This window comes from Diplotaxodon limnothrissa, linkage group LG23, assembly GCF_057381915.1.
Source record: "Diplotaxodon limnothrissa isolate DT_005_m linkage group LG23, D_limnothrissa_male_GT1.1, whole genome shotgun sequence".
NCBI lineage: Eukaryota > Metazoa > Chordata > Actinopteri > Cichliformes > Cichlidae > Diplotaxodon > Diplotaxodon limnothrissa.
Genome location: NC_140617.1, coordinates 15,278,260 through 15,421,391, shown reverse-complemented (window position 1 = coordinate 15,421,391; position 143,132 = coordinate 15,278,260). Strand labels below are relative to the sequence as shown.

Here is a 143,132-nt window from a genome sequence, read left to right as displayed (position 1 = left end):
TATGTGGCTTGAATACCATTTGTAATGAAACCTGAAGCACTGAGAGCTGCTTAATGTTACACACTTAATAATCCTGACAAAGGTAACCATGTCTCAGCAGCAGAGGATGTAAAGGAATCATAATGGCAAAAAATACTTAAAGGAATGAATGCCCTTTTGCAAGAGTGGTGGCATATTTTGTTAAAGGTCAACGCGGTAGAGTCGACTCCCAGAATAAACAGGAGTGCTCCATCCAGCTCTGGAAAAAAGCAGCGTTCTTTGGACAGCACCAATTTCAAATTCAGCAGTCCAGCCAGAGCCAAGTGGAGTATATTCATCATGTCCAGGTCTAAAGCGAACAGCATCTACAAACGACTCCTGCACAGATCACTTCATAAATCTACTAAAGCGCACTTAATGAAGGTCTCCGATCCCAGGCACAGAGATTTACATACAAGTTATGACACCGAAGAAGGCTCCGAGTCGATGCTGTTATCTACTTTCATTTGGTTTTAGCTGGTGCAGAGGGCACTTTCTATCCAAGTCTCCATATGCCAAGTATATCAATTTAATATTACAGGCAAGAGACACTCACTGCAAGACCACACCATAAAAACCATTCAATAGATATTTACCGTCAATGGCTGTACTTCTATTGCAGTACTACTTACAGGATCGTGCGCACCCAATGCACTTTAAGTTCAGTTTTCATATGTGTTATATGATATTTATTTAAGAGTGGATAACAGATTTTCTCTTTAGGTTTTCACAGTTTTCTCTAAAAGCTAATTAAGATTTAATAGGTAGAATTTAATATTTACTTCAAAGCTGCAAGCAGAACCTCAGCGATATGGTATGATCAGAAAGTCAAGAGCATCTCTAAATAGGGTTTAAAAATGCATTCTTGGGGGGATTTGTATTGTAATGTCCCCTGTCTGTGTGTTCACTCTGCTGCTTTGCAGCGCTGCAGACTTTTTGCTTGAATCAATCAATTCTCCCAGTTTTAAATGGTCTCTTAGTAAGTATACTTCTCTATACGGGGAAACAACAAAAAACTACACTTGTCCACATGACAACACTACTAATACTAATACTTGTGGTTTTTTACACTGGCACGCTTTAGGACATCTAAAAATGGGACTTTGAGAAACACTCCTGAATTTTATAAAGGCTTGTCTATGTCGGCAAATTTTTTGAGTTGACTGGGTAAATTTGCTTCAGGTGAGACCTGTTTATTCAATGTCGAAAATTCTTTCTTGAAGCTTATTTTCATTGACTTTTTTATTTCTTAATAAGGTCAGCCTAGTGATGTAGTTTACTTCCAGGGCATCAAGGACGAAACCATTTCAGCCCAAAAGTTTAAAGAAAAAATCCACTTATTACCGATTCTGACAGGCCTGGAGGGCTCCAGATCAGTTGAAGATGGTTGCACTAGCTGGCAACCATAAAATAAAAATTCTGGGAGCCCTGAAAAGTTGAAGAAAAATCAAGCAGATAAACAGAAGCAGCTAAAAACTGAACGTCATATATTTAGAACAAAATTCCCGGTACAGATTAGAGGAGAGAAAATGAAACATACTAGAACAGAGCAGATATTAAACATTAAAGTCCTCATGGTGCTTCAAAACAAAAATATGAGTACTGTATATTTTTTACTGCTTTTTAATGGCAAGTTCATCCCTCATAGTAACATAAAGAAATACAGTGTCATGTCTACAACAGAGCCTCCCTCTGTGTTTTCCATCTCGGAATAGAGGCACTCTACAGAGCATGTAGTCTTCTCTCTGTGTATATCTCTGTGTGTGTTTGTGTGCGTGTATGCTGTCTACCTGCGTCTACCACTGAACCCATTGCAATGGGAGGGAGGAATCCGTGATCTCCCATCAAGCGCTCAGGAGAGCGCAGCCACGCAAGATTGATGACACCCTCCGGAAGAAACAAAAGATCTGCCGCCTGCGAGAACCGGCTTATGAGACCTGATAGACTCGTCTCTTAATAAACATCACTGATATGTCAGCCACAGCGTGTTTCACCCACAGCTGCATCGTGGAGGGTGCAGCGAGCAACTACACCCTTACTGTCACTGCACTCTCACAGTGAAAAGCCATAGTGGTTACAGCAGATGAGACAGGGGTAAAATACTAAACCACTAATATCACAAGTTTTCCATAGGGATTCTGGGGGGAATTATTGAGGAGTAAAAGAAAAAATGCCTCTCTGTCACAGCACTGCTTTAAGGCAGTTGACCTTAAAGCTCTTTTATTTAGAATTTCTAAATAAAAGAGCTTTCACTCTTGGGACTTCTGGTTTCATAGTGGGTGTCCAGGATATCCAGGATACATCGGGTCCTAGGGAGGCGGTGCCAAGGAGTATAACATTTTATAGGTTTCCTTGTTAACAGGGATATTGCATTAGCCATGCCACTTTTTAGCATTCACCATTGATTTCAATTACAGATAAGAATTTCTAAAAAAGCTCCTGGCTAGCTGTCAACACCGACCACCCAAAAAGCTGCTTTTTATGCAGTCATGTCAGCGTCAATCGCAATTGTATTTCTATCGCATATTCAAAGTAACAGAGCTGACCAAAGTGTTTTGCAAGTTAGTTAGTGGACAAGAGAAAAACCATAGAAAAATAAATACAATAAAATATAAGACTGTGAGATTTTACTTATGTTGAATAAGTCATATTATTCATCATTAGTTTATTTTACATATTTGTGTTTCCAAATCTATTATTTAAATCTTTAATTGTTTATATATGTGTGTATGAACCTGATGAATCTGCTTTTATGGTTCCGTCACATTTACCTGAGTCTAAGACCTAGCTTGTGATTGGCTACTTCAGTCACATGTTACTGTTTTGATTTCACTACATACCCAATGTGTACTCTTGTTATGGTTAGTGATAGCCAAAGCGGGGCTTTGCTGCCACTCCTGCTGCCACTTTGTAAGCCAACTGTCAAAACTGGGGTGAACTACACCAAAAACTTAAACTAGCCATCATCACTTGGCATGGGTGTTCTGAACCACACTTGGGCTTTGTAAGCTCAGCACAGCATCAGGCCATGAGTATTGATCATCCAATATCTAGCCATTATTTGAAAAAGTGCACCAACCGTAAGTCATGTTGGAAATCTGTCAGTGTTAATTTCACAAACTGTACAAAGGTGCTATTTTATGTGTTTTATGGGGAAAAAAATCCAGTTTCAGTTTTCTGTAAGAAAAACTGAACCATCTTAGTATTGTTTAATTTCATTGTCACTATAAAATCAAGACAATATTTGCAAAAACTAAAATAAAAAGTGGTCTGTAAATAAATTTTTTTGCCATTTAGCTCCATTCAGTATTATCCCTTAAGGACTACCTTTACGCGTCCTGAGGATGAAGTGCAGTGAATTTCAGCAGAATGGTATCAATAAGAAGTGAAGAGGCTTTCCGTAGATCAGCTCAACATTTCTTATTCTAAAATTGCAGATTTCCATACTTGCCTGGTTATGGTTTTCTAATAGGACCTTGAAACTAAATCACACATAATCAATACTCAGTAATCACTCTGTGAAATAGAATGTTTTATTTGAATGAATAAAACTGGAACCATTGCTGCTCCTACTGCTAAAAAGCTCTAAATAAACAGTGTTTTGCCCATGTATGTAATTTCCACAGGGAAGAAGAAACTGAATGACATCTATACATACATGAGCAGCTTTCCTTTCTGAACTCTGCCACATTTATACACTCTGCTGTTTACAATATTCTGTATTCTTGCCGTAAAAAATGTTGTATCTGTCACAATTCTATCTCCCAGACCTTCCCTCAGTGCTGTATAATGCCTTGTTAAAGTCAGCCGTGTGTGAAATGGCGTTTTAAAATAAATGAAACTGAGCAGGAAAGTGAGGAGAGGGGGAATATTGCGATGTCAAGCTGACAGACAGGCAGTGAAAATGTAACAAGAGCTATCATCTTAAAGGAAACTGGATTAAATAAGAACCTAGGACCGTCGGTGCATCTCCAGCCCTGATATTGACATGTCTCCAGCTAGGGCCATTTTTCATTGTCTCATCAAGACAAAGCATTATGGGAGATCAATCTCCCCCTCTTGCATCAGATAGGCACATCCCGCTTAAAGTGCTGGGTGTTGGTTTTATTATTCCTGGTAATCCACTGAATGTTTTGGACACTGCGAGAACAGCGCTGTCACACTAGCATGCCAAGAGGAAGCTTAATTTTAACCTGGAAGGATTCATAGCATCTGTTGTCGCCACACAACCGGATGTTAATCAATAAAATACTGCTGGAATCATTTTGCATTTACTTAGCCATCACGCTGGCCCTTTACTTGTAAAAGGTCGAGTCAATTTAGATAACAACTGTGAAAATCAAAGGCAAAAGCTTCACTTTTAACCACAAACTAATGGTTGTAAAATTCTTCTCTGTGTTGCAGCGCATGATAACAAATAACACACTGAAAATTGTGCCCAACGATGACACGAACATCTACATCATGCCTTTAAGCGCAAGTGTTTGTATATCTTTCAGGGTCATTAATTTTAAAAGTCAACCATTAACCTGTGGTAATGTGGGCTGAGAGATGTAGTAAAGCAGGTCTCTATAAAAACAAACACAGATTGCAGATGTGCCATCAGAGCACAGACACGGTCAAAACTGCTTAACAAGTCCAGCAGTCTGAATACTTGTTACACAAAAATTGCTCATTTTGCAGCTTTTGACTTAAATTTTAATCTTTCTTGTGCAGCAGGTCTGAATGAGGGTGATATCTGCATATGAATATGCAGAATCTGTAGGCAAGGGAAAATATTTTTGGTAATGGAGTTTCTTGGTTTCCCTTTACATTCCAAGTTCTATTGACCAATCAAATTTGATTAAGGTCTTGCATGCTTTTGCATGCAGGTGAACAGTCACTGTGTAGTGCAAAAGAAGCATGGCATTGCTGAAATCCCAGCCCATTGAAAAATGTCTAATGGTAATCTGTATTTTATTTGTTTTTTTGATTCATTTGCATTATAAACAAAGGCCTGCAGATTAAACAGGAAGTCTTGGCCCAGATAGCCGATGCCTAACTGGAAGCCCTGAAAAATGGTCTGTTACTCCCAACGGCTTCCCAGATTGCATGTATTTTCAAACATGACAATTGAATTTACATTTATTTAATCAAATTAAACTGAATCTACAAAGTCATTTTAGTTAGTAATAGAATTTTTCCAATTCGATTTACCACGCTTAAATACTTAAACATTTCTTGTTATTGAGCAGTGAAACTTCTGCATAATTTACTTAACCTCATTAAAGCTTAAATCCACAAAACCTGGGTTAGGGTTAAACTGCCTAATAGTCTTTAAGATAGAGTGTACGGGTTCCATCTCAACTAACAACAGCAAAGACTATGTAAGCATTATTGAATCAGGAATATGTATCCAAACGTGATCTATAACAGCATAGCAGAGCTAATAATTGTCATTCATTTTGTGTGCAGACTTGTGATGGTATTTTGTTAGGTTTTGGTATTTACTTAAATAAAGACTTCATCAAAATTGAAGTTGATATTAGGAATAATAGTTGGAGTAACACTGTGATGCGTACTCACAGATCACTTTATCCAGAGATGTCAGTGAAGTGCACAACAGCTCCGCCTGAAATCTGACTTTTACATCTCTCTCATGTATTTTGTGTTCTGTACACTAACAACAACAAGAGGAGCATCTTTCTCAGCATTTAACAATGACAATGTTCAATGCTGGTAAAAGTATAAGTCACAGCAGAGGTGTACTAAATACTTGTAATAAACAGAACAAATACCACATAGCAACAGTAACCAGTTTTGTAACAGAAAGACAGGTCCTTGTATGTTGTCCTGTGACAATAATACTCATGTGTGATTGGTTGATTTACTCCTTATGAGTTGGAAGATTTGAGCAGTTATATTTTTATGATTACCAGAAAGACAGACAAGCTGTTCATAAGTATAAAAGTCTGTTTACTCATTGTCAGACAGCAATTAAATTATTTTGCATTATGAGCCCCAAGCAATGAAGTGAATAATTACAATTTTTAAATAACAGCTTTTTGCAAGAACAATAAAGAGCGCAGCCGAAACAAAAACAAACTGCTGTGCTCTTCTGCCTGAGCTCTCCCTTAGTGAGTTCAGGGCTCTGTGATTTTACCTTCATGGCCCCGCAGGGAGTTAGGTATGAAGTCTTGGCTTTGCCTGTTGATTGCACTTTGACCGATCATTTCCTTGAAGTGCTCCAGAATGTCACATACAAAAAGCATTCTTCATTCAGTGCAGGGAAGCCAACGTCCACTGAGATCAAAGAGACTAATGTTTTCTTTGTGAAGGAAAAAAAAATGTATAAAGTTTATTTCCCAAAATACAGCAAAAAATAAAATAAAATCTTTGAAGCTTTTTTACCTTTTGAAAACATGTTTGACATTTCACACAATGGTAAGGAACAACAGCTAAAATCAGCAGAGATTTAGCGCAGTGCACCCGAGTCAAGAACAAAAAGAGAACCTGATGTATCCTGCCCGAGGAGAAAATCAGACCCAGAGCTGTGTTTGCGAGGATTAAGATGTTTGACGACCAGGGCCCCCTGACCGAGGCGGTTTCTGACCACAAATAAACATCAGCCTCGGCGGGTCCCCGTGCTCTGGCCTCTGCACGGTCAGCAACAGGAGCGCATCAATCACAGCTGGAGTGGGGGCTCCCCAAGGCGGGTGCATTGAAAAAAAGCCTCAGCCAGCTGCCGCCCCAACCCTTCACTCATACAGTCATGCACACGCAAACACACAGAAGCTTATTCTCCCAGCACAACACAAGTGTGATAGACACCCCATAGTGTGGCTGGAGCACACGCGAGGCTGAACAAAAAATGAAAAGAAAGAACAGAACTGTGATGTTTTTATTTAATAAAATACTTCATCTCTTTTGTTTACTTAAACTATCCAATAATTAAATGCAATTAAATTCATACTTTTCTGGTATTTAGCAAACAGTTTATTAAAAGTTGCTTTTAAATAGGTTTAAAAGCAATGGTAGTGGAAGTCCCATATTAAAAATCTTACTACTTTATGTGAAAAGCACAGTACTAACAGCTAAACAGGCTTAATGAATCAAAGCATAGGCTTAAATGTTATATACTATTGGGATATTATTGTCAATGCTTTAGAACTTAGATGACATTTAATATCTAAGTTCAGTCTTTATTTGGATTATTCAGAGTGTAAGAGACAACAGCACAGTCCAAATTCTGAAGAGGCAGAAAAATACACATATACATAACAAATGCATTTACATCTAATTGAATATATTTAAAGTCACATTTAATCATGTCTGAACTAGAGGACATGATATGGTGCTATGAATGATCTACTAAAAATGCTCCATATTAAATAATTGCTGTGTTGTAAGATAAAATCTACTTTGCAAACTCTCGGTTATAGCAACGTTACATTGAATTTAGCAATTTTAATTTAAATTGAAAGAAAATGCCTCAATATTGCACTGAAGTCCCTCTAATTGGTTACTGTTCTCAGTTACACTGTTGAGAGACAAAAGTGAACTCGGCAACATATCAGTAAGTTATTTCTATGTCAGCAGCCTGTATTATGTCCTTCATCTGCAGGTAATTATGTGGAATGATTTTGAATTTCTGCTGCTAACAATTCTGAATAACTGCACAACACTTTCACCAAGGTGAAAATACATTATGCAGTGGTAATAATCCACTGCTCATGTGGAAGCAGAAGTATTTACATGTGTGGTTTGTGTGAAACATCAGTGTGTTTATCTGATATCAAAGTGCCTCTTGTGAATCAGGCGTTCGTTTATTTTGTGCGTTTTACAAAAAGGGATCTCACCATTTCGAGCAGCCGTTGCTCTTCTGCAGCAGCTGTACAATTGAGTTGGATTTCCAACAACATTTTATCACATTAGGTTGAACACTTCCGCATGTTGTGATCAGGGAGCCGGTGTGTTTGTAGGCCATCAGCTCAGAAGATCATACTTAATCTGTTTCTTTTCCTGGAAAACAGTTGATATGATATGCTTTGATTTTGTCTCCCAGTTTTGTTTTTCAGTAACAAATCTTCACCTTAATTTCAGTCAGCGTTGGCTTGTCCTCCCTCCTTGGTTAACATTGCCCCCTGCTGGAAGACAGCAGACTGAGCTTTAATTTTTAGCAAACTGAGCTGCAACTCAACATATCAACATATTATTTTTTTTTTCTGACAGATGTTCAAAGTCCAGAAAATGTAAGAAAATCACCAGTCACTATTCTTCAAAGCTGAATGTGACATATTAAGTTGTCTCAGGTTTTTAAGCGTTGCATAGAAAAGAAAAGGAAGAAATTCATACACTAAAGAACCTGGGAGATTTGTCTTTCTTTCTTTCTTTTTGGCTGTAAGAATGAACAGTTAACTGATAACATATAGATAATAAAGCCATTGTCAAAAACACTAAGGAAAGAAAACATTTTACAAGCAACAATGACATTTTTCTTTCTTTCTTTCTTTCTTTCTTTCTTTCTTTCTTTCTTTCTTTCTTTCTTCCTTCCTTCCTTCCAAAATAGGAAAAACCATTGAACAGAATAAGAACATTGGTAATATTTAAACATTAAAGACACAATATTGTGTGTGTTGTGTTTGTGAGGGAGTACTTGCACAGTTATTTACAATTCAGAAATGGCAGGGAAAGGAAAACAACAACAACAACAACAAAACCCCCGGAACGTATACAAGAGAAACAGGGAAAGTACTTGGAATCACTCACACTATTTAAAAAAATAGAATTAAGTGTCCACAAAAGGGCCCATATAGCATAACAGCAGGGTGAGGTTGGCCAGTCCTGTTTCATCATGTCCTAACCAAGTCCTAATTTACGATGATTGATGTTATTTAGTTGTTATTTTCTTCATTTCAGAAATGTTTTCTTACATCAATGCTGTGGTCTTATGCATTATAGTAAAGACTCCTAATTGTATTAATAGCTTTGCTTTTTTCTACATCAAAGTAATACCACATGTAAAAATTTCTGAATTCAACATCCCTGCAAAGGATTATTAGCAAAGTGTCAAAAGTAAAAGCACTCGTGCAGAAAAACGGCTGCTTAAAAGACTGAGGTCACTGTGACCTCAGAATTGTATGCCACGGAACAAAGCCCAATGTTAGGAAATATGTTTAATAGGTAAAATATAAGGAATTATGTGTTTGGATTGTTATTTCTGCTGTTTAGCTGAAGCTGAGCCACCAACCTTGACCTCTTTGTTTTTGTGTTTATTGAAAGTGCAAGACTAGGTCTTAACAGAAAGACAAAGGAGAATGCAAAGATAAAAGGGAGATAACAAGCTTAAGTTAAGGACAGAAGGTGTCTGGCTGAAAGAGCATAATTATGTATCTTACATTGCATGAAGGTCAGTGCGAAGCTTTGTGTAATGATAAAGGGGGAAAAGAAAGTCAGGTCACCAGCGTTTGAGTCTGAGCGCAAATGAGGAAGTTGGTCCTGCTTTTGTTTTAAGATAAATGGGATTAATTAAAATGACAAAATGTGGCGTGAAATGTAACACATAATGAAGTAAAGTTCCTTCTTTGGATACTCAGGTATATAATTTAGATTTGTTGCCAGGGCCACAAGTCAGTCTTTAGATTAGCAATGAATGTTACATTTTATTACTGGACTATTTCTTACCCATAAGATTTTAACTTTGTCATGTTAGTGATCATGCACCTCCTCGATTTGTTGCACCAAACTGAATATGAACCAGGGCACTGGTGGAAAAAGCAAACCGATGTGGGTAAACAAGGAAAATGTATGCGAGGCATCACTAAATATTCATATTTTCTGCTTTTTAAAAAAAATGTTCTCAGCACAACTTTTTCCTGTTACGGCCTGCATATTATAAAAACGCCGAGGGAAAAAAAAAAAGAGCAGTGGTGCCAGCAAATTAATGTGTGCTTCAATGTGCATAAACAGCAAAGCTCTATCATCGAAGTGCTGAATATTCATTTCCCAGGACGCAGCGTGAGCAAATTAAAACAGCTGACCTCATCTGTTGGATTGATTGATATCTGTCAAAAGTGGAAAAGCAGCCAGACGGAGCAAAGATTCACCTGACAGTGTTCAAAGCACCACTCGAGTCTTACAAGTACACACGGTACTGTAACTTTAAACGAAAAATTTCAATAAAACTGTGCTGGATGTTGGCTTTGGTTTGGAAAAGACAAATTTTCTGTACTAAAACTCCACATTGAACAAAGGCTCAGAATCCTGACCTACATGTGTGTTAGTGCATGATTTGTGTTATAATTGAAAGCTGGTTAGGGATGCATTAATTAGTCAAGGGTTCTCTCCTCCTCTGCCATTTGCAGCCATTATGAACACTGCCTTCACAAAGCTCTCCATGTAATTGATATTGTGAACAAAGATCATAAAATCTACCTAAATCAAATAAAAAATAGTTAATTGGTCGACATATTACATTCCAGAGTCCATTATGAAGAATTATATTATATTCCTTTTCTCTGGGAGGTAATTGAATTTCTAATAGAACATTTAGTTTTTGAAATGACCTTTTTCAATTAAGCCTCTTTTAATTGAAACTATATCTTTTTCAATCACTGGATGTCATTTAATTAAACTATATCAGAAATATATAGGACATGCTGGTTCTCAAATTGTTTCAATTTTTTTGACACTTAACTCTTTCTGGATTTTTGTGCCTTTGGCAAACTGCCATCTGATAAAATAATATTCACATCATCTTGTCATTAATATTAATTGCAGTAAAATGGGGATGTTACATTAAATCTCTAGTTACATTATAATATATTTATACTGTGATACAACTGTAGACTTATTACAATTTTAGACCAAAATGGTTAAAGGTGAAAAGAACAGATTGGACAAAGAAAGAGATTATACTAATGTAATAACAGGGTTATTAAATAAATAAGAGAAAGACAAATCTAGAGCTCACAGAAAAGACCGATATCCAAAAAAGAAAACATTTCTCAAAAAAAAAAAGACAACATGCAGCAAGTATTTAAACACAAAAAGTGAATTTCTAAAGAAATTACTTAAAGTACAACCATCAACTGGAAGATCCACATCAGCACACGCATCAATACCTTCTTGTCAAATGGTGTCAAATACAGTCAAACCTGAATGTGTCTAAAATGGGTATGAATGGGTGAATGCTGCATGTAGCAAAAACACTTTGAGTGCTCAGTTAGAGAAGAAAAGTGCTGTATAAGCACCGGTCCATTCATTCCATTACACTGGATAGACAACAATGTTGTTATTGCACAGTAACTGTGATACAGTAGTATATCATCAGCATACACGTGAAATTTTATAGAATTGTTTATAAAATGTGGTCCAGAAGCAGCCAAGGCAGATCTCATATCCTGAAGGCCCAATGGCTGAAATATTTTACTAAGAAACAAGTTGCAGTTTCATTATTTCCACAGATACCAGCATACCATCCCATTCGCTTAGTGCTGTAAAGCTTAGCTTATTAAGCAAAGTAACTGGCAGCACATTCCTTAATTGATATCTCTCAAGCAAAAACACAAAAGCATTGATTTACCAGCTTCTTAAATATGAATATTTGTTTGTTTCTCAGGTCTCTCTGAGGGTATGCTCATTATCTGGATTCCTTAGAGTCCAAAAGCACTGGTGGTCAAGGTTTTGAAATAAAAATCCAATATATTATGCCGCATTATTGTAGATAAGGCTACACAACAGTACATAAGTAATATCTGTGCTTGAGCACTTGAGCCTAGAAATAGTGCCCAATCTACATTTCTGCTATATTTATTTCAACAACCCTGCAAACTCTGGGCATCTTGCATGGTTGTCCTTTGTCATCTTTCGTGTCCCTCAAGTATCAGCTTTGGGTGCTCTTTTATTCTAACTTTATTCACTATAATGGGCTCTGGAGACAGACAAGTCCCAGGTTTCCCCTTAACATCTTGGTCTGTTTAATTAAAACAATACAATAAAACAACTGAACTAACACTTCTAACAGCTAAATTTTCACTTTTGCACATAAAAAAATCTAAAATCCAATATCAGGTCTTAAATCCTGTGGGTTGACTGACAGAAAACTCTTCTGTCAAAATCTACTTTTAATACCTCAGTTGTTTGGTCTTAAGTTGTTAAGTTCTCTGATCATAAAAACAAAAAATATATATATTATTTGAATAATTTTTTCTTTATCAGTTAATTAATACTAAACAGACCTTTGACAAGATAATGTTACTTCACCAATGAAAGCAGCAAACAACAAATTTTCATTTTGATCTGTGAATTATTCGTTAATTTATTGGTAACTTTTATTGTTTAATGTATAAAACTAAAATAGGAATCTATCCATCTACATCTTATGCCAACACCTTAAAAAGGACAAACATTTATACATTTTTCTTAATATTGTTTAACTATTCAATAGTTAACCTTTAAGCTGCTTTTTAGTTTTCTAGATGAGCAGTGAGCGGCAAGCTTTCCACTTTGTTGAATCTGTGAGGGGAGCACATATATTTAATGAAGTGTGTATTTTTTTTCTTCTTTAAAAGAGAAAAACAAGACAGCACAATGAGAAATCCATCAGCCATAATAAGATTTGACAAACAATGTGCACACCTTGCCCATTGCTGTTGTTGCCCTGGAATATTTTTGTCTTTTACTCTCACCTTTCGGCGTTGCATCGTAATGCTCCACTGCTGTCTGCTTGCTTTCTTGCAGCAGCTGTCGTTGTCCCCCGCGCACCCACCTCCCTCCTCCCTTTTTCCCCCAACCCCCTCAAAATCACCTTTTCTTTTCGAATCAAATTCAACATCTGGAGGAGAAAAAAGTCCCCCGAACCGCTTTTGTTCTCTGCGTCAGAACAGATTTCAGGCTAGCTGAGGCACAATGTAGGACCGCTGTAATGATTTGTCCTAAATATGTTATATTTTAGCAGCAATGACCAACTAAGGAGAATTTTTTTTAACACCTTCTGTTTTTATTTACATGTTTAAAACAGAATTTATTTTTAAATAAATCACATTCAGTCTGCAAACAGAATCTTCATCATCTTGTTAAACATTTTCATCCACATTCTCCTGACAGACGAGAAAATTTGAATATATATAAAATCTGTAATGATATCAGCATAAATACTTTGGTGTTTTCAGGCTCTGTTCAATAAAGGGACCAAACATTACAGTCGACACTGGATTATGTCAACTTGAGGCCAAACCTCAACTGCAAGCGGTGCAGATCTGTGACAGTATCTGACCAAAAGGGACTAATAAGTAGGGGAAAGAGACAAACATCAGGGCTGCACAGCCGAGCGGCGGTTGTTTGTTTCCAGGGTGTATCACCCCTCAGAACATGGGATGCCTTTACATCCAATGTGACAAGACTTCCTCTATTCTTGACTTCTGCTTCTGTGGCTGCTGGGTTGGAGGAGAGCAGGGTTAGGGTGTGTGGGGGGATTGGAGGGATAGAGTCGGTGGGCTCCTGGCAGTGGCCTTACAGAGGATTGTCTGACACAGCTTCCGCCTCTTCGCTCCACGAATGTGTGCCTGCAAGACAGCACGCAGCCATCTGCTGGATCCCCCACCATCACAACCATCGCCACCACCACACCCCAGACCCTCCATTCACCCACCCCCCGCCATCCGGATGCTGCTATAACCACTGACAACGCAACAAGCTAATTAGGAGATTTACTGCGCTAATTACACATGCACAGAAGTGTTGCTGGAGATTTCTATTTGGGGCTCAGCTCTGCGCACGATTTCCCCTCAATTAAAGGCAAATGTAGCATGTAAAACTGTGTGATTGTCTTTTACACCCCTGCGTGATGCTGATTCACAATGACACTCGACAGACAGCTGGAATGGCTGAGGGCCACCTGACTTCTGAGGGCTGTAAGAAAGAGATGCGCTCCAAGCCCCTGCAACCAAAGTGAGAAATGAGTTGTGCAGTGTGCCGAGGGAATGCCAGACTGGAGATAACACCCACAATCCATAACATTGTGGTCTACTTTCTCTGTCAATTAAGAGACAAGCAACAAGATGACTACAAAGGCAACAACAAGCCTACAGAATGGAACAGCAGCCCAACGCACCCAGCAGTTTCCTTTGATATCAAAGTCAGGTTTACTGCAAAGCTTTTCAAAAGTTGCATTGAGCCCCAAAGGAGGAAAAGAACAGTTATCAAATTTATTCTCTGTAACTGAAAAGGCAATGTTATTTTGAGCAATCCTCCCCAGAAAAACTATGAAAAATATTTCACCCAAATACTAAATAAAGTTTTTTATATTGCTATATTCCACCGTGAACTTGCTCAAGGTAAAGCGATCCTCTTAAAATATCCTCCGATAAGCAGACAATGTCATGTACGGTTGCTACATCTGCAGAGTTATCTCGAAACTTGTTATCAGAGAGGTGCCTATTAGCACTCTCAGCAGATAGAGAGCCTTATTAGCATTCAGTCAGAGCTGCGTCTGTCCTGATTAATTGTGTGGATGCTTTAAGCATCCACACTCTTGAGTTCCTCTTGGGACTTCCGTACGCTTTTTGGCACTTAACTACTTCCACAATTTTCAGCCGATTTTCACCGTTCAAATTTTAAAATATTCTGCTATTTCTGCTAATTCCTGCTATGTCTTTTGGTATTTTTCACTATTATACTTTTTAAAATATTAAGCTTAATTTGTCCCATTGAAATGAATGGGAAACTTCTGCAATTCTGCTAAAATTTGCTTGTTTCTGAAACTTAACTACTTCCTCATATTTTCACGTAGAACAACCATTCAAACTTTAAAATGTTCTCAAATTATTGGGCTATTCAGGTATGATTCAGCTTTTTCAAATCTTTTACCGTTTTACCTTTATGCCTCTTAAAGTTTTCAGTTGCAAAATTGTGATTTTTCACAAAATACATGCGTTGTTATGGTTGCTATGCACTTGGCTTCCAGTGTGCCACTGAAGGTTTTGCAGTCTTCTCTTCATGTCCGAACAACTTCTTGCTACTTGCTCAATCTTCACTCAACTTCCACAAATTATACATCAAAACATAGGTATTTTTGCTGGGTTTCCGAAAATGTCACTATCATTGTTGTGGTATTCATAGAACTTTCGCAAATCTCCTCAGACCAACACAATGTCGGAAAACTCTCCATATAAAGTCAATGGAGAGTTTGTTCAAAATCACCGCTGCATTTCTGTAATGAGAGGCATATTCGAATCGTCATATCTCCTTAACGAAGCAAAGTTAAGACATGATGCTTGTCCCGGTATATCTTCAGACACTCGTGACGCTCACAATTCAAGAATTTCTTTCTCACGTATTACCGTTCTGAAATGAGTTGGACTTGTTTGAGGGTAGGAAATTCGTCCGTCGCTCAGATTTCTTCAGATTTCAAACCCTGGAAATGAACCACTTTTTTCTCTCGTCATAACTTTTTGTTGGATTTCCACAGAGACCTGAAAATTTCCATGACTGTTCACCAAAGCCTGCTGTCTCTTACGGTGAAAGAATGATATCGATACTCCAAATAGATTTCGAGTTACAAAGCGTTGTTTGAGGGCAAGTCAAGCCAGTTTTTGCTTCGCTCTACTCAGTTATGGTGCATTAGAAGTCAAATATCTTTAATAATTCACATTTTAATGATAAATTGTCAACACTGGAAGATTCCCCCATCTCTTCTGAACAAAACGGTGTAAGAATGACCGCTCTAGCCCCTACGGTTAGGAAATTATGGTCATTTGTTTGAGGGGAGTCGTCACTATGAGAAATAGGCTGCAATAATCCTGTGCCTCTCTGTGCTGCGTGTGTAAATAGATGCACCTGTTTTGGCGGGAAAAAGTACACAGGCTCTCTGATTGGTGGATTCAAATTCAGCAGCTCCCAGGCTGACCTAGAAACTTACTTCTCTCTCCCTGTGCATTTTTTTGCTGATTTTTTCATTTAACAAGTATATTTGAGGGACCCTCAGCATGTTCAGCATTTTTTCAGCTGTCCATTTTGCTTTTCCAATTTTTCTGTTTGACTTATTACTATTGTGCTAAATCATACTATTTCTGCTATTTTATAAGATTTGTGCAAAATATAGTATTTCTGATTATTTATAGTTTTTCTACTAAATCATAGTACAGTATTTCTGCTTTTTATAGGATTTGTGCTAAAACATAGTATTTCTACTAAATGTAGTATTTATGCTTAATCATACTATTTCTGCTTTTCATAGAATTTGTGCCTAATATAGTATTTCTGCTAAATTACAGTATTTATGCTTTTTATACTATTTGTGCTAAAACATAGTATTTCTACTAAATGTAGTATTTATGCTTAATCATACTATTTCTGCTTTTTATAGGATTTGTGCTCAAACATAGTATTTCTACTAAATGTAGTGTTTATGCTTAATCATACTATTTCTGCTTTTTATAGGATTTGTGCTTAATATAGTATTTCTGCTAAATTATAGTATTTCTGCTTTTTATAGTATTTGTGCTAAAACATAGTATTTCTACTAAATGTAGTGTTTATGCTTAATCATACTATTTCTGCTTTTTATAGGATTTGTGCTTAATATAGTATTTCTGCTAAATTATAGTATTTCTGCTTTTTATAGTATTTGTGCTAAAACATAGTATTTCTACTAAATGTAGTGTTTATGCTTAATCATACTATTTCTGCTTTTTATAGGATTTGTGCTTAATATAGTATTTCTGCTAAATTATAGTATTTCTGCTTTTTATAGTATTTGTGCTAAAACATAGTATTTCTACTAAATGTAGTATTTATGCTTAATCATAGTATTTCTATATATTTCTGCCAGGTCCCCAGGCAGCCAATCCTCTGTGAGGACTGAGACATTCAAATTTTCAAATCAGGGCCTGCACGGCTTCCCAGCCAATCATATATGTGTCCTGAGGCATTCAAATTTGCATATTGGGGCCTTCATGGCTTCTAAGCCAGCCAATCATATCTGAGGGCTGAGGAATTCAAATCCACAAATCAGGGCCTGCACGGCTTCCCAGCCAGCCAATCATATATGTGGTCTGAGGCATTCAAATTTGCATATTGGGGAATTCGTGGCTTCTAAGTCAACAAGTCATCCATGTCATGTATCTCTAAAAATTCATATTTTAATGATAAATTGTCAACACTTGAAGATTCCCCCATCTCTTCTGAACAAAACGGTGTAAGAATGACCGCTCTAGCCCCTACCGTTAGGAAATTATGGTCATTTGTTTGAGGGGAGTCGTCATTATGAGAAATAGACTGCAATCCGGTTGTTCAGTGATGACGCGACGAATCCTACTTCCGGGTCTAAAGTAGTCTGCGTTTAATATGGCATTTGTGTTGTTAGCTGGTGAACTCTGGAGTGGACCATCACCTCACTACCTGGATCCTGGACTACCTCACCGACCGACCACAGTATGTGAGGACTCAGGGCTGTGTGTCGGACAGGGTCGTCTGCAGTACGGGGGCCCCACAGGGAACGGTTCTGGCTCCGTTCCTCTTCACCATCTACACTGCAGACTTCTCCCACAATTCCACCCAGTGCTTCCTGCAGAAGTTCTCTGATGACTCTGCAATAGTCGGCCTCATCACTGATGGGGACGACAAGGAGTACAGAGGTCTGACCCAAGACTTTGTGGACTGGTGCCAGCTGAACTACCTCCAGATCAACGCCAGTAAAACCAAGGAACTGGTGGTAGACTTCCGCAGGCACAAGCATTCTCCACTGCAACCACTGAACATCCAAGGTATGGACATTGAGGCTGTGGACAGCTACAGGTACCTTGGTGTTCATCTGAACAATAGACTGGACTGGACTCATAACTCAGACGCCCTCTACAGGAAAGGGCAGAGCAGGCTGTACCTGCTGCGGAGACTCAGGTCGTTTGGAGTGGAGGGCCCACTCCTGAAGAAATTCTATGACTCTGTTGTGGCTTCTGCTATCTTTTATGGCGTGGTCTGCTGGGGCGGCAGCATCTCTGCTGGGGACAGGAAGAGACTGAACAGGGTGATCCGAAGGGCCAGCTCTGTTCTAGGATGCCCTCTGGACCCAGTGGAGGTGGTGAGTGACAGGAGAACGGCGGCTAAGCTGTCATCCCTGATGGACAACATCTCCCACCCCATGCAGCAGACTGTGACAGCACTGAGCAGCTCCTTCAGTGGGAGACTGCGGCACCCACGGTGTGGGACGGAGAGATTTCGCAGGTCTTTCCTCCCCACTGCTGTCAGACTCCATAATAAAGACTTTAACTGATCAAGCACACACATCCATACATATGCAATAATACTAAGTGCAATAATCCTTTCTGTCATCGTTGTATTTTTACTCAGTTGTATATAGTATTTGTATTTGTATTCTATTTTTATCTTATTGTATATTTATTTTATTTTATTCTACTGTATATAGTATTTTATTTTATTCTATTCTGTACAGTTGTGTACTGTATTTATTCTTATTGTATTCTAATTTTTGCCTCATAACTTTTGCACTGTCCACTTCCTGCTGTGACAAAACAAATTTCCCACGTGTGGGACTAATAAAGGTTATCTTATCTTATCTTATCTTATCTTATCTTATCGTAACATGTTTAATGTTTTGTATTTTCTTCTATTTGATCTCAAAAAGCTCCTAAAACAGTCAGCGATCACTGTTGACCTCCCTCGGCTTTTATTACCGCTAATCATTTATTTAAGCTCAGTTTTTAAAACCTTAGGATGTAACTACAGCCCAGCCCATGCAGCAGTATATGAATGACTAACCTCGTATTGTGGATGGATTATCTCAGTTGTTCTCCTGGCTGAAGTTTGGTCCGTTTACAGCATCCTGCCATGCGATTACATTTGTTCCTGACCACCGAGAACACTCACGGTAACTTTTATCAAGTGGAAAAAAAGTTAGCTTGTTTATATTATGCTAACATAGCTATGTCGCTAGCGGTCACGTAGCACATCATTATATACCAGCTAGCCAAACTTCAGTAACCCTACAAACGTCACTGCTGTTTAGCTTTCTGTCTTCATTTATGTTGGAAGTGATAACAGAGCTGTACGTTTTAATTTGTTTCCAAAACCCCGCAGTCAGGACATGCTATAATGTATTTAGATAGAAGCTAGCGAGCTAACTCCCTGCTAACTTCTAACTCCGTTAAATGTCATAAATTCTGTTTTCATGGATGCCTGGATGTTAAACTCAATTGTTACACCTGGTAGAGCAGAACGCTGATCATTTTATTAAAGATGAAAGACTTTAGACAGTTTTTCAACTCACAGTAATGCCATACTGATCATTTGATATATGGACCTGCAGCGGAGTTTAGACCCAGACACGGCTAGTGACGTCAGACTGAACAACCGGATAATCCTGTGTCTCTCTGTGCTGCGTGTGTAAATAGATGCACCTGTTTTGGCGGGAAAAAGTGCACAGGCTCTCTGATTGGTGGATTCAAATTCAGCAGCTCCCAGGCTGACTGAGCTAGAAACTTACTTCTCTCTCCCTGTGTGTGTGTGTGTGTGTGTGTGTGTGTGTGTGTGTGTGTGTGTGTGTGTGTGTGTGTGTGTGTGACAGAGAGAGAGAGAGAGAGAGAGAGAGAGAGAGAGAAGGCCTTTTAATGGGATGATCTCATTCTAAGATTCAAATTCAATATATTTAGACTGGTTGACTGAATTGGATCTTGTGTGTGTGTCTCTCTGTGCATGTGTGTTTCCTTATGTGTACATATTTCTGATTGTGTGGCTGTTATATATTTTTTTTGCTGATTTTTTTCATTTAACAAGTATATTTGAGGGACCCTCAGCATGTTCAGCATTTCTTCAGCTGTCCATTTTGCTTTTCCAATTTTTCTGTTTAACTTATTACTATTGTGCTAAATCATACTGTTTCTGCTATTTTATAAGATTTGTGCTTAATATACTATTTCTGCTTTTAATAGGATTTGTGCTTAATATAGTATTTCTGCTAAATGTAGTATTTATGCTTAATCATACTATTTCTATATATTTCTGCCAGGCAGCCAATCCTCTGTGCGGACTCAGACACATATCACATATCAGGGCCTGCACGGCTTCCCAGCCAGCCAATCATGTCTGAGGTCTTCCGTTTCCTCTCTCGTCATATCTCAGCGACGGTTGTACAAAGAGCAATGAAAATCGCAGTCAAAGTACACCAAAGTCCGCTGATTCACCCAGTACAAGAATTATGCCTCTAGTCCACCTAGTTTTTGAGTTACACAACGTTTTGTAACTCCAAAAAACGGCGTTTTTCGCCTCTCACCGGGATCTAATTCTGACTGCTCATCACCCTGTTTTTCAAAACAGCTCCTCTCTTTCCCAGTGGCGCAGTTGGTAATGACACGGGTCTGCAAGCCAAAGATCGTGGGTTCGATTCCACCTTGGTCAACATGTTTTTTTCCCTTCAAATTACTACACTGTCACAGACCAGTAATTCATATTCATCATTTATTACAATTCTGCAAACTTTTATGATTTTACCAGCTTTTCTAATATGGACCTCACATTCTTAACACTCCATGGCACAAATACTCTTCCCTTTAGGCTCTGTGTATGTGTGTGTGTGTATCAATATTTCTCCCATTTTAAAGTATTACTCCTCCATAATTGTATTTCTGTTAAATCAAAGTACTTTTACTACATCTTAGTACTTCTGCTCAATCATAGTATTTCTGCTAAATCATTGTTATTATGCTATATTGTAGTATTTCTGCTCAATCATACTATTTCTACTATATTATATTTTTCTTTCTAAATATAGCATTTCTGCTATATAATTGTATTTCTGCTATGTTATAATATTTGTGCTAAACCAGAGTATTTGTGCTGTATCATAGTATTTCTGCCAAATTATAATATTTGTGCTAAAACATAGTCTTAATTTAAAATTACAATATTCATAGTTCATCACAGTGTCTCTGGTAAATCACAGTATTTCTGCTATGTTGTACTATTTTTCTAAATCATAGTGTTTCTGTAATGCTTAAGTATTTTTGTCTAAATATATTCTTTCTGTTATCTTATACTATTTCTCCTAAATTCTTGTATTTTTGAGAAGTTATGTTTCTGGTAAGTTACAATATTTCTGCTAAGTTCTGCTATGCTATTGTATTTCTGCCAAGTATTATGTTTCCTCTAAGATATTGCAGTTCTGCTAAGTTATTCCATTTTAGCAAAGTTCCTTTGCTTCTGCAAAGTTTTTACAATTTCTGCAACTTTTCAGCTTTTTCAGCTACTTTTTGCATACAGCTTCAGCTTTAAAGCATCCACACTGCATTTTCGCAGGAAATGCAAATTTTTCTAGTTTAAGACTAATTTTCACTCTCAAAATTAAAGTTTTCTTGCTGAGAGATAGATTAAAAGATTAAAATATTCTTAAACTCTCTCACATCTGTTTATTTAGTATGGAGCTCAAGAAAGTTAGCTTAGCTTAGCACAAATACTGAAAACAGGGATAAAATGCAAAAATCCCCCTGTCAGCAACAATAACTGTAACTGACACATTCAATATTTTGTTAATGCTGGACCAAAAACAAATGTATTCTACTAGTGTTTTTGCATGTTGGATATGTATCTTATACACTGATTCCAGGAAATATGCATGCATTGTTAAGTCTCATGTCAAAAGCAATTGTCTTACTGATCCTTTTTTAATAATGTACAGCCACAGAAATGAAAGTGTACACAGCTGTGTTTCAAATTTTGTCAGGTACAAAGTTTAGTTTGCTTTAGGCAGTTCGGGCTCGCTGCCTGACACTTTCTGTTGATACAAAACGTCTGTCTGTATATGCCAAAGACTACAGTAGAGATAATAAGCATTCTAGAACCAACCAGATTTGTTTTACCAGTCATACTGCATATATGTTATATGTGCTACATGTAGACTTTGCTCATTCAGTTTATTATTACTTTTGCAACTTTTTGCTTGCATTTTAATTTTAAAATTTTTGGCTCAAAGTTTCGTTTGGTTTATTTTTAAAATTATTACACATCCATAGCATCAGCACAAATATCACTTGCATTAATTTTTTACCTATTAAAGCCATTTTTTACAGCAATTTGTAGAGGCCCAAATAATTGGACAAACCAACAGCGTTTTAATATATGGATAGTTTGATGAAGATCATCTATCTATCTATCTATCTATCTATCTATCTATCTATCTATCTATCTATCTATCTATCTATCTATCTATCTAGCCAGTAGACCTATAAATGGTGTATGGTGTCCTATAAATGCCCTTAAAAGCACCAAGATGATGAACACATTCAAGAAGTCCAGTTCAGTGACTCAGATTTGCAAAAATGAAGCCTAGGTGACACTGATGGGCATCCCATAATTTCAGTATTTACATGGATGAGTTATATCAAAGGTTTTGGATCCTGTTAAATGGCCACTAGAGGAAATGTCTTTAAAAAAATCTGTACAACACATTTTCACCTGTGTTCACAGTGTGCAAACAACTATCATAGTTATGATGTTTGTTTATTCCTTAATGTCCACGTAACCTGATTACGGTCTTATTCTGATTTTCAAGAGTCCATCCTGTCCTCTCTGGAGTACTCCAGTAAAATCCAGGATATTGAGACATATGATCATCTGATTCAGGTTTCTGGACATTTAGTCTGCTGCTAAAAAAAACCCCCAGACTGGTTTACTTGACGGTTTACAAAATGAAACACAAATGGCAGGCAGCACGATGATACAGCGGTTAGCAAAAACATTTCTGTTTTGAGCCTTTCTGTGTGTGAAATGTGAATTTCTCTCTGTGCCTGTGCTGATCTCCTCTGGGTAGTCTAGCTTTGTCCAGCAGGTACAAGTCTATGGAAGATGGAACTTGTTACCAATACAGATGACAGAGAACCCAGTAAAACTGAATTAAAACAACTTTTAAAACAATATTTATTTGGTCTGGTTTTTGAGCATGGTTAGAAATTCCAACATGAATTTGAAATTTTGTGTGTGTGCTGTAGTAATGATTGTAAATCAAATGTTATGTTATGTTATGTTATGTTATGTTATGTTATGTTATCGTATCTTATCTTATCTTATCTTATCTTATCTTATCTTACCCTGATATGATGCCAGATTTGTGACCCCAGGAAGTATGCTTAGTTGCTGTAAAAAAACCTAAAGGTCACAGACATGCATGTTAGATTAACAGTTGATTCTAAATAAGCCGTGGATGTGAAGAAGAGGAAATGTGTGTTCAACAAAATGAAGTATGAATAAACTTGTATTGTCACGTGTTTTCAGTTGATTTTAAAATGTTATTGTTTACTTATAAAATCCTAAATAATATGGCACCTGATTACTTAGCTGATCTCCTCTGTCTGTATAGCCCTAAGAGAGCACTAAGATCATCAGGCCAGCCGCTCTTAGTGCAACCTAGGTCTCGGCTTAAGACCAGAGGAGACCGTGCCTTTGCACCCAAATTATGGAATAATCTTCCTCTTGATAGTCGCGCATCAGATTCTATTCAATCTTTTAAATCACGTCTAAAAACGTACTTGTTTAACCTGGCATTCAAGGCTAATTAGGGTAATTTATATCTGGCTCTGCATTTAGATTATGCAATTATTTTATATTTTATATCTGTAATTTATATTTTATATTGTGATTTTGATTGATGATTGTGATATTGTGATCTGTATCATGGTTTTACTGGAAAGCACTTTGGTGTACTTCGGTCTTTAAATGTGCTATATAAATAAATTTGATTTGATTTGGTCAGTACAACTAGAAATGCACATGATGAGATACCTAAACATCGCAGGCAGCAATGAATAGAGTCCATTTTCAGGTAAAAGCTCAAAGATGGTGCCAGGATGAAACTCTGGGAGATCCTGTCTCTTATAATAAATGCCAGTTTCAAAACCTTTCCAGAAATCCTGAATTGGTTATTGAGAAAAAATCCACAAATCATGTTGTGATAAGTTTTGTGTAGAAACTATTTTGTCGTTTGCTGAACAGACGGATGATGAGGGGACCATGCTCATAAGGCTATGACAGTATGCAAACATTAAAGGTGTCCCCCTAAGCCGAACTGTAATTTCAGCTAGCTGTGTGCTGCATTCAGTTGGATGTAGACAGTGGAAATAAAGTAGTTTCAACATGACAAATGTTCACGACAAGTTCTATGAAATCTGAGTAACCAGGTCATGATTTATGGAAGTTTGGGATTTTTTTGTTTTGTTTTGCTTTGCTTTATTTTGATTTTTTGGAGTGAAACCAGACAGGTACCATCTTCCTTCGTTATACTCAGGAGAAGGCAGACATCTCTGCAGCTTATATCTCCTAAACGGTGCAATCAAATCAACTGAGGCCAAATGAGTAATTTGTGAACTCAGTTTTGGGGTGAATTGTCTCTTTAATGTCAGTGCTACCGATTTCCTCTTTTAACTGTTGGACAAAAAATAAATAACAAAGCAAATAACGCTAATCACAGTAGTCCAGACTATACTTGTGTCATCATGTAGTAATTTCACCTCTAACCAGGCCTGGTTAGAGAGTGGTCATTTAAACAATGCTGTACAAACATGCTGCCTGCACTTTTCCACCTTACTGAAGGCCAAGCAGAGCAGCAGATAATGCCTGGGAGCCCACAGGCTCTCTAAATATTAGTGAACCTCTGTCTCACACGGGAATAGCAGGAGCATCTTTTCTTTTTCCTCTCCTTTAGTGTGCTTGTTTGTTTAATTAAAAGAGTGTGTTTTAGGGAAATGAGCTGCTGTCAACCACCTCTGGGGTGGTTCTCACCAGGAAGTGCATTGCTGGCATTTCGATGGAGTAGCCCGACACTGTCGTGAGACCTGGTGGAAAATTACTTTGTTTTTAGCCACGTCTCGCTATTATTTGTCTTATTTAACAATCTAATCATTTAAATATGTAAATGTAGGTAATAAAGATAGTTATTTGTAACGAAATAATCCTAAATAATAAAAAGTAACCAATAAAATCATGCACTTTTTTAACAATGTGCTATAAAACAGCCGGAGAATGTGTGGCTGATGTGTGGATGTGGCCTGGCTGCATAAAAACATGGCCTGAGGCAGCTTTTAAATTCAAGCTGCACAGTCCTTCATCATTAATAAGAGTGAGGTATCAGATAGGCTCATCTCTTCCATAACAATAACACGAGTAAACAGGACCTCCTTTGGCAAGAATGATCCAGGGCTCTGTTAGAGCTTCCAATTTCTCCATACTTTATCCTTTCAGAATCCAATTCACTCAAAAAGACGACATAAATGAGGCTGAGCTATAGTTTGAACAGATAGCAGACAGAGAGCTTTTTTTTTTTTTTTTTTTTTTTGGATTTCCAGTATAACAGTGACAGGTTTGCAGAGAATACGACCACACTCGAATCCCTGTTTTAATTGCTTTTCAACTGTGGTAACAAAGGAGTAATTTAGACCACATACAATAGCATTCTCAGCTGGCCTGCCCCAGTTATTCCAGAAAGAAACTTTTAATTCAAAGTGCTGTGTAGATTAATTTTCTGATATGTTAAACATTGTTCTGCATACTAATTGACACCGTTTTTTATTGTGCAAAGTAAGTCTTTTCATGGAGGCGTAATTAAAAGGGCTGCTGAGGCTTTTATAGCACACGTTAGAACGGAAATTAGCCAATTACCATTTCTGTTTGAGGGGTGAAATGACCATCACACTGCCTGGCACTCTTTTATGTGTCCCACTTAATGGTTTTCACCCCCCCCCACACTCACATCTCTCCACCCAAATATTTAGTATTCCAAGCCAAAAGAGAGATTGGAGAGCAAATTACCCAGCCAATATATCACTCCCTGGACTGCAATCACTTTGAAACACAACACACTGGAACGGAACATGCGCTAATTTCCAAAATAAGTATGTTTTAAATTATGAGTGATGATTTATAATCCTTTTGATTTCCATCCCATAATGAGTGAGTCTCTAATTTTCACACGTGCTATAGGGTGTATTGTTACTCAAAAATGCCTCTGCATGTTTATAGTCGCAACAGGGATGCAAAAGTAATCTTCAGATTAAAATGCTCTTTGCCTTTGACCTTAAACTGTGTTATATAGAGTAATGCAAAAAGTGACGCTTTCAGGTTCCAGTCGTGGTTAAGAGTGAAAATAGAGTATGTGGAGTTATTGCGCCACCCTGTGGTTAAAGCAAGTGTAGAATATATAGACACCAAATGCAGTGGTTCCATGTGAGACCGGACTCACCACATCACTCGCCACATCAGGGGCAGTCATCATGTCAAGGCAGATTTACTGATAAAGTGCAATATCACAAACTGATGGGCTTCACAATCTGGACTACAGATAATCTACTGTTCTTTAATCACAGGTAGGCATGCAATACATGTTGTGTATATAAAATAGAAGATTTACAGCAGAGGTGTTAAACTCCAGGCCTCGAGGGCCGGTGTCCTGCAGGTTTTAGATCTCACCCTGGGTCAACACACCTGAATCAAATGATTAGTTCATTACCAGGCTTCTGGAGAACTTCAAGACATGTTGAGGAGGTAATTTAGCCATTTAAATCAGCTGTGTTGGATCAAGGACACATTTAAAAACCTGCAGGACACCTGTGATTTACAGTATGGAAAGAGTATAGCGTATGATCCATGAGGACTTTAAGCAATCATGCACATCAACGATGAGAAGCCAAGCGCAGTATAGACCATATGTCAGGGACTGGCAACTGTTACTACCAAAAAAGCAGTTTTTGAATCCATTTTTAACCAACCAGCCTTATAATGAAGGTGACGCAGCCTGTTAAATGTGGTGATTTGTAATTATATATGTGCACTACTTTGCTGTAGTGCAGCCTATTTATGATTATTCAGTACTTTAACTTGACATTTTCATTGCAATGATAACACTACATAAATGAAACTGCAGTGAAAGCAATGAAAGCAGTTTATGCATATTACAGTATGTAAGAGGGATAGGGTAACAGCTGCATGCGACTCTGGAGGTGCAGGTCATGAAATCAGCCTTAATCTGTTCAATATCTGGTATATACAGTGGAGTCCAAAGAGCTTGCATTAGATTTGAAAATAATGGATTGGTTTTGAAGCCAAATTGTTTGTTGCATAATATTTCTTATTTCTCTCACTCGCCTCTCATTTCATGTCAGCTGTGGTTTCTGAAACACCAAGAATGTCCAGACGTATGTAAACAGCTATTTAAAAAATCCCTGAAAATTACTTTTATGGTAAAGTGTAAACGATCCAAAATTCACATTAAGAAACACAAAATGTTTCTATGTGTAAAATCAATGAATGGTGGTAAACTTCCATTAAAGCAATGTTCAGGTGACACTTTAATTGACTCACTACAGGCTTGTTCAAGTTGCAGCCATTGTTCACCTGCCATGAATATAACTGTGTGTCAAGCGTTGAATGATTGCTCTGATCATTCAACACAATGAGCACGCTGATGGTGGAAAACAGGACGTCAAACTTTTATTCTCAGTGTCAGTTCATGGCTAAATTTTCCAGGTGGTGGGTCATGACTCGTTCTCTAAAATACCTTGGAGAACGAGAATCAGTTTCTATGCAAAGCATTGGGGAGAACTAAATTTACCACAGCTTAGTCGATTAACATATTCAAGTTTCTTTATTAAGAGACAGAAAATCTGCTTCATCGCAGAACACAAAACTCCAGTCAGCACATATAACGCTGTCTAAGAGGGTCGTAGTGCAGCCAAATAACTCTGGACATATGAATAAATAATAATAATAATGATAATAATGATAATAATGATGATAATAATAATAATAATAATAATAATAATAATAATAATAATAATAATCAACTGACTGAATTTGTTCAAAACTATTTTAACTGTTTGGCCTTCACAATGACATGACCTCCATCTCACTGTCATTAAAATAAAATATCTTTTAAAATGTAAAATCTAATTTTAAGTCCAGTTGAACTAAGATGCTCATTAATGCGAGTTTTGGTGGGCATCAATTTATTCCTCTGCAGTAAGTTTAATTGAAGCTGTGATTACGTTTTATTATTATTTATTAACATGCGGAGGGTTCATGACAACGCTGGGTAAACTTGGGTAAAACACGAACAATTTCAGATAGATCTGTAGATGTTTTTGGAGAGACTGCACAATTCATACAAGTGTTGTTCTGCATATGTACCACCAGATGTCGCAGTCTGACCACATCTAATGGTGCTCTTAAACTTGTTTACTTGCACGCATTATTTTTAAAATCAGTCATTTTGTCGCTTCCTTTTGACTGTAGCCCATCTTAGCTGTAAGAAAATAAGTCAAACTGCTTTAGCGTTCAGTTTTTGGACTCCAGCTTTATTCCACATACAGCAAACTGTTTTTCCTTGAGCTCTCTGGCACTACAAAGACCTCAACCTCTTATCTGGGCCTTAATCAATTACATCAGCTTTTTTTTTTAAGAGGGGCAAATATTTATCTATATTTTATTTAAAATATTTTGTACTAAAATTATTTTTTGTTACATCAAATACCCATTTAGATGTATATTTTAATTAGCAACCCTACCGGTATAAAGAGCTCTGGAGTTTTCAATAAATGGAAACACTTTTCATTCACCATAGTCTGCGAAAAAAAATGACAGTGAAAGAATGAAAGAAAGAAAGGGAGGGAGAGAGAGAGAGCGACTTGGCAAGAAAAATAGGCTAAGCTGTACTTTTGCTTGTACTGGCAGACCTTCTGCTAGCCTTCATGATTAGTTTTTAGTAGTTTTGAATGCAAAGCTATAAGTAGAAATAAGGTTTTGGTCTCACTGTAGTACTGTAGTATATGCTTTTATTTTGAAGGTATACCGTTGCTGGGGAACATTGTATGGCATTACATACATTGTGCATTCAAGTAGTTAACTGATGAAAAATTCATGTTTTAAGATATTCTTTTGCCAAGACACACAAATTGTGATTCACATCTTAATTTTGGGACTGCAGAGAGTTGTTTTGCATGATTCACAGTATAAATTAATCCTCATTTCTCTAATATTGGACCTTGGTGGAACCCCTAACTTCAAAGCAAGCTATTCTAGTGCCTCTCCTTATAAGGCTGTCATCCATTAAGGCCATTGTTCTTCTGACTGACTGCAGAAACAGAAAGTTAGGCTGGGAAAGGTGGGTTGGTTTGCTCTGCTCACAGACAGAGCTCTGTGCCTGAGACTGGAAGATTAGGAATATCCCCTTAAGGACTTTTTCTTTTTAAAAAGTTAATATTTAAAGCTGGTGACACGGTGATGCAGTGGTTCACACTGTTACCTCACAGCAAGAAGGTTCTCGATTTGAACTTGCCAACTACCTGTAGACTTTCTGTGTAGAGTATGGACAGAAGGAACTCCAACTCCACAGGCCAAAGACAAGAATGTTAGGTTAACTAAGAGTCTCTTTGTGTTGGCTCGTTAATAGAAAGATTGTCTGTCCATGGTGTACTCACCTGCAGTTAAGCCAAATGGATGAATGAAACACTATGTTTCGGAGGGTGTCACCCCATCACCTCCTGTGGTTTTGTTTGCTTGTTTTCCTTGCTTAATATGGGCTTAATATGATACTTTGTAACAATGTGGCAAAACAATTGGAAATAATAATATGTCAGCTCTAAAGTTTACACTGATTCTTGTTTGTTTGTTTTTTTATTATTTTTTTTTACAATTTTAGTAAACAAATTCTAAAAAGAGGCACTGAAACCTCTTGAAATGACCTAAAACTTTTAAAGAAAGCAGTTTAAACCACAATAGTTTTGATGGTCTTTGAAGTTTTTCAGTTGTGTTTCCATTGTCACAGAAAGAATTAGTTCTATTTTGTAGTTTCTTTGGCTCGACTGACTTCTGTCCCCAGCTTTATCTAAGACAACTCTGATTTCAACACGACACACTGCTCTGAGCATGTGAGCTCAAACCTCAGGAGCCCGTTCTCACTCCCGAGACGTAACATCCCGACGTTTTGTCACGTCCCGCGGCGTTCCCGAGGAACGCGAAAGGTGACCCTAACCCAAACGGTTCTCATATGTCCTCAGTTTTCCGATGTCGTCACGTAAGAACGTGTTAGTTGCCCGAAAATGTAATATGTTGACGATTTGTCACCTAGCGTAAAATAGGCTGCCTCACCATTTCAGGGTCTGCAGCCTTTTTTTTTTTTAAATATTAAACTTTATTAAGAAACAGTATACAGAACATGTATACAATCAGAATAAAATTAACATAAGCCAGGGGGTGTAATACAAAGAATTACAAACATTCAAATAATTTGTAATTACTACAAATAGTAGTTTTCATAGCCTTTTTATTAAGTGATCCACTAATCAATTTTATGTAACATAAAACATCATTATAGTAATGTTTAAAATTAGGTTTTTTGTTTCTGTATTTGCATTTTTGAAAATAAAATTTAGCTAAGATAACTAACAAGTTTATTATAAGGTAAACATCTTCTTTTTTTTGCCTTCGAAAGAAACAAAATACAACATTTTCCCATTTCACAGTAAAGTCTTTATAGAGATGTCCAGCAATGAATCTACCGAAGTCTTTCCAAAATGTTCTAGCGTATGAACAGATCCAGAAGAGGTGTTGCACAGTCTCAGGATGGCTTCCACAAAATTCTATTCGAAATATGAGAGGCAAGAATTTGGGTGCAAAGTAAAAAAAGATAAGGGCTAATCGGGCAACCTTGGCGTACACCTCGATTAAGACTAAAACGAGAAGTGGTGCCATTTTTCATTCTAATAGAACTATTAGCATTGGAATACAGAGTTTTGATAGCTCTGCAGCCTTAAAGTACGCATTTCAAGGCCGATTACGTCACAGCGGCGCGCCGAAGGCTGTCCCAATTCAAAGGCTGCTCGAAATGCGGCCCTGAAATGCGTCCTTCATTTCCCTGAATTTTAAGGCTGTGGCAGTGTAGACTTCGTGGTCCCATATATCCCACAATTCATAGCGCGGCAGTCGGTGTGGAGAATTCTGCCGCAGACGGCAGAAGCGGAGTGGCCGAAGAGTAAACTGTGAAAAGTAAGTACTGAATATTATGTCACTTATTTATGTGCAAATGTTTAATAACGAAGAACATTAAACATTACTGTTGGCCACATGTCGGCAAAGTTATGTGGCATTAGTGACGTTTGTACTAACTTGGTTTTAAAGCCTTTACTTTAAAATACACGCCGTTCAATAGCTGAGCTTAATCCTACAGAGAATGATCAGAGCTCATGTAGAAACAAACAAACAAATGAACAAAAGATTTTCTCCTTCATTTCTGTCAAACAAAGCTATGACACGTTTCCAGTGGTTAGTATCATGGTTGCTAGGCAACCTGGGCAGCGCAACCTGGGCTTTTTTTTTTAAAACTTTATTGACAAACAACAGTATAAGCGCAACGGAGGCTAGACCGTCCCATTTCACAAGCCTCGCACTTCCGGCCTTAGCGGTCTTTGAGTACGCGGCCCTTGAGGATCGTTGAGGCTGCGTACTTTAATAAGGCTGCAGACCCTGAATTGGGAGACAGCCATAGGCTTTGGGAGTGAGAACGTGTTGACCTCAGACCTGCTCTGCCTAGATGACTTTTAACAACAGATAAGGCCTTTTGTTTTTGACAGGTAAACATGTAAAAACATATCTGAAACGTCATATAATGTGTCTTCCCAATCCCTGTTTTTATGCACAGTGACAGGTCTAGATGCGTTTTACTGGTGACGTGTATTCAAATTAGATGTTCGTGCTGTAATTGTTGTTGAAACAGCTCCAATTGGAAATACTTTTTTTCTGCTTGCTGGAGCACTCTGACCTCAGACCTGTTTTCTTCACTAACCTTAGTTGTAATCAGGGGGGATTCTAGGATCAGAGCTTTGGGGGTGCTGAGCACCCAGAGAGCTGCCCAGCCAGGCAACATAAACTTTACTCATCACAATGAGACTTCTTCCCTGAATCTGTCGGTCCCTGCATCCTTAAATGTCTCCAGTTGTCCTGAGTTCTCTCTGACTGTCTCCTTGGTGCTTGGTGCTGACTGTCTTTCCTTTTCTTCTTGTTTCAATGTCAGCCTGCTATATTTTTATATGCTTTCCTCTCTCCCTCTTTGGACTGACAATCATACACATATAGATTGTATTCAATTAGATGAAAGAAATACATTAATATGAAAAAAAATACTATTAATCACTAATAAAGAAGACCTCTCTCAGTGTACTTTGAACCAAAAGGCAAATAACCAAACCACACGTACATAAAACATATAAATATTGAAACACTGATGCAACTACCTGCTTGGGTTTTATATATCTGGACTTAATAAAAATCAGCTGGTCCCTACTATGACTTAAAATTAGATAACATGTGTGGAAAAATAAAGCCTACCTTTCCTGCTTCCATCAGAAGTAAGAGGATAAGTAAGGATAAGGATAAGTAGTAACAAGAAGTACTTGATGAATTATTATGATATTTTGCCATAATGCACAGCACCATGTTTATAGAAAACCAACAACAGCATTTTAGAACAAAAACCTCATATCAACTGTAAAGCATCTGGAGGGGTGATGATTTGGGCTCATTTTGCAGCCTAGGCAGATTGCAGTCATCGGTGCCTAGGTCGACCATGAACTTCTTTTTTCTCTTTTTTGTTCTCGAGTCAAAGCTGTACAGTTTTATCAACTTTTTAAACGTTTGTTTTCAGTTTTTCTTTTCAGTGAATTTTAATCCAAGCTAGTTCTAGAGACAGTTGCTTGTGTCACTGTTGTTTCAGAGTTTTATTCAAACATGTTTAGATTTAATTTAATAGTTGCCCTGTTAGTTTAACTATTTCTAAAATTTGAAATCAGGTTATGCATATGTCACAACATTTCTTCCATGTTTTTCCACACATATGGATAATTCTGGCACCAATAAAAGACGTTTGGGGCTGACAACCAATATAAATTGGTTTAGGTTATTAAACCTTAAACACATTTTGTAATATGATGGCCAAAAATAACAGGGAAATGCATACTCCTGCTAAGTGAGGTAACAGAGTGTCTTCCTTAACTACGCGTGAACCAGTCATGGTTACATTACCTCCAAATAGCCCTTTAGAAAGTGAAAACTAAAAAATATTTATTATAGTTTGTTTTGTGAGTGAATATAATTTCAGTCATTTTTCATTATTTCAAGCCTAATATGGGACTCTCGTGCAATATACGGGAAGCTATAGCTCCCATTTTATCAATAAATGAGGTCAATAACTGTGAATCTTCTTTTTAAATTCCTAACATAAACTATGAATCCAGAAGGTGGATTGTGTTGTCTACAGTCTTATATTATCATACGATTTATTTATTTATTTTGTGGTTGAAAGAAAATGCTAGCAAGGGTCCATATTGTGGTCTGCTAACCACTGGTTCAGACCACTTAAAAAATCAAGTGCAGATCCCAAAGTTGTATGTCATGCTGACTGTTGGAAAGATGTATTTAAGAAGATAGGCATCTAATGTATCAAATGTATAAGTTGGCTATTTTTTTAACAGAAAACAGAAAGTCTGAGGTCTAAATTTAAAAAGACAGCATGTTTGTTGCTGAGAAAGTCCCTGCAGGCATATACAGTACTATCCAGAAGTCTTGATACACCCCTCCTTTCTTTATATTTTGCTTCCAAGGAGTCAGACTTTCTTGTCGTTTTCAAAATGGTCTTGAGAAATACATCTCCAGGCTTTCTGAAGGTCTTTCAAAGTGTTCCTTATGAATATTGGCTGCTTTTTACACTCATTTTCATTCCAGTTCTTCTACCTGACCATTTTCAGATGAAACTTTTTGTATGTTAAGCAGCTTAAGACCTGTACTTGACCTATGAATCATTCAAAGGCATCTACCTCAACAACTAGTTATGTGTCTACATATAACAGTCAGTCAGCTTAGCAAAGAACCAATTCTCAAAGGTGCACTTTGCTACAAACGGCCTGTTACAAAAACACATAATTTCTTCCTCTCATTTTTTGGAGACGGGTTTTCTGTTGATCATTGCAGCTAGGATTGTCCCACAGATGCAAATGATACGATTCTGTACTGGAGCACGGCTAGATTAACCTCATAATGTGCCCTGGAGCAAAATGTTAAGTTCATAATTTCCCCAGGCAACCAGGTACCCGAATGAAGAGCTGAAATAAATGCTTAATCAAAATAATAATTAACTGACAAAAATTAATTAGGAACATTTGATAATCTGATAGCGTCTTCTCAGTAGTGAACATATGCTGGTTTCCAAATTTTCTGTTACTCTTACATAGAAAAACAAATCCTCTCAAAGTTACAGTGGATCTGTTATGATGGTCATCTCAGACACAAAAACTCTGGCTCTAAGAGACCCACCCATCTTCTGCTTATGAGGGGCAACCAGTCAGAGGAAATATAGCTGGCAGTGATGGTGGAGGGACTACCTTCAAAGGGACAGGAGCTAAAATGACTTGTTTCAGACCGAGGATGATTTAAAGGGCTGGACCAAGGAGTATAAAATAATGATTATTTCAAAATGTGAATCATGCAAATCCACATTAGTAGAGTTAAACAGCAAAAACGGTTTGCTTTCGAAAGTGGATGAACTGAGATACCACAACTAGGCCCAGTATAAGATAAAGATTATTTTGAACTGTGAGTCATGCGAAGTAGAGCACAAGAATATAAAAATGTTGTACATATGAACATAATATGCACAATGTAATATGCAGTTTTCTTCTTCTTCTTCTTCTTTTTTTTTAGAACTGTATACATTAATCAATCAATTATCAAAGAAAATTCTCCATACTTCAGTGTGACTTTTGCTGCACAACAAATAACTTCAGTAGAAACTGGCACATGTGGGGCATTTGAGCAGTTGTATTGAAGATTTACAAAAAAAAAGAAAAAAAAAAGATTACAACCAGGGGCGTTTTTAGCCCATTTCAAAGCACCCCCAAATATTTCTTACTTTTTTTGTTGTTGTTCCAGCTCGCCTCTCCCCTATTCTGGCTCTAGCCCCTTTCTGCCAGAGCGGTGGTGGCTGAGATGCAGCGGAGCAGAGGTGTAAGTGCCTGGCTTAAAACAGGACATGTTAGCTGCATTTAACCTTCAGTTACTCTTTACATAGGTAGGAGTCGGACCATGTTTCTTTTTAGCTGAAAAACATTACACCCAGGTAACCTGCTGTGTTGAAAACGTGTTTTCTGACTATGTTTGCTACCCTACAATCCGTCCTGCTCTGTAGTAAATTCAGCGACATTTGACCGTCCTGTTGCTCCCATTGAAATTTATATAGCCTATTTAAAATCGAAAACTTGTTACCACTGGTTATTTTGTCATATGTACATGTGCCGATATTAAACCCAAGGTAGTAACTAGCTAACTGAGTGTTATAAATCCCACAATATTAATTTCAATAGTACTGTACTATATTTACATGTGTAGCACGTAGGTGTGGTAAAGCATTGCAGCACAGCATGTAAGACAGTGTCAAACAACAGAACTGCTCAGTGTTGCTAAATCTTTTAACCTCCCATAAAAACAGCAGTGTTTGCAACACCGCAATCAGCTTTTCTAGGGCGTCACTACAAGGTCCAAACCTTGTGAGATATTTCACATCATTAAATGACAAAATGCATAACATGAAACGATTTTCATGGGTTTGCAAATGCGAATTTCATCGGATTTATAGGTCACGTGTGGTAAATGGTCCCTATATGTTACCTTGCTTTAAATGATTCCCAAACATGTGAACCTTTGGGAACAGCCTGATCTTTTCAGTACACCGAGCAGTCGGTGGAGGGCGCAATGCTGTTTATCGCTTCTCCAAGGCCAGCCGACACTCATTGTGGATGAAAACTGTCGTTTTACCCACTTTGCGTGTTACAGTTTAAGCCGGTTTGTTTTGTTTAACCACGGGAGTGGCGTGTTACAGTTTAAGCCGGTTTGTTTTGTTTAACCACGGGAGTGCCTTCACGCGCTCATGTGAGAAACATGAACAAGTAGTGATTTTTTTTCTCCTTTTGTTATCTGCTGCCACAGCCACAGAGAGCAAACACACTCGCTCACACGTCTCCTCCGCGTCACGGGCTGATCACGTTTTCCTTCCACCAATCAGGTGGTTCGAGCAGGACTATAAATCCAACAGGGGACGCGGTGAGGGGCAGCAGGAATGAACAACAATAGAAACCTACACAGGAAACACACATCCATAGACTCTGTACATCTTTTAATATTTTCTTACACTTAACATTAGGTAAGTCGTTTTTTTAATTGAATCGAATCGTTTTTTAAATACTTTTAGAATTTGTGCGTGCGAGGAAAAACAATGATAGTAGTGTTAACTTGCATCTAACGTCCATTTGCGCTTGTGTTGTATTTTTCCACTTGCGCGAGCTCCTAGTAAACAGCTGTTTGTGTGAGAGCAATAGTCGATCAGGCCGGTTGATCACAGATGAACCTGTTGTATAATCAGTCGTGATGGAGATTTCAGTTGCATTTAGGTACTTAGGTGTACTTACCTGTGTTCTGTGTATATTTTTGACATCCTGCCTGCTGTTTTACACATGCCTTCATACACATTGATCTGAATTGAAGCTCATCATGCGTCCATTTATCTCTGTAGGTTTTCAGGGTCAAGAAAATGGCCACCTCAGCGAGTTCAAAACTGAACAAAGCAGTTAAACAGCAGTACATGAGCCTCCCTCAGGGGGAGAAGGTACAAGCCATGTACATTTGGATAGATGGATCTGGAGAGGGACTGAGATGTAAGACCAGAACTCTGGATTCTGAACCCAAGACAATAGAAGGTAAGATGTAGTTCCAGTATGATCAATATGATTCAGGAAAATAAAAAAGCACGGATGGCGACATGTTTTAAGAAGGTTTTTGAACAGGGTTGTTGTTGTTTTTTGCCAGATCTCCCTGAGTGGAACTTTGACGGCTCCAGCACCTACCAGTCAGAGGGTTCCAACAGTGACATGTACCTAATTCCTGCTGCCATGTTCAGGGACCCATTCAGAAAAGACCCTAATAAGCTGGTGCTCTGTGAAGTGCTCAAGTACAACCGCAAACCAGCAGGTGAGTGGAAATTTACAAACCGGGGCGTCATGAGATTTTAAGCAGTCTTAAGTTTTAGCTAATTTCTGACTCTGTTCCAACAGAGACCAACCTCCGATACACCTGTAAGAAGATTATGAACATGGTGGAAAACAACCACTCATGGTTCGGTATGGAACAAGAGTACACTATCCTGGGCACAGATGGACATCCCTTTGGTTGGCCTTCCAACGGCTTCCCCGGTCCACAAGGTGAATGTTGGCCTCTAACTTGGCTCATTTTGTTGAATTATAATACATCAGTAATCCCAGCTGAGTGTTAATGTTTAGTCTCTTTCCACTTAATCAGGGCCTTATTACTGTGGAGTCGGGGCAGATAAGGCGTACGGACGAGACATAGTGGAGGCGCACTATAGAGCTTGTCTGTATGCTGGGGTTCAGATCTATGGAAGTAATGCTGAAGTCATGCCGGCACAGGTAATTTTCCATCATGACAAAGGCAGTGTGTAAAAACCGGTAATTATTAGTGTAACTGTTAATAATGCCGCCTTTGTTGTGTTTTAGTGGGAGTTCCAGATTGGGCCTTGCGAAGGTATCGACATGGGAGACCACCTGTGGGTTGCTCGCTTCATCCTTCACAGAGTCTGTGAAGATTTTGGTGTTGTGGTGTCCTTTGACCCCAAGCCTATCCCAGGGAACTGGAATGGAGCTGGCTGCCATACCAACTTCAGCACAAAGGAGATGAGAGAGGATGGCGGGCTTAAGTAAGGATGAATTCAAAGTCAGTTAAGTTTAATAAATGAAATGTGGGTTTTTGGTGTGTTTCTAACTCTAACTCTCATCTTCAGAGTCATCGAGGAATCCATTGAAAAGTTGGCAAAAAGACACAGGTATCACATCCGGGCCTACGATCCCAAGGGTGGGCTCGACAACGCCAGACGTCTCACTGGTCGTCACGAAACCTCGAGCATTGATGAGTTCTCAGCCGGCGTGGCCAACCGTGGGGCCAGCATCCGCATTCCTCGCTCAGTGGGGCAAGACAAGAAAGGTTACTTCGAGGACCGTCGCCCATCCGCTAACTGCGATCCTTACGCTGTCACAGAGGCACTGGTGCGCACATGTTTGCTCAAAGAAGAGGGCGAAGAGCCCGCAAATTACAGCAAGTGAACGGTTTAAAACAAAAGTATCATTAGCAGTACTGTATTTAGCTCTGTCTGTTTCAAGACTCGACAAACCAATCTTTATTTTTTGAAATTTCTACTTGAAACATGAAATAATGATTTAAGTATTCCTGCATTCTTTGTGAATTCAACTGACACAAACACTGCCACATTTTGTCTTTGTGTCACAGTAGCTGATCGTTTGTATAGATGCACACTAACACAATGTGTTTAACTTGTACTAAAGGAAATTTAAGTACAGCAGAGTTTTCCTGGAGCTCATGTTACATTTCCCCAAAGGACAAAAACCCAAAGGCGTTTGAATGTTTAAGCAATCTTGGCCTCTGTCTCGATAGTGGTTGTGGATGGGTAAGGTTACTATGTAAGCCAGTTTACTTTTGTAGGTTTTATAAAACTATGCATGTCTGTTTTTATCTCTTCTTACAATTGTAATTGTTGCGCTCTTTAATAAACTGCTAACATTTTTATGTATGCCTTGTTTGCAGCTTAATCCCACACACTTCATTTTATCTGGAGTTCTATTCCAACAGGAACAAGTTCGCATGACACAGGACTGTCAGCTGACACGAATCCCTGAAATGTGACTGTTATTAAGGGAAAATGCACTGTAATGTTTAACAAACTGTGATTAATTTAGACAAATTACAGCCACACTCCCCTTCTCAGTTTAAAACCTCAAGCACAAGATTACGCTGAACCTTTAGAGTGGTTTTGGTAGGTTTATCATTTCATGTTAAAGCTTGAACACACTGATTGTGCTAAGGACATCACAGTAGATTTCACTCTAGCACAGGCCTGTCCAAAAATAGTGTGTGATTGTCTTTCTGGTCTGTTTTAATCACAAGCTTTGATAAGCTAGAGGCTTAAAGTAGGTTGAGAAAGTAAAGACAGGATTGCAGCCTTTGTACTAAAGTCTGTCTAAAGACCAGCAATTCAATGGAAAAGGGAAGGCGCTTCATTTCGAGAAGTTGTACAATACTATTTAGCTATCATAATAAAAAAGAAATGGCTCAAATTGTGTCACCATTACACAACTTGAACTAATAAGCAAGGCTGACTACTAATCTCCATTGCTCCATTAAAAAGCACATGCATACTGTACTAAGGATTCAAATTCAATTAAAACCTCCACAATGTAGACCCACATATGGTGCCTCTCATTTTGTAATAAACCTGAGCTGATGAGAGTGAGTTATTCCCTACACGCACATGCCAAACGTGTTTACTTGCCAAAATAAGAGTGCTCGATGCTCAGTGTGGATTTGATGCCAAACTTTTAGTCCTGACATGACAGCTCCTCAGGTCATCCTCTCCCCATCTTGTTCATGGTTTACACAAATCACTTTCAGTTCTGCTTTGCACGACTGCTTATCGTTTTCTCAAAGCATGCAGAAGTGTATTAAATTTTTCTGTCGGGCAGCCGCTAGTCTGTTTATGTTACTCCCCCATGAAAATCAATTTGCAAAGATTTGAAACATGCATGGCTTTGGATAGAGTCCTCCCTCCTTTCGTTGTTCATAAGGCCCTATTGTTGCAGTGACAGGAGATTCAAAGCAAATATGAAGCATTGATAATGTGTCACACAGCAATTGTTATGAACAACACACATATTATTACTGGATGCATTAAAATGCTTGACTTGAATTAATCATGGTAAATGTTTATCAAGTCAAAAGCGTGAGGAATCCTCATGTATCAGCTATGGAGCGTGTATTAGTGGAAAGTTAGACTGGGTGAAACACATCTGAACCTTCCTAGTGACCAACAGGGTCTGAAAGGGTAAATACTTTTTATTTACATGTGGACGATATTTTCCAAATGTACAGAACTGGAGTGACGTATTTACCATCTGATGTATCATACTTTGATGAATTACTCTTGTTGTCTCCTAAAAGTTGGAACAACTCCCCAGAAACTGTTCAGATTGTGGTTTGTAGTATGGTGTTATTTAACTTTAACTGGGAAGCAATCATAATAACGATAATATCCAACTTTTGTACTTTCGCTCCTGTAGTTTGTTTTTGTCCTGTTTGCTGATCATGATCTTTCCATGCTCCTCCCCCCACCTCCAACCAGTACTCCCAGTATTCTCTAAGTCTGATTCTGTTGGTGATCTCTTTTTGTTAAAAGGGAGTTTTTCCTCTCCACTGAGGCCAAGTGTTTGCTTTTTGTGGCTTTTCTCATCTTTGGTGTTCTCTCTTCACCTCACAATATAAAGCACCCTGAGATGTTTATTTATCCGGTATTGTTGACAACATTATTTGAAAGTTAGACCATGTTGGGTATGAGTTTTAAGCACAATAGCACTTTTTTTTTTTTTTTAAAGGACACCGTCAGAAAAACAAACTTTTTGTCACTTCTGTACAAGTAAACCTTCAGGTGCTCAAATTTTATTAACCAATTTTAAAATAGCCAGTTTATAGCCTACCATTCACCACTTTATTGTAAAAAACTGCAAAACTTCAGCTGAGATTTCATGACACATTCATGATCCTGCTAAAAAAAAGAACATGTGGATGCCACATTTGTAACTAGAATCGTTTCCACCATTTATCCTTTGCTCATGAATCTGTTGCATACATTACTTTTGACGAGTAATGGATTGTGAAAATGTAATGATAAGGGCCTTTACTGAGAGACACATAGTATTCCTCTTCTGTCTGGAAACACTGGAACAAATGACCTTATGTACTTATGGTGTTCTGGCATTTATGAAGTGCTTTTCTAGTTTTACTGACCACTTAAAGTTTTTTACTAACTCTATTCACATTATCAACCCTGTAAACATGTCTGGCCAATTAATAATCATTAGTTGACCTAACACGTGTGTCTTTGCTGCAGGAGACTGCATACACAGGGTGAAAACGCAAACCAAGCACGCCAGGAGATTCAAGCCCAGAACTTTCCTGGTGATAACTTATTATAAAACATACAGACAACAACATTATATCATTGTTGCCATTATGTTGTTGGAGTTCGTTTTTACTGTTTTAATATTTTAGATGGATTTTGACTTGTGTGTCTAAAATGACTAGGACAGAACTAAATTGAAACATAGTTTAGTTTAGCTTTGAGGGGCTATATCATAAACACGGGTGGCCTGGGAAGTTCGTTTCATGCCATGCTTCACTTGCTGAAAATTAAACCATGACCAAGAGCTGGTCTGGAAGAGTGCTCTGGTCTGCTAAACCTGCTGTAAAACATACTTTCTCCAAGGTTCATGGGGTGAACACCTGGGGCATAAAAGGTAAAACATGTTAACTACCTGCTTCATTCAGTGAGGATGCTTTTTTCAGAACAGATGGCCAGAACAGTAGCGGTTTTCACAGTTTCTTAGACACAGTTTTCCCCTTAAAATAATGGCTCTTTACATTTTGCATCGAAGTGGTCAGATTTTCTTGTAATTTTTTTCCAAGTTTTTCTGGACATCGGCTGCTTTTTCACTCATGTTCAGTCCACTCCTTGCACCATAAAACAAATTAGCAAAAAACTCAGTTTAAACTGTATGCTTAGGCATTTTGTTACCAGCAGCCTGTCACAAAAACATGTGATTTGTTCCAATTTCTTTAACTGAATCTATTAAAAAATGCCAAAGATTATACAGTTTCACAAGAATAAAACAGAATGGTGCACCAACAATGTGTTTCATAAAGACCTATCAGCTGAAAACTTTGTATATCTCAGTATGGTGTGCAATGCGTCCTTAAAAACATGTAGAAAACTGGACAAGCGGAAGACAGAAGAAGTGGCAAGTGGGGAAAAAAGCTATCTACAGCAGACAAACAGTGTCTGAAAGTTATGTCCTTAAGAAACAGGAAAAAAAAATCCAGCAAAGACCTGACACATGACTGGAGAGATGCATCTGGCTCTTCAGTCAATCTATCTACTGTCAAATCTAATGGAATTATGAACACATCAAAATATCATCAAATTCTGATCCACGATGCAATACCATCTGGAAATTAGAAATGGCTTTATTTTTCAGTGTAATCTCAAACTCACTGCGAATGCATTGAATGCCTACCTGGATTTGAGGCAGCCAAAATCTAAAGAAGAGCTTTGAATGCCCTTCAGTTAGCCTGGAGAAATAGTGTAGAAGACTATTTAAAGAAATTACAAGCTGTTTATCTCTCTGTATAAGCCCTGAGATGGACTTGTGCCATGTTCGGGGTGTGCCCCACCTCTCTACCTGTGACAGCTGGGATAGCCACACAACAATGGATGGATAAGCAGTTAACGTATATGGATTCAACTGTCAGTTTCTATTCAGCTCAATATGGTGTTCTGAGCTCAGATGCCTTTAAGAAAAGTGGAGCCAAAGTGCATGTAGCTTACAGTAATACACGTGATAGGAGTTTTAGAACCCACCAAATTCAATTTAGTTAAGAGCTTACTGCCAAACAAGAACTTCAAATCACACGCATTGGCCTCCTTAAATCATGCTCAGCAACCAAGCTCAGGAAATGTTCCAGCACTTGTAGAGAGGCATTTTAAGTTACTGCCTTACAGCATATTTTGTCTTTTTTTATATAGTTTTTGTTTTAGTTAAATATAGTGGAGGAAAAACCAAAAAATCTGTTTCCACAAACAAGCCTTACAGCTCGAGACCATCAGCACATACTCAAGCTTCCTTGTACGTGCATATTTATTCTGCTGCATATATACTGTTTCATAACCTATTGAATTGTCCTATTGTATTACAAGCACAGCCACTCCTTATGTTATTTAACCCCGGTGGACTGTCTGTAGAAAGGTGTGTAATTTTGTCAGTTTTCCTTCAACAACATGACGATATTTGAGATAAACTGGTCAGAAGGAAGGTCTCGTGAAGAGAAAGATAACGCCTTCGGCTTTGTTTCCATGGCAGCCACAGTGTAAGCTCAAGCAATCTGGTGTGTGTAAGAGAGGTGGGGGCTGGGTTTCCATACCAGGCAATTACATAACAGCGGCAGTTGAGGAATATGTATAGTACACAAAACAAATAATAATAGTGTAATCCCACTTCTTTCCATAGAAAGAAGTGGGATTACACTATTATTTGCAATTCAGCCAGAGGTTCACAGTTTAATCAGATATCTGTAGTCCAGACAGCAAATGAAGCACCATGCTTGTCCGTGCTAGGTCTAATCTCATCACATAAATGCAATCTCCTGTTCTATGGAGGCCCTTCAAGCCTAGCTATCAGCACTGTCATTGGTGACAGCACACTGGTTGTGACTGCCGCCCCCCCCCCAAACTCACGTGGTGGTGAGTTTTGGGGACATGTTCTGGAAATCGTTGCAATGTGGTTGGTCTGATGGTTGGAAAGTTGTGCAGCTGTGAAAGCAGAGCAGCACAGTGAGACAGAGAGGTTAGAGAACCCTGGGAGAAGGAGCACGGACGAAGCCTGGACCACCACCAATTGTGACAAACGTCACTGCCATTTTAAACAAACAATCAGCAGTTGCACAAAGAGAACCGGCTTCACCACCAGGATTAAATGTGACCTTAAAGCGATGCATCTTCTTCCACCAGACAGTTACTAAGGTACATTCTCCAGCTGGATAATGGGAAACAACATGGCTCAGTTCAAGATATATCCAAACTCTGCACAAAAAAGTCAGTTATGGTTGGACAAGGAGGTGCTTTGTGTTTTTGTATGTGTGCCCTAATCAGTTTTGCTCTCTTGCTGCACATCCACCACAGCTGACCTGCTGATAGGAGACATGGAAAAGCATAAAAGTGACAGTCCCAAGTATAAGCTGAATACATTGAAATGTAAAAAAATAAATAAATCAGTTAGTGTTAGTTGTTTCACAGAATGGTACATGCGATTGGAAACTTTTCTCAATTTAAAACTGATACACCTGAAGCCTGACTTGACACTTTCTGCAAGACTGGTACCTGATGAAATATGTATAAACAGCTAGGGGGGATTTTGTCTGGTTTAGCATAGACATTTGGAGAAGCAGCTGCTAGGTGTTTACCAGCTTGACTGTGAAAAGACTGAAAGAAATAGTTCAGAATATAACCAGCATTACAAAATGACTCAGTTTAAAACTTTTTTTTGTGATTTACACTAAGTAAAAATATGTAAAATGTTTATAATTTTACAGTGGGGTGCCCAACTGGGTCCCTCTGTGTGGGATCCACATGTGTCCCATACCATCCCACAAAAGATTTATGTCTCCTTCAAAGCTCAAACCAGGGAACTTTTGCTTGATAGTCGAACTTTCATGGTCCCTGGGACTTGAATTTGGATTCCATGGCTTAGTCTCTCACTCTCAGTCTCATACTTCTGACAGAATAACTACATTATGTGGTTTCCTCTTCTCCACAGTTCCCATTTCCCTACATGGTGTTTACACATTATAAATAATGTACCAGCAAACATGCCGGTGCAGGCCCATAGTGGGTAGGTGGGTGAACTGTAGTGTTGTGTGTGCAGTGCAAATTCACACTTATTCTGCATGGGTCGCAACTGGGTGTGCCTATACACCCACTATAGGTATAGCTGACAGCAATTTTGCTGTTTGGGGTCCCTATATGGGTTTTCTGTGAGCAACACCACTAAAGCTTGCCCACAGAAAACTGTCATGGGGCCCAGAGGGGTAACCCACGGGGGCAATGAGTGAGTCCCTCTTGGGGACCCAATAGTACACAACTGCTATGGGCTCCACATGGGTTAGCCCATATGGGTATTTTGTGAGCAAGTCCGTAGTGGATTTGCCAAAAGAAAATCCATATAGGAGTCCAAAAGAGCAAAACTGGTCTGTGTTTGTTCACCCTTTTTAGCCATACCCACTTGGGGCCAATGTGAGATAAGTGTGGTGTTTCCCTGCACACACATCCCCACAATTCACCCACATCCACCTTTGGAGAATGCAATGGTCTCATGTTGTTAGTATGCCACTGAGACACAGTGTTCTGTCTAAGTGTGTGTGTGTGTGTATGTACGCATGTGTCTATGCTTTTGTGGTCTTTGGAAAAATGTAAAAAAAACCCTGATTAGATCTATTTTCTGTGCTTACTTCAAACAACAGATTAGTCTTTGCCCTGACAAGGACAATCAGCAATAAATTCATCCTTGGCTATATTTGTTTTTGTCACTGTCTATCCAAATGTAGTTAAAAAGTGTCAATCAATGAATTAATCACTGCTAACAAATGGGATGGATAAGTTTGAAACAAAAGCAGCTAACTGAGTTGTGAGTTGTTTTCAAAATGGATTCCCTTACTCTGATTGGTTTTCTGGACTCTGTGGTTCTCACAGTGCAAATTCTCCCCTCTCCCCCTAAAATCTCATCCTGCCATTGACAATGCCCCATTCCAAGACCTACAAGAAGTACAACACCACCCCCACCCCAGAGTTAAAGGCTGTGGAATTTTACAAAGGTCACACAAGTGAGAGGAGGGTTAGCACGCAATCAGATGGAGCCTGTAAGCCTGAGGCAAGTAGAATAACATGAAAGCACTAAACAAAGCAGTTTTGTCACTATTACAGTAGTAAAAATTATTTTCTGGCCTTCTTAGAGACGTACATTTTTATACACATTTTGTAGGATTTGATGGATTTTGTGGCCATTTTTGGAATTCAAATGTCCCCTGGCACTCAAGGTCTTTACCCTGTTAATGATCATGACATGTTCTTGAACCAGTGTTCTCAAAGTGCAACCCTCAATGTGCAAACCTTGGAGAAAAAACATTTCTAGTGCACATTTCATTCATACATAGTTCATTGTATACTTTGATAAAGAAGTGCAGAGCAAGATTTTTAAAAAGCATGATCCTTTTTTAAATTCAAACAGAGCCAGGAAAGTAATCCTTTTTCAATAATGAGTAAAACTGGTATCAAGTACTGTAACAGCTGCCTAATTATACAGCTGTAAATGTCAATAAATCATCATCCTCTGACATATAATAAACACTAACTTAAAGTGTTTTTATTATATGTCAGAGGCTACCTAAATACCTCAGTAATTAAGATATTTGAGACTTATTTGTCTGCACAGTAAGCTCAATAGATATCATTCTATCCTGTCCTAAGACAAAAGAATCTTGTGACAAAAGTTCAATCTTGCTGTTTGCCTTAACTCATCCTGTCTTCAGTTGACCTTGTCCTTTAATATTTCCTTTGGTTTTGATAACCTTTGTCATTTCTTGTTGTTATGTTAAAAATCTTTGTTCATATAAGTCATGTTATATAAGTGATTGAAAATAATAAAATATTTGGCGGCCACAAAATAAAATCTAGATGACAGCAATAATCCGATTGTTTATGTCCCTGTAAAACATTATAATCAGATAACATTTTGGGAACCATCTTCTTACAAATAAGAGCTGCTTAGTTTTGCTTAGCTTATCTTAGCTTAAGTTAATGACAATTTACCAAACTACAAGCTACATATAAAGCTCATTAATATAAAGTCAAAGTATCCAGGCTACACATAGCATGGTATGCATCAAGCCTTAGTTGCTGGTAGATGTAGCTGTTTTCCTACTGGTAATTGTCTTCTGTTGGCTTGTTGAAAGGTCTTTGAAGCACATATTGCAGGATGACGACAGTTTTATGGCAATTTTGTGTCATTACTGCTCATTCTCTTTTCTGGGGTGTGAAATGCTGGACTCGCTTATTTGGGCATAATGTTTCCTTTGGCAGTTGTGCCTTGATTCACTGGGATACACATTGCAGAGGACAATGGTGTCACTCCTCACTCATCAATCAATTCTAAAGTCGCTGAAAAGACGTTTTTTTTCCTAACTTTTCATATGCAGTGTTACGCCATCACTAGTATTTTAACAACTTGGTTTGGGCTTGGTTAGAAGTGACAGGGTGGTCACTTTCAACTCGTCATTTCTCAGCAGGCAGCAGATGTGGTAACTGGGCAGATTTTTGACCCAAAAAACAAATGGGAAATAGAATCGTACATGGAAATGCAGTATATAGGGGAAAAACAATTCTAACAAACTTGAAAATCTAGATTTGGTATGATTAGCCTGAACTCTTTGAAGCAAGTGTTGTTGTTGTTTTAACATAGTCCTCAGGAGTAGTTCTGCAGGATTACTGAAGGACATTCAAAGCTCTTCTTTGGATGGTGGCTGCCTTTTGTTCCCTTCTTTGGTAAAATGATCCCACACTGTTTCAATAATGTTCAGGTCTGAGCTCTGGGCAGGCCAATCCATGACTGGTGGAGTTACCTTGACTCTATCAACACACTGGTAAAAGTAAAATTTGTCTTCATCACCCCATCAGAGGTCCAATTTTGTTTACCACAACTTTTCTCCCTGTTTCCATTTTTTAAGAAAATGAGGCTTGAGTGAGTCAGTAGATTGATTCACTTGAATGGTCAGCTGATGTCCTTTTTCCAGTGTAGTACACAGCAGGAGATATTCTCTGACTGACTCCATCAGTGTCATGGTCCTGGGTCGAGCGACCCAGTGTTTGAGTTTTTTGTATCTTTTGTATTTATTTGTGCCTTAGCTTAGTTCACCTAGTTAATTTCTAGATTGCTGTTTAGTCTTGTTGTCTCCCCCTGTACTAAGTCTCCCTGGTTCATGCGTCATGTCTGCGTGGTTATGTTTAGTTCATGTCATGTCTAATCTCCATGTTTCCTGTTTTACTTTGAAAGTCTGTATTCAATGTCAGTGTATTTAGTTTCTCCTGTCCTGTCGTAAGGTTCATGTGTGTCAGCTGTGCTCCCATGTGTGGCCACTTCCCCTGATCATCCCTCATGTGTATTTAGTCTCTGTGTTTCATGTAGTCTGTGTCGCGTCGTCTGTGTTCCTACCCTCCATGTTGTCACAGCCAGTCTTAGTATTCATAGTTATGGTTTCCTGTGTCTTCTTAGTTTTTCCTAGTTTTACTTTCCCAGTTTAGTCATAGTTTAGTTTGTCACTGCGTTTCTGCCTTGTCTGCACTCCTTGTCACCAGCCACAAAGGCTCGCTTTCAGTTAAGTTTACTCCAGTTTACTCCAGTCTACTCTCGTGTGTTCGCACCTGGGTCCACCACACACACCACCACACGGTCTGCCTCCTCAGATCGTGACAATCAGATTGTTTTCACTTTTGGAAATACACAGTTTAAGTTAGGTGAGAGCACCGAGATGCAGACAGTGCAGGGGACTAGATACATTAAACCCGCTCGCTTGTTGGAAATTCATTGGACTGTTCTCACATGTGACTAACTTGTTTTTTGGAAACTGGCTGAAGAAGTGAATGCCAAAATCAAAGTGCCTCAGACAATTGTGTTCTCCCATGCACATCTGTTACATAACATCTAGAAGAGGTAAGGGCTGGGGTGCTTGTGGGAAAACAGATTAGCAGTATGGTGAATCAACAGAAGTGGCTCCTTCCAAATAACAACTAACAAAGTCCATCTTCCAGCACCTCCAGCTCATCTGTTCTTATCTCACTCTTGCATGCAAATAAATAAAGGTTCCCAAATTGTTGCTGTAAAGTTGGAGCCCTAAATTTTAGCCACTTCCAGAAATAAAAATTTCCCCAGACTCAAATGTTGTAAGCGTGTGTACTTTAAAAACAGTCAAGACAGAGTGGAATTAGGAGTACTGTTGATAACTTTGTACACAAAGGAGATGTTTACAAAATAATCCATGTCACAAAACAAAACAAAAAAATAATAATTCACTAACACTACATAAAAGCATAATCTAAGTTTTAGTATGGGCAGCCTAACAAACAACAAAAATAAAAATATACCAAAATATACCATGAGCTGGAACTTGCTTTAAGTGGATTAGTTGTATGGGCTTTGTATGCGCTTTAAGCCTTTAATTATACTTATTCAACAGTACCTGTCAAATGCAATTGCTGATGGCAAACTATAATCACATACTAAGGTAAATTGGACTCATACAAGTCCACTTCTTAATAGACTCTAATTTAAATTTTCTCAATTGCAGAGAAATAATAGAATGAAAATCCTTGTAAACTGAGAAACTGCAGGTGTGAGCTTGAAGAACAACCAAATTCACTTAAAAAAAACTACTAAGGACAAAGAGGGCAGCTTTTAGTCTCCCAATACTGTAATATTCACCCTAATGAATGGTATAAGTTTAGGGTCCCATCTTTCTGTGACCTTATGTCCACAGATAGTAAATAAGATTAGGAAGGATACTTACCAGCAACAGGTTAGTAAACACTTTCATAATAAGCTAGTACCCCTTTCAACACTAAAGTCATTCTAACAGGATGTTTTTCGACAGTGCATTGGTACAACTGTTCCTTACTATATTTAGAAGCACACTGAAGTTATGAATCCTGCATGCCAACGATGGTGCCAAGCTTGTCAGCGCCATACAAGATGCAAACATACTGAACCACTAATTGTGCACATGAGAAGTAAGCCTGCAGCTTATGTGACTACATTCAAATAACCAGTGATCAAATCAGGTTTGAATTAAATACATTACAGTTTGTTATCATTTACAGTGTTCAGCATCATAAAGAATCTTAATTCAGCTCTTTCGGGTTACTGTTGTGCTTTGCATTGCACTCTATTGTAAGCTGTTTTCATTTTGTTCTCCCCCTGTACCTCATCACCCCATGCACGAACCAATTTGGCACAAAAAGAAAATCTACATGGAAAAACTTTACTGAAAAGTGAAACCACACCAAATTTATATTGAGTGGTACAATATGTCCTTTGAGGTAGAACTTATGTAAGTGGATGAATAGTGAAAAAAACCAACAATTTCCACAGCCACAGAGTGAAGGTCTGTGGAAAATTCCCCATTTGGGTATGTTCTCAATTAAGGCAGTTTACTCTCCAGCATGAAATTGAAGAACCACCTCCAGGATGACTCTGCACTTTTTCAGTGCACTTGAATGAGTTGCATGGAAATCAATAAAATGTTTATTCAAGTGTAACTTCCAAGGAAAAGCAGGTCAGTCAGAGCGAGTAGAACTAAAATTTGCATTTGGAGGAAGAGTCGCTCTCTTTCCATTACTTGCTTTGAAGGAATCACAAGGGGATTATAACACTTTCTTTACTGGGGGTCTGGAAAAAACACAAACACAAAGTAAACTAACAAACCACAATCTTTTTACTCCCAACAGAGACTTCCTGGGTGATGCTCTTCATGCTGATTGTTAGTACAGCTTCGGCATCCGGGTTCACGTCACTGCAACCCACTTATGCAACATCCACCAAAGCTTTGTTATGACAGCTTCAAGTTGATACATATACAAAGAAAAAGAGTAATTACCAGTTTAACTCCTGATCTGATTTTAACATTATGTAGAGTTAGAGTTACTTTTTCAAACTTGGAACTTGATGAATAAACTTGAAATAAACTAAAAATGATGGTTTTCACAAAACTAAATGTTGGACAACACATAAATATGCACAACTCCAGAGATTATTTTCATTGTTCTTTTTGTTTTTTCTTTTAATTGTGATATCTATGAAATTGTCCTAAATTGGTGTATCAAATCATCCATTTGTACCTACTGTTCAACAAAGGGGGCAATATCCCTGAAAGCTTACGTGAGAAGACATGTACAGGTATTCTTGTGGTGGATATGTGTGGGAAACTGAAGCCAAAACTTTGTGTTGAGGTACAAACGAATGGAAAATGCAGCCTTGTAAAGGTGATTTGTTAAGGATCTGATTTCAATCTGTTCTCCTGGGAAAGTGCTCTGAGTGCAGACTACAACTGTCAATTTAATTAAGATTTAAGTTACTTAACACATGCAGGTTTAAATCCTGTCAGTCCCTATAGTGTAAAAAACAAAAACAAAAAAAACCACCATTAATCTGACAGGGAAAAATAGGAAAGCTCTGGAGGATTTTATCAGGGAGGGGAAAAACACGAGTTCTCAAAAATAATAAAGACATGTCCTACTATTGAGTATGAAAGAAATATTATTATATTTTGATTACAGGACAAGTGGATTCCCTTATTTCCTTTTCCATGATGACTCTGTTTACTGAATGGATATTTCGAGGCCATCTACTGGCAAAAAACTGGACTGCAACTTATTTATCACAAAAGCTGTACACAGTGTTCTCTAAACAAGGGGGGGCACTAAGTTGAAGCCATTCTCCCATGTTGATTTTGTTAAGCATACCTCGGGCACATATAAGTATCCTTCAGAACTTCTGTTGTTTCGAAATCAACAAGATTCATCTGTTGATATATCCATAGATATTTTTTTTCATTCAGAGACTGAGCTGAAAACATCGTGTTTTTTTCTAAAGCAACACAGATGTCTACAATAAGATGCATTCTAAAATTCACCCTTTTTTCTCTTTTTCGTAGAGCTGGTGATTTTCCACAGTTTTGGCTTCTGACTTGGCAAAATATCAGGTGAACAGTGACATCTTGTGGTCGTTACCCCAAAATGCTCATGGACTTAAAATAGAGGTGAAAATAACTTTGCTGTGATCTGAAACACCGTCATCAATGTGATACTTTATAGACTTTTGGACAGTACGGTGCTCACTCTTAGATTATTACTAACGGTTAGAGTTTAACGGGGAATGAAAATATACTTGAATATTAGCTGTGCTGAAACGGTTAGTGTTGGTCAAATGTTTTCAGCTCAGTGTAATTATTTAACAAGCAAATGGTTTAAATTTCTGTCCGTCTCCACCTGACCTCATAATGCATTTAATTAAAATATCAATGCACTAGTCGCATACTTACAAATACGACCATTATTTTATACCCGTTCAAAAACAAAATATGTCACTCACTAATAGCAAGGGCGAGTAAACTTAAACTGAGCAAAAATGTTTCCAGGTCTGTGATATGTAATTTAAGTAGAGTGTTGCATTTTGTTTCTTCCTTGGCTTAAAGGTAATTTGTACGTTTCATTAACGCCCTCCTGAGAGCGTAACCTAAATATCAATGCGCGGACGGCGGCACTAACTCACACATTATCAAAAACATTTTATTTTCTTCTTTTTTTGTTGTTGTTGTTGTTTTTATTTCTATTTTTTAAAGCTGTTAAAACAAATTAATAAAAAGAAAAGAAAAAGAGTCAAAAAGAGTGTTGGTAAACTAAAAGTTAATTAAAAGTTAGTCTTTCCAGTTCAAGGATCCAACTTAAGCGAGTAAACTGTTAAAGTTTCCGACTTTCTACCGTCCAACGCAATCTGAAAGTCTCCGTCTGATGCAATTATACTCAACAAGTCGTATGTAAAACGGGTGGCAAGTTCAGTGAGCGGAGGGTAAATTGAGCCCGGCTGTGAAGATATAATTGCTGCTGCTGACTTGCAGGATAGATGCTGACCTACAGAGGCTTGCTGCCAAACTCCGCCCGTTAACGCAACCGGACATCTCTCATAGAGTTATACTAGTACCCGGGCTAGTATATCTCCCTGGCATCTCCGGGATCTGACCTGCTCGCGTGGAGACTCCAGGGTAAGCTGCTCTATAAAACGATTTAATGTGTGAAATTACAAAATAATGAGTTGTTTTTATTTTTATAGTAATATAACGCTGCGGGAACACATAGTAAAGTTCTGGTGTCATATGACGAGCATGGTGTCAGAGCATGTGTGGGATATTTACATGATACTGGTGCATGCAGCAACAGCAGACTTGCTGCAGAAAGTCTGTGTGGCATCAGTTATGAGTAAAAAATAAATAAATAAATAATTCAAAACACATTTCTGACAAAATCAGTGTCATTCTGCAGATGTCTACTGGGACAGATGTTGACAAAAAAAGGAAAAGGAAAAGGAAGGGAAGTGTCACTCATTTTCCCCTGGATGGATACATCTTGAGTAACACTCACAGTGTGAATATAGAGTCTTCATTTGGCAGTAATGGTGTAAGGATGGAGCCATTCCCAGAGAGAAATGAGACTGGAATCCTTTATCTGAATCCTCAAACACCAAACTTCTCTCTTGTGGAGAGGTTTGCAGGGCTTTCACCAGGAGAAGAAACACCAATCCAGGATGAGCAAGAACACAAAGGGGCATCGCTACGATGCACTACATACACTAAGACCAATGAAATATGTAAACCAAATGACGTGCTCCAGGATGCTGTGACACAGAATGAAAGCATGTTCTTGAAACAATCCAAGAGCCAAAGTGATGTCTCAGACCAACAGAGGACATCTAAGCTAGAGTTAAGTAGTGAGGAATCTTCTCCAAGCGAAGGTGAGAATAAGACCAAACATCTGAATGTAAGTAGTCCTTCACTTATGAAATTGCTTAAAAAGTGTAAAGACGACAAAATCCCTCGACTTTTGGTAGCAATGAAAAAACGCAATGGAGTTGACACTGACACAGAGGAACGTCCATTCAAATGCACGCACTGCCAATGGGCTTTCAAGAAGCTGTGCAACCTGCAGAGTCACTTACAAACACACACAGGCCTCAAGCCGCATGTATGTGATATATGTGGCAAGGCTTACTCTCATCAAGGCACGCTGCAGCAACACAAGCGTCTGCACACGGGTGAAAGACCGTATCACTGCCCCTTCTGTGTCAAAACCTATATCTGGTCCTCAGATTACCGTAAGCATATCCGTACACACACTGGTGAAAAGCCATACATCTGTGACACCTGCGGCAAGGATTTCATCCGCTCTTCAGACCTGCGGAAGCATGAGCGGAACATGCACACCAATGACAAGCCCTTCCCATGCACGCACTGCGGCAAGACCTTCAATAAACCCCTAGCTCTGAAGCGCCACGAGCGTAAGCACCTGGGAGAAAGACCCTTCTCCTGCCCCGACTGTGGGAAGAGGTTTGCCCTGGCTAGCCGCATGGCAGAGCACCAGAAAATCCACAGAGGAGTGCGTCCTTTTGTCTGCTCTGTGTGCTCCAAGTGTTTCACAAAGTCCTCCAACCTGACCGAGCATGAAGCCATTCACAGCGGAGTGCGGCCCCATAAGTGCACAGAATGTGGCGTGGCATTTGCCATGGCTTCCCGTCTTGTTCGTCACCAGTTCATACATAGTAAAGAGAAACCCCACAACTGCGTGGGCTGCAGCAAGAATTTTAGCCACCCAGCAAAACTGAAGCTTCATCAGGAGCAAAACTGTGCAGGGAGGATTTTTGTTTGCACAGAATGTGACAAATCTTTCCAGTGTTCCACAAAACTTGCACAGCATGTGCAGAAACATGGGGACAAAAGTGTCGCAGCCTGTTAAAGACAAGAACTGTACATATCCATTACTGTGCTACAGCTGTTTCATTTCAGTTATTAAGGTCAAGAAACATTGGACAAAAGGTTATAGGGCACCACTTTACATATGCTAATGAGCAATATTTATTTAGAGTGCCACGAGCTTTAAATCTTCACTCTGTTTCCCCAGGGTGCTGGGTTCCCACGAGAATGTCTTGGGATAAAAATTACCGCCAGCACAGCACTGACACTGGAGCTGACAGTTTAATGGTGTGATATGAAACTCATTAAAAGAGCACTGAACCCTTTTTTAAAACTGTGAATGCACTGTAAATGTAATTAATGTTACCCACAATATAGCAGTTTTGCATTTAGGCATTTAGGCATTTTATCATACGACTTCTTCAATCATGCACTACAGCCATGAACTTTACGACACATTTCCCAAAGGAAGTGTGGAAATACATAAATGCACCACCACTCTGTAGCAACAGTGGCAGAAGCCAAACATACACTAGACATACCAGCTTCAAATGATAGGCAGCTTATTGTTCTTAACCCTTGCGAAGAATAATACAAATACAATTACAATATTTAAGTACTGCTCTTGAGTAGATAAGATTTTGCATCACTGATACTAAAAACATTACTGTGACAACATTAATAGACCAGTGCATTTGTAATCATTCAGGGAAGCTGGATTGCCAGTCAGTTACTGCTTACTCTTTTTGCTGATTTTGACTTTTTGGATGTGAATTTCACGTACTAGTACTTTGTATTCATAGTGCGCTTTATTTATTCAACTACAGCATTTGTCATGCTTACTTTTGTAGTTTAATTTCTATTTTACCAACAGAAATACACATAGTGAGAAAAATTGAGTTTGCCCGGATACAGAGTGTGATATTTTCTAAACACAGTAATAGCATTTATGATATTGTACTAGATGTCAGATTCCTATACGTTAGGTTTAAATGTATTTTAATCATGCATGCTGCCATCTTCTGAGTTTTGGTTCTTTGTAATCATATTGCTACATGTACAAGAAGCGTAGCATGTTTGGAGTTTATCAGTGAGTAAAAGTGAACTAGCATTTTACTGTGAATCCGAATCTCAATAAAGATTTTGTATAAGATGTCTGCCTGTTGAGGTTTTTTTATTTGTTTATTTTCCAATTATCAAAATATGTAACTTTGTTCGAAATATATTAGGTTCTAGTATAGTCTCATCTGGATGCCATTTTAAGCAGTCTTTCATAAATCCACTCTGATAATTTGTATAGTGACACTTTATTGGCAGGACGTATGCCGTAGTTCACATGCTGCTCATCTGCATGTGTGTGTTTGTTTGTGCGTGTGTTGAATTCAAGGCCAGCGTGTGCCACTCATTCTTGGCTACTGCAGACTAATCGTAAAAGGAGACGGCACCTGCCGTGTTGTCACTTGCTCTACATTAATTGAGAGGCTCTGTCGGGAATTGCAGCTATTTCTTGGCAAGATGTAATTATTCAATATGTGACTATTAACATGACTGCAGATACAGCTTTTAATAATACTTTCCTCTGCTGCGAGAATCTGCTGAAAAGCTAGAGAATAAACACATTTCATGTGGTCGTATAGAGGTACAAAAACACAATACATTGAAACTTAAAGTCAAATGACTTAACAACATCCCAGTTACATCCAAACATGTTTACACGGTGACACAGAAATAAAAAAGGTCAATCTAAAATCAATTACAAGAGTATATATTACTGTTTTTTATATACAATTTAAAGAGCAGTGTGTAAAATCAACCTTTTATATGCTGAGCTCCATTTCATTACAAATAAGTCATCAGCACATAAACAGTTTGGTCCTGGAAGCGTCTGCTCTCTGGTGGGTGTAGAGGCTGTAAGAGGGTACTGGGTATTTGGCTGGTAGAGGTCTTCCCTGAGCTATCCTCCCCTCTCTCGCCATGTGGTATCATCAATCTTGGCAGTATGACAACATGAGAAGACACTATTCCAATTTTATTTTCAGCATTTATTTTCTGTCCCGTGTGCAATTTAAAATACAACTGTTGCACTTTTCAGATGACAGAAAATAATCAAGTACTGCCCATGATGTGGTACAGCTCTGCAAAGCTGGGCTACAAATTATGCTTAAAAAGCTTCTGTGACCACAGCATTTATTAGTGTGCGTCTTATTTCTGTTTTAAAACAGTGGTTGGAGCATAGATAATATAACTGCAGTGGTATATGTGTGTATATCTTTAAATATTTTCCATGCTTATATTTAGCTGGATATTTAATTGCAGCATATAGCACAGATGATCGTGGCATAGTGATCACAGTTACACCAACATTTTTTGCCACAGTAGAACTTCAGCCCCAGTGTCGCTGGCGTGATTGCTCTGAGTTAAGCTATCCCTTTCCCAAGATATGTACTGCGTCTGCTGGTAATTTCCCCTAAGTCAGCTTTTAGAACACACCTCAGCTGTTTTTGTCACTGCAATATGAGTTGATATCCAAGTCGATGCAGAGTATTCCTGTAACTAACAAGGAACATCATGGTTTGCAAGCTCTAGGATTTTAAAGGGCATTACTAAAAAAGAACTAGTGAGCGGTATGCATCTTACAGTACACGACATGTGGTGTGACATTGTGATATCCTCACTTTTGGTGCAAGACGCATGACCCTGCAAACAGAACATGTTTAGTTAATGTGAATCCGTAAAGAATTATAAAGAATCAATATGCTTATCTTTAACCTCCTAAGACCCGAACTCTTCCACGACATGCATTTTTAATTTCTCTTTGATATTTGGGCATATTGGGGCCAGATGAATGTAAAAACAAAGAATTACCTGATTTTTTTTTAACCTTATTTTTGTTTTTAAGAAAATTAAGAGCCACATCTGAGGATATTCATTTAAAATTTTGATAGAACAGTAGCAGTATAATGCCCTCGTAAGTGGATATCAGGCCCATGTAGAGCAAAATTGAGTATTTTAGTCTAAATAACCCAAAATGTGATGTCCACATATGTGGACGGCAGGTCCTAGGAGCTTAAGTAACGTCATTTACCTGTGACAGAGGTGAGTCTCACGGTTTCTAACCCAGCTGCTGGCCTATAGTGAAGACATGGGTATTTAAAGAAAATGCTCACAATTGTAAAGTTAAATGGAGGTAAAATGTCCTCAGTAACAGCCGAAACACTTGCAATGTTTTAAGTTTCTGCACTAAAAAAAATCCAAGCGGTGTCCATCATGACTGTAATATATGAAACTGGACACGCTAGCTAAGACACTCATTGACCTCAGAACATACCATAAGAATGTGGAAGCTGACAACATGTTTATGTTGAAATCTATTATTAAAATAGTGATAAGTGACTAACACTGACACAGAGCCAGAATATTATGTAACTGATCACGTGACCCACCTGCTTTCCGTGAGAATGGATTAATCCCAGCAGTGGAAGACTGTGGTGGAAACGTGCCAGGAGGGATACTGGCAGGCGGTGGAGGAGGACAGACGTCAGCAGATGGCGAAAAGTCCTGTAACATACACAGCGATTAGTATCATTAAATGAAAACTGAGATCACATCTGAGCTCATAGTATGCTTGATACTTACTGTGTGAGCTGGGCCTCCCTGCTCTGAAGCCTCTTTTTGGACCACTTTAGGTTTTGACTTGAACCAGCCACTGAACCATCCTTTCTTTGTGTTCTGCTTTTAACACAGAACAAAGTGTGATGCATGTAAACTAATTCTAATGTCACTGAAAGCTGTGTGACATATGATAGGCAGCCCACCCACCTGTTTAGGAGGCTCAGTGGTGTCCTCAGAAGCTTTCAATCCTTGAGGGACAATCTGCTCGACTTGTCCCGGCTGACCGAAGTTCGTCTCAATCATCTGACCGTGCATCTTCAAAGGCAAATAAAGGCAAACATTTTAACTTATAAGCAGCACTAATCAATGCACAGCACAATACATTTGAATGTAATCTTTAAAATTATGCTTATGCGATAAATAAATCAAAGCGAAAAGTTGCCAGTGGAATATTAAAATGCATTTCTCACCATCCCTGCTCCAGAGGATGCTCCGGCCCCTGTAAAAGCAATAAAAAGAAAATGTCACACTGACTCACCGCGGGCCATAGTAAATACCTGAACAGAGAAGGGAATGATTGCTGTCTAACATTAGAGTCTCACCCTCTGCTATTGCTGGCAGATTCTTTGGAGGACAATGTTGTGAGGCACTTTTGACTTCACCACTATCTGTGTTATGATAACTGAAGTTCTGGCTTGGAGCCACTGTGGGCAATGAGGGAGTATAGGCCACTGTTACTGGTGTAGCCGGGCAGTGGGCCTGTGGCCTAGACAAAGAGGCAGAGAGAGATCAGTGACATAATAGACTCTGTCAGGACTCAGTTACACATATCAAGTAAGAGTGTTGTCTGTGTGAAAGAAAAAGTAAATGAGGCACACCAGTCCTGAGCTGCTCCCATGCCCCATGACCTCACTGCCATTTCCTCAGTGTCTCCTCCATCTTCATGCAATATGCTTTCTTGGTCCTCATGTCCTCTATAATAAAGGAGTTCAGGCTCAGGACTCTGAATGCCGTGGCTCAAATCATCTAAATCTGATTCTGCATAGGGAAAAAAAGCATTTTATTAAGGTATACTTCTGCTCTACAGTGTGAAAAAAGCTACACAATGCAAAGTTACCTGAGGGCATTTCATGTGACATAACAGTATTCCCAGGAGCTGGCTGGTATGCTTCAGTAGAGTCGACAGTTCCAGTCTAATAAAGATAACACCATATTAGTTACAGAGTTTAAGTTCCATTACAGCTATGTTAGCAGTGTGAGTTTGTACCGTGTACACTCCACAGATGCTAATATTTCCCAAGTACAACATTTACCATGTGATGAAATTAATTTGACAGTCATTTTGTTATAAAGCCAAAATGACAATAGTTAAAAAGAAGTGAAATATTGGTGGTGCTAGACGAAAGGAGCTAGAGCTGTCTTTGCAAAATTCAGAAGCAACCATTCAATATGTTCATCTTATGTCAAACTTGTCATCATAGGCTACAGTGCCTGGGATCCCTGCATGTCTGTACCAAATTTCATGGTAATCCATCCAATAGCTGCTGAGATATTTTAGTTCGCTCTACAGTAGAGGAGCAACCACCAGATGGGATAACATTACCAACTCTACTGACACAGTAACATGACTAAAAAAGCTTTGCTACACAACTGGCATAACCAATATTCAATACATTTTATAATGATTAATAATTATTATTTTTAGTAGCATAATCAGCCCTGAATGTTTACATAAATATGGAAACTGAAGCAATTTAAGGGACCATTTTTATTCCTTTAAAATCTATTAAAGTAGTTTTTTTTCTTATTAATGAGTAAGTAAAGGGATTTGAAATGTAGAGAAAGATATAATGAAAATATTTAGCGGTCTATCATAAATGGCTGTGAGGCAGGATATGAACCCAATACGCTGGATTCAGGAAATGGAACATGAACTCAAAAAACAGCTCTAATGGTGAAGTCTTCAATTCACAGCTGTAACCAGGAATCAAAAACCTACGAATCTAGGGTAAAATTCAGAACAATGGAGCACATAACCGAGAGTAAAGCAGGAACCGCAGGAACCACAGAAAGCATGGAGCAGAGGAGCACATAACACTGAGAAAGGACACAAAAAAGGGCAAGAGGAGACTTGAGTTATAAATACACACAAGGTACTTAGATAGATGGGAAACACCAGGGAACACAGCTGGAACTAATCAGGGAAATTAGACTCAGGAAAGTAAAACTGAACACTAAACACGTAGGGCAAAGGTTAACAAAATGAACCAGGAAATAACTAAGGGAGGCAGGAATACACAGAGACCCTAACCAAACCTAAACATGAAAAAACTAGATGTGAAATCAGAATTTTGAAATAAAATAAAAAGAAACCAAGAAACACTTTAATTTAAAAAAAAGGTATCCCAGACCCAGGGACCATGACACAACCATCAGAACAATGATGATTTGCGAGCCTAATTCATGAAACAACTTCCTACTACTTATTTTTATATCACAGGAACGCAACAGTAACTTATGTGTGCAAATAATACCACTGATATCTGAAAAAATATGCCTCACTTACCGTTTTGATTAGGTACCTCGTATCACTCCTGTTCAAGGTGTGATGAGGGAAAAATGTGCACAATAAAATCACAAGTCACTTGTGAGCAGTTGTGATTGCTGACAGTGCTGAACTGATGCTAAGCTAAATTAGAAACCCTCATATATCATACATTTCCTCCACGATTTAATTCTTCCTTGTACAGCAGTGACAACGGAGACATTTCCTCTCACACACAGGTAAACATAGTATGATGTGAAAAGACTGAAGAACCTGATCACCTGTAAACTGTGGTGCCTAGCACGTAGGTGCTTCAGCCAATCAGGTTCTTGCCCGTCTCTATGGAGCCCTGCTTCACTGAACTGACCCTCTGAGTATCTCAGTCTGTCTGACAGCTGCAAGAAAAACATACATACAGTATAACCATTGTGTCGTAATTGAACAGATCACTGATAGTTAGTCAGATGTGTAAGACAACCTGTAGGTTTACCTTGACGACTTCACCAGTCAGCACAAAGAAAGGCTCCTGATGCCTGAGGATCGCCTGTCCGACCACCTCACAATAATGAAAGGCCTGAGATGAAAGCCCACAGTCCAACAGACGATTGGCGTACAGGAACTTATACACCTGACCAAAATACAACAATAACCACAGTCATGCATTTATTGCAGATTTAATGGTAATGATTCCAAATATTTAAGTCTTTGCTAAGGGTTGTTTGATCTAATGCAGTGAGTCTAAAATAGTGTCCAGAGATACAAAAGATGGGCAAAGTTTTGCCGGCAATCTTTATCCTTCAAGATCAGGTCCTCTACCAGAGGTCTAGGACTTGAGGGTCCCAAGCAGTATCTTTGCTGTTCCTAGGACTGCGATCTTCTGGACAGAGATCTTGGAAGTTGTTCCTGGGATTTGCTGGAGCCTCTCAACTAGCTTGGGGGTCACTGCACCAAGTGCTCCAATTACCACTGTTACCTTCACCTTCCAGATGTTCTCAAGGACCATACATTGCAACAAAAAGATATTCTGATTCTGAATGAAATGTTAATGTATTATCTTCCTGTATTGAATCCAAACTAGAAACCTTTTGTTAAACTGTGTAAAAGTGTCTAATAAATTGATGGGGGGAAATGTATTCTATGTGCTAGTGGAGCTGTGTTATAATGGAAAAATGTTAGATGTTAGATGACACAGAGAATATTCGGTGCCTTTAAATTTGATATTTCCATTTGGTACACCATTAACACAAAAAATATAAGTAGCACCCACTTGAAAGGAGGGTATTGAAAAGCTTTTGTTCCCAAGAGTCTGGCAATACTCATATAGTTCAGTGCACTGGATGGCAGTGTTTGTGGCAAAGCACTCAAACAATTTCCTAGAGGAAATAAAAACAGACAAATTCAAAGCAAAGAGCTGACAGAAATTAAGATCAAAATAAGACATGCACGTGTTTCAGCAGAAAATTAAGCTTGTGCTGTCAGTATAACCAGATGAACAGCACTTGGACTGATGAATGGCAGCAAGTCTGAATCACAGCTCACCTGTGGCTGCTGCCTAGAAGTGCCAGTCTCTCAGCCTTCTGTGTAAACACCCCGAAGGGAACACTGGCTGTCAAGTAGCACACATGGGCAGCATGTATGAGGCCTCTGGAGGCTGCACAGGGAAAAGCAACACACATCAGTTTGTATGTGTGTGCATGACAACCTGTCAGTCAGTCGGTGTATCAGTACCGAGTGTATCTCCCATGGTGACGATGGCCTTCTGTTGGATGGCTGGATCTCCTGTCTCATTGGAGAGCATAACAGCCAGATGGGGCCTCCAGTCTCCCCATTTTTCATTTCCACAGCACTGAGCACAGAAAATCACTATTAAACCTTAGTAATAAGATACAGGCTATAGCATAAGCTTGTCTTCATATAAGAGTTTTGTTAGGTTCTGGATATTTTACCGTGGCTGCAGCAGGAATTCTCCCAGAAAGCAGCTGGAAGAGAGTCTGGAGGGGATCACTGGGCATTAGCTGGCCTGTGAACCTGCCAACAGAGCAGCCTGTGTCACTGCACGTCTTAAGCAAGGCTTTACAAAAACAGGAACTATCCCATTTAAAGTGCATCTGTTCTGCTAGTATGCACACAAGTGAAACACCACACTGATAGCTCAGATTCTGCCCCTCTTGTCAATTACAAATCAAAATCAGTCTGCCTATCTGCCAGCCTTCTCCCCAGACATTCCTCTACTGACAACCTGCTGCTGGGCTGCTGAGACATACCACTTAGTCTGTACAAATAGTCTGTAAAAACTAGACTGGGTTACATGATAAATAGCTCACGGGAGTTTAATGAGAATATCTGTATTATAATGATTTCTGTTTATTACTGTTAATGAAAACTAAACAAAAAAGAAAACTAGAATTAAATGATTTTAATTACGAGGCTTTGGTACCGATTTTTAGTGTATGAGGGAAAGCCAACTGTTCTTCTCTAATACGTTTGGTGAACTTTTCAAACGTTTCCACTGACAAACAGCACCTATATTGTCATTAATTAGTTAGTAAATAAAAATGACAGTGAAACTAAAAAAACAACAAAAAAACTAAACATTTTGAAAACAATTAAAACCAACCAGCGCGGTTAGACACACACACTCTGAAACTCTGAAAAATAGCTGACGCTCAAATTAATTGAAACAAAAATATAAAACAAAAAAATTAATGCAATATGGTGCAAAAGCCAAACGGAGTATTTATGGCAAACTGAGTTTGTACAATTATAATGATCTTCAAAGTTAATATCAGGCATGAATATCTTTATTTTTCAAAACAACCTAAACCCCCTTAAGCAGCTTTCTCATAATTTCTTTAGGTAGTCTTCAGGAATACTTCTCCAGGCTTTTTGAGGGACACTCAAAGCTCTTCTTTGGAAGGTTGATGGCTTCTGCTTCATGACAGAACCTCCACTGTGTTTTCAGAATGGTGGTGGATACTCACTACAAGACTTGTTGCCACTGATTGTCAGTCCATGTTTTGATTAATTTAGCATAGTGGAATGGCTCATCCAGTGGGATCAATTCTAGGGAAGCTTCAGTAGATAGATCAAATGAAGTGACAGATGTAATTCTGAGGTACACTTTCAGCTCTTTGCTGGATTTCTCCCCCTATTTCTAAAGGATATTGCTTTCAGATGCTGCTTCATCTGCTGTAGATTTTAGGGCTGCTACACCTTATTTTATCCCCCCTTTGTCAAGTTTCCCGTTTTCATTTTTTAGGATATGTGCCAGGTTTTTGATTAAATGCTCTATAGGAATCACCTTGCTGGGACAAAAATATATTATATGCCTGTGAAACTGTGTTTTCTTCAGTGTCCTTTATAGATTCAACTACATAAATGGGAATAATTTAAACCTTTGCGACAGGCTGCTGGTGACAAAGTGATTAAAGAAATCATTTAAGATTGGTTATTTGCTAAGTTTTCTGCTATGTGTAGACACAAGACTGGTTCATCTCTTGAGTTCGGTGCCTTGTTATGTTTGAATGAGTCATAGGTCAGTGTTAAATGTGTTAAAAAGAAACAATCTCAAAAATGGACAGTTCAGGACCACGACTGGACTGAACTGGACTGAAAATGAGTGAAAAGCAGTCAATGTCCAACGAAAAAACTTTGAAAGACCTTCAGAAAGCCTGGAGAACTATTGCTCAAGACCACTCCAAGTCTAGTTTCCTGTTCTGGAAGCAGAATATGTAACCTCTACTTTTAAAAAGTAACCTTCTCATCACTACTCCTAATCTTAGCTGTCCTTGCGCCTAAAGGCAGGAAAGTCTGGGTACTCACTGTGATTGCTTTCAGCAAAAACAATCAGATCTCATTTTAAAATATTTCTATCTAGCATATCAGATCACTAAGGTACTGTTGGACAAATGAAAAACCTCTTGGGAGTGCTAGAGGAAGTTACTGGAACATCAAAGTTTCTATTTTTCATCCTCTGAGGATTTGAAAGTCCACATTTTGTGGAAATATATCAAATAATTTGAGTCTGGACCAAAATGGACCGACAGGAACATTTCTCACACTTCCTAGTAGTGCTAACGCAAGTGTGAAGGAAGCCATAAATATCTAAGTTTAGCAATTCTTGACAAATTACCACATAGAGCTGTGTGCTGATTTCTCTCAGCTGTCACGTCTCAGAGGCCATGAGTTTTCTCACCTGTTCAGTACAGTCATATAGGACCTGTTGTCCATTTTGCTGGCCAGAAAAAGTGCATGTCCCCACAGGCCGCTGGTCATAGCCGACTCCAGGGCCTCCTGAAAACCACATATGAAAGATAGAGACTGAGCTACAGTACACAGTACAGACTGATTAATATTTGATTATTTTATCCTGACTAAATGTGACTGACTAAATTCTTGCATATATACACATGAATTTAACTTGATTAGTTTCATTTTATGCTAATTTATATATTTACTCCAGAGCATCCCAGAGGAAACATTGTAAATTTGCATTCATTATACAATATCATATTACCTGTTGCTCTAAAGAGGTCTCTATAATGTTTCACGCAAAATCAAACATTAGAGAAAAGTGCAGAGGATTAAAACTAAAATCATGTCTCATGGTCACATTAATTTATCTTGGCTCTGTGCAGTGGGCCTGACGTCTTTTGAAGCCACTAGAGTTAAATGCTAGACTTGTCAGCAGCTGTTAAAAAGCTAATTCAAGGTGAATGTGGAGACCTTCTTTCTTCCAGCCAGCAGTAGTTGAGTGTAGGTCTGCAGGCCCTTCTCAGAGTTCTCTGAGCTAAAGCTGCTCCGGTTTCCTGTGAGCAGGTCGTCTCCTTTGCAAGGTGGTGCTTCAGCAGTTGTATCCTCATTGAAGTCAATAAGCGTGGGGGCATCTGATGGGCAGCTTCCATCTGAATGTGAGTCCTGCATCAGCAACTCTGCGATATCTGACCCGACTATTTGCTGAAATACCAAAATACAGTGACAACTGTATCAAAAATAATCACAATAATTGCCCTGATGTCTCTCTGATGGCAATGTGATCCCTCTACATACTGTGTAATGCCAACACATAATCCACTTACTCCATTCTGTCTGCAGAGCAATATCAGAATATTCCACAAAAGGGCAGCAGAGCTTTTATCTTGCAGTTTGTTGTCCCTCGTGCAGGCGCCTGCCATCTGGTGGGCAAACTCTATAGCATCCACTTTGTGCAAATCCTCCCTTCAGTAAAATATACATAACATTCAAACATGGAAGTCTCACAAGTCTAATAATAATCCTAGATCTGGCATACAGCTGAATGCAGTTTGTTATTGTCAGAATTACAAAACCAAAGACTATTACCTGGTTAAAGGCCCTGGGAAGCTTCTCATTTCATGCTGCTCCTGTGTCTCACTTAGAATAACCTATGTACATTTAAAGACAAAAATAATGTCTTGAAACCTTACTGGAAACATTACTGCTAATGTTTTATTGTAAGGGCCAATTTACTCTCCTGTAGCTGTAAATTATAAAGGTATTTCTAAAACAAAAATAAAATAAAAGCCCATTTCTGCAAGATTTACTATTTAGTACAGAAAACTGGATAGTATTAACTACTGTAGTTACTAACGTACCTAGTGGTTATATTTAAGATTATAAGGTGTCAGTCTGCTGAACCAGAACCCCAATACAGGAAGTCTGGATCAGCCCTCTGTGTTAAAAAAAAAAAAAAAAAGAAAAAAAGTCCAGCCTCTGACCCCGAGTATTACCCAGCAGGCTAAATTTCATGGGGAAGCGTTTAACTGTTTGTAGACTCATATCCACTGTTTTACTATAACTTTTAGTAAAAATAAAAATAAAAATTAAAAATTAAAAAATTAAAACACTAGAGGTACATTTGAAGAGAAAAATCCTCCATCAAGACTTATTCTCCCATGTGCAGTTTCAAAACATGGATTTATACTGATACTGACAGCAGACAAAACAGAACTAAAACCATGGTGGACAAAATGTGCCACATCGAGTAGAAATATAAAACATATATTTGTAGCTACTGAGTAGTGGAAAACTTAAAACCAATGTGCAGGAAAGACCTCAACAAATCAATATTCACCAATTAATAACCCTAACTACTCTGTGACATAAATATTTTCAAACTCAAAGAGTTTTTAGGTTTCCAAGAAACCATTATACATGCTGTGTTACACGTTTCAGGGGAATACAAAGCAACAACAGAAAAAATAATGTATTCTGTATTAGGGCTGTGCAATATGACCAAAATATCATATCCTTATATTAAGACATCTACCGTCCGATAACGATATAAATCACAAAAATGTAACATTTTCTGTAAATTCTGTGAATCTCGGGCAGCTCGACTTGCGTTAAGTGTTTCCAGCTAGGCGTCGTGTACCTGGAGTTGAGTGTTTTAAGAAACTATACATTTTTAGACATAAGTTGTAACGGCCGCCGTTTTCTTTGTGAGTATTTATTACACAGCGTGCTGCGGGGAAAAGCCTGTTCTAACGTTTGAGTCTAAGGTTTATTTTTTAGCACCTGACGGCTCTTTTTTTGCTTCTCATCCGTAAACACTCTGCATCCTTCACGTGATTCAGTTTATTTTGAAAAGTCTCAACAGGATCTTGAGCTTTATTGTGAAAGGCTTATGTGGACCAAGCGGACACGCGATGGTGTTACCGTCGTTGTTGCTAACGACAAGGCATAAAAACAAACGCTTGTCTGTCTGTAGTGTGGTTATATTAAATGTAAGAGAAAGAGAGAACTTTAAGAAATTAATATAGCCACTACAGTGACCATCAAAACGATGAAAAAAATATTGCCATAAACAGTTTATTTTGCGACACCACGAAACAAACAGTAGCGTAAAATGAAACATAGACATTTTTATATCGTCATCCGATATATATCGGTATATCGAACAGCCCTATTCTGTATGTATTTATTTATTTTATTTGTTATGGACCCATGTGTTTCTTTAATAAAGGGAAATTAAATTAAACAAATGACAATGCATGAAATATTAATGTTAATGGCTTAATTATCACTGACATGAGCAAAATAATTGTGGATTTGTGAAATCCTTTCCAACAGACCCAAATCAATCCTATTAGTCTGACTATAGTATACCTTTAGGACCCTTAAGGTCCATGAGAGTGCTATAATTTTCATCTGGTAAAAGATTAGTAGTATCCTCCATGAAAATCGGTTGCTTTTTTTAAACAACTTGACTGAACCTACCTCCAGACTGTGGATTTCCAGGTGGCTGACATTCTCCTGTGCTGACAAGCCTGTAGTGACCCGAATCAGTTGACCCGCAGGCCCAAAACTGATAACAGCATGAGGGATCGAGTACTTCAGAGGAGCTGACATCTGATGCACATGTGCTTGGTCTGAGAAAATACAAAGCTTTAAAAAAAGAGGCATAAGCAGAGACAATGTGGACGTGAGAGGAACTGCGTGCTCACCTCCATAGGGTTGAGGGGCAGCATCACTGTGTTCGGCTCCATTCATGTACTGACTCAGCTCATAGCTGCTGGAAGATAACCCTGAGTTTTTGGAGCTTTCTAATGTCCCAAGGTAAAAAGAGGAAATCTCTTCATTGTCTCTGGAGGGATTGTCCTCAAAGTCATTGAGGTAATGCTGAGAGCTGTCTCTCACCTGGTTGTACCTGGAAGAAATGCATTTTCATGTGCATTGCTTTCTTCTTCACTGCGAGAACACATAGCAGTTAAGTCTATGCTGTATTCGTGTGACTTTCTTGCTCACAGAATTTGCAGTGATTATTAGACAGACAGTAATGCAGGAAGTATGTTTGTTTTTTAATAAATATTTAGGCATTAATTGTTTATACAGGGAGTGCAGAATTATTAGGCAAGTTGTATTTTTGAGGAATAATTTTATTATTGAACAACAACCATGTTCTCAATGAACCCAAAAAACTCATTAATATCAAAGCTGAATGTTTTTGGAAGTAGTTTTTAGTTTGTTTTTAGTTTTAGCTATTTTAGGGGGATATCTGTGTGTGCAGGTGACTATTACTGTGCATAATTATTAGGCAACTTAACAAAAAACAAATATATACCCATTTCAATTATTTATTTTTACCAGTGAAACCAATATAACATCTCCACATTCACAAATATACATTTCTGACATTCAAAAACAAAACAAAAACAAATCAGCGACCAATATAGCCACCTTTCTTTGCAAGGACACTCAAAAGCCTGCCATCCATGGATTCTGTCAGTGTTTTGATCTGTTCACCATCAACATTGCGTGCAGCAGCAACCACAGCCTCCCAGACACTGTTCAGAGAGGTGTACTGTTTTCCCTCCTTGTAAATCTGACATTTGATGATGGACCACAGGTTCTCAATGGGGTTCAGATCAGGTGAACAAGGAGGCCATGTCATTAGTTTGTCTTCTTTTATACCCTTTCTTGCCAGCCACGCTGTGGAGTACTTGGACGCGTGTGATGGAGCATTGTCCTGCATGAAAATCATGTTTTTCTTGAAGGATGCAGACTTCTTCCTGTACCACTGCTTGAAGAAGGTGTCTTCCAGAAACTGGCAGTAGGACTGGGAGTTGAGCTTGACTCCATCCTCAACCCGAAAAGGCCCCACAAGCTCATCTTTGATGATACCAGCCCAAACCAGTACTCCACCTCCACCTTGCTGGCGTCTGAGTCGGACTGGAGCTCTCTGCCCTTTACCAATCCAGCCACGGGCCCATCCATCTGGCCCATCAAGACTCACTCTCATTTCATCAGTCCATAAAACCTTAGAAAAACCAGTCTTGAGATATTTCTTGGCCCAGTCTTGACGTTTCAGCTTGTGTGTCTTGTTCAGTGGTGGTCGTCTTTCAGCCTTTCTTACCTTGGCCATGTCTCTGAGTATTGCACACCTTGTGCTTTTGGGCACTCCAGTGATGTTGCAGCTCTGAAATATGGCCAAACTGGTGGCAAGTGGCATCTTGGCAGCTGCACGCTTGACTTTTCTCAGTTCATGGGCAGTTATTTTGCGCCTTGGTTTTTCCACACGCTTCTTGCGACCCTGTTGACTATTTTGAATGAAACGCTTGATTGTTCGATGATCACGCTTCAGAAGCTTTGCAATTTTGAGACTGCTGCATCCCTCTGCAAGATATCTCACTATTTTTGACTTTTCTGAGCCTGTCAAGTCCTTCTTTTGACCCATTTTGCCAAAGGAAAGGACGTTGCCTAATAATTATGCACACCTGATATAGGGTGTTGATGTCATTAGACCACACCCCTTCTCATTACAGAGATGCACATCACCTAATATGCTTAATTGGTAGTAGGCTTTCGAGCCTATACAGCTTGGAGTAAGACAACATGCATGAAGAGGATGATGTGGACAAAATACTCATTTGCCTAATAATTCTGCACTCCCTGTACTTGCCTGTTTGTTGATTTCTTGTGTACACATTCTCCTCTAGCTTATTTCTACACTCACTCTTGATCAAGAGTGACCATCTATCACCACAACATATTATACTGAAACCCCAACATTATAGGTTTTCTTTTACTTTTTATTGTTTCTTCTTTTTTGTTTTTATTAAACCCTCCATACAAACTTTGTAGTGCTAGAGAACCGTTTAACCTGTCAACATTTCTGGATGTACCTCTCTCTTTTGTGCAGGTATCATTTTCACAGTATCATCAGATAGCAAAGGCACTGGCTTTGATAGAAGTAGAGTGCACTGACCCACCTGTACTCCTGAGCATTCACGCTTCCTAGTTGTTCTTGGTTGTGTGCCCTGTCATGGTACCGATCTGCTCTCCATGGTTCTTGAGGACCCCACTGGCCACCATCTTAAAAAACAGCGTTACACATCATCCCATCTCTCTTATACAGAGAGTAGAAGATGACTTTAAAAAAAAAAAGCTTGGCTGTTTTGTATCACTACACCTTGTCGTCCATGCTGCCCTCTGTAGTCATAACAACCATAGCTGTCTCTGTAGTCCCAGTGGCTGTAAGGTGGATAGTCATAACCATGCCTGAAAATAAAGGAGAATCTTAATGAAGTCATTACATTTCCATCATCTGTGATGCACTGCATATCCCAGCATGCACTGTTAGCAAGGACAGAAAGCTACACTAAGCTCAGTGTTGGAACCAGGCTTCTTTTACCAACTGTTGTGCAACTTTTATCCTACATTGCATTCACAAACACACTAATAATACCCAAATAATAACTCCAGCTTAGTAGCCAGTTGGGGTCACTTGTAACTGTACAAACCTGGACAGAGGTCTTTGGTGCTCAGGTCCATACCCATACTGATACTGCTGACTGTTGTATGGATAAAAGTCAGGTGTAGGCAGAGGGAAATGAACATTGTAACGGGCATCAGGATGGCCCCAGTGCCTGTCCCTCTCTCTGAGGTCCGGAGGTGGATAGAGCTGGTCCCTTTCCTGCTGAGAGTGGCTGGTGTATCCCTCTCTGTCTTTTGTTCTGTGGGAATGACGGCCTGAGTCCGGCCAGTAGTGACCTCTGTGATCCATGATGACCCTTTAACACCTGCGGTAAAAAATGAGAAATGTCTGCAATCATTAATTCGCAGGAAGAAAGTTGCAAACGTTTGTTATACTTACAGCTCACACATCCCAGCCACAGTCAAAGTACATCCACAAATGCCACATCACTCCATGGGAAACTCACAACATGAGCTGATAACAAATCGGTATGATAACAAGAGGATAAAGTTCACAAAATACTGTGACCCATAAAAAATGTCGTCTCGGTGCTCTGGAGGTGAAATCAGAGTAAATCCAAGTGCGAGGAATATATATATATATTAGCATAGCATAGTTACATATTAAACAGATTAAAAAGCACACATGAGCGCACATTCCTTGATCGCCGTTGTGTTTGCATTGTGTATCTCAGTGATCTGAAGGTAAACAGTGGAGCACGCCCTGAAGAGTTTGACAGCTGCTGTTCCAGGAGGCTGTAAAAGAGGAAATCACGCTCATCCTCGGGATAATCACAATAAAAACTAAACTGACCTTCTGGTCTACGTCAGCACAACATGACAAACCGTGCCTTCGACTGTAGGTTGCATGTGCAGAAAAAAGCGCAACTTGCCACGTTGCCGGTCGGCAGGATGCAGATGACGGTCAGCTGGTCTCCGATCAGATTTAGTTTTCGAGACAGCGAAAGCGTCAGAGCCCAACTTTTTTCACAGTTTAAAAAAAGTACACATTACTTACCAGCAGAGGCGCTATATCCCACATTTCCTTTCATTCAAGTCATATATTTACATCTTCCATCACATGGTGCTGCAGATGTGTAGGCTGCACATCCATGACGCGAATCTCGCGCTCTATCACACCCCGTTTGATTGCGATCTGGTGACTGTGGTGGTCATTAAAGTGCAGTGAACTTACTGTCATGTTCAAGAAACCATTGTAAAATTATTAGACATTTTTATATTGAAGCCAGAAACTACTTTGCACCGTAAAACGAAATCACTAAAGGTTAATGTTTTAAATCTGTATTTGTAAAAACACATGAATGCATTTGGGGTCTATTTGTTAAAATGAATATTTACTGGGGATTTTTTTTTTTTTTTTTTGCAAATGTTCATAGAAGCTATGACATGTTACTTTGTTTCACCGTGTGGAAGTGAAATAAAATGTTTGGTTAGTTGCTGTAATTCTGAAAATGCCTCGTGATTACTGACGAATTGGTTTTACTATATTTCCAGAAACTAGTTCTGATTATTCTCATATTAGTCATTGTCCTGTTATGGCCACGGGATGTCGCTTTCTTCTAAGCACAGGTTCAATGTGAATCACGTGACCAGTCATCCACAACTGGGTAGGCTTTATGCAAATGAGTTCTGCGTACACAGGATTTTTACTACTGGAACCCGGACGCTCCGAGCACAGCGAGAGTCTCACTAGACAACAGAGGACGCACAGATTCCGCTCTGGACATTATACCAAGACCCGGTTGGATGTGCAATATGACTTTTGAAGATACCAGTGGAGATAATTCAACAGAAAGGTTAGCTTTGCGTTGAACTCTGCATTTTCCTTTAATTTAATTCTGTTTTTAATACGAATTTAGAAACTTTTTGTTAGAATTATTGGTTTGCAGATATAATTGCACACTGCCCTTTGTGACCGACATTCAGCCCTATTATATTGAGCCGTCCCCCGGTTCTTGCATTTGTATCACACATGCAACGTTACATCACGAGCTGGCATTCACATGTCACGTGAACGGCGTTAGATGGAAAATTGGGGCATCAAATCTTAAACTAACAGCCTCTCTGATCATGCGCGTTCTGTTAAACTTTTGTTTCTTTAGAATGGACTCGGTGGCTACAGCGTTAGAGGAGGTCCTGAGCTCTGCATTGCCTCAGGGTTGCATCACTGTCGGAGTTTATGAAGCAGCAAAGTCACTCAATGTGTAAGTTGATAGTAAGCTCGCTACTGCCGCACTATGAAAAACTAGCTGGGATGAGCATGAAGTAGTAATGTTTGCTTTATCTTTTTCCTCATTGCTTTTAGGGATCCAGACAATGTGGTGTTGTGTCTACTGGCCACAGATGATGAGGAGGATGTGGCTCTGCAGATTCACTTTACCTTGATACAGGCATTCTGCTGCGAGAATGACATCAACATCCTGCGTGTGAGCAACATGAGGCGTCTGGCAGAGATACTCGGCGGAGTGAAGCCTGGAGGAGAGCCAATGGACTTACACTGTGTTCTAGTTACTGTAAGTACTGTTACTCACGTCCGTGTAGTTTAAACCTTGGGAATATTGCTCATTTCCTTTTGAGCAATCAAATGTACCTGGGGTTTATTGCTTCTCGTTTCTGCTGTCAGCACTTGGGAGTTGGCATCAGTTATGCAATCTGAATTATTATTTGCACGTTTCATAAAAGAACAGAACAGATGGTAACCGCTTTGCTCTTTCCTGTGCAGAATCCGCAGTCATCCCCGTGGAAGGACCCTGCACTGAGCAAGTTGAACAGATTCTGCAGAGACTGCCGGTGTTTGGATCAGTGGGTGCCTGTTATCAACCTTCCTGACCGATGAAGCTGCTTGGAATATAAATGTATTGTGTGCAATGGGGAAAAAGTAACTGCCTAAGGCCTGTGTTAATGTCTGTGTTGGACTTGATTGGAAAGCGCCCCAGAGAGAGAGAAGTGGAGAGGGAGCGACGGGAGAGTTAGGAGAAGGAAGGGGGGAAAAAAAGAGCACAAGCGTTCCAACAAATTTACCAGGTCAGGGTGAACTTGTGGGCCAAGGAAGAGTGACTCAGCTGTCTGGGTTCCCGGATTTTAACGTATGACTGCGCCTTTCTCTGCCGAGAAAGAATAATTTTCGAGGAAACTGAATCATGTGAGCATGGAGCACACGTGGTGCCGAGCACAGGCGCATGGACTGGGGGAAAAGCCGACAGAGTGTCTCAGCTGACAAGACTCCAGGAACTGGACCACAACAGAGTGGATCAGTCAGCTGTCAGCTTGAAAAACTCCTCATGAAAATTTGACCAAATTGACTCAGCATTTCTTCAAGAGAACATTTACTTAATCTTATTTAAAAACTTGTCACTTTGATAACTCTGATAACTCAAAAGGGAAAGTTTTCACAGTTTATTATTATTATTATTATTGTTATGGACAATACAATGTTTGTCCGGTAACTTGTTATGTTATTAATTTAATAAGTTATATTTATTGTGCATAGTTGAAAAGATTGTGCCTTGAAAATTTGAATAAAATAACATTTAAAAACAGTTCTCAGATGGGTTTTGCTTTACCTTTTCAGCAACTACTCCATCCGTGCACTTTTAGAAAATCATGCATGAATTTCCTGACATTTGGAGTTTGTTGTTACATGTCACAAGGGAAGTGACTCGTTTATTTATTTACTTGACATATGCTTTCGCTTTTCTTTTCTTTTGCATTTCAGCATAAAGCCAACCTGTTTAGGAGGGTGTACAACAAAGACAGAAGTGGAGTAGCTAACGTGTTTTCGGTAATCCACATGGTCTGAGAAGGAACTAGAGTTGTGCACCTCATCTGGGCTTTGTTTCCCAGCTTGAGGGGGGAAAAAAAATCTAGCCTGTGGCAGAAAAATGGACAACTACAAGTCTTTTCAGACCAGATTAGCTGGCTTTGAAATGTGCTGCAGGCATTAGGTTTCTTGAAATAAAGTTTACTCCTGCATGGGAACCCTAGTAAACGTTGACCTTTTGCACATCTTGGAGATCTTATTACACAGAGGGGTGGAGAATTCCCATTGTAGTCAAATCTAAGTGGGATGGGGCTCATTGTGACAGCTCCTTCTTCACACCCCTCTGCATTCACGCAATCAGTGCTAAATTTACTGCTGAGAGAATTAAAAATAGCAGTGAGGCATGAAAAAAAAAATGTTGAAGACCCCTTTCAGGCTGTAAAAAGAGAAAACCAGAACTTATGGTGCTTGCACAGAGTTAGAAAGGACAAAGGTTTCCACACAGAGCGTCACGAGACAAAGGATGCATGAGTCAGGGCTATTCAGCTCTATTGCTAGAGCTGTACAGTACTTTAGCTTTATGCCTAAAAATAGCCACATGAATAGAGGCATACCCTCTGACCACTGGCAATAATAGTTCTTGTAATTAACATGCAGTGTACGCACAGAGACTGACCCACTGAAGAGATGTCAGTTTGCAGGCAGGGATATCACAAAGACAACATTCCTGTCAAGCGGAGGGCTAACAGATGGGGAGGGAAAACTGGGTCAAAAAGGGACTGGAAGACTGAGGAGGATTGTGGGGTATGACAGAAGATACACGGTCTGTGGTTGTCTTAAACTGACTGCAATAAACAAGAAAATTTTGCAAATCTGATAAACTGTATAGAAGTCTGTACATGTAAATAACGTTAACCTTGATAGAATTTTTAGATCTGAAGGGGTTTTTTAGGTTGTTAAACAATATCAGAAATAGTAGAGTCTGATCTGTATGACATGACACCTCCTGAAAATCAGTTTGATCACTGAAAGGCCTTCCTGACACTGAGGGAGGAGCTTCTAAAAGTAGGTGAGATAATGGAGATAGTGGATTATTGGCTTATCCCAGGGCTTCTTCATCACCAGGTAACACTATCACTGCAAATGATGCTGCTACAAAAGCCAGCCATGTAAGTCATCTGACTCGAGTGGGGATTACATGAATGTGGGCCAACAAATATGGCCTGACCTGATTGTGGATGTAACATCGCACCTGAGAAGACTGAGACAGGAGATAAAAGGGTGCTCACAGAAGTAGGGATTATTGCATAACATGGTACTCATGGCTTACGGGCATGTAAACAACTTTGCTGAGAAATTAGAACAATCAAAAATGTTTGGGTCTTTGACCTGATTCACTCATCCACTTGTCTAAACATTGTGACTTGTGATTCAGACAAAGGAGTAATATTCATGTTGTTACAATAAGACATTTTCTATATAATTACAGTGGTGGGCGTGCATATAAAACATGCTCAAACTCTCAATTAATGAGGTCAGCAACCCCTCATAGCCAAAAGCTCAAGCTCCAAATTGCTTTAGATGCTCGATATCAGGACATTTTTCTGCTCTCGGCTCTACATAATGTCAGTGAGAGTGGATATCCCTACTATGAATTTCTTAATGTCAGGAACACAGCTACAGCTACAACCACAGCTGTTCAAACCCTGCTGTTTACAAGGGGCAGCCAATCAGCAGATTGAACTACCTTTTAAGCAAGCTAGTTCAGTTTGTTTTAGATGTTGGATTCACTTAAGATCTGCACCAATGCTCAGTCTAAGACAAATAAGGATCATCATGAACTTTAAATGATGAAAACCTACTATTGTAAAGTCCAATATCAAACATATGGAGCCGAAAAATGAACACTGTAGACCCTCCATTTGATTATATAAATGATGATTCATGCAATGAAAATGTCTAAAACAGGCTTATGTAAATTTAGTTGAATAATTTAACTTGTTTTCCATATTTATTTGCATTGAATATATGCAACAACAGGCAAAGGTTTGAATATGACAGTAAGCTGTTATTGACACCACGTGTGAGAAACCACAGACTTATCAACAAAAACATAAATCCATACAGACTGATCAAAATCAACCAGATGTATCGTTAACACAGCAACACGTAACACTTTTTAATCCCAAACATTGAAATCATGAAACAAAATAGAAAGTCAAATGTTAAGGTTTGACTGAAACCTGAAAAGAACATTTACAAGCAAGCACATACTCTGGTACATGGGCACAGTGTTACAAGCCTTTAGTAAGATATACCCCATATATCTCTTAATTCACCTAAAGAATCTTATAATTCACAGTTTTAGACAACAGCACTTATGTGACTTAAAGGTAGTCAAGAGGTTAAAGTAGGATTAACTTCATTATTAAGGCCCTGGCTGGTAAAATTACAAAAGTAGTTGCTCATGTTTTAGCAAGAGTATAGCTCACAAATGACATAAAGTTGCAGCTATGTCAACATGATATAATCAAAGGAAGTTTGAGCTGTAAACATGAAATGTTTCAAACTCATAACAGTCATTTGGTGTTCATTAGTTTCACAGTGCCTGAAGTGTACAAACAAGAAGCCTCAGGTCTGCAGACAGAAGCAGCGAAACTAGATCTGATGAGTCTGATTACTGTAAATATTTTTCTTCTACAGTAACGGCTTCATGGCAAGGTTAAGGTTTACTCCATTTAAGAGTGTCATCCTCCAAGTACTTGCATCGTAAGACTTACAGATATCATGTTCGTGTTCTTTTATCGCTCTCCGCTGAATACAACCAAAGTTGCAAAAACAGCAAGCTTACAGCAAAATTAAGCATCAATTCATCCTGAAATATTGGCACTGCACTGTACAAGTGCACCACATCATTTTTTGAAATGTCTAAAAAAATCAAAATCTGAATTATATTTGAACAAACTCTTTGCATCTCTGGAAAGGTTATATAAGGTTAGATATAAGAGACACGTATGATCGAGTAATCCCTATGATCTAAAAGCTCAGCCTTCAGACTGCTCTAAGCACAGCTTCAGGCAGTCCCCCTCCCTCTTGGGCAATAAGGTATGGTGCAGAAGCCCCACCTACTTGTGAGAGGCAGCCAATCAGATTAAACGTGACATAAGAGGAGGGGAATAGGAAGTAAAGTAGAATGCACAAAAACTAAGGAATATTTTAAATTGTAAAATCATATAAAACTACTGTAGTAGAGTCTAAGGATAAAATGCGGAGCTGGAAATTATCATAATGGGTCTCCTTTGATGATTTTAGACCATTTCTTCTGAGTCAAAATGCGTGACAATAAAAAGTACATCAGTGGTTATGGACCTCCCTTTCTGTTTATCCCGGAAATGCAGGTCCATTAGAGTTTGGACAGTTAACTCATCTGACAGGATATCATTATCTTGTTAATTGTCTCATTCTGAACAGAATACAAACCGTTTCCTGATGAAAGCAAGAAGTGAAAACCCAAAGCCTAAATCTGATTAGACCAATGACTTGAAGGGGGCTTGTTTATACGTGCTGTCATAATTACAGTCATCAACTCTCCCAACTCTCAGCTCCTTTCAGGCTGAGGTCTGTGGCCTTCCAGATCCTGTCAGATTACAGTGCAGACAAACAAAAGCCACCACTTTTAATCATCTTTGTTAGAGCCGCAGCTTTGATCAGAGGCAACGGCTTCAGCCTTCTGCCCGTTCTTTGGTGTCACAGCTATTTGACTAAAAGGCAGAGAGGACTACATTCCTTATCAAACTCAAGCAGGCATGTGAAAAAGTTAAGGGGTATACTGGCCTTAAGGCAAGTTGTGAGCAGAGCTTTTACACATAGGATTTAGCATCAAAAGCAAGAGTTCAGGTGTTTCCCTACAAAACTGTGCAAGGCTTCTTGTCCTTGAAAGGGTTTTCTGAAGCAGGGATACCCATTAGCAGCGGGTCATTCTTGGCGTGCTCTCCACAGTAGCGCATCAGCTCCGATGAAGCCTTGGACACCTGCAAAGAAATCAGTAAATACACCAATCTCCTAAAAAAAAAAAAAAAAAAAAAAAAAAAAAAAGAAAGTGGAACAGTCATAGTGGTGTGAATGTGACTGCAGACATACCTTTATCCTCTCGATGCTGGCTTCTATCCTCAGCTGCTGCACCGTCCGTCTGGCCTGAACTATGCTACTGGAGCTCTGCATTTTTGATGACATTGCAGTTTTTAGACAGCTGTGCTTAAACCTGTGTAAGACAAAATATGATCCTTACTGAATGCACGTTAATTAGTGTAGAGATGCATCTGGTATTTAGATAAAGGAAACCAAATAAACCACAGTCTAATTAATTTGTTGATATGCTGACTGGCAACAAGATGTTCCTGCGGGAGATTAAAGAAGTGACACAAAGGCCAAGCTGCTGCTAAAAATACATGCGAGGCTATAACAGCAACAAAACAGAATCTAAGTTGATGAACATAGACTTGATGCTATTAGTATATAGAGACGAATGAGCTTAGCATCAAGTCAAATTGCAGTTATTTGGCTTAAAAGCTGTATTCGATACCTCCCATGTCCCAGCTGCACATTACCTTTCTGCTAAGGTTACAGCATTTAAATGCAATATTAAGTTACAAAATTAAATGTTGAAAAAAATATTGTTTTAAAATGATACCAATAAGAGGAAAGATGTGAAATAGAGCTATAAAAGTTGAAACGGAGCAAGAAGGAATCTGGCTCGGACTAAAACAAAAGAACACAAAAAAGTCTCTTCTGCCAAAAAATTAATGCTGATGTACTAAGTGGGAAGTGCAATTTTATTTCATGACCCAACGACAAATCATTGTGGCATGATTTGTCATACCTGACATCAATTGGCTTGATTTTCCTCCACCTGCCATAAGATTCTCCCAGGAAAGTAAAAATCCAATCAAATGACAGATCACTTATTGACACTACACGAGGTGGTTCTAGACAAAACATCAAGGACCAATGGCTTTAACCATCTTTGAGATACAGTCTATATCACTGTGTATGTCTGCATAAAAATGTTGCAACAATCTATGTAATACATGAAATATTTCAGTTATTGGCAAGCACTCACTAACAAAAAAGGGCTATAAGAAAAAATACAAAGCTGCATGTTTACGCATTAGAGGTTTTATGCATGATGTCCTTAGATATAAGAAATCAAGTTACTAAAATGTGGAAGCTGAAACAAACTCTATAACTGTGCAACTTCTCAGAAGTGGCAGTTGACCAAATCCTGAATTCCTTCAATATGCATAAAAGCTGTGACCCAACCCAGTTTCACAATTCCCACTTCCAGGATACATTGGTTTGCTTTTACCGACTCATTACGTCATTGCTCGTAGGGGAGGCGACACGCTGGCCATTTTTTACATTTAACTTTAGCCAACTGTCAGGCAGAATTCAAAGGGGAAGCAGTCTTTGAACAAAACCTCGTGTTTCCTTTCTGTTTTCTCCACTAAAAGCAATTTCCTTTAAAAACCAGAAACAGTCTCTAACGCAAGAGTAACACAATGTCTTGTATTCAAAGTTAGAGTAAAACACAGTAAATGCACTGTTGAGCAATTTTATTGAGAACTTAAACTGTGCATAGCAATTGTTCAGCTGATAATTTGCAGCTTTTGTTCCTGGAACACATTAAGAAAACACAGCAGAGAGCAGCTCTGTGGGACTGACAAAAATAACCTTTGGCATGTGGTGCAGTAAATGTTAGCTCTGTGCTCTGATGCAGGATATTACGGAGGAGGGGAACACGCTGAAACGGAAGGGAGATGAAACATGGGCAACTGCAGAACTGCCTACAGAAAAAAAGACAAGACCATACATCTCTCTAACCCCCCCCCCCTCACCCACCCACTCCTTTCCGCTTCCTCCACAGGAAGCAGTATCGCCTGTTACCCTCCAAAGTATAAATGATTAAATATGGGGTGGAGGTGCTAAAAATAGAAGCTACAGACATGGGATAATAACCTAGGATAGAGAAAGTGTAGCTGTTATTGCTGGAGTGCAAGGCTTTTGCAAGGCAGTTGTCAAGGTAGCTTTCCTGAAAACCTGCATGCTGACATTAAAACCAAAAGCACGATTGCACATATTTACTGTCAGGCTCGTGTACAACATTCTGGACCTGTGTACTCATTGTACAAAGGAAGTTACCACTTCATGTCATGCATCTCTCGTCAACACAGCTGTGCTGGCCAGGCAGGAGTGGACTCTGAAAAAGGTTAGAGCTGCGTCACAGCAGGGTTAGTAACTACCCACTAACGTCTGCACGGACACTGTGTGACGCTGGCTGTTACTATCAAGCCCTGAGACCAGAAACATAAAAGTGCTGGGTAACAGTGACTGTTTACACTGATCTAAACATTAGATTTTTGAGATGGAAGTGTAGAGACCTTTCATCTTGCAACACAAGTCACAGACTAAAAAACATCTAAGGTATTTAGGGCATCCATACCTATCCTGGTATGGCTGTGTAGGTTTACTTGCAGCTTGCATGTTTAATGTTAGTATAGCAAAGGGCACTATGCCCTAAAAAACTGTGACCCCCTGTTGCATATTATTCCCCATACAAACTGCCATAATAAGTACACTTTAGAGTCCAAAAAACTCTTTCCCAACTAAGCAGCTTATCCTTCTAAATATTGCAATCCTGCTTAGCACATTTTATGCCTAAATGAAAAGGAATGCTGCACAAACATGCTACAGCTAGCATGAGTAACCTGTTTGGAATTTCAAATATTATAGCAGATATACTGATCCAAAAGAAAACTTCTATAGGTGTACTACTTTGCTCATATAAAACTGGGTCAAGGGAATTAAAGAATTTAATAGATAAACAAATTCAGTAATGGAATTGCTGTCAATTAGACGCATAATTAAGAAGATCCACTTAAGATTGCACTAGTTGTATGACAGCTTTGAAAGTGAAGCAGATTGGTGGCTTTCAGATTGTTTAGGTGAAGCAACTTTTAGCTATTGTTCCCTCACTGGTTATGCCTTAAACCATTAGGCAAGAAAGCAAGTAAACCTGGCTATGCCTCACATTTCCAGCAGACCAGGTGTGTCTACCCTGGAGCCGAGTACCTGAACTTAATCAAAACCCTGACCAAAAACAAGCCACACTCCATTCTTCAGAGAGATGCTCCACCCTGCATTTTTCTGGAGAATGATACATACTGCAGCAGGACAATGAATCCAAACACACCTCAAAGCTTTGAGGGCCTACTTGAACACCAAAGTAGACCAGGGAGTGTGGACTGCTACCTGACCTCAACCTCAAAGAGCATTTGTGGGGGCACTTCAAAGACAAGTATTCCTGGCATCTCAAGAAGTTCAGTGGAACACTGTCAGATCATGCCAGTTTGTGTCCATGATGTTATTAAAATACAAAGAGTGAAATAAAAACCATTCTGAAATAAATGTACTTTTTTTCTAGAGATTCAGCTTCTCACTTAAACTATTAGGCAAGAAAGAAAGCAGAACTTATTTATACAGCACATTTCATTCTAGGTGGATTCACAATGTGCTGCACAAAGCACGAGCTACCACAGAGGCTGCAGGCACAAACCTAGTCAGATAATATGAAACTAAGTCAACAGACTGACGTGAGCAAGTGAATAAATAAAATAACTAAGAATATACCCATAAGATCCATAACACTTCACCACTTTTGACTGATGTCCCAGAATAAGCAGGCAATGAAGAAGAAAAAAAGTATTAGGGGTTTAGTTCTAAAACAAGCAAAAGCCAATACAATGACCTCAGTACAGGTGCTATAGTGGTCATATTTCCTGTAGAGCTGAAATTAGGATGTTTACCTGATAATCCTTTGAGCTGCACATCCAGACAACTAAAAGTAAAAGCATGGACAATTCTTTCTGCACATTAAACAGATAAAAGGTTTAAAACCTTTGTGCTATTTCCCGATTTATCAAATTGCTTGATTTATTTTGGCTCTGCTGCTGATTTGTGAAAAGATTTATAACCTATACCACTTTCTATAGAAGGCTGTAAAAAGTTCATAAGAAAAACAAAGTGAAATTATTTGCAATAAAAAATAAGTTCCAGGTTACAAAAAAAAAAAAAAACTCATGAGAACAGCTAAAAAGTAGCTGCTGGGAGGTGATCGTCCACCAGTCACAGAGACGTGGAGACCGCAGAGACCAGATGTGGCATACTGTCTTCAGCAGCCAGACTGAAAGAGGTGAATGGGTTTACAGATCCTTCCAGCAGGATTGGTTCATCACACACAGACTCTGCTGTGCAACTTCGTTCAAAGGAACTGTCTGATACAGGGAGGTCCCTCTCCTGAAATGAGCTGGATTCCAAGTAATCCCTTATTATAAGTCAAGGCAGTGACTAGTGTTACAGTAACCCTGCTGCTTCTGAGGGATCAAAATAAACTAATTACTTCTAAATTTCATGCATGTCAATAATGTGACTTTTGTTGTAGGTTCTCCTTAAGATTCTGACCGTACTAAAGCTATTTGAATAAAATGAGTATTTTTATATTTCTTGAAGAAGAAAAAAAACTCCCATACTTTTCCCGTAATATGTATGTACTGTAGTGAGGCAAACCGGACTGGTTTATAGCATGCATACTCAAATACAAGAAACGTTTAACCTGGATTTGCCCCAAAGTCAAAAAACATAAACAAGCTCATTTGCCCCGAATGAGCTTGTTTATGTTTTATACTTCTTGAAAAACATGAAGTATTCCTGAGTTAAAACCACCACTGCACTATATGCAGATAGTTCCTACTGCAAGGAACACTTTTTAGTACACTAGAAATTTTATTTTTGAAATAAGACCTCAATTAAACAAATGCGTGGTTTAAAAAAAAAAAAAAAAAGTGCACTCATTCCAGTAAAACAAACATAAACAAGTAGTGAACTTTTATCACTGTGGGTGTGTGATTCCAAGTGCGGCAGAGTCTTTAAGATCCTGCTAGCCAAAAGAATGTCTGAAATGTCTTCAGCTGTGTTGCGCCTGTCTGCATCTAGCGTGTGTGCTTATGTGTGGCAAATGTAAACATGTGGCATACTGAAAGGATTGATGAAAACATATTTGAAGTTTTACAGCGGAGGGCTTACTTTGATGTGGCTTCAGGGCTTTTGCACAGGTGGGCCCTCACAGTGCCAGCACAGAGGTCCTGCAGAGTTTATGACAGCAGCTTTTGCCCTTTAGTGTGTAATAGTGCACACAGATCTGCTGCCTGACCAAATACTCTAATGACCTAATGACATATCATATGCCCATATGTGTACTGAAATACTCCTTAGCTGTTATTATCATTTCTTTGGTCCATATGGTCCTCCCTAACCCTAACAAGCTCAAAGCGGGAGTGATTGCTACAAAAATTTGCAAAACTCATTAATGAAAGCTCAAACTATTCCCGTTTCCATCCGTGACTAGCAAGAGTTCAAGAATTGGCTGTTGGTGCTGCAAATTCTTCATTTTTTAAAATTATGTTCTGTGTTTAACCTTTCTGAGACAATTCTTTTTTTTTTTTTTTTTCAAGAGTGAAATGGTCAAGAGGGTGGAAAAAGATAGGCACACGCAAACATACAACTGAACAAATTAATTTTCGGTGCAACATTCAAAAGCATGGGTACCGTTTTCTTGATGCTTTACAAATGACTTAAATTGCCCCACTGCATGCTTCTCATGCTCTCTTTTTTTTTTTGGCATGTTCCAGTTCCAAAGCCTCACTTGGCATCTCCCTTTCTCACCTACAGTGGCTCCAAGACCCACAGTTTGAGAAGTGAACTTGTTATTTAACTGACATTTTGGTCTGTTTTCTGGTTTTTGACGTGCAAACCTTAGGCTAATTAGAGATTTATTGCGCCGTTATATCGATACACCTCGTTCTCATTCCCCAGGCACCATTTAGTGGTATTTTATTAAATTTGTGACTCATTTAGGTACAAAGTGTCCTGTCCTGTGGCACTGGGTAATGGCAGGTTGGGTTACTGAAGTGGCTTTCATTTCCAAACAGAGTTACTGTGAAGTGAGCAATTTTAAGCTTTTTTTTTTTTTTTTTTTTTAAACACGAGTTATGAGAGTAACCACAAAAGTAAAAAGCTAGTGAGAACAAAAAGTAACAGAAAACCAAACTGTAAGAGTTCCCAAGGTGATGCACTTCCACCTGCATGTGCGCCCAACCTGCAGTGTCTCCATGCCTCCATGCTTTGAGAAGCACTGCAATAGAATACTGAAGCCTGTTATTTAGCTGGCTTACAGCCCACTTGCTGGTCTTTGATTTGCATGTTTCAGGCTAATTACAGCTCTAGATTTTTATGCATCGATTCAGCTCATTCTCATCCCCAGGCTTTTAGTTCTGTTTTACTAAATAAGCTCACATGGCTCATTTAGGAACAAGGTTAGCTTCCGGACCCTTACGCACTGGGTGATGACATTAGTGATATGTGGGTGTAACGGAAAACTCCTACAAGCAAGGTTACTATTGTGAGAGGGCATATTTCAACTTGAAAAACAGTATTTTCCTAACCTTAATCGACAGGAAAAGGACCTTGAAAAATAAAGCAAATCAGCAAGTGGAGAAAATAAACAAAGTGCAAGCAGGACACGCACCAGGGTATTCATCCTGATAACAGGGTTTGGGTTAGAACTGACGCATTGCCTGTCAACAGTGTGGCAGTGTCATGAAAAAGCACTCCCCCCTTCCTGATTTCTTTTTTTAATATTCATCACACTTACAGATAATCAACAAATAACAACAATAGACAAAGATAACCGGAATAAAAACAAAATGCATTTTTTACATGATGATTCAATTCAGAGTTAACTCATTAATTAACCATATTGTTTGGAAAGCTGAGCTCAATTTCAATAGAGACACAAGTGTAATTATTTCAAATACTGTTGAATCAAGAAATCACTTAATCTGAACCTGTCTGATAATATGAAGTAAGCTAAAAGATCTATAAACGCAACACATCATACCACGATCTAAAGAACAAATGAGAAACAATGTTATTTATATCTATTAGTCTGGAAAGACTAATAGCCAGATTGCAAGCCGTTCAAGGTTCAAGGTTCTTTATTTGTTATCCACAAATGACAAAAACTGGGATCAGTGGTGAAGACTAAGGAGCTGGTGGTGGACTTCAGAAGGGGTCAGCACAGAGACTACAAGCCCATTATCATCAATGGAGCTCCAGTGGAGAGGGTGCAGTCCTTCAAGTATCTTGGTGTCCACATCTCCTCAGACCTGACATGGGCTGCCCACATTCAGGTCCAGACCAAAAAGGCTAGGCAGCGCCTGTATCACCTACGACAACTGAGGAAGTTCAGGGTCTCTCCAAAGATCCTCAGGATTTTCTATACAGGCGCTGTGGAGAGCATCCTCACACAGAACATGACATCGTGGTTTGGGAACAGCTGTGTGAAGGACCAAAAGGCTCTCCAGAGAGTGATCCGTACAGCAGAACGCTGCTGCAGGATTGCTCTCCCCCCGCTTCAGGACACCTACACCAGGAGATGCCGGACTAGAGCAGCGCAGATACTGAAGGACCCGTCCCATCCTGGCAACAAACTGTTCCAACTTCTGCAATCTGGTAGAAGGTTCCGCATCTTCCGGGCAAGGACAGAGAGACTCAAGAGGAGCTTCTATCCCCAAGCCATCCGTGCCCTAAACACACACACCCGCCCGCTCACATCATCTATAATTGACTGAGACAGGACTCTCTTCCAGACACTCTAAACCCAGGCACAATGTACATTTCAACTCCTTTAATTTTAAACATGTTTATATTGTCTATCCTGTAAAATAGTCAGATGTCTATTCATATTAATGTACAGAATTCGCCTGCTTGCAGTATTCACTGTGTGTTATACTTGTATAACTATGCATGTGACAAATAAAGAACCTTGAACCATCCCAGGAGTGGCCAGCCTACCAAAATTACTCCAGGAGCAAGAAAGAACCCAGAACTACGGACATGCAGCACTCACTTGTCTCTGTTAAGGTCAGTGTTCAGAATATTTAAAAAAAAAAAAAAAAAAAAGAGTGGGCAAAAATGGAATCTACTGGTGAGGTCCAAGGTGAAAACCACTGTTGACCAAAAACAACACGGAAAAAAACATTTTGATGAATAGATTCTGTGGACTGATGAGACAAAAGTTGATATTTCTGGAAGGTTTGCGTCCTGTTATATCTGGCATGAAACTAACACTAACACAGAAACAGCTCATGTCCTGAAGCTCAAGCTGGGCAACTCAAGAGTTGGGAGTTCGCCTTGTAATCGGAAGGTTGCCGGTTCGAGCCCCGGCTTGGACAGTCTCAATCGTTGTGTCCTTGGGCAAGACACTTCACCCGTTGCCTACTGGTGGTGGTCAGAGGGCCCGGTGGCGCCAGTGTTCGGCAGCCTCGCCTCTGTCAGTGCTCCCCAGGGCAGCTGTGGCTACAATGTAGCTTGCCATCACCAGTGTGTGAATGTGGGTGCAATGTGCTTTGGGGTCCTTAGGGACTAGGAAAGCGCTATACAAATACAGGCCATTTACCAAGTACAAATGATTCTGAAATACTCCAGCAAATTAAATGAATAAATTATTTTTTAAATATGTAAAAGTCAAAGTCTGGACTTAAATCACATTGAGATGCTCAAACCCCCTCCAAAGTGGCTAAATTGAAAAAAATATATATATCAGCGAAGAAGCTATCACAGCTATCACAAACACGATAGAGTGCAAAGGGTGGCGCTACCAGTTATTACGTCTAGGGGGTAATTACTTCTTCGCAAAGGACCAGGTTTGGATATTTTTTGGCTTTTAATAAATCATATTTTCATTTCAAATCTTCATTTTGTCTTTACTCGGACTGTGTATGTCTAACATTACAAATTCTTTGATGATCTGAAGGATTCAGCACACATATGATAATATGTCAGTAAGCCATTAAGAGTGTTTGGTCAGGCAGATCTCTGTGCAATGTTACAAGCCAAAGGGGAGCAACTACAGCTTTGGATGGACTATGTAATTTCAATACTCTGCTGCAATATATCACTATTTATAATACTTAATTGCTTCAATAAAGAACAAATGCTTCATTAACTCCTATCTATTGCATACAAAGGTGTTATTCATTGTTTTGCCCAACTAAAGGCAGGCTACTAACCATGTCCTGTATGATTAGTTATCAGCTGCAGTTACAAAAGTGTTGCTCCGTGGGACACAGAGCACCTCTGTTATCTGTCCCTTACACTGAGACAACCCCGGCAGGCTCCACAGTCTACTCCTGGGCCAGGATCTGTGGCAGCCTCTACAATAAGCTCTGAGGCTTAGGCTCATTTGAGAGGCACAGTGACAATGCAGACAGGCTATCAGTATTGTGCCACACTCACAACAGCTATTTTTGCATTGTTCACAACAGAGGCAACTGGGACAGGAGTTGTGAGCTTTTACAAGTTTAACTGCGCCCTCATGAGCACTAATCTCAGACAGCCTGATGTTATCAGGGAACCAGACTGCCCAGTCAGGCGTGCAGAGGAAAGAGACAGAGGCCTCCCAAAGAGAGACAAACACACAGCGTCTCTTCTGAGTGTTGGAGGAGGCAAACTGTATGACTAATGCTATAACATTTCAATGTGTGCATGAGCATCATCGATTACAAGCTTTGATGGTGACAGACTTTAAAGGCGTTGGCGGTGCTGTCCAAAAAGCTTTGAACACCTAACTGTGTGAAGTCAGCAGACATGAAAAGAATCACAGAAGGTGTCGGTGTTTGCGCTGCAGATTAAAAAGGAGATCGGGGTTCCGAGCCGCTGAGTCACAGGCTGCAAGTTTCTCTCTGAGCTTCTCACTTTACTTTACATCCATTTCCTGAACTACTGGCATGCAGATTTTTTTTCTTTTTTTTTTTTTTTTAAAACCAAGGGTGAGGTCAGATTTAGGACAACAGATTTTCACTCCAGTTTCCGTCTGCCTGTCCTTTCTTCCCACCTGGGCCCCATGCGCGGAAAAACAGGTTTCTTTTGAGAGCGTGTGCATGTTCGGTCACACAGCCTGCAGACAGGCGCAGCCGTTTAAAAGTTCAAAGCTTTGACTAATGTGCTTCTGATTCCCTGAGAAATAAGTTCATCTTGGTCTTTTTCATACACACCCTGTGGAGAGGTACAGTGAATGACATCTATAGATTAGAATGCTCTTTGAAGTTCTGGCAACTTGTCTTTTATGTACTTGGAATTTAGTGAAAGACAAGCAGCTAAAAAGCCCCAAACCAGGTGCTGCTCTCTTCTACTACACTTTATCATGCTGTATTCAGTTTCCTCCTCCCTCTGCTTTGATTCTTTTCCAAAGAAATTAGATTTGGCTTTGGGAGATATTGCCTTTATTTGACAAATACAGAAGAGCAACAGACGGACAAAAGAGGAACTACCCCACCATGTCTGAAGCTAAATCTGGACGGCCAGATGCAAGACAACATGCCAGCCAGCAGCTGTTGCTATTAATATGGAAATTAATGTGGGTGGGGGTTATCATGCAAACCTGTTGCAAAACTCACTTTGAACATGTGTAATAAAAAGAGCTTTGAAACAACACTTTTTTAAAAACTTGTTGATTTTTTCATCCACCCACTTTGACTGCAATCCATCAACAGTTGTTTGATGGCTAACTTAAAAAAGTTTTCCATCTAAATCAGGGATGTCAAACTCATTTTACATTGCGAGCCACCTACAGCCCACTTTGATCTTAAGCGGGCCGGAGAAGTGAAACTCCCCTTTCTGAAGCCACATATTTGACTGTTTTCTACATCTTAAAGAAAAAGTTGCTGCGACAAAGAAAAGAAATCTGTCAGAAAGTTGAAATCTCTTTAGTACTGAATAGCAGAAATTAGGCTCTCTTGTCAGATGTCATTTTTTGGAGGAAAAAAAGGAGGCCAACAACACTGTACACAATGATAAACTGATGCGTAATGAGCAAGCAAATAAGGCAGAAAATAGAGATTTTTGATGGGAAACTGGTCTCAAAGTACACTGAGCGAAAGCTGTGAGGGAAGACAGCCAAAGTAAGTGGGAATTCATTACAATGTTTTTCAAACGTAAGGTGTAAAGTAGTCGTCTCCTTTTGCTGCTGGTTCAGTGAATTTTGGTTGGAGAGTGACAAAATCTGTAGTTTTGGAATCTGGGAGATGTTGGCTTCCCGCACCTGTTCGTTAATTGTTTGCCGATTTAGCTTTTTGGTGGTTGTTGAAATGGTTTTATGAGCTTTTAACTGAGATTCTGATGTTTCTGTTGTCTATATTCAAACAACAGATCTGGCGGTACATCACATTAAGCTAGATGTTCTCCCGCTTGCCCCTGATTGTTTAAAGCGATGTTCAAACAATCAAAATGCATTGTGGGAAATGTAGTTTATAGCCAACATATGCTTTAAGCAACATACAGTAAATGTATTTGAAGACAATAATGCACAAGCTTTCGCGGGGGTTACGCTTGCAATATGTGAACTAAACGATCATTTGAGTCTTGTTACTAGCATCTGAAATGGTGAACTTTCCTGAAATAGCACACATGAGTTTCCACTTCAAATATAGTGACAAACTCCGAGTCATCACAAAGACATGTTATAGAGTGTGCACTCACATTTTTTACCACCTATTTGTTCATTTTAAAGTTAGAAGGCAACTATCTACTGATCCCAAGTAGTGCAAAGAAATGTATTCAGTATCTTTGTTTGACAGTAGTGAAAAGTTTAACATTTTAATATAATCGCCCAATCCTCCCTGACACCACGTTACTAGCGCCCTACTCCAGACAAGCCAGACATCCAGATTGAAGGGGACGGGGCGTCTGCAGGGATATTTCTGTGTTTATCCAGACTTTATTATCGTCACTTAGATTTTGGAAATGGTTAATAAGTCTGCTGTCAACCCTAAATCCTCCAGACAAGAATCTGTCTTGGCTCCAGGAAAGAGCCCTCAAGGCATGGCTGAGTGTAAGAGTTAATGAACCCTTAGTTAGTTCTGTCTGCTCACTGACAGTCATCGTCTTTGACTTATCTTGCTGCAAACAGCCACTCAGAGACAATTGAGCCACACAAAGGACGTCCATAATCAGAAAGCTAAAGACCCGTTTTACTTGTAAAAATGTTCTAACTGTGATCCAACTGTGATGGGCCCTACACAAAGTGGCTGAGTGTGTATGCATCTGTAAATGTGAGTATTCAGGATGTTATTTCCTGGTGAGTGTGAGACATGAAAGCAGTGGGATTTTTATGCCACTGATATCACTGCACACATGCACAAAGCTGTCTCCACCCGATCATGGGAGAAAAACTCCCACCACCACCAACAAAACAAAAAAAACCCCACTCTCAGCAATAGGCTGCATTTGCTGAAATCCCCAAAGGAAAGAAAAGTGAGCAGGATGGAGGAAAAAAAAAATAACAGCCTACTCTCTCCCACCAATACTTCCTGGAGCCTGGGGCAGTCCTGGATCTGCATGGGTCTCCCCGACAACTGAGCTTTGTCTAGACAGAAACCAATGCACCGCTCACCAGATAGGAATTCAGTAAACCCACAACCCCTCAGTCTCGCACCACCTTTAGCTCTCACATGGCACCCAACGTACAAGTCACAGCTCTCATTGTTTAAATAATCCAGCATTTACACTTCTAACCAACTGCACCACCCTGTTATTCATGAACAGAAATGGATGCATTTAGCTCCAAAGGGTTCTTTCTCTGCAAGAAGACCAACCCGTTTTACTCCCTACTTTGTGGGAAAATAAACAGGGAGAAGGAAATTCCTCTCAGTCCACATTAAACTGCAGCATCACATCACAAGACGCTTCACATTTAGCTTCAAAAACAGCAATACTGAACACAGACAGGGGTGTGAATGAACAGTTGAATAACATGTCAAACCAAGTAATCTACAACTTTTTTTCTTTTTACATGCTCTGTTGCTCAAGGATAAACGTCAGCAGGTCGTCCTCCCTTGTATCACCATTACACATTCAGCCACATTCACATTTTTTTTACTATTTAATTTGTAAAAATGTGTATACACACACACACACACACACACACACACACACACACACGTAGGAAAATATTTAGTATACACATCTAGAAATGCATACACTATTATATATTGTACATATATTTATTAGTTTCAGGTTGGCCATTCTTGTATTTTGCTCGTTTGTGTTGTTGTGTTTGCACATCTCTGTTGCTTGTGGGGCTCGCACACAAGAATTTCACTCGCATGTGCTGTGCCAGTGTGCCTGCACATGTGATGTGACAATAAAAAGTGATTTGATTTGATTTGATTTGATTTCAGCTGACACTTCCATGCCATTCCTCCAAGGTTACCAACACACAGTGCTCTCACCTTTTCCCCACTTCCCCACACTCAGCATGCCTAACCATCACACATACACTTATTAGCTTACATGCATGCAAAGGTTGTTCTTTCTTTACTGGTTCTGCCAGAGAGGAAGGCTAACTCACTATACCTTTACTACTGGGTGGCAGGTTTAAACATTTTATATACATTCTATTATAAAATAAAATTTTGAGAACATTTAATAGCAGGCAGTACTTCACACTTCACTCAACCATTAAAAAAAAAAGTGCAAAATAAGAAACCACATTTTGTGGCAACTCATTAGCATACATTTTATCAATGCTCAGTGCACATTTTCTGCAAAGAAAGCATGCGATTAAAAGGGTAAGAACGTGTAGGAAATTATGAGCATCCTGAGTCTAATTCTGAGTCTAATGATGGTAAAAATCTAATCTAGTATATTTTTTATTTATATTGTGGAGGGTGCAAAAGACTCCTGCAAAGACAATGCAGTCCATTACTTTTATAGATGATTTTTGTGTCCATCTTTTCAGATATTACTCTCCTTTCTACTCTTTTCCACTGCAATGCAAAGCAGGTCAGTGGAAAGTTGCTCCAATTACCCAGGATTAAAAAGGGAAGTTTATCTGAAGCTACTACTCATTTTTTTTAAATGTTATTTCTTTAATGATTTGTTGCTTTTAAATTTTAGTCACTTTCACTTTAAAAAAAAAAGAAAAGATGATTATTCTGTAACTGACATCAGCAAACACATTCATTCATTTGATCAGCTGCTGTGCTCGCAATTGCTACCAAGGTCAAAATGACCCCTTCCTCCTGAGGTTTGTCAGGACATTTCAATGAGACCCAGTTTATCTTCATGTAAGAACTCCATCCTGCAATTTAAAAAAGCAGGGATGATAACTGATCTACAACTAAAATAAGTTAAGCACTCCAAATGTGCTTGATTTCAGCACATAGACTTTGCAGACTCAAAGTTTTGGTGTTATCAGTGGTGTAGCACTAAAGTCTGAGCCCTATACATGTGCAGGCGCAGTGCCACCCCGCTTCTTTTGATGACTCCACTATCACACCTCCTACATAAAACTAAATCAAGCTAAATCTATGTGTCTGAAGTACTTATCCAGATTGTCAGTAAATGTTAAACTACATTTAAATATATTCTTTCAACATACTTCAAATACTGTGTGAATTTTTTAAGCAAGAACTGTACATGAACATAGCCACTGTAGCATCATCTATTGGTTACTTTGTTCTAGACTTCACATCATGAGGCGTTTTCAAAGTGGGCATCATGAACCGGATCAGGTGGATCTCAATGGGAAACCGTCAGTAACTCTATGCTCTTAAGGTAGCAATTTCTCAGCCGATTCAAAGAATGCAATTGCACAAGATGCAACACAGAATGTTTCATAAGCATCTGAGAAACAGCACTTCCCTTCCCGAAATATATGTCGTGTCTGTGATGGAATCAGACTCAAGCAAGACAGATCTGAGTCAGAAACATAGAATCTGTAGTCCATCCTACATCAAAAGTGGCCAATGGAACAAAACCTGATGCACTCACAGGTCACATTTGAGTGATGGGAGCAATGTAAACACAAATCGATTAAATGTTTTAATTTAACTATGCAAGTGTGGATTGTTTAATGAGCCATTTAAAAAATATATATAGTTTTTATTAACAAATTTATGCGATAATTAGACAGTTAGACTGCACATATTTATTGCATTACATTGTTTGACTACATGGCATGACTTACAGAGCAAGCTGAGCTTCGAAAGCTGGACCTGAAGACCTGCTAAGTTTAACACATATTTACACATACAGTAACTGTATCTCCATACCAATATCAAACACAAACAAGTTTAGCAGCTTACATCTTTTATGGGTGTTTTTGAAATCTAAAACAAACACTTGAAGTTTGAAAAACTCTTCTCTTTATTATGCTAAGCTGATGTTCTGGTTTTTCATAAACTGGAAAAAAATTTGTTGTCAATAATCAGTGACTCTAACATGCATTGGGTGCATGCTAGATTTTGAGGCAACCAAAAAATTTATTCTGGTATGGCATACCACGTTGCATGGCAGATTACAACCTGCAAATATAATACTGTCTGCACAAATAAAATGAGAGTCTGGTTTTTAGTCAAATGAGAGCTTCCTGTGGTTTTTGTAGAGAAGTTGATATAATCGCATGATGTAATCAAACATGCCCACTAGTGAGAGAAGGTGGTGTTAAGTGATAGTGGCTGACAGGGAGACTACTTCTGCTGCCACCTGACTGCTTATCATGACGAACAAAGGACAGAGAGGCATAAAAAGAGGCTAGGGATGGGAAAGAAAAACACAGCCTTCTGACCTCACACTAACAACTCTCCCACCTCCCTCTTCTTCTCCCTCCGGTGAACTCTAGAGCACCCCAGAGCTGAGTGAGCACACAATGAACAGCCGTGGGAGAGGCAGAAGACAAGGCTGCAGACGTAAGAGCAGATAGGGTGGACACCGTGCAAAAGTGTCCTAATAGGGACACTACACAAGTGCTTGCAGCTTATGTCTCGTGACACCTGATTGTAAACCTGCAGTCCTAACCCATTACTAATCTGCCCTTTGGACTAACACGTTATTACCAGAGAGTTTGCATACACTGAGTTGAGAGCAATGAAACAGGTATTATTAACTGAGAAAGAATTCGAAACATCCACCTCGCCCATCTCTGCACAAGGAGGCAAAGTACATTTGGGAAAGTTTCAGGATGACAAAAACCTATACAGCACATCACTGAGGATTTAGTTTTCACGGAAATTCAAGTTTAACTGGTCTGAATGCAACTGCAATCTCAGTGGACATTTTGACTGAACCCAAATAATAATAATAAGAAGAAGAAGAACAAAATTACTATTTGAAAGTACATTAGTTTATTTAGTTAAGCATTTGTCTTTAACTTGTCCATTTATAATGTGTCACCTTAAACAGTCACACTTTCAATCATAAATATTTTAAATGTATTTTACAGGAGCAATTATAAAGCGCAGTTAAGCAAATACACTTGTTCAACAGATTTCCTGAAAAAGAAATTAAAAATAATAATCATATTTTATACCTTTTTAAGTTTGTATGCGAGTTACTCTTTCAGCTCTGTTTTTGTTTTCTATCAACTTACAAAAGTTGTTTTGTTATAGACACCAGATGTTTGCCAGCTACATTAATAACATAGTTACAGCTAAAATGAAAATAAAAGCATGTCTTTACTAGTTAGGGCACATATCTTTGACTGGGCAAAGGACAGAGAGACCTTCAGAGTCTACAAGGCAAATCACTTCTCACTTTCACATTAACTGGCTCTACCATTAACCTCCTAAGACCCGAACTCTTCCACGACATGCATTTTTAATTTCTCTTTGATATTTGGGCATATTGGGGCCCGATGAATGTAAAAACAAAGAATTACCTGATTTTTTTTTACCTTAATTTTGTTTTGTTTTTTTAAAAATAAGAGCCACATGAGGATATTCGTTTAAAATTTCGATAGAACAGCAGCAGTATAATGTCCTCATAAGTGGATATCAGGCCGTTGTAGAGCAACATTGAGTATTTTGGTCGAAATACCCCAAAATGTGATGTCCACATATGTGGACGGCAGGTCCTAGGAGGTTAAACATGGCGTCATTGTGCAGTAATCTCATAATAACCATTAATATTGTCATTCCAGTTCTGTAAGATATAAGAAGAATTCTGCAACCCCTCCTGCCTTCATCTCCAAGACAGAAACAATGAAGTCTGTAGTACGTCTTTCCAAAGAGAAAGCATTGAAGGGAGGGATTATAAGACTTCAGATTTCCATGCACTGCAGCTTTAACAAGGTTTTACAATGTAGTGTAGGTTTTGTGTTGTAGTCATGCATCATGCATCATGGCTCATGTCAGAAGCATGCTGAGCTTGCTGGGGTTACCTGCCCCTCCCTTCCTTCCCTCCCCATCTCCAGCTGCCTCCCTCTTCCCGCTCCTCCACAACCACCCACACATGCAGGGCCTTGGAGTGGGGGTATGTCACCAGGGTGCAGAGGAGGCTACCCCCCCCCCTGTCCCCTTCTGGCTGCCTCTGCCTCAATTTTATCCCACAACTTAGACATTCACATTATTCACACTCTCATTACACATACATATAGGATCTTGGGGGTGGGCACAATCACGGAGTCCAAATTACCATCAGGGTGTACACCTCACCCCTGACGTCGTTGCCCACCTCTCAATTTTAAATACACTTAGTCATTGAGGGCTAGCAGGAGGGACTATGCGCTTACCTGCTGCTCCTTGGCAGGTAGCTCCATGCCCTCCTGGGTTTTAATTGCACCTTAGAACACATATGCATCAACACTACAATGAGCGGGTGGAGGGAGGTTTGGAGTCTTCTCCCACCCCCATTCTCTGCGGCCTGCTGGAGCGGGAGGGCTAGTAGGAGGAGTTGGCCGTCCGACTGCGGTCTGGGGTGTGGGGCCTCCCTGCTGCTGCGGAGTCGGGGTGGTCTGCCTCTCCCCACCGCAGGGAAAAGGGTAACACCACCTGGGTCTGGGTGCAATTCCCCCCTCCAGGGGCAAGGGTACCTAGACCCGGTTTGTAGAGTACGCTTGGGGAGTGTGATTGTGTGTACAGCGTCTCTTTATGTCTGTCTCCACGTTGGTTGAGTGTGGAGTGAGTGCATATGAGAGCATGAGGGTGGGAATGGATGTTTGTGTCTGTGTGTGCCTGTATGTCTGTGTCTATATGTCAGGTTGGGTATCAGACGCCACCTCTCTGGGGACACCTCAGGCCCTCCAAGGTTTGGAGGCCTATCTCCACCCACCACCACTTCCCCTGCCGGTGGCGGACTCCCTCAGGTGTCGGTGCGTTGGTGGTTCTTTGTGTCTGGGGGTGGGCGTCCGGGTACACACCGGCTCACTCCTTGGCGGCCGCTTGTCGGGGCCTGGGGCCTGGGGCTCGCTCGGGCCCCTTTGGAGGTGGGGTGCCCCCGGCCTCTCGGCCTGGGGCTCGGTCACTCAGGCGCAGCTGGGGGCCGGCGGAGCTCACGGGCGCGTCACTGCAACTCCCCCTGACTTCTGCTCCGCGGCTGCTGGGCGAGCCCTCATCTGGGACTCTCCTCAGCTCTTACTGGAACAGTGGCGCGGCTGCCCCTCTGTTGGTCTTCCATGGTCTCTTGTGTTCTGGGGGCCTCTGGATGTCTGGAGTTTTGATCTCCTCCATACCCGCTTCACACCCTGGAGGACGGGGCTGTGGCCCCCCCACACTCCCTAGCAGATCATTACATGGAGAAACCTTTGGAATGCAAGCATGCTGATCCACACAGGTATGCACACATGGGTATTCACAGACGCGGACTAAAGCTTTCTTGGCTTTAAGACATGCATGCGCTCAAAGCACACTGTGCGCTGTCTATCTTGCGTGCTGCACAATATCGTTTATTATTTAGTCAATATTGATATCTATGACTAGCTAGTTTATTGTGATGGTGCTTTGTTTTCTCTATTATTATGTTGCTCTTTGTTGTTTGCTGTCTCCTCTGTTTGTTTTTTTTGTTTGTTTTTTTTTTTTTTCCTCCATACAGGTGACCCAGGAGTTTTTTTTTTTTTTTTCTCTCTCTCTTCCCCCCCCTTCTCACCGTCTCTTCTCCCCTTTGGTTTTCTTTCTTTCTCTCCCCCTCTTTCTCTCATTCATTCCCCCTGTCCTATTTATTAAAAAAAAAAAAAAAAAAAAAAAAAAAAAAAATGACAAAGGATGAACTGAAGCTCTGCCATCACGTAATGTCGCATACTGCTGTTTCTGATGTCATTTAAAAGAAAAGAAAAAAAAAAAGAAGCATGCTGAGCAATAGATCAGTCAGTGATACTGCTCATTTCCAGTCATGACAGTTAAAACACCAAATAAACAGGATTTACTGCCGCCACCAACCAGTCAAGCTGCAGTTCACATTTTCCCCTCTAGTTCCTAAACAATGCACAACGGACAGAAAATCATTTTTGCAGAATATTATAAAGTGAGGTTGACCTTTTGCATTTAAAAATTAATTACTTTATCACTTCATTCTTTCTTTTTTCACTCTTCATACATTTAGTAAGGTTAAAGCAACTTTTGAACACCAAATTTGAATAATTTCATTACTGACTTGCATTTCACTCTCAGCATCTTCAGCAACTTCAAAACTTCAATGTCAGTTTGTCTGCCACATGTTCTGACCTGCTGTGTCACTGTTGAGAAGTGAATCACAGCTGCTTCGATTTTAACAATGAAAGCTAAACAGAGCGCTTTTCAATATATAATCTCTTGGCAATTAAGCATTTACATCAGTAAGAGCATTTATGCTGTCATTAGGTTACAAAGACCTAGACAGGTCTGCGATTTCAAAAGTGCAGAAATCTGTAGTTTCATGCAATAGCGACCTGCTTATTATCCAAAATAAGCAATTTAACTTCCCAAAAGATTACCTCAGTCTGCCTACATGACCTACATGATATGACAGTCAAACCCGGTCCAGTGCAGAGAGTTCAGATGGTGGCTGAGCCTTTTTCAGTCATGCATTTTGGAGTATTATAATGCTGCATTCATTCAAAGCACCGACCAGGATCTCACAGGGAAAGTATGTGCGCACCAGTTGGAGCGGTTTGTTTTGAGAACAGTGCAACTGCATTGGAACGTGGCTGCAGTGCTGAGCTGCATACCACCCTGTTTCATCTCTAATGAATGTCAATCAAAGGCACATTTTTACAGCAGCGCAGACCACCAAGTGTATACTTGTAAGGCAATGCAATTAAAAGCAACTTATTTCTGGACTGGAAAATATTTCGCTGTGCCACTGTCTGGTAGAGGAAAATGTTTTAGGAAAAAAAAAAAATCAAAGCAGGAAAGAGCAGCTTGTACAAAAGAATCCCAGGCATGCAACCAGTGGCTAGGCAGAGTTTCTGGGCAGGATGACATCCCGACGGCTGCTTGGCCTCCCTCTCTTAACTGCCAAACCCTTATGTTTGTTAACTGGACGCCAACACTCCCTGAACGGCTTCCGCAGCAAAGATCAGGGTGGCTGGAATTCTCGTCTGGCAGACATGTGGCACAGGAGCGTCTCAAAGTGGACACCACAGCACACGAACAGATAAAGCAGCCTGTGTGCACTGTTTATTGTCAGGGCCCTGAAACCATGATTAGAGCGTTGGGGTTTTTTTTTTTGTTTGTTTGTTTTTTTAAACGGGGCACATTTGTTGCTATGCAGAAGCACTTTCTAATGCCTTCTATACAATAGCATGTACAATGACAGATACATATGAAAACAAGCAGCTGCTGCTTTGTCTCTACAAGGGAAAGTCACCCATGCTTTGTATGAACTATAGCTGGAGTGGACAGGTACTATAGTTGCATGCTCAAAAAACAAAACAAAACAAAACAGGAATGCAGGTTTGCAGGATAAAAATATGCCTTTAGTTGCATTTATGTGTACCAAGGACAGAAATGGAGCTAAACAATGCATGGAGCCTGTGCAGACAGCTGCATGCATTGATTAATGAAGATCATTACTACATCATCAGATATGCAGTACAGGGACAACTGAACGCTTCCTGTGTGGACACAGCTTAACTGCCTATTGCCGTGTTAGTACCTCCATGAGGATGTACACAGTCCACAACTGGGGTAATTACAAAAATCTTGCTAACCTACCCACATAATGCTAATGTTGAAACGGATCATGTTTACCATGTTAACCATTATTTACAATTATTTTTTCTATAAGGAAATGGCAGTGGATCATCTTTCAGTTCATCTTTAGAAAACAACTCTGTTGTTGCAGACTGGAGAATGTATTCAGTTCTTGAACCATGCATGCGTGCGCAAAACTTCATGGCAGTTGCATGAAAATTCTATTGATGGAAACTGGATATGCAGTGACCTAGTTGTTGACTAAGCTGATATTTCATCGGGAGCAACAAGAGGGCGACATTGTAATTACACATCTGAAACTGTAGCAATAATTCATTTGTGGCTTTATGTCTACATAATGATGGGTAGACTGGACGTTCTGTTTTATTCTCACAAAGCATGCCATGGAGAAGGTTCCTGTGCTAACAATAAACTACATAGTAGATTTATAGTATTAGTCTAATGCATATGGTTCCCACTGAAAAGGGTTTTACAGGTAAACAAGGAGCAAGTAGAATCAGTGGCTGAAGTAGCCCCAGCTGCACACTTCTGAGACTTTATGTTCTTTGACTTGCAAACTTGATGAATCTGTTTGTCCTACTTCAAAGCCAACATGTGTCTACATTATAGTTCTGCAGATAGAAGAGCTAATCTCAAGTGGCATCTGCAAGCCTTCGGGGCAATCAAAGGCCACCCAGTGAACGCCAGTCCATGTTAGAGGTACATAAATAATACTAGAACTTAAATCTCTGTTTCACTGCAGTTTCTGGGAACACGGGACCAGTGCAAAAGAAAGTCCAGATGAAAAAGAAATGCTATCGAACGCATTCACTTCCCATACACTTCAAATACGTTTTCCAAGAAACAACTTGAAGCATGGAATGTGCGACATGAGAGGAAAAAAAACTTCGCAAAGCAAAGTACAAAATAAGTGCTACCCGGCATGAGAACTGGTGAGCAAACTACTTCCTGCAGAGGGGCCGGCCACTCCTGCCTCAGCCCATTGCTAACCGGCATGAGTAGGAGTGTGCGTGCATGTTTGCGTGTACAGTAAGTGATTGTGGGGTGAGAGGGAAATTCGAAGGGAGGGGTGGGGTTGTTGTTCAGGAAGTAGACACAGTGCAACAGAGGAGAAGGAAGGAAGGAAGATGCCCATATATGAGCAGGCGCTTACGAAACAGGATGGAGGACATGACTGAAGAGGCCTGGGATCTCCCGTGGGCGCAGAAATAATTAAGTAACTGTGAAAAAACCTCCTACACATATAAAAACACACACACTGTCAATCAAAAAATGCCAAGCCCCAATTTTCATGCATCCTGACGCTTGCACAGTAAACTGCTGTGTTCAGTTAAGATCTCACATTAAACCTGCTCAGTAAGAAAAAAAAAGGTGTTAGAAATTGAAGCAGTTATTGAGGAACCAAGATAGTCCCACCAAATGCAAGACATTGCCCCACAAGGTTTCTGTTAGCACAGTGGAAAGACTATAGACAGAGGCCCTGCAGCCAATTAATAACACACCTGCACACAGGCAAAAAGAGCCTTTGTTTAACACCTGCATGTAGACTGGGTCACCTTTTTTCACTTGCTGTTTGATTTAAATTCAGGTGAATGCATATTTTTCAAAGTACTTACTTTGGACCTACAACTGATTTAAAGCTTTTATTTCCTGAGGGGCTGCCCCCACAAATTGCACAGTAGTTTACATTACACACACCATAAATTTCACTATACACCCACAGGTTCCTATAAAAGGCAAAAGGTTTGTGTTGTACCCCTACACAAACATGTTAAAAAAAAATAAATAAATAAAAAACCTACACGTTATTAACAAATGCAAAGTTCTTAACAGGGTCACTCTGCACAACACATGAGTATTCACACACAAGAGTCCCAACACAGCTGCAACAAATGAGCAGATGTGCATGCTTATGGAGGTCCCAGTGTGGGACATTTCAGATTCTCAGTGTTTCAATGGCATAAGCGAAAAAGGAAAAACAAAGCGGTTTCTACATCAGTTATTAATTTAACAGACCTTCAATATGCTGCAGCAATGAAAGGGTTATCTCACGCCTAACATAAGGACAAACCTATAGACTGTATAATACTGCCACCATGTGGGGGAAATTTGTAGAATTGAGTCATACAACTATCTGTAAGAAGGTATCCACAGAGAAACTAATCTGAAACTAGCTTTTTCTTTCATTTCCTAGATTGATATTGTGTTAGCAGCAGATCTCTTAATTAAAACAGATACAAGTAACAAAGAACAGATTGTTTCCTTATTAGTACATGTGTATTGATTGGCAAACCTGAGACTTTTATTATGTGTAATATACTTTTAACTGAGTTATTAGCCAAGACATTTTTATTATATTTAGGTGCATATTTTCCTGACCAAGAAAATAACAAACATTAGTTCAAGTAAGTATCCAATGCACCTAATCATAGGTAATTATTTAGAGAAATTAATTCATTAATGCTATCAAAACAGCTTCTATTTCTAGTTAGAGAAGATTCTTTGGATCTAAATCATGATTTTGTAGAAATGTTTTAAGTACTGATATCATTTGGAGCCAAAACGTGTACAGGCTTTTCTTCCTTTCTTCTTTCTGGCCTGAATCTAGTAATGTTTCACATTTTTCCCCTCTAATATTAAATGAAGAACCACTCAGAAAATAGGCCATTTAAGGCCCTCACAGTAAATTCATATTAAAGGGGTTATCAAGTATAAAGTTGGATGCTTGAAAACAGGGGCAGGGGTGAGTAAGATCCAATTTCATACAGTTAAGTGAAACAAATTATAAATGTTATGTTTCACTGTGTTTGAAGCATACATTACCAGTAATGTAATCAGTAGCATGTATTTGTATCTTACAAATTCCACACCTGTGATGCCTTTTTGTAAATGTAGGACCCAAGTCATAATCCTAAAGAGCAATCCCCTATGATTTAAGAATATAAGAAGATACAGTGTAGACTCTTTCTAAACACAAGAGGGCAGCACCTCACAGATGGTCCTTAAGTCTGAAGATATGAAATACTCAAACAGGCTGTGCCTAATTAATAATGAATAGGCTGGTGAAACAATGTTTGCAACCTGAGCCACCTTGCAATTACAGAAATGGCTGGTGGCGATAGTTGTTTTAAAGATGGGAGGCAGCCTATAAACAAGGACACAGACCTGTGTGCGAAATGTTCTCAGGGAGCATGTACTTGGTGTTTCTGTCTGAGTGGGCAGCATAAATCTGGAAAGAAAAAGCAAAGAAAATATTATTTTTCAAAAAATTAGCCAATCGTGGATTCATGTTTACCATTTCTTCCAGATGAGGCCAAACAAAGAGCTGTGAGCTCCCACGGTGTAATTAATGAATGCTAGCCCTCTGACACTAGTTTCCACATCATTTAGGACAAAATGTGAAGCAGTGGTGGGTGGGGTATACCCAACCCACTGCTCTACTTGCATTCATTACCACATTCCAGTGAGACCAGTTAGATGGCCAGTCCTTTAGTCAGAGAACTTTGTGTCTGGGCAGTTTGTCCCAACAACAGAGAAGAGGCAGGACTTGGTGGTTTAAAGTAAGGAACAGATATCCTCAAATATTTTTAGTACTTTCCACTGTTTATTATTTTCTTTCCACAGTAGTAATTCATCTTACACATTCTTCAAGCCTGAGCAATACTCGGAAGAGTTGGTGTATAAGCATTAACATATAAATAATATTCTTAACTGAAACAAATGCAACAATTAAATACAACATAAAAGGTTTTTGCACAGAGTAGTAGAGTTTTTGGGGACAAACATTCATACTGAAGGTACCATTTATTCAAACGCACAAATTAACTTGGATTCACTTTAAATGTGTAACTGTTATTTAGTCATTATTTACAGTAGTTATACATGTTCAATATCAAATCAAAGCACACACACACAGTCCTGGAGTTGGTTTATGCAATTGTCAGTTGAGCTGTACATCATGTAGAACTGCTCAACGAAGCACGTGTCTATAAATAACCCACTGCAGCAATATGACAAGTCCCAAAATGTCACTGAGATCAGACACAGGGTGACACGAACAAGTAACCTGGCTACTGTCACACAGGGTCTGTGTGTTGCTCTGCGGGTCAGGGGGAGACGCGGCAGATGAGATGTTAATCCTGCCACAAGGATGGGAAAAACAACAATGAGGCTGCAATTTCTGCTCCCGCTAAAGGAGTTTACAGCAGATGTTCGGCGGAAATAATTTGGAAAATTAAAGGAATCTTTGATGAGAACGCAGAAGTAATAAAATTTCAACACGCAATGTTCTAAGATGCTAATATTGGGAGCAACAAGAAAGCCAACAAGTAAGGCGAAGTAAGAGACGAGAGCGTGAGTTGGTTTGGATAAAACAACAACCTCCAGGGCCAATCCAACAAAGAAAAAAGCCAGGACTGAGGTTTCAACATGTGGAATCCCAAAAACAGATGACGTCATGGTGGCTACATCCATCTTCTACATACCATCTATGGTTTATAGACAGATAAATGAACTGAAGTGGCACAGCAGTTATAGTCAAATATACAGAGAGTTTATTTGACTACACAATCATCTTGTTCAATCAAACCACCTAAATATTGTGCATGCGTTTCATTCTGAAATGTTACATTATAGGGCGCTCATTTCAAAATTGCTTTCCAAGTAGACAAATAGTAAAAGAATACACAATCCCAAGTGACATCTTTGTTCATTTATTTATCCGAATATTGACATAAATCCTAAGTATTTTTATAAAGGTTTAAACTGGAAAAAAAGGGAATCCTTACACTTACAGAACCTTTATGAATTGCTGCTTGATGAATACCTGCATCAATTAACTTGTAGCTGACTAGTTCCCTGCATTAAAATATCTGTTAAATGTCCATGCTTTTAACTGTCTCCATGACATCTGGAGGAAACAGCTGCTGTGTGAACAACGGTCTGATTTTGATTAACTGATTAAGAGCTACACTGGTTTTATTGTAGAAGGTCTGAATATTACAATATTAATAACAAAAGCCCTTCTCTAATCTAATAACTTTAAATAGAACAGTACACTGCCTGGTGGCCATCACACAGTTTTCAGAAATGCCGCATCTTGTTTGAAGACAGAGAGAGTCAACACTGTAATTACAGGGTGCATGTAACTAACTATCGGTTTAAAAATGGAAAGTATTTGAGAGGTAAAGTCATTGAAAGCTAATTGTGAAAGCCTTTCATCACTTGCTGATAAGCAGTTAATGCCTTGTGCACTAAGCAGCCCTCTTACGTGCGACATATTCTCCTCGTTGAGGGTATAATACCTTCATCACTGCGACACGCTCCAGTGAGGAGGCTAAGAGAGCTCTGACATACGTCAAAGCAGGAGGACATTTTTCACATATTGCTGTGGACTAACAGCTCGAGGGTGCCGGCGGCGACTGTGCTGTGTTGACTGGAACTTCTCTCTAAAGGTCTTTGTGACCAGAGCTGTGACGCACAGACGAGTTCCCCAGAGGCTGAGCGTGGAATTTGAGTCAAGGGATAGAAGGGGGGTAGGGGGGGGACCTTCTCACGAGATTAAACCACGCTAAGGTCTGCACCAGTAAGTGTGGGGTAACCAGGCAACATGACCATACCCACGTCAGCACCACAAATGCACTCAGGTGGAGTCACGCTGGACTGCCAGAAGCCATGACAAGATAATTCTCCTGAAAGATGAAAATCATTTGTCATGGACACACAGAGTTACGTTGCATGCTCTCCACAAACATGCTCACAGGTTCAATAATAATAACAGCCATACCAAAATTATCTCACAGAAACGTCATCATACTACTGAAAGAAAGTAAACACGTGTAGCGCTTAGAAAAATATGTAGCATCTGTTTATGCAGTGTAAAAGACAGCTGTTTTGATCAAAACTTTGCCAGTTTTACACTCAATTTTTATATTAGATTTTGGCATGCTGCACTTTCCTTTGGGGTGGACCGAACATTTGCTCAACAAAAAAGCTTCAACTGAATGCCCCCTAAATGCAAAATTTTCAAATGCATCCCTTTATTCATTTAAAAAGTCTGACAGACTAACACTAAAACACTGCTGAATACTGCAGATGGATTTCCTGGTACTAAAAATCTTGATCAATACGTATTTAAAATGATCATCATTACCTGTCTCATTAGCTACAAAAACAAACAAAAAAGCTATTAACTGAGAGTTAATAGATTACTAGCTCGGTTAGTAAACTGAGACTAGTTTTGCCAATTTTCTGTAGTAATTGGAGATGGGAATCCAGAAGTGGTTCCAACTGATTCAATACATGGGAATTATGTGCCTCAAACTTCCTTTTATCATTGCTGGCATGTTTGTTTTCCTGACAGTTGGATGTTGCAAAATGTCAGAAGCTTTTGCACAACTCAGTCATATGCAATTCTTTGTCTTCTACTCTGTTTCTGCAGTCTTCAAAGTCAGAAAAAAAGACTAAAGACTAGTGCAGGTCTTCATATTATCCACAAAACAGATACTGTGTGGAGTAAACGGATCAGAAATCAGAAAGGGATTAATACCAAATAAATGTAAGTACTAAAAACACTCTTAAACACTTAAATAAAAGCTAAACTCTACAGTTATTTTTTAATCATAAATCAGTCTATCATCTACATTACTAAAAGTCCAGTCCAAGAGTTTGTGCAATGCATAGGCTTTAAGAATGCGACTTCACATCTTAAATTCAGATTTTAGCTGAGCACATTCACCTGAGAAATACACCGCTTGGAACGTCAGATATTATAATGAAGTGTTGCTACTCCTATAAGAACAGCAACTCCTCCCGAAACACGTCTGAGTTAAAGAGAAGTTTAAACATTTAAGGCAGACTATGTTAATCTACTGTTTACTGCAGCTCTAATAAAGCACTTCACTCACATTTACTGAACTACGTTTAAAAAGAAGAGCATCAGTTTCCCCGCTCTGATAACCTACAGTATGATAACTTCCCACAACACGCTGTAGTGTTTTCACACTGTTGTAATACTGGCGCTGTTAAATTCAAAGAAAGCCCTGCTGCAGGTAGGCTTTCCAAGAAGTGTAATATTCCATCATACTTGTAAATCTCTCAAATATTCGCTGACCTTCACAGAGATTTATCCAGCATGTTTTCTCAGAAATATCGCCATGACATCACTCATGTCTCCTCTTGAAAAAAAAAAAGAATCCTAACCGCTGATTGAAACACCTGTTTACCAACCATGTATTTGCACAAAAAAAATTTGCCAACCATTTAAAGCTGCAAAGTGTTCTTTCCCATACTCTTACCTCGTGTTTACACTGGTTGTTGCCTCAGGTTAATGGACTGGAAGTCACAGTCTACCATCTGGCGTTTATTAAAAGCAGCAGCAGTGTGGACACAGCAGAATGAAGAAAGATTATTTATGTAATCTCTGTACTGATACTCACCTGGCCTCTCGGATCCAAAACCGGGTTTGTTCCTTTGTTTTGTTTTTGTTTTTTATGTGGTTGTTTTGTTTGTTTGGGGGTGGTGGTTTCAAAGTCGAGCCATGAAATAATCCCACACGAAGCTCTCGCAACTCGACAAAAATGTCGACTGAAAAGTTTCAGCTCGGATTAAACAAACATTCAGCCGTGTGGAGGTGAAAGCGCAGTGACGGGAGACGCGCTCAGTCATCTGCTGTTGGCTGCTGCTAGGCAGGACTACACGCCGCTTCCTAATCTTTGGACAAGGCAACAGCGCCCCCTGTCGGTGGCTTATACAGATGGTAATTCATAGGATCCTGATTGTGCTACATCTGCACCTGAGATATTCAAAATGTAGAAATCCAGGTGTCCACGTCCACGTTTCAAAATGATCCTGCACTTGCCATAAATATATTTTCAGTATGAAGTGCGGTTTTGTTTTGGTTTTTGTAATCTTGATAAATAAAAAATACAAATATTTTTCATTAATCAGAAATAGGTTTTTTTTTCCCCTTTAATTTTGTCTCCTGATTGTCAATACCCAGAGAAGTTTATATATATATACATATGTATATATATGTATATATATGTATACATGTGTATATATATATATATATATATATATATATATATATATATATATATATATATATATATATATATATATATATATATATATATATATATATATATATATATATATGGTAAATGGCCTGTATTTATATAGCGCTTTTACTAGTCCCTAAGGACCTAAGGACCCCAAAGCGCTTTACATATCCAGTCATCCACCCATTCACACACTGGTGATGGCAAGCTACATTGTAGCCACAGCCACCCTGGGGCGCACTGACAGAGGCGAGGCTGCCGGACACTGGCGCCACCGGGCCCTCTGACCACCACCAGTAGGCAACGGGTGAAGTGTCTTGCCCAAGGACACAACATATATATATATATATATATATATATATATATATATATATATCCAAGACATACCTGAAGCACTGGTAAGCAAATCAACTAATTTTACTTACTTATCTAGCTCAGTGGTGTCAAATTTAATTCATGGACTTCTCAGAGCTTCATCTACTGACTTGACCAATAAAACAACTGCATAATAATCTAAAAATGAATAAACCAAATAAACATTTTTAAAATTCTTCCCATTTCTTCTAGTATAGGTTTTAGCACATTCTGAAAACATTTACATTCCATAAAGCATCTTTCAGATGAACAGTCTGAGATGATGAAGAAAATTACATGCCATTCCAACAAAAGGCCTCAGGGTTTTTTGTTTTTTTTTTTCGCATTAAAGAAATGCTGTTATTGTAGATAAAGAGAGCTGTTAGCTGGACTCCTCGGGTTTTAACCACAATCAAGGAAATAAATGTCTAAAGTTACAGATACAGTACTAGCAGTCTTTTACCCGGACTTTGCTCCATAAATAAAAACAAACAGAACAGTGGATGTACTGAAACACAAGCAGGAAATTTTCAGTGATATAATCAAATATTTGCTGGAAAAAACACCTAATTTTTTTTTTTTTTTTTTGGTTTATCTCTGGCAGGCCATGGGAAATATCTTAGACGTCTATAAAATGAACACTTCAGACTAATTTTCAGACTTTTCATCTGGTGGCTACATGGGTCTGTTCTGGCGCTTTGGCCACATATTTGAGATCCCTGGTCTAGATGTATGATTTAATTCATTTGTTTGTTACAACCTTACGCTGCATGTCATGAAAGCTCATTCTTGCATAAAGTAATAAACGCCAGAAACATTCAGTAGCAAAGTAAGTTGAAATAAGCAATTTGAGCACTGTTTTATTAGTAGAAAGCATATATATAATACTTTCACACAATGCTTTTTCACTATTTACATTAAAAAAATTAAAGTTGTATTTTGTATCTGTGTTTTAGACTGAATGTGCACAAAACCTGAAAAATTGTGAAGAAATGTTTAACTGTCCATGCACTTTGTTGAGCCATACACTGTATATATATAGTATTAAACCAAGTATTTAACAAAGGATTTAGATTTATTTTGGCATTTTGCAAAGATACAAAGAGTGAAAAGATTGGCCACTTTTTCTTTTCATTACAAGTTTAAGGAAACAAATCCACATTATAGGAGGTTGTAACAACATAGTCACATAAGGGGAGTCACAAGTTAACAAATTTCCTGTCATACCACGTAGAAGATGTCTGTTAGATAACAATAAGAACTTCAATTTATAGCATGCTTTAATTATTTTTCCCACGGTCACAAAGTTTAAAATAAGCAGCTTTTGGAGGCCTCTAAGGTCTGACCTTCCAGTGAATCTAACTTTGAATATTCAAGCTTTCCTCACTTTTCCTTATACTGTAGCTTCCTGTAGCTTTTGTTTCCCCAGTCTGTTCACTTGTTAAAGGTTACAGTATTGTACAATGGCTCACTTGTACATTCAATAGTGTAGAAGACTCTGGCAAGTAACATCAAATTAAAAGATAACACACCACAAATATCCTGAAACGAGCCCAGCAGCTATTCCTCAGCCACCTTCCCAGTGATCCTGTAGACCTCTGTCGGCCCCTGCTCTCCACAGGTCAGCTGTGTCTCTTGGCTCTCGGGATTGTCCGTCATATCTGCAACATAATCTCAGATAAACACCTCCAGCATATTTACAAAGCAAATATCTCTCGCCATCGGTTCGCTAAACTGGATTCTGACCAAACAACAGAACTGTTACGCACCTGTGTGTTGAGTGTCCCCTAACTTCTTCCTGTTGTGCTTGTGTGAGGGGGCATAGAGGAAGATAATGGTAAAAACGTACAGGTTCCACATGCCATAGATTCCTGTAAGAAAAGCACTGTGGACCTGGAGAGTGTAGTCTCCCCAGTGCCAATGACCTTCGCTGACCTATTTGAAAAAATAAGAATATTTGAAATAATTTTTAAGAAACCCAAACATGTCCAAATAACAAATCATAAACATATTTTAAAGAAGAACAAACTGCAATTAAAACTGCTGCTCCTTAGAAGGCTAAAACTTACTTGATTTAAGATGAAGAAGATGATGGTGAAAGCAGCACATGTGAGTGTTGCCAGCATTAAAAATTTAAACCTGAAAATAATACCCTGGGGGGAAAGCACACCTACAGTCAGTAAAGTAAGTAGAATTTCTGCATAATCTAGTGAATGAAAAGCTTTTTCTTTTTGTCAAATTCACTACTTTTTCTTATGTGATTTTGATATAAAATTAAACCTTATAGCGCAGTCTCCGAGTCTCTGGCATTGTAGGAAGCTGTTGCAATTTCCCACTAATGGTTCTGAACACGCAGTGCACCATGCGACACAGGGAGAAGAAATAAAGGCAAACAGAAATCCCTGCCACAATAATGAAGGTAATATGTGGTTTCAGATAAGAAAAAAATCTTGGATGTTAATGGTAGCCTGACTGCTGAATTACTTTTTATAATAAAGAATAGATATTTGAAGGATACTGCAAACTTACTCCTGGATTCTGACGCCCACACACTGTAGAATGGATTGCTCAAACGAACCCCCCTTCGGTAAGAGAGAAAACAACTTACTTTTTTTATTAAATCCACACCAATAACACAAAAAATGAAAAACATTTACCTTTCACTCAGGTCAAATATGAGAAGAACAGAAGATCCAAACACCACAAGCCCAACTTGCCACCAATAAGCTGAGAGGAGATTCCTCTGACGTTGGTCCTGGTGATTTAATGAATGAAAGAATAAGTAACAACTGGCAGGAAGGTGCAGAGAAATGTGCAAGCAGCAAAGAAAGACCTGCTAACCATGAGGTGTTCACCACAGAAGATGATCCAGAAACAGAAGAGTACAGAGTATAAGGCGCACTGCTGGGCATCTTCAAACAGCAGCATCCATGTCCACTCAAAGCCCATGGACAGCCACTCCACCGGCATGTCCAGGAAGGCCATTGAGAGGCCCAGAGCAAAAATCACCCTGAGCAGGACGAATACATCAGTGAAAGAAACACTTACATCCACTCTAACAGACAAATAACTCCTTCTGCTCTATTGCAAATGGAGAAATGACCTAGCTCTAGGCAATCATGCACTTAGATCAAACACTTTTCATTTCCTCTGCTTGGAAATGCTACACAAAAGTATGTTGGACTTCTGAAAAACAAGCTCTTAAAAGTATGCCAGAAGGTTTACTTGCAGTTTTAAGTTCTCATTGAGTATAAAAGAGCCAGGAGCTCCTTACAAGTAGCTGTATTGTATAACTTCACTCTACCTTTTAAATAAGATGATTTTGTTTCAGTCTGCAATAAAATCTCAATAAAATCAGTCCGCAGAGGCAGCAATCGCAACCTAAAGTGCTCAAAATTAAATATTCTTATTCTTATTAGTGGTAGTAGGAGCAGCAGTAGTAATATTATTATTATTATTATTATTATTACATTGTTTTTTATCATTTGAGAAATTATTAAAATTCAACTCAGTATTCTGACATAAAATTCATAAATATACTTAAATGTTAAAATGTCACTCTTAATCTCTCTTTCCACATGCAGGCTAGCCAAAACATACTTTTCCAAAAGGACCGGAGGTCTCGCCAAGAGCCGAATCCTGTACCAGTACCAAACTGTAGCCACTGATATCCAGGGACTGAACACAGTCTTCATGCTGATCCACACTTTGGTGAAGCCTCCATTCTGGTGGATGCCCTGAGGAAGAGGAGGGACATCAGATGTCAGAGTGCCAAATTTTTAGCTTTGGAGATTAATTCAAACACAACATGCCGTATAACAGAAGTTAACATGTAGAAATTATACTCACCACTACATGGATGTCCTTTATTTCCCCGATGCCAACGTTCATTGTGTCATTCACTGGCAAACGCAGGTTCATTAAAAAATATTTGTGGGCTACACTTCCCAGCTCCATGAATGGTATTGGGTCACAGTGATAAAAGCGCCCTTCGTTTTCATACGTCTGAAAAAAACACTGGGTTTTTCCTCACTAAGCAGAGAAAAGTGTAACTATTTCTCATTTCTGTGTATAACATGAAGTCATGCAGGTTTACCTTGGATACTGCAAATGTGCATCTGAGTGGCCTTTGCTCCACCGAGTGAAATTTTGTGGTCCACTCAGACGTCATGTCGTCCCTGTACGCCAGACGGGCATCGATAGTGATGACCACATCATCTTCTACACAGGCAGGAAAATTGCTCATTTTATTAGAAACCCACTGTAACTAGGAAACTACGCTATTTACATTTCTGACAAAGACAAGGCACATGTCTTACCAATCTGATTTATCATTTTGAATGCAATGTCAAACTGCAGAACAGCCAGCATGTATTGAAACCACGGACTCATTTCAGTGTTGGGTAGGGGTACATGCACAGCAAAAACAATGTCGTTGGCATCGAGCGTTTTTGCCAGAGGGTCGTCAAAACTGTGGACCTGCTGGCATCGATTTGAGCCCCATGGCATGAGCCAAGCACGTGTCCTGTGGAAATTGATGCATTTGGTGGCCAAGTAGCTGATTGCAGTGGTAGGACTGGGAGCTATCATAAAGGAAATCAGATATATATTATGAAAAAAGACAGACTAAAGCTTAATCATTAAGAGCATTGGGAAATTTTGTTTTTCAGAGCGCTTCCAACACAAAAAATTATGTTAATTAGACTTCATTTTCCTAAAATTGAAATCATTGAGGGCTATCCTGCATTTACAATCAAGCTGAGTAGCTCAAAAGCACACAAACAATAAAAAAAATATACAGTAGGTGCAAAGAAACTCCATGCAAAAACTATAAATATAATTAAATATGGAAACTCTACAAGATAAAAGATGCAAAACTGCTCACCCAGGTGTAGAAACAAGCTAAACTGCTTGCAATCAAGAATTTAAATTAAATAAATGTTTAGTTTTTAGAATACATAGAAAATAGAAAACAGTGAGGAAATAATTGAGAACATTAAAGGAATGTCGCCAGCTTTCATTGGCTGGCTGAGTAGAATCTGCAGTGCAGTAACATCTAAATGCACATAACAAAGATTGAATAAGATAAATTACTCCAAATAATTATTAGAAAACATTATTATTTGCAAACAAATGTAAAAATATGTTTTAAAAAAATCATCTACTTACATATCAATGCTCCAACCAAGATGGAAAATATTTGGAATAATAAAATGAAGAAAACAAATAAAACCAACTTTTTAGTGCTCATCTTCTCTATGATCGCTCCTGCCATTTGTAAAAAATATTTTGGGTAAAAAAATATAAAAAGAAAGTGTTGTCCAGACAAGCCAAGTGCTCCACTGAAGCTCATCTACCTGCTCACACACATCTGACTCTCATATGGGATACGCCAGACATTAGGCTCAAACAGAGCATGTGCAGAAGGGACAGGAGGTGGAATCATTAGGCATTAAAAAGATCAGAGAACACTGGTCTATAAAACATGATTCCTTTATTGCTTAAAGAATACAACTTTGTAGTATAGGCAAGTGAATGTGTATCACAACTAGGTTACTTATCTTTACACTGAGGATTGACCACAGTCACAATGCAAATGTTTGATACTGCACCCAAGGAAAAGGGAAATAACAAATCTGGCCTCGATATCAAAGCGTCTTACAAAGTTATAGGTTAATAATATTTAACATTATTCACACTGATCTGGAGCCAGCAATGAGAATCACAGTAGCACCTACACCTTAAAAAGAAAACAAAACACGAACTCTGGGCTGTTAGTCTATCTTTGGTTCTATCAGACAAAAATATTCAGTTTTTCAAAGGTGCAGCTAAGAACCAATACTGTGTGTAGTTCAAGGTAGAAAGGAAACAACATAATGTTTCTGAATAAGCTAAAACAAAAATGTATTTTTCCATTATCTAATAGTACAATTTCAATATTGACGCCCCCTCAACTCTTCCACTGTCGAACAAATAACTCCACAGAGGGGTAAAGAAAACCCTTTTTGACAAAATGGCAAAGACAAGAGAAGAGGAATTAGATGCTCTGGAGTCGTCAGGAGCGATTCGCCTACACCACTGATTGTTATCTAGCACTATGGTTGACATAAACAAGCTAGTTGGTGCAGTACCTGAAAGAGCAAACACCTGCTGCACCATTACCAAACTTCAGTGAAATGTGCCTTCAGTGCATCCACAGTACATCCAGAAATCTACAAATTACTCACAACATAACATCAAGACATAATTAAACGGAAGTAACTTAAAAAGGGGGGGCGGGGGGATAATCCAAATTTTATTAACAGCTTTTCAAACCAAACAAATTTCAGGTTCTGGTATCATCATGTTGACATCCCCCTCCAACTCCATCTCCACTGTCGATACCAAATGTGCATTTTCCTTGTGTCACTGATGTGCACCAGCGGTCAAACACATCTCAAGTCTCTGTCAACAACAGCACTGGGAGGTTTGCCCGCCAACACTGTCCCAGGAAGGGATTCGGACAAGCTGAACGGTATCCTGGGATCATATGTCATCCTCTTCGTCTTCATCCTGAGAGGAACCGGCCTGTTGGGCAGCAGTGGCAGATGCTGCCGCCATCTGTGCCTGCTGGGCGGCCTGCTGCATCTGCAACCATTCCTGCTGAGCGAGTTCTGCCTGCTGCTGTCGCGCCTTCACAAACACATGAGAGGCATGAAACAGGCGAAGGTGAATGAGGATTATATCAGGCAATTAGAGAAGCTCATGGTGGTGATATCTGATGTCTAATTAGAACTTGAATATTTTAAGACACATTCGTTTTATATGTCACTATAGCACTGAACATTGAAAAAAATGAAAATAAAGTTTCTGCAACATATTACTATCGCTGAATTATACTTGCTTATACTTGTTTCTAGAAAGGGATTGAGTTAATAATTAGCAAAGTACTGCTGAAAGTTAACTAAATGGATCTGTCATGCATTACTGAACAGTATAGTGCAAATAATGTGCCTCAAGTGGTTATGTGTAACAGCCACTCAGCACACAGATGATTTAAATCGGACATGGCTTTGTTGTATTTCTCCCTAAAGGTTTACTCATTTCCTAAGGAACTTAGCCCAAAACAAAAGACCAATCACAAAAGACCTACTTCAGAAAGACTCAGATCTCTACATAATGTGAAGTTCTGGTCCAATAATTTTGTTTATCATAACATTTCTGAGCAATCATAGTTGTGCTGGTTTGTTTAATTATTTTTTAGAACACAGTGTGGCAGCAATAAATTCACATTTTCAATTCCACTGTTTTCGCGGACTCTGAAAGCAGCACAGAATGATTTCCTCTAGTCAGAACTTCAAAAACAGCTATGCTCAGTTCAGTGGCTGTTGGAAGCACCTGGACATTTTCTAACAGCTGCTTTTTATCATTTTATTATGTCTTTGCTGTTTTTAAACCTGATTTTTAAATGCCCCTCAGAGTTAGACTAAATGACCTGGTGTGGAAGTCAGTTCCCTGAGCTGAATTATGTGGATTTGTACTGTTTCTTGTGTCTCCTCTCTCAAAATCATACCTTTGCAAACAATTCCTGTTGTTGTCTGAGGAGCTCTTCTTCAGGGATGCCCAGGTTCTCCAGTCTCGAGCTGGCCTTCCTCCTCTTCAGAGCAACAGTTTTACACTCCTGCAGGACGTCTTTCACCTCCGTGATGTACGATGCGAAACCGAGGCTCTCGAGCGCTGCGGTGCGAAAGCAAGAGGCGAAAGTGTTTCAATCACTCTCTGTGGTTTAAGGCTCATTACATGGTGCTGCACACACATACACACACCTTTCAGGGTGTAGGGAAAACAAAGCTGGACTCACCGTTGATGACATGCTCTGGGGAAATGGTTTTCTTCTCCGACTTGTTGCATATATCATTGGCTTCTGAGGATATGAGGTGGATGAACTCTGTGCAGCAGTTAACAACAAGCTCCCTGGCATCGTTGGCCACCCGTACATTGGGGAGAGTTTCTTTAATCATTTTGTTGATAGCTGCTCTCGGGATGGTGAGGTCGTCGTCATTTCCAGAGGAAGAAGCCATCGTGGCAGTCGACGGGACAGAAACCAGGGAAAAAAGAAAGAGAAACTCCGATACTCGACGGAAGGAAACTGTTACGAGGCCTTCTCGGGTCGGCAGAATTAAAATATAACGGTCAGGTCAAGACAACGTCAACGCAGAGTTAAATGTCATATGGGAGAGTGACGTTCCTCCAAGTTAGCCGGCTAGCTTAGCTAGTAGCTAATAGTTGAAACAATTTCCGCAGAGTGGAGCCTTTGTGCGGAACGTGGTAGAAAAGAAACCGTTAGAAAACGCTAAAGCACATACACCATAAAAGAAGACAAAACGTCAATACTGTGTGGAAAGTGCTTAGCTAGCTAGCAGCCAGGCTAGCTAGTAGCTGTGGTCCCTGTCGCCAGAAAGCCGCCGCAACGCAAAAGACAAGTGAAAGCGGAGAGCATGGCTACCGCTAGGCTAACAATGAAGTGCCTCCCGCATGGCTAAACAGTTAGCTGCATAGACACAGAAACGGGACACACGTGCCACAACACTGCCTGTTGTTCTACCCTGCATCGAGAGATGATTTGGACATTTTAGATAAGCAGAAACATGGTATCGATTCGTTTATACGTTTGAAATGTGGGCAACATTAGCTTAATTCAGTCCGGATGCAACGTCAAACAAAGAGCCGGATACCGTTCTTCTTCTTTGGTGTTTAAAGCCTGTCTGAATCGCATTGCTGTGTCCTTGTGGTATTTGTCGTCCATTACTGCCCTTAGAACAGTGGTTCTTAACCTTGCTGGAGGTACCGAACCCCACCAGTTTCATATCTGCATTCACTGAACCCCTGTTTAGTGAAAAATAAAATATGATTTTTTTCAAATTCAAGACATAGATATGTTATTTTGTTTTAGATTTTAATGTCTGTTTTCTGCCTCTGTAAAGCACTTTGTGATTTTATCTTGAAAGGTGCTATATAAATAAAATTTTATTATTATTATTTATTATTATTATTATTGTTTTTTACTGGTGCACAAAATGAGCCGTGCATGTCATGTCGGAGGCTCTGCCGAACCCCTGAGACCGTCTCACCGAACCCCTAGGGTTCGATCGAACCCAGGTTAAGAACCACTGCCTTAGAAGATATGTTTGGAGAATTAATACAGATGGTGGAAAAACATCGAGATCAAAACAAATAAACTGAATATGTACTTTTTTACATTATCTATATATTTTGATGGTAGCTAATATTTCGTATACAGTCAGAGGACCGAATCCCATATGCACCTCACATCCAAAACATAAAAGATGAGGCCAATCCATAGCTGATTGTGTGAGTTTTATATCCAGGTATGTTTTTACTACATTATCTTTAAAAAAAAAAATGAAGCTGTTGCCAATCAGATGCTTTCCAGATGGTCTTGTTGTACCCATCTCCCGAATTTCACTTTTTTGTTTATTTTTCATATTCACCATTCCATAATACCTGTTTCCATTGATCTTCAGTCCAGTTCAGCAATTTCTCCCTGTGTCCATAATTCCAGTGAAACCTCTTCTAATGAAGTTTCTGTTCGTGGATCAACTGATAGTCTTTGCTAGGGTTTTTTGTATTAAGGACATGATTTCCAAAGACTTTTCATTTGCTGTACATAGTTTTTCAGACCTTCCACTTCTTCTTTTGTCCTCCACTTGTCCAGTTTTCTCAACAACAACAAAAAAAGCACACAGTGCAATATGCCAGGTTTTCGCCTAATAGTTCAGTGGGATTTATATTGTTGGTGCAACAACACAAATTATGTGCTTTGGTGACAGGCTGCTAGTAACAAAGTGCCTAAAGACATCGTTTAGAATGGGTTCTTTGCTAAGCTGTCTGTTATGTGTTTACACAACACTGGTTCGTGTAGTGAACCAGTATCTTTGTACAGTACTGTATGTTACCCTCGTGTGGTAAACATAATTATCAAGAGCATCTCTTTTAACCCTGTTATCTCCTCCCCGGAAGGGTACGTCTGATAACGTGTCTACTAATGCTTTTTCATGTATATTTTTCAGCACAAGCACAGATCTTGCTGAAACAAATTTGAGCCGCAGTCATTTATGGCCCTATTTCTGCAATAATTATCTATTTTATTTTTGGACTTATCAGTGTTCAGCAGCATCCAGACTGGTTTCACAGATGTTTGAATTTCCTAATAATTGTTTACTGCCATCTAGTGTCCATCAAGAGAATACCAGCTTTTACTTTATTATTTTCTTTTTATATTCTAACATGATCAATTTTCTAACCAAAGCCTGTCAATATCCTACAAAAAATAAATAAATAAAAGTTTTCTCACATTAAAGTCCATGTGGCGCGAGGCTCAGAATTCAGCGGCTATATTCCAGATTAAGCCATGAGTAATTATGTTATGTAATCCAGCAGATTAAGATAAGATAAAATAACCTTTATTAGTCACACACAAGATTATGTAAGATATACATAATCTTCTGACACTGTAACAGAACCCATTAACAAAACAATGCTTTTAAAAAGACAAAAAGTTCATAAATTAGTCGTTATAACTCTGAACTACCTGATTTACTTTGATTTAATCTTGCTGTTCGCATAGCTTTGCTTGTTTCCCATATTACACAAGGCTCAAGGGCTTGTCAACTTAAGACAGTTATGCCACTTGAATGCACCAGGGTGTGGTTTAAACCTGCAAGAGCTTACTGCCACGTATGAAAAGAGACTGCATTGTCATGGCATTTCATAGCTTTATTTATTTCAGGGAGGTAACACTGCTAGACAATAACAGCCAAATATGCCCATGTCACAAAAATAACAAAGATATGACATGATTCAGTTGCTCTTCTCTAACTTAAAACTCTTTCGGCTTCTCCACTGCAAAAGCTTGATGAAGTTCAGGCTGGCCGTGAAGACCTTGTCGTGTTCAAACACCATTTTGTAAAACGTTTCAATCGGGAGGTCACCATTTGGGTCAGCGTACTTGAGTGTGGTCATAGGGGTATAGAGAGTGTTTGTCTGGTGCCGGAAAGGGGGATTGTCCATGATGAGGATCTTGAGGGTGTGCTATGAAGAAAGATCATTCATAATATAGTTTATTGCTCTTGTAGTGCATTAAAGGTTAAAGGTGAAGTATTTGCCAAATGATACCTCTGCCACGTCCTCAGGAGTCTGTCCGAGGGTTTCAAAGATCTGTTTGTAGTTCTTTAAGTAGACATTTGTGAACATGTCAGCAGTCACTTTGTCTGCTTTGCTGAGATCAATCTTTAGGCCCTCGTCATAAACCTTACGCTCAAACTCGGTTATCACTGGACCTGGCTCTATCAGGCTGATGCTGAGGAAGAAACAGAAGAGAAGAACATCAAAAAATCTCTTGAAATAGGAAACTGAAATTCAGTGCACAACTGTGAAAGGTAATTAAATATTACTTTCATTATACAGGAAACTTTAGAAACCACATTAATATTCAGTCATCATTTGATACTGTGTTAGAACATGCCTAAACATCACAGTGTGCTGTGGTTCAAATATTTTCCTCCTAATGGTGCAGAAAGTGCTAGGTGTTGTTGTTCAATATGACTTCACAAATATACCAGATGCAAGGGCTAGTTTTCAGGTAGTTACATTTTGGTTGCACTTTTTTTCTCTCACAAACATGCTAGTAAAAGATGAACAGGAATAAAAAATTATAGACCTAGCATCTTACTTTAGACCAAACCTCAGGGCTTGTATCGCTAGGCTTTCACAAAAGCCTTCCAGTGCAAACTTAGATGCTGCGTAGATATCGTTGAATAAAATCCCTGAAACAGGGAAAGAAGTTGTGAAGCAACTGTCTTAAAAAATGTTCTCATGATCAGCAGGTGAAGCAGCTCTTACCCTGAATCCCCATGACGCTGCTAATGACCACAATATGACCTTTTTTCCTTCTCTTCATGTCGGGCAGGATTTCCTTCATTAATCGCACAAGTCCAAAGAAGTTGGTGTCCATGACACTTTTCATCTCTTCAATAGACTGACACTCAATGGGTCCAATCAGACCCATCCCAGCATTACTTACTGTGAAATAAGGTCACACAGACACATATCATTTAAATTTCCACAGACGGTCGAAAAGCCAAATTAATACTGTTTCAAAGCAAATGGTAGGAGCTTACTGAGAATGTCTACCCTGCGCTCAGGCAGACTGTCCACGCAGGCTTTGATGGAAGCCTCGTCACATACGTCCAGCTGCTTGATCTCCAAGGTCCGGCCCAGGGTCCGACCTGCTGCCTCAACCAGAGGCTCAGCCTTACTCAGATTTCTCATGGTGGCATAGACTACAACAACAAAAACGCATCTGAAGCTGTTGTATTTTTATTAAATTTAGAACTGAAATTAAAATTTTACATTACATTTGAGAAACTATCACAAAAATTATCTCCACCAGGAGCAGCAAATGTGGATTTTTCTCAGATTTCAACTTTCAGGTGTTGCCTGTTACATCAGTACGACATGGTTACTAGTTACTCAGGGTAATCAACAGACCAGGAGGACCATTTCTTCCATAAAACATGTTTAAGATAAAAACTGTTGATGGTGAGCTGTATGGATTGTTTCTGGAACCAGAGTTAAAAAAAAAAAAGAACTTGTCAATATTTTGTTTGTAGAAGAAACCCATCACATATTGATAATGTAAATAATGTGAATTTTATCAAGTTAATATCCTTCTAGTGAATGGTTTCAAACTGGTATCACATTTGCACAGTTAACTTTAATGAATAGTCTGCAAAGTATTAATAGTAGAAATTATTGAGCCAGACACAGCAGCCATGTAACGTTCAAGGAAAGTTCAAGTACATGTGAGATGGTAATATTTTAAAACATCCTACACACTTCCAAAAAATTCAAAAGGAAAACACATTTTTACACCATTATGTGCTAGTTTTTTTCACATAGTTCCTCTAATTTCTCTCATTTGAAGCATTTTCAATCACAATTTAAATACATTATATTTTTCTTTGATCCCTCCACACCTGACACAGAGTTTTGAAATGTAGTCAACAACCCCAGCTATCTTAGAAAAAGTCTGTTAAAAAGTTACCCATGAACCTCTTCTTCTCATCTTTTGCAATATGGACAGCCAATGCGAGGCCAATCCCAGAGGAGCAGCCGGTGATGAGTACCACCTTCTGGTTCATCGTGCCTGGTTAGTGCTTTTCTTACAGCTCCAGCAGTAGAGAATAAAACGGGAACAAAAGAGGAGAGGCAACAGACCACATGCGGGCACTTTTAAAGCTCCTTCCTTAATCAGAGGTTTACAACTCAGCAAAAAGCTGTGTGCACATGGTCTGAAGATTAGTATCATTCGTGGCATTCACATGGTGCTGTTACATGGTGAGGATTTAGGCTAATGATAAATCCAGTTGTAATATGAAGAAAATATCAGACCTATAAGCAAAGTGCATCATCTTATTTAAATAAAATAAAATACAATCAGACAATGGTGAAATATTTTATTTAAATTTGGAATTTCCCACAAATTGTTTTGCAACAAAGACAGCAAAAGGTAAGTTCTTTGTAAAAATATGGAGAAGTTAATTTGTGGTTTTTAAAAGAATCTATTTAAAACACAGTTTTCAAAATAATTTTGAGTAAATTGTAAGACCACACTTAATCTAGACAATGTAGTGGGTTGGGTTTTTTTTTTAAAGTAGATGTAAAGTAGATGAAAAAAAACATTCATTGCTGTAGCAAATAAAACTTTCTCAACATTGTATTTTTTTTTTTTTTTACTGTGGGCTGTGAATTATTAAATTCAGTTTTTTAAATATGTACCCTACTGCTCAAAGTTTTGAGATAAAAAATAATTTTTGAAAATTAAAGTCAAGTTGATGAGAAATGCTATTAATATTTAACATGAACATTGGTTTTTTTTATATCTATGCTGACACACACACAGGCCCGTTTTCACCAACTGCCATTCATCTGTTGTAATAGCACGCTGAGTCACCTAAAGCAAGTCTATCCCATTAAATTCATTAATCATTCAATTACAATCATCTCAGCACATCTAAAGTTTGTGAAACTGAGTCAGTGAGTTTGGTTATAGTCTCAAGAAAACAAAACAAAAAAATAACGTGTACTGCTTTTACAAAACAGGAATAAGTGGCTCTGACTGAAAACTAGAGAGCACAACTGAGTAGGACAGCTAAATCAGAAACCTTTTGGTTCCAAAGCAGACACCTCACAGGTCCTTAAATGACAGATTCATTAAATGATATCTCCAAGAGCCAAATTTTGTTGGTTTGTCATGAGAATACCTAAAGCTGTTGTATGAAAATTTCAGTTATCTGGTCATTTTCTCCTATAGCCTCAAACAGCCTTCATTTATTAGAAAAACTTTAAGATGATACATTTTCTTTGGGTTACACATGTTGCTGGAACACAGCACTGACAGCTGCTGAAAAGAGCCTGAATGCACTTATGTAGATATTGCCTTAAATTAATTATTACTTCTCTTCTATAACATTTATGAACATTGTAATGTTATTTTGTGTAAAAGCCAATGTACTTTTCTTTTCTTAAATAGTAGCTTGACTATATATATATATATATTTTTTTTTTTTTTACTCTGAAAAAATGGGTTGGAAATCGGATGGGTTACGTTTTAACCTGCACCACAGCTTCAAGCACATATTTGCATCTGCACTTTACCTGCAGAGAAGTTCCATCTTAGGTGCCAATTTATGCTTCAAGGTCAACAAAAAATGGCAAACATCAAAACTATCCAGATTTTTCAGAGATGCTTAAAATATGCGTTTATTCCAATTTAATTCTACTGGGCATAAAGATTTTGGGACCACATCTTTGGGTCCCAAGCTTGGAACCATCCGGTGAAGGACGGGATCTCTTCCCCCTGCTTAAGGATGGTGATGGGGGTACCACGGCGGCCAGAGGGGTCTGAATCCACATATTGTTTGGCTGAAAGGAAAGCAGGATGTATTTGTGAACTGAGGTCTCTTCTGTACAGTAGGCTTAAAGGGCCATTCACTATAACCACATTCAAATTGGAGCTAAAATTATAGGAAGAGTGGTAAATTTAGAAATGAATGTAAAGTAATATTATTTAATATTCTTTAAAATTATTCAGTCATAAATTTGCAAGATTAAAATCTTAAATGTCCAGCAAAAATATTTTATTCTCTGAGAGTAAATCAACAAATTTACAAACAACATAATATGAGAAAAAACAGTCTTAAATTTCTGAGCTTATAGTCAAATTTTTGAGAAAATAAATTTGTAAATTAATAATCTCAAATATTAATCTAAAGAAATTGTTTTTAGGTAAATTTGGTCATTTCCTTACTCATAAATTTACAATAGTTATCTCAAATAAAATATATTTGCTATCAGAATTAATATCTATAATTCATGCCTTATTTTCTGGGAAAATGATTCCCTCTATATATGTTTTTATTCTCCCTGAATTGACCCCGTTGCTGTATTTCTGTAATTCCTTCTCATGTCTAATAGTTTTCTCTTACCCATCTTAGGTGATTCAAGTTTCTCCGTTTCATTTGCTTCGTTTCCAATCCAAACAAAGATCTGATGGGAACAGTAATCAAAGAGCTCAAGGATCAAAAGGAGGAAAACATCAACTAGCTACAACTCGAGTCTTTCATCAAAAGTGCTTTTATACCTGATCCCATGTGTCCAGAATCATGACATCATCAGTTGCCAGATCGATCTGTGAGAAGTCCCCGGGAACTTCCTCAACCTGAAAATTGATCAGCACACAATTACAAAGTGGCCATTTAAAAATTGTTAAACTAGTTGGTAAGAAAACAATATAACTGTTTATATAAATATAACTACTTACATTTAAAAAATCTGATTGATGAACACTTGAATACTCACTGTTAGCCTGCCAGTTTTGTTTGAACATCCAAACAGTCGTGGTTGTCGGACCACTCCCTGAAGGGCCTTGGACGTCTGGTATTCTTTCTTACCATCCAGAGCAGCCCAGAAAACAGCTGGAAACAAGGAGAAAAGGACCGTTTTCTACTGGGGACATCTCACAAATACTACTTTGTGGAAATCAAAGCTCTTTACCTGGCTCCTGTGTCTCCTCCACCCCAGTAGCAGTTCCTCCAAGGAGGCTGGCAACATAGTTAGCTGCAGCCATCTCATCTGAACTTGCACCCTTTCCCTTCCACAGGAAAAGGCAATCAGGAGTCTTCAGCACAAACACATCATTGGTGTTCAGAGAGGATGCAGTGGGCTCCACCTGTGTGGGTGTGACAGAAAGATAGGGAGGAGTGGTGGCATCTGTTCATTATAAAGAACCAGTTTATTAACATTCGGTGTAATAAATGAGGCTGACCTCAACAGCTCGTGTGGTATTGTTGCCGCTCTTGCGGATATGAAAGAGCCGTGTGCTGCTTGGCTTAGTCTCGCCACACTTGCGGGATGTCCCACCCTGATGGATGACCATGGGCTTGTCCTTAAACAAGCTCACAAGATGGGGGGGTTCTTTACCTTGAGTGACCCGAACCTGCGGAGATACAGCCACACAGTCATTAAAATTGATGAGGAGACTGATCCCAGACTTACCTCTAAGTACAGCTGGGAGCTGGTTAATAGGAGCTCAGGGTAAAGACTGAAAACAGGGGACAGCAGTTCCTCTGTATGAAGGTTAAAAACATCAGCCTACCTCTTCTTCTCCAGTTTGTATACTAAGCTAACAGCTGCAAGATGCCAAGGAGGTCATGTTTTTGGTAGTGTCTGCATGCATGTCATCGTGTCAGTTTGTAAACACAATAGCTCAAACATTTTTGAATGAATTCTGATAACATTTTGTAGGTGTGTTGAGTGGGGTCATGTTAACACTCCATTAAAATCTGGTTTAAATCCACCAAAGTCTTCAAGGTCAACTTAATGATTTGTTGGTTGAAAATGGAAAAAAAGTCTGTTAATGTGAATGATTTTGCAAGTGTGTTGTGTATTTTATTGCTTCTTGTTCATAATATAAAAGATGGACCTGAGAGTTGCATCATTCCTTTCACTAACTGTTGCCAGGTACTTTTATTTCTTAACATTTTAACTCTTACTTGAAATCTGGAAAAATCTTACCTGTGTTGCTACTCCATTCATGGAATCATCCAGCTTGACGGTGAGGAAGGCCGAAGCAGTCAGTTCATCCTGAGTGCATTTCTGCCCTTGCCTACAGCAAGCAAAATTAAGCACAATTAAATATGATATTCACAATTAAGGCATAAAAGTAATGTTTCAAAAACTCTTGATTCTCTCAGCACCCTCACACAGCTTACAAAAACACTAAATACATAAACTGACTACCCACAATTATATTTTATTATTTTACCACAAGTTTAAGAAATCATTAATGTTGTTGGTTTTTTTTTAATCACAATGTCATGAGATTTCAGCAGTACTATAACTGGTAACTGTTTTCATTCTGTGGCATCATCATATCAGACAGACAGAATGGATGTGATGAAATTTGTTACATTTGCATTCCACTCTCAGATTATATTAATATTGGCACTCATTTAATTCTAGAAACATTAAAACTGCTTTAGGCTGATTCAGAAGGGGTCGGCATAGCAACCTCAAAGGGGATTGTGTCTCCTTCCAGGATTTTAGAATCATTAATGGGTCAATGTGTATAAACCCTGCCTAACATGCCTGCAACTGAACAATCCCACCAGCTTTGATCACTTTCATTTATTGGTTCATCTACAAATTCTGCATCATATTAAAGAGTGCTTGAAGATAAAGCAAAATTTCTCTATATCAAACCCAAACCCTTCATGAATAAAAATCTTGTTACAAAGACCAGTATGCTCTACAACTCAGTGGCTTTACTTCTGTGTGTGTTGTGTCACAAGTTCATATCATGCTTACATTTTTCATTCACCTAAACAGAGAAAGTGAGTACCAAGGCAGGAATCTTTGCCTTGTACCCCTTAAAAGAACAATTCTGCCACATTGAGCATGTTTTACGCACCAGGTGTAAATGATGTGCTTCTCTCTGCTTCCACTGTTGTAAGAGTACAGCACCAAGTAACAGTCACCTCCAAAGAACTGTCCATAGGTGGATTTGTCCACTGCTACCTTATCGCCTCCTTCCACACGCCAAATCTGCAGACATCCACCAATGTTGCATTTACTTATTAATTTTTAAAATAAATAAAACACTGTCAAGCTGGTTACTGTACCTGAACTTTCCCAGAGCCATCATCAACCACGCCATACTGGGCAGCCATGGCGGGGTTGTTGTGGAGATTGGATGGATCGAAGGGAATCTGCTCCACCTTGGCAATACGACCAACTGTGTGGGTCTGCCCTGGGCCTGTGATATTCCCTTCAAACCATTTGAAGAAGAACTGCTTAAACATGGTGGGCTCACTCCCTGCTGGCACTATCAGGACCTGCACATGACATAATAAACAACGAAAAACACGTTAAGTCATAAACACAATGAGACAGCAGAAGGATGAAGTTCTGGCAGCAGATGATCACTACATGCTAACATTACCTGAGTTTTACTGGAGTAATTTTTGTCTGCGATAAACTTGTCAGCAGCAGCCTTCGCTGCTTTGCGCTCCTCTTTGCTTGCTTTCTGTCCTGCAGATTAAAGTTTGGTACAGAGATCAGAGAGGTTAAACTGGTCAAATCAAAGTCAATGACTCATGTATGTTTAACAGTAGAAACCATCAAATGGTTCATTATGATTCTTTTAAAAATTGTGTAACTCTGTTAAAATAAATCCACATCATTACATATTTCATGATTTTTTTTTTCCTATAAAAGGCTTGTTTATCAAACAGGAAATTTGGGGGTCTGTAGGAAAAAGCTTTATGACCACATATACCTAGAACCACATATTTCCATATGAAAGCTGCTCAGTGACAGAGGGGGTATAGCTCAGTGGTAGAGCGTTTGACTGCAGATCAACAGGTCCCCAGTTCAAATCTGGGTGCTCCCTGTTCATTTAAAAGTCATTATTGCAATATGACAACTTTGAGTGTTATCCGTTTATAGTAATTAATATATTCAAAATTTATGTTTTTTGTAGACAACTATGAGGTCAGTCATGAAATATCACCAATGAGTTGTTTGATCTGTTTCACAGTGAGCTCAAATTCAGTTTTAGCGTTTCCTAATAACAGTCTTATTCTATAATTATTTGTTGCACCTTTTTGTTTATTAGTTTATTCAAATACACATTTTATCTGTACAATCCATACTGATCTGCATGTAAAAATTTATATTAATTATATTTCTAATTTGATGACAACTAATCTTCAAAAAAAGGGAAAATTTTCTTTCCCAATATTGCTGTTGCAGGATGGGGTCAAACTGACACCCACTGACAGTACTTGGGGTTTAAAATTCTTCTAGGTTCTAGCGTTAAACAAAGAGTTTAACGCTAAAGAGAGTTAGTAACAACTTACTCAAATGAGCAGAGACTTGATTAATATAGTAGATGAGAAGTTGTAGAAATAAACAGATGTAAAAGCTTAATACCTTTCCAGACAAATATATTATTATTCAATCCATTGTCCAAGATGTAGCAATCATTCTGGTTGAGCATATCTTGTTTGAATGGGTTTTTATCAGCCACCAAAGATGTCTTCATGGCACCAGCAGCATCAGAAATCTAGACAGCAGAGAGATCAGAGCATCTGTATTTGTCATCTGAATGTCTTATTTACAAGGATCATGTCAAGGGACCATACGCCACGGTTGAAAGTCTGACAGAGTCTTAAATAATCTCTCATATTTTCATCTAAACCTTGAAATGATCCCATAGTGTTAAATTACAGAAGCCTATACACAATCCACACAGGAAGGAATGAAGAAAATCAAACATTTAAGTTTTTCCTCTATTGTTAGCTAGATCAGATTCATCTGAAGCACATGGTATAGTGGCATTAACTATGCTTGACTGCCTTGTGTACAAAGCAATACACAACGCAGGTAGGATTTCCACTGAAGCAGCATTCAGATAAAACTGTATTACAAAGAACAGATGAAACGTTTTAATTGATTCATTAGAGGCGTGTTGAGGGAAATCACCTTGCAGCCACTGCACCTCTTTTCAGCACAGTGAAATCAAACTCAGCATCAACTCTGCACTTGAATGAGGGCTTCAGTTTTAATGGGCTTTTCCATGACAAATATGAAGAATCTGTGGAAATTGTAGCATCAACCACAATCGCGCAGACTACAGGTAAGAGAGAATGCAATCAGCAAAAGTCTTGCCAGCAGAAGGCTGTGCAGGGGAGATCTCAGTGCATGGATGGATAGCATCAGGGGTAATAAGAAACCCACCATCATTTATTAACCTATACTGTGCTAAACATTTAAGATGGGCTGAGATCTTTAAGAGCATTTCTTCCTCAATCACCTGATCTCAACTCCACTGGATGTATTTTGGGCACATGAAGACTGAGAAACCCCCGAGGCTCTTTAAAACACAATGGCAGGATAACATGAATAATCAGGTGTTACAAAGATTTATAGCGTCCATGGAGCTTGAGGGCTGCAAAACTGGAGCAAATCAAATTCGTGGACATTTTTTTTAGAAATAGAACTTCTGATTTAAGCTGTTCAGCCAACATGAAATTTTGCAATAGAAATACCTTTTACTAGACTAAAAAGTAATACAAGTAGAAATTTTTTCACTGCTGCTCCTTGACTTTTTGGGCTTCTCTGTATGTGTGTATTTACCAGATAAAGTGACGCCTTGTTCCTGTTTGTCTTTTCAACATCTGTATCACTGCCTCCTGGTGCGAGATCAGGCTTGGGTCCAAGTACCTATAATGAATACAACATTGTACTTAACATCCTCTCTAGCCACCAAATGAGACAAATAACTTATTTGTTACAGTCACAATGATTCTACACAAGGAGGAAGTCACTAAAACTTACCTTTGTCACAGCTTCTGGCTCTTTACCTTCATCAATTGTATGGACTTCACCGCGGCCATTTCGCTCATTATCACGAATATCTCGGGCCATCTGAGTGGTTTTGAGCTTCTCAAAGTGATTTGCTTCACTGCCAAACCAGCAGTAAATGTTCTATTAATTCACAGAGAAGATGCAAAGAAAAGAAGAAGTAAATAAGGTTGAGATGACAAAATGCAACATCTAAACTCTGTACGATCTCTGTAAAACATTTTAAATTGTAGATCACCTTTCCCAGATCAATGATGAAGGAGTCTCCTTTGTTAAAGCTTTGCCAGGACAGATCCTCCTCAGTTGCTCTGACTGGTCGACGACCTTTCAAGTGCAGCAGGCGTTTGACATCTACATCATTGGTTACCACATGTTTAAAGCCTGAGGCAACTCCACCTTTCTGTGTTAAAAAAAATCTGAGTTATGCTCTGTGTAAGTGATCTAAGCGCATAAGTTATGTTTTTGGCAGCGTACCGTATAAAGTACCATATAAAGATTTAAAATATTGTGTCACATCTGACCCCTGACCTCTCCTGCAAGGCCAATAGATTGATAGGAAGCCAAAGTGATACTAATGCTAAATACAGCTTTTTAAATCTATTTCTTACTGACATTTTTCCCCTTCCTGGACCTCTGACCTGTTCTTCAAGGTCAAACTTTAATAAAAATGTATTTTATCTTTAAAACAGTACTTAAAATTCTACTATATTTGTACTGGCAAAAGTAAATGACACTGGTATACTGGGATCTAAATATCACATTATAGTTTCCATCCAAGTAGCATGTCTTCTTTGACCTGGGTCCTCACTTTTAAATTTTAGATCTGTCTTTCTTTCAAGTTGACTGAAAAGCATGTTATATCTTTAAAGAAAGTACTGTCAGTAGAAAGAAGATGACCTGCCTAGTTAGTTAGAAATAGACTGTAGTATAATATAATATAATAAGCTAAAGTTATTCATGTCCACTTATTTACAAATCAATAGCTTTTATCCATTACCCACTCCTGTATAATCTTTTAGTAATCAAGGTACCCTTAACTGATATACAAAATACAGCACAGTGAGCTGCTTATAGAGGAGGTCTGTGCTTTCGGAGTGCTTTTTATATGAATGTTTTAGAAAGCTGACACCGCTGTTATGTCTGTAGTTGCTCTAGTTGCAAGAATTCACTTCTTTAAAGTCAACATAATCTCTAAAGATCACGCCTACTCGTTTGTTTACACTGTGCACAAAATGTCAGCAAATCCTACCGCTGACTGGAAAAATACATAAATAAAAGGCAAGAGCAGGTATGGCAAACCTGACAGACAACTAGCTTTGTTTCTAGGAAGTCAGTTCCTAGAAACAGTCCAGCACATAAATACACAGTATGCTAAACATAAAAAAATATGTAGTCTTTGATTCTGAAAAGTGAAGCAAATGCAGGTGCTTTGAATTGTCATGATGATTGAAAACACAAGTTTCCGTGCCATTTTCATTCCAATAAGCACTGTTTTTATTCATATCTCAATAGTTTAAGTAGCACAATAGTTGGACCTTTTTTCGCTCTCTGTTTTTATTTTATATACTAGTCCTTTAGTTCTTAACACAGTTTCATAACCCAGTGCTAAGAGGCAGGAAAACTAGTTAGTAACCAGGATTTCCCCTCTTTGAATGAACAAGTGGTGTAAAAATGCAGGGAATGTTCTTTATTGAATTCCACCATCCATTTAGTTCTGGTCCTCTAGTTATCATACTTATACAGGATGATCATCAATATGCAATAAAGTAATAATTTCTTAAAAATAGTTCTAAACCCAGTATTACTTCTCGTGACAGCTTTGGCTATGGTAGATAGGGGTTTAGCTGCATAAACATGTGGCTGACAAATATGCACGAATGATATGAAGCAATCATGATAACATCGAGCATTATCTCAAACAGCTGTTTTCAGGTCGTAGCAGGTCGTAGCAATTACTAAGGCAGTTCTAATGCTGGAGATTGATCAGTGAGTCTAAGGACCCTGTTAAAACTGTGAACACATAAAAAAGAAGTAAATACAGAATTAAAAGATGGTACCTTAATCATTTAAATGGTTTATGCTCATATATTACATTTCAAGGAAACCCAGGTGTTCACCAAACTTCTCAAACCTGAGGCTTATAGAATGTGTTCTTTAGAATGGACAGCATGACACCATAATATTCAACATAATATTTTAGGTCTCCCTGACTATCTAAATGTTTTTAGACTCAAATTCTCATAATATAAAGAAAGATTGTACAAGACTCTTGTATGTCGCCATGTTTTGCCTCTCCTTTTCCAGGAATTGTGAAAGGGAAAAATTCTTTTGGGCCAGTGTGTATCACATGATAAACAGAGAAGGTGTTATAACATGCCTCGAATCCTGCACACAGTGACTATACTCCTCTGCTTGTCCTGAAAAGACCTGCTCATGTCTAACAGGGGGAAAAAACCCCTGTTTAAAGGACAAATTCAAGGAAGAATGATCATTCCTTTTCCTATGACAAACAAGAGCAAGGTCCCAGTCAGACTAGTCGCTCATTTTGGAGTCGCGTGGGTGGTGAATTATGACTTTTTAGAACTGTTTCCTTCCCTGAAGCTGTAACAGTATATTTACAGAGTTGACAGACATCCAATAAACTGTCACAAAGTCACAGTCATGGTTTGGTAGCTTAGACTCACAACTTTTACCTTTCTGAGGCAAACAAATTCAAATGACTTATACCACCATAAGTACGCATGCAAATTTCACCTTGTATTTGATGCCAGACTTGAAGTAGCCCAGGAAGGTGGTTGACTCTTGGTTTTGAAATTCATTGTACTGGATTGCAGCTCCTTGCAGGTGGTCATCCAGCTGAGTTATGAAAATGGCAGCTGCCCCACTCTCATCCTGGGAAGCTTCATCGCCTAAGATAAAAAGGATGGTAAATAAACAGTGTGGAAAATAAAACAGAACATTGACAGGGAGGGAATTTAGCTATTAGGTTGTCAGCAGAGAATCCAATACCAATCCATGAATGAACATTGTATGAGGGAGCCTTGGTGGTGTAAAGCAAGATGTAAGCATCTCCGGTGAAGAAGTCTCCATAGAGTGCAGGGGGAACAGGTTTCAGATCCATGTTCTCCACCCGCCACACCTGCAGCCCAGGCTTCTTCCCTGCAGTCTCAAACTCTTTGTGTGCCATCGTGATGATGAGGACCTGAAAGGTGATTTGTCTTCATTAAAATCTTCAGGTCACAGCAAGGCCAACAGCTACCATTATATGACTTTTGGTTGGCAAAAAGAAGCAATTTTCACATCATTCTCTGACAATTTAGAGACTCAGCAATGAAAATAATCGATTGTTGGAGCCCCAGTTTTATATATAAATAGATATAAAATCTGCCTTCATACTGAAAGCTGCTGATCCCCACTTTCTTTTAAAGCCATCTGTAGTTCACATCACAACATTTTATATTACTATTTCAGTTACTTTTCATTGAATCCATGTTTGTTAAGAATGCAATTTTCAAGACCTTTTCTGCAGTATCTGTTATTTAACCTGTAACGCAGGTGCTTGCGGTCGGTACGCATATCACAAGGTGTGTCTGCTCTCAGTGGCAAACTATGTTGTGGGGGAACGAAGAGCCGCTCCCAACAAGCAACCACAAAAGCAGGCATTTGTAGGTTATCTTCTGCCTGTATAATACGGTACTACTACCTTGTGCAGTTTTCTACCCAACCATGTAAAATATGGACACAAGGAAAAATGCAATAAACAACAGTTTATCGACGAAATTTATATTAAAAGCTTAACCAGTAAGAAGATAAGCACGTTTATTCACGCATTCTCTCTTTATCCTCAACGTAACTAGTTACAGACACTGAAAATAGTTTTTAGTTTGACTTCCTTAATGCAAAATGAGGAAGAGCTTTTCTAGAGTAGCATACTTCAGCATTGTAAGCATCGCTTTATAAATGCTGTATGAAAGGCTAACTGCCAGCGAGTTATTAGCATTCGTTCTGCAGCACATAAGAAAACTTTATATTACCTGGTATAGACCGTAGACAGATGTTCGGTGTTAAGAAGATGCGCTGCTGCTCTTCCAGTTCTCCGCCCTGGTTTCCTGAGCTGTCCTCTGCTATATAGGCTGGACAAACATCCGCGTTGACAGAGGCGTGTCAGTTCGCCCATCCCAGAACAGCGGGTGATGGAAAACAACGCCCTTGAGTTGGTTTAGTTGTTTGGAATGCTTTTTTTTTTTCGTCTTGAAAGCCCAGTATGCAGGTCAGTTCCGTATTCCCCCTTCCCTATTTCGATTAAATTGGAGCGGTGGATTTCTACCAAATTCTGCCGAATTTCATTTTTATGTTATTATCTATGTATTATTTATGTATCTTACAGCTTTAGATGCTGAATACTATATAGTTTGTAAAGTGTAAAGTGTCTGATTATAGCCCTGTTTATTTACTTTTAATGCAACACTTGAATGAGTGACATTTAGTTTTATGGAAGAGGGTGGTTTGACTGGAGCCACCTTTGATGAAATCCATGCATTTATCCATAAAGTGTGCATTAGGTGTGGAAAAACTTTTAACTTTTATTTAAGCCAACATTTTCTTTTTCATTGAGAAATTCATAAAGTCATACTGAAGAAATACTTAGAGTGACAATTAAATCCTTATCTCATATTACAAAAACGTTTCAAATTCCAACAAAGTGGTCCAGAAAAATATAATACAATACAATAAATACAATAACGTCTCAAAAGGATCAAAAACAGGATGCTGAATCATCTCCTTCCGAAATCCTACTTGGACCTGTAATGGCAAGAACAGCTGTCCTTCTTCTGGAAGCAAATGGATTGTATGACCAGTGATTGAAAAAACTGAGTTGATGTAGCAATCACATAGTTGGTTGGGGATGCATTTGAGTTTGGGGTGTGATCGTGTGTCACTTGTCTGTCAGCAGCTTAAGTTAGCGACCACTCGGACTCCCATGTGGCAGCTTGACAGAAAGCAAAGGCACAAATCTCTCCTCTGAGCTCCGCCAGTCCCCTCAGGTTAGGGCTGGCTCCATCACTCCCACTGCCAGAGCTGCATCAGCACATTCTGCCCCATTTAACAGTGTACACAAAACACACACAGTCGGTGTCTGGGACATACCGCCATGCCTCCACAAGTAAAAGCATACACAATCCTTTCATAGTGACTGAGCACAAAGGCTGCCGATTGCATCCTACTTGTTTTAACTTGAGTGGGGCTAAAACATCCTTGCATTTCATGTTCTATAATTGTTAACTAGTTCCCAGCAGCATTTTACTGAAATAATGCACTGAAGCATACACAGTTACATAGCAGAGCTTCTCCCTGGTATGCATGTGGCTACATGAATCAGTGAGTAAAAACTGACTGTAGGTTTGTCTCAGAATTGTTCAGCACTCATTCATATAGAAAATCCTTCACAGCCATCAAAGAGAGGTCCGTGGTATTAGTAGAACTGATTAGTATACCTGAGTGTTTATCACTAACTTTAATCTACAGGTAGATAGAGCTGATTTTTTTAGATATTGTTAAACTAATTGTTTTAAACCAAAGTAAAAAAAAATACATAAATAAATAAAATACAAGTCTGTAGTGTTTCTGTTTACAAGTCGGAAAGTTTCTACTAGGGTTGAATTCTCTAGCCTGTTGTGGCCTGTCTGTGTGAGTTCCCTCTAGCACTTGAGCTTCCTCCCACACTCCAAACACATGCATGTTAAGTTAACTGGTGATTTTAAATTGGGCGTAGGTGTGCATGTGAGCATGAATATCTGTCTCTCAGTGTTAGCCCAGTAGTAGACTGGTCCAGAGAATCTTTCACCATGGCTGTACAGAACCAGGCAAAAAGATAAATAATATAAATTCTTACAATGTTTTTATACCGTATATGCAATATTGATACAATACCAGCATTTCAGTGTTTTAAACAGTCTTTTATAACATGTTAACTTGACACTCCTAAACATCCAGTTAGATTAGTTTTGAATGCAGCCTGAAGGCAAAGGAAACAGGTAATGGATGAACCATTGTACTTAACCACAGCAGCTGTTTACTCTTTGCTATAGTTGTAGGTAGTCACTCTTTTTATCTGATTCTTGGGAAAAAGCCAGTGTGTGTTTTCCCAGAATAGCTCTTTAAAGCAATATATTTTTCTATAACAAAGCCTCAGCTTTTAGTGCAGTCACTGAACTCCTACTTCTGACTTATTTGAAAGACCAATAAAGCAAGGCAGCAAGTTTTCTATTTATTATATTTAGATGAACTTTGCAAAGCAATATTTCTGGATTAAGCAAAATCTCCATGAGGCCCATCACAACACCCTTCCCTTTTTTTTTTTTTTACCAAGGTTTACTTTAGATGTATATGGGATTCATATGGGATACAGAGAAGGAGAACAATAACCCAGCTGGAATACTGCATAATGCTGCAAAGGACAAGGTATTCAGTCTTCGGTGTATGAGTTCACCTAAAGTGTGCAGTTGAACAGGAGGTGAGGGTCAGGACTGTACAAACTGAATTTGTGCTCCTCAGTGTGTTCATGAACATATTCTTAGCTACGAAAAGACAGCACTGAAACATAGTTAAAGGGGAACTTGCATACATTTGTAAAATAGATGGAATTTATCAAATCAGCAGCTTTAAAACTGAGCCAGGCTGAATGCACAGACTTCTCAAGTCCCTGAAGGGGTACTCATTTCATTTTATATAAAATGTACTAATCATAGGAAGCTCTCGTGAGTGAACTGTGTAAGTTGAATTTTATACATATGACTAAATTTTTATGGAATGCAGATTTTTAACAGAATTTCTACATTCCCAATAACAAGGAGGGTTGAATAAAAACAAGACAAGTGAAGATTTTTTTAATAGCTTAATTAATAAAAAATAAATAATAATTAATTTTTAAAGACGTTATGGTATCTGAACCCTTCCTTTGGTTAAAATGGTTAAAACAATGCCAGAAGCCTATTTATATACACTTAAGCATTAATCAGTCTACCTGCTGTTACCTCAGAATAAAACTGGTACAGAGAAGGCCAGCGTGGTGGCTTGGTGGTCATTACTATAGCGTCACAGCAATAGGTTCAAATTACTGTGTGGGTTTACTCTAGGTGATGTACTCCTTGCACAGTCCAAAGACATACAGATAGCAAGTTGCCCATACCTGAGACCAAGCTAAGGCTCACAACCTTGCCAAGCCACTTGAAGAGGTATACCAAAGAGTTAGAAGCCAGGAGAATAAATCAGCTGTTTTCCACTGAACCATCCAAGGTGATTTTATCTATTGTTCTGATTTTATCTGTTTTGATTTTATATACTGTTTTGTTTGTTTGTTAATTAGTTTGTTTGTTTGCTTGTTTTAATCAATTTTAAATCATGCTTTTTATTTGTTTTTGTTTCTAATGTCTCTGTAAAGCACTTTGAATCACCTTGTTGTTGAATTGTGCTATACAAATAAACTTGCCTTGCCTTGCCTTGCCTTACTCTCAGTAGCAGAGGAACAATGTGGCAAACTAGTGGAGTTAAGAGCAGATGGGAACCTCTCTGAACAGGTTCCAGTAACCATCACAGTGGCAGACATCTCAAGCATGAAGGTTTGGACAGCACCAGGCCCTGACATGAGTCACACCTCCTGTCTAAAGAAGCTAACTACATTCGATGAGTATTTGGCAGCATAGATGAACCAGCTAATGGACGAGACACAGCCAGAAGGGCTAGCTGAAGACCAGACAATCCTGTTCCCCAAAGATCCCCAGAAGGGACCGCTCCCATCCAACTACCAATAATCTGCCTCAGTACCACATGGAAGCGCCTATCAGGCATTATAGCGGCTACGATGACTATTCACATGGCTCAATACATGAGCGGGGCCCAGAATGGAATTGGCAGGAGCAACAAAAAGAGGGGGAGAACACCAGCTACCAGACTAATCAACCTGTGTACTGCCTGGACTGAGTACAAGAAACCCTAAGACTCAGTGTCTCACACATGGGTCCTGGAATGCCTAGAACTGTATACGACCAAAAGAAAGAAGGAGGCAGGGGACAGGTGAGTGTCAGCACCATGGTACAGGATGAGACAACAAGCATCCACGAGTACATCAGGAAGATGGCCCCAACTGACAGCGTGCTCAGTGAATACCTCAGGCAGCAGAAACCCAAGAAATAGGAGGAAACATCATAGAAGGACAGGCCCCTGCACGGTATATACCACCAGCAGATAGAGGAAGTGGCTGACATCCAAAGCTGGACTGAAAGACAACACAAAGGCACTAATCATGGCACCACAGGAACACGCTCTAAGTACAAAATCCATAGAGGCTGGGGTCTACAACACCGGGCAAGACCGAAGGTGCAGGCTGTGTAAAGATGCCCCTGAAACAATCCAGCACATAACAGCAGGGTGCAAGATGCTAGCAGGCAGGGCATACATGGAACGCCATAACAAAGTGTCTGGCATAGTGTACAGAAACATCTGTATACTATGCCAACCAGACATAGTAGTGGTGGACAAGCAGAGGAAGATGGCCATAGTGATAGATTTAGCAATACCAAATGACAGCAACATCAGGAAAAAGGAACATGAGAAGCCTGAGAAGTGCCAAGGGCTCAGAGAAGGGCTCAAGAAGATGTGGAGGGTGAAGGTAACAGTGGTCCCAGTGGTAATCAGAGCACTAAGTGCAGGGACTCCTAAGCTAGGTGAGTGGCTCCAGCAGATCCCAGGAAATACCTCAGAGATCTCTGTCCAGAAGCGCGCAATCCTAGGAACAGCTAAGCTAAGAACAGCGAGAGGGAACTTTTTATATATAGTGGGCTACTGGAACAACAAGTAGCCCACTTGTTTCATTTCATTTCATTTTCTCAACCATCCATCCCACCTGAGGTTGCAGCGTTTGTGCAGGGTGTGGTGCCTTGGGTAGGTTTCCAGTCCATCAGGGGCTGACACACAGATATACAAAATTACACTCTTAAATGTATACCTCTGGTCATCTGAGAATTAAATATTCTAAATCAGAGCACCCAAACCAAAAGAACATACGATATGTGACAAAAGACAGGAATGTCAGAATATTTTTGCTGCATCTATTGTTTACCACGTTCTGCAATGTCTTGATTATAATTAATTATCATTTGTGTTTACTGATAAGTAACTAAATCAGTGCTAGGATGTGATTAAAAGTGATGAAAAGTTCAACAAAATGTAGTTCAATGAAATGGAAATTGCAAACTGGTGTCAAACCCTAGAAATTTTGATGTTGGATACCAGGCAAGGATCCACACATATGTCTTCAGTGTGCAATGGGACATCCCTGCTCCAGTGCAGCAACAATTTAATCAAATTCAATTGCAGAACTGGCACTTCCCAGTTACTATACCAAATTTACCTGATTTCCATGTGCATGACATTCAGACTACTCATTTATGATGCAGAACTCTAGTCAGGCTCATTCAAGTATGGTTTGGGCTCTGGAACCAGTCTCCTGGAGAGGGCTGGACTCCTAGTCTGGAGTTGCCCTTGGTGAGAGGCAATGGGCTAGGGTGGGCTGGCTTGCTGCCTGTACATTGGAGTTTTTCCAGGTGGATGAGAGGGTTTGTTCCCTGTGCCTTCAAGTCAGAAAACAGGTCCTGAATTTTGTCTGCACGTATGTGCTGAACAACAGTTCAGAGTATCCTGCCTTCTTGGAGTTTCTGGGTGGGGTGCTCGAGGGTGCTCCACCTGGGTTGTCCTACTGGGAGAGATCTATGCTCATGTGGACAACAACAGTGAGACCTGGAGATGCATGATTGGGAGAAACGACCTGCCTGATCTGAACCCGAGTGGTATTCTGTTATTTGACTTCTGTGCAAATCACACCATGTTTGAACACAAGGGTGTCTATAAGTGCATATGGCACCAGGACACCCTATGCTGCATGTCGATGACCAATTTTGTAATCGTATGACACTGGACGCAGCGCGTTCGGGTGATGTTTACCAACTTTACTTCGTAACCCGGAAGTTCCCCCACACAAAGCCTTATGGGAACAGTAGTCTACTGCTACACCTCCTCCTTTTAGCTAAAGACACACTTCATAACGACTCAAACAGCTCACAAGAACAGAAATGCGGAGCATAACCAAATGTGAAAATTATGCACATCCCTCATTTGTTCACTTACATTTAAACGAAACACATTATTGTAAACATCCCTTACAGCTTAACCCAGCTTTGAATAGGGCATGAATGGATAACTTCAGAGAATTACACATCCAGTCTTTCAGGAGGTCTCACCACTCGACCAGATCTGGTAATAGTCCCTGTTGGTCTGAGGTGGCTCCTATTTCTCCTCAGAAAACCCCTGTCTGTCTCTACCACATAAGATCTGAGAGCATTGGCAGGTCCAACTACTGCTCCAGTAGTTCCTTCAGTGGTAATCCACACTTTCTGTCCTGACGATAGTTCCGGAAGTGGTCTGACTCTATGTCTGCAGTTGCAGTGTGTTTCCTGCTCACGCCTCCCCTCCTCATCTTTATTGCGAAAAGCCTGTATGTCAGGACACTTTGGCATCAGCTTTGCCACAGCTTGTGGCAGTGAGGTAAGCAGGTGTCTCCCCATAAGCAACTGCGCCGGCGAGAGCCCAAGTTCCAGTGGGGTGGCCCTGTACGCTAACAGTGCTCTGTTGTAGTCACAGTCCTTTTTCCACAAGTCTTTAATGGTACGAACAGCGCGTTCTGCCTCCCCATTGGCTTGGGGGTAGCTGGGGCTGCTCATTTCATCTGTGAACAATGCAATGTTTGGTTTTCTTCCTGAATACTATTGTTGTTTATATTTACTGGAAGAAACAGTAAAAACAGCGTTCTATAAGGAAAACGCTAACTAAATAATCAATTGCCCAACATTGGTCATTATATACTGTATTTTGCAGACAGAGTTACAGGACTCTCTACCAGACAACAGACTCATAATACAAGTCAGAGCTTTATTTAAAAAAAAAAAAATAGAAAGTTGTGTTTTCAAAATTGGAGTTCAAGTTATTTTTACTTCCAATAGTGTTAACATACTACACAGGTCATCAACAAGATTTCTTTTAAATTTTCATTGTAAGTGGGCTTAAGTTAATTAAAAGTAGTTTAACATAAATGTAAATGCTGTAATTTGATTATTTTAATAAACCATGTAACTTGGATGGATTGACCACAGTGCATACGTCTGCTGTTGCTCACAGTGGTCCAAGGGACCGCTCAGGGAGTTTCAGTGTTCGCTCAGACACATGAAAAATTAGAGGGAACATTGGTTCACGGCACCGTAACCTGTGTTTTTGACATGTTTCGCACCTGTCTACCATCTGAGGTATTTGGGTTGAGATGCCCGGCCACCACACCGACTCTTTTGCTCTGGCCCTGCATTTGGAAACGCCCTGATGGCCGTCATGCAAACGTGACAAAACCTCTGCTCTCATTTGAGGTGGTATCACAAGTCTCTCCCCTTCCATAAGAAGACCATGAACAACATTGAAGTCCATTCTGTATTGCCAGTACCCCTTTAACTCTGGATCTAGTTTACCTTTTTCTGGCCAGCCTGTCCCACATTGATACACAACCTTTCTACACAGGTCATCCATTTCCTGCACCAACTTAATCTCCTCCTGTCATGAATCGCTGTGCGGCAGGCAGGAGTTGGACCCAAAATGCAGGACTCACAGACTCGGGGAGGTGAACTCAAAACACAGCTTTATTTGCTGGTAGAACAAACATACAAAACTAGACTAAACTGGGAAACCATAAACTAAGAACTCACAGGGAGATCCACACACAGCATGAGGGACGACGCGACACTGACTCAGAGAAACACAGGGTTTAAATACACTGGGAAGTAACGAGGGGAATGAGACACAGAAGGAGGGCACAGCTGGGAGAAATCAGGACTGACGAGACAAGCAAAGCAGGACGCATTCACATGAGACACGGACCATCAAAGTAAAACAGGAAGTATCACACAGAGACGCGAACTTGACACAGTGGAGACAGCAACTAAGAAATACAGAGACATAAACCATAAGGCAGAGGTCTAAGAACCAAAATACACAGGGAAATACTCAGCTGGGAACACAAGAGACTAGACTAGAGAGAGTAACAAAAAACCAACCATGAGAACATAATGCACAATGCAGAGTGACAGAAAACAAGAAACTCAAACATGCAAAGACACACAATTACACAGAACAGAGGGGACACAGAGAGACATGAAGGGCAAGGGATCAAAACTAGAAGCCATAGAATAAATCACACACAAGTACAATAATACAAAAATCACAAAGAACTAAAAACGCTGGGTCAGGAGACCCAGGACCGTGACACCTCCAGCATTTTATCTGTGGCTGGGAGATGGGAAACTACACAGACCACGAAAACCTCCACCTTTTTTTCCAGCTGAAGATACCCAGCAGAAGGAGGGCCCACCAGCGGTGCTCATGAGAGGGCATCAGTGGGGTTCTTCCTTGGAACATGGACAATGGTGAAAGTAAAGCGCAGCAGCCTGAGGCGGGATCTCAGGATGCGTGGAGGCAGGTCGTCCAGGCCTCTTGTGCTCAGAATACGGACCAGGGGTTTGTGATCTGTGATTAGAGTGAACTGTAGGCCCATGAGGTAAGATGACAGTCGTTGACACGCCCACATTACAGCGAGCGCCTCCTTTTCTATCTGCACGTAGCGTTTCTCTGTGTCTGTGAGACCTCTTGAGATGTATGTGACTGGTCGCCAGGAGTTGTCAGACTAGCAGTGAGTGGCCTCGACTCTGGCGTGAGCGGAATTTGACAGAATCCAGACCGGGCGTCGAGCTTTGTGAACACTTTATCATCTTTCATCATCGCTAGTGTTTGACCTACTGCTGGGAGGATGTGCCTTTCTCTTTTGACTACTGTGTTCAGGGGTGTGAGGTCCACACATATACTGGGGGGCTTTCCTGCTGGTCTAGGGATCACTACCATGCCTGAACACCAGTCTGTAGGCTCAGTGACTTTGGAGATAACTCCCATTTCTTCCATTCTGTGCAGCTCATTTGTCACTGCATCTCTGAGGGGAAGAGGAACACGTCTTGGGGCAGATAGGGCTATTGGTACAGCTCCTTGCTCTACCTCGATGTGGTAAGGCTCCTTCAGCACGCCTAAACCTTTGAAAACGTCTGGGTATGCTGCCCTGAAATCTGTCACCGATTCCATTACTGTGCTTACTCTATACACAAGACCCAGAGCCTCACATGCTGGCCTGCTTAGTAGTGGCTGTACTAGACCTGACACAAGGTAGACGTCTTGAGAAACAATGCACCCTTTCACTGCTAGCTGCGCCTCAAAGCAGCCTTTAACATTGAGTGGGCAGCTGCCTGGCCCTAGTAACTTCTTTCTGGGTCTCTGCAGCATACCATCCCTGTCTGGACTGTACAAACCCTCTGGAATAGACGTAACATCCGCCCCTGTGTCGAGTTTAAAATATACATTTTCCCCATTTAACTTGACCTTTTGCACCCCGGGCTGTGACCTCTCAGTCTCTACTTCTCCCAAGAACACACAATCCTTGCTGTCTGTATCTTTCTGATTTTCTGTCACTTCGCATAGTGCTGCAGCTTCACTACTGCGACAGACCGCAGCAAAGTGTCCTTTTTTCTGACATTTTCGACACTCTACCTCTTTGGCTGGATATTCTTTCCATGAGTGTTTGTTCTTGCAACCACAGTGGCCACATTCCTTTTCCCTTTGCTTGATTGGCTTTTGTTCTTTCTTCTGCTACGTCTGCGTTTTCCCACGTTTTGTATTTGTCTGTATTGTGGCAATGCACAATTTTCTGCAAGTTTGTGCACAGCAGCGATGAACGACTCTGTACTTTCACCATCCTGTTGCCGTCTGGAGTTAAACTGTGCTCTTTCAGAAATGTTTTCCTACGTAATGTTTGTCAAATGCATCTCCCATAGCGTACAGGAGTGAGTTAACTTGATACTCGTCTGATTTGTTATCAAGAGCGGTTGCAATGCGAAATATTTCGAACCTTCTGATCCACTTTGGCCATTCGGCAGGATGAGAAAAGTCAAATGTTTCTGGGGGTGTTATTTGTACCGTGGTCGCCATCGTGACGTGTGGATCCCTGGCTTCTTCGTGTTCAGAATCCAAGCTTTCCGGTGCGCCGACATGTGAGGCTCGTGCTCGACCAGGCGCGCACACGC

The 143,132-nt window shown here is 39.4% G+C and overlaps 9 protein-coding genes and 1 non-coding gene across 13 annotated transcripts; 4 read left to right on the top strand and 6 right to left on the bottom strand.

Moving 5' to 3' along the window:
- Positions 1-36,128: 36,128 nt before the first annotated feature.
- glulb (glutamate-ammonia ligase (glutamine synthase) b) lies at positions 36,129-38,817 on the top strand. Its single transcript, XM_085348782.1, has 7 exons — positions 36,129-36,235; positions 36,605-36,788; positions 36,898-37,059; positions 37,143-37,289; positions 37,387-37,514; positions 37,602-37,801; positions 37,886-38,817. Exons 2-7 carry the CDS (start codon positions 36,623-36,625, stop codon positions 38,202-38,204), a joined length of 1,122 nt encoding a protein of 373 aa, XP_085204908.1. The 5' UTR covers positions 36,129-36,235; positions 36,605-36,622; the 3' UTR covers positions 38,205-38,817.
- Positions 38,818-52,524: 13,707 nt separating this feature from the next.
- On the top strand, positions 52,525-55,432 carry znf648 (zinc finger protein 648). The gene is made up of 2 exons (XM_085347303.1): positions 52,525-52,584; positions 52,862-55,432. Exon 2 carries the CDS (start codon positions 52,862-52,864, stop codon positions 54,326-54,328), a length of 1,467 nt encoding a protein of 488 aa, XP_085203429.1. The 5' UTR covers positions 52,525-52,584; the 3' UTR covers positions 54,329-55,432.
- On the bottom strand, positions 55,325-71,572 carry sec16b (SEC16 homolog B, endoplasmic reticulum export factor). 3 transcript variants are annotated; one of them, XM_085347301.1, is made up of 25 exons: positions 71,469-71,572; positions 70,702-70,980; positions 70,371-70,459; positions 70,171-70,273; positions 67,906-68,108; positions 67,679-67,830; positions 65,783-65,844; positions 65,521-65,659; positions 65,168-65,398; positions 64,638-64,735; positions 62,389-62,470; positions 62,171-62,288; positions 61,982-62,093; positions 61,710-61,815; positions 60,933-61,070; positions 60,724-60,837; positions 59,015-59,090; positions 58,776-58,935; positions 58,500-58,663; positions 58,368-58,396; positions 58,105-58,212; positions 57,922-58,017; positions 57,729-57,843; positions 57,371-57,414; positions 55,325-56,982 (listed from the first exon to the last, which is right to left on the bottom strand). In XM_085347301.1, the coding sequence occupies exons 2-24, from the start codon at positions 70,962-70,964 to the stop codon at positions 57,398-57,400; spliced, it is 2,775 nt and encodes a 924-aa protein (XP_085203427.1). In that variant the 5' UTR covers positions 70,965-70,980; positions 71,469-71,572; the 3' UTR covers positions 55,325-56,982; positions 57,371-57,397. The 3 variants fall into 3 exon arrangements, with proteins under 3 accessions (XP_085203427.1, XP_085203426.1, XP_085203428.1); XM_085347300.1 differs by lacking the exon at positions 71,469-71,572 and adding an exon at positions 71,055-71,438 and having other exon boundaries at positions 55,326-56,982; XM_085347302.1 differs by lacking the exon at positions 71,469-71,572 and adding an exon at positions 71,055-71,438 and having other exon boundaries at positions 55,326-56,982; positions 57,922-58,014.
- A 759-nt stretch (positions 71,573-72,331) lies between these two features.
- gadd45ab (growth arrest and DNA-damage-inducible, alpha, b) lies at positions 72,332-73,993 on the top strand. Its single transcript, XM_085348972.1, has 4 exons — positions 72,332-72,471; positions 72,778-72,879; positions 72,981-73,188; positions 73,398-73,993. Exons 1-4 carry the CDS (start codon positions 72,422-72,424, stop codon positions 73,509-73,511), a joined length of 474 nt encoding a protein of 157 aa, XP_085205098.1. The 5' UTR covers positions 72,332-72,421; the 3' UTR covers positions 73,512-73,993.
- A 2,732-nt stretch (positions 73,994-76,725) lies between these two features.
- On the bottom strand, positions 76,726-107,090 carry gng12b (guanine nucleotide binding protein (G protein), gamma 12b). Of its 2 annotated transcripts, XM_085347115.1 has the most exons (4): positions 106,951-107,013; positions 102,680-102,743; positions 78,576-78,696; positions 76,726-78,466 (listed from the first exon to the last, which is right to left on the bottom strand). In XM_085347115.1, the coding sequence occupies exons 3-4, from the start codon at positions 78,666-78,668 to the stop codon at positions 78,341-78,343; spliced, it is 219 nt and encodes a 72-aa protein (XP_085203241.1). In that variant the 5' UTR covers positions 78,669-78,696; positions 102,680-102,743; positions 106,951-107,013; the 3' UTR covers positions 76,726-78,340. The 2 variants fall into 2 exon arrangements, with proteins under 2 accessions (XP_085203241.1, XP_085203242.1); XM_085347116.1 differs by lacking the exon at positions 102,680-102,743 and having other exon boundaries at positions 106,951-107,090.
- A 2,398-nt stretch (positions 107,091-109,488) lies between these two features.
- LOC146607736 (protein wntless homolog) lies at positions 109,489-113,281 on the bottom strand. The gene is made up of 12 exons (XM_085348107.1): positions 113,098-113,281; positions 112,248-112,511; positions 112,025-112,149; positions 111,778-111,945; positions 111,529-111,665; positions 110,770-110,938; positions 110,586-110,683; positions 110,458-110,510; positions 110,209-110,330; positions 109,998-110,081; positions 109,698-109,863; positions 109,489-109,589 (listed from the first exon to the last, which is right to left on the bottom strand). The coding sequence occupies exons 1-12, from the start codon at positions 113,279-113,281 to the stop codon at positions 109,489-109,491; spliced, it is 1,671 nt and encodes a 556-aa protein (XP_085204233.1).
- Positions 113,282-113,460: 179 nt separating this feature from the next.
- On the bottom strand, positions 113,461-116,604 carry dr1 (down-regulator of transcription 1). Its single transcript, XM_085348028.1, has 3 exons — positions 115,769-116,604; positions 115,481-115,644; positions 113,461-114,600 (listed from the first exon to the last, which is right to left on the bottom strand). The coding sequence occupies exons 1-3, from the start codon at positions 115,986-115,988 to the stop codon at positions 114,454-114,456; spliced, it is 531 nt and encodes a 176-aa protein (XP_085204154.1). The 5' UTR covers positions 115,989-116,604; the 3' UTR covers positions 113,461-114,453.
- A 2,184-nt stretch (positions 116,605-118,788) lies between these two features.
- On the bottom strand, positions 118,789-121,130 carry LOC146607734 (retinol dehydrogenase 8). Its single transcript, XM_085347299.1, has 6 exons — positions 121,034-121,130; positions 120,108-120,269; positions 119,830-120,009; positions 119,660-119,753; positions 119,104-119,287; positions 118,789-119,019 (listed from the first exon to the last, which is right to left on the bottom strand). Exons 1-6 carry the CDS (start codon positions 121,128-121,130, stop codon positions 118,789-118,791), a joined length of 948 nt encoding a protein of 315 aa, XP_085203425.1.
- A 1,458-nt stretch (positions 121,131-122,588) lies between these two features.
- Positions 122,589-133,025, bottom strand: scinla (scinderin like a). The gene is made up of 17 exons (XM_085348733.1): positions 132,951-133,025; positions 131,926-132,118; positions 131,671-131,825; positions 129,155-129,316; positions 128,890-129,039; positions 128,689-128,775; positions 127,483-127,615; positions 126,491-126,579; positions 126,171-126,383; positions 125,960-126,093; positions 125,065-125,155; positions 124,316-124,486; positions 124,045-124,219; positions 123,850-123,965; positions 123,632-123,709; positions 123,477-123,537; positions 122,589-122,913 (listed from the first exon to the last, which is right to left on the bottom strand). The coding sequence occupies exons 2-17, from the start codon at positions 132,101-132,103 to the stop codon at positions 122,768-122,770; spliced, it is 2,139 nt and encodes a 712-aa protein (XP_085204859.1). The 5' UTR covers positions 132,104-132,118; positions 132,951-133,025; the 3' UTR covers positions 122,589-122,767.
- Positions 126,869-126,940, top strand: trnac-gca (transfer RNA cysteine (anticodon GCA)). The gene has a single exon. It is a non-coding gene; the product is annotated as a tRNA-Cys (tRNA).
- Positions 133,026-143,132: the final 10,107 nt, after the last annotated feature.

Excerpts from the sequence above, each read along its gene's own strand:
- znf648 (XM_085347303.1), top strand. The coding sequence starts at position 52,862 with ATGTCTACTGGGACAGATGTTGACAAAAAAAGGAAAAGGAAAAGGAAG.
- LOC146607736 (XM_085348107.1), bottom strand. The coding sequence starts at position 113,281 with ATGAGCTTCAGTGGAGCACTTGGCTTGTCTGGACAACACTTTCTTTTT. Across the intron at positions 112,512-113,097 it reads CTTGGTTGGAGCATTGATAT|CTCCCAGTCCTACCACTGCA; the intron begins GTAAGTAGATGA and ends CCTTTATGATAG. Across the intron at positions 111,946-112,024 it reads GCACATTTGCAGTATCCAAG|TGTTTTTTTCAGACGTATGA; the intron begins GTAAACCTGCAT and ends GGAAAAACCCAG.
- scinla (XM_085348733.1), bottom strand. The coding sequence starts at position 132,103 with ATGGCACACAAAGAGTTTGAGACTGCAGGGAAGAAGCCTGGGCTGCAG. Across the intron at positions 124,220-124,315 it reads ATACCACACGAGCTGTTGAG|GTGGAGCCCACTGCATCCTC; the intron begins GTCAGCCTCATT and ends ACACCCACACAG. Across the intron at positions 123,538-123,631 it reads TTCTGGACACATGGGATCAG|ATCTTTGTTTGGATTGGAAA; the intron begins GTATAAAAGCAC and ends TGTTCCCATCAG.
- LOC146607734 (XM_085347299.1), bottom strand. The coding sequence starts at position 121,130 with ATGAACCAGAAGGTGGTACTCATCACCGGCTGCTCCTCTGGGATTGGC. Across the intron at positions 120,270-121,033 it reads TGAGAAGAAGAGGTTCATGG|TCTATGCCACCATGAGAAAT; the intron begins GTAACTTTTTAA and ends TTGTTGTTGTAG. Across the intron at positions 120,010-120,107 it reads GCGCAGGGTAGACATTCTCA|TAAGTAATGCTGGGATGGGT; the intron begins GTAAGCTCCTAC and ends CTTATTTCACAG.
- sec16b (XM_085347301.1), bottom strand. The coding sequence starts at position 70,964 with ATGGATCACAGAGGTCACTACTGGCCGGACTCAGGCCGTCATTCCCAC. Across the intron at positions 65,660-65,782 it reads TTCCCAGGGCCTTTAACCAG|GGAGGATTTGCACAAAGTGG; the intron begins GTAATAGTCTTT and ends ATTTTACTGAAG. Across the intron at positions 62,471-64,637 it reads TATATGACTGTACTGAACAG|GTTCACAGGCCAGCTAATGC; the intron begins GTGAGAAAACTC and ends CTCTGTTGGCAG.
- dr1 (XM_085348028.1), bottom strand. The coding sequence starts at position 115,988 with ATGGCTTCTTCCTCTGGAAATGACGACGACCTCACCATCCCGAGAGCA. Across the intron at positions 115,645-115,768 it reads CCCAGAGCATGTCATCAACG|CGCTCGAGAGCCTCGGTTTC; the intron begins GTGAGTCCAGCT and ends TTCGCACCGCAG. Across the intron at positions 114,601-115,480 it reads AACAGGAATTGTTTGCAAAG|GCGCGACAGCAGCAGGCAGA; the intron begins GTATGATTTTGA and ends GTGTTTGTGAAG.
- glulb (XM_085348782.1), top strand. The coding sequence starts at position 36,623 with ATGGCCACCTCAGCGAGTTCAAAACTGAACAAAGCAGTTAAACAGCAG. Across the intron at positions 36,789-36,897 it reads TGAACCCAAGACAATAGAAG|ATCTCCCTGAGTGGAACTTT; the intron begins GTAAGATGTAGT and ends GTTTTTTGCCAG. Across the intron at positions 37,515-37,601 it reads CTGAAGTCATGCCGGCACAG|TGGGAGTTCCAGATTGGGCC; the intron begins GTAATTTTCCAT and ends GTTGTGTTTTAG.
- gadd45ab (XM_085348972.1), top strand. The coding sequence starts at position 72,422 with ATGTGCAATATGACTTTTGAAGATACCAGTGGAGATAATTCAACAGAA. Across the intron at positions 72,472-72,777 it reads GGAGATAATTCAACAGAAAG|AATGGACTCGGTGGCTACAG; the intron begins GTTAGCTTTGCG and ends TTGTTTCTTTAG. Across the intron at positions 72,880-72,980 it reads GCAGCAAAGTCACTCAATGT|GGATCCAGACAATGTGGTGT; the intron begins GTAAGTTGATAG and ends CATTGCTTTTAG.
- gng12b (XM_085347116.1), bottom strand. The coding sequence starts at position 78,668 with ATGTCATCAAAAATGCAGAGCTCCAGTAGCATAGTTCAGGCCAGACGG. Across the intron at positions 78,467-78,575 it reads CCAGCATCGAGAGGATAAAG|GTGTCCAAGGCTTCATCGGA; the intron begins GTATGTCTGCAG and ends ATTTCTTTGCAG.